The 144,179-nt window shown below is 37.6% G+C and overlaps 5 protein-coding genes across 8 annotated transcripts in view; 1 reads left to right on the top strand and 4 right to left on the bottom strand.

The window, feature by feature from the left end:
- The window catches only part of ccdc88c (coiled-coil and HOOK domain protein 88C), a 53,052-nt gene extending 30,836 nt beyond the window's left edge, over positions 1-22,216 (bottom strand). Inside the window, exons 1-4 of the mRNA XM_039667226.2 lie at positions 21,782-22,216; positions 20,105-20,205; positions 16,312-16,420; positions 1,180-1,249 (exon numbers count right to left, since the gene is read on the bottom strand). Coding sequence (XP_039523160.2) covers positions 1,180-1,249; positions 16,312-16,420; positions 20,105-20,205; positions 21,782-21,862 — 361 coding nt within the window. The 5' untranslated portion in view covers positions 21,863-22,216. The remainder of the gene's footprint in view (positions 1-1,179; positions 1,250-16,311; positions 16,421-20,104; positions 20,206-21,781) is intronic.
- A 1,118-nt stretch (positions 22,217-23,334) lies between these two features.
- Positions 23,335-50,398, bottom strand: sptb (spectrin, beta, erythrocytic). 4 transcript variants are annotated; one of them, XM_039667266.2, is made up of 37 exons: positions 50,137-50,398; positions 45,795-46,033; positions 38,477-38,628; positions 38,213-38,386; positions 37,518-37,624; positions 37,333-37,413; positions 36,926-37,041; positions 36,719-36,831; positions 36,452-36,639; positions 36,250-36,367; positions 35,362-35,520; positions 34,931-35,233; positions 34,643-34,793; positions 33,651-34,521; positions 33,400-33,537; positions 32,553-33,312; positions 32,144-32,346; positions 31,349-31,439; positions 31,082-31,228; positions 30,482-30,751; positions 30,108-30,332; positions 29,925-30,014; positions 29,477-29,764; positions 29,163-29,293; positions 28,823-29,027; positions 28,473-28,696; positions 28,111-28,261; positions 27,702-27,946; positions 27,476-27,614; positions 27,299-27,383; positions 27,016-27,212; positions 26,774-26,847; positions 26,634-26,697; positions 26,144-26,400; positions 25,525-25,698; positions 25,355-25,397; positions 23,335-25,240 (listed from the first exon to the last, which is right to left on the bottom strand). In XM_039667266.2, the coding sequence occupies exons 2-37, from the start codon at positions 45,949-45,951 to the stop codon at positions 25,055-25,057; spliced, it is 7,077 nt and encodes a 2,358-aa protein (XP_039523200.2). In that variant the 5' UTR covers positions 45,952-46,033; positions 50,137-50,398; the 3' UTR covers positions 23,335-25,054. The 4 variants fall into 4 exon arrangements, with proteins under 4 accessions (XP_039523200.2, XP_039523193.2, XP_039523206.2 ...); XM_039667259.2 differs by having other exon boundaries at positions 26,625-26,697; positions 50,137-50,397; XM_039667272.2 differs by lacking the exons at positions 45,795-46,033; positions 50,137-50,398 and adding an exon at positions 42,964-43,550.
- A 2,051-nt stretch (positions 50,399-52,449) lies between these two features.
- stard9 (StAR-related lipid transfer (START) domain containing 9) lies at positions 52,450-95,877 on the bottom strand. The gene is made up of 32 exons (XM_039667288.2): positions 95,619-95,877; positions 91,796-91,865; positions 86,570-86,698; positions 77,056-77,172; positions 76,940-76,972; positions 76,178-76,236; positions 75,938-76,050; positions 74,318-74,460; positions 73,451-73,518; positions 72,976-73,073; positions 72,699-72,899; positions 72,521-72,618; positions 72,350-72,427; positions 71,740-71,817; positions 70,670-70,849; positions 69,987-70,041; positions 69,135-69,260; positions 68,954-69,036; positions 67,990-68,051; positions 67,509-67,681; positions 66,797-67,268; positions 58,527-65,459; positions 57,503-57,703; positions 57,246-57,429; positions 56,999-57,139; positions 56,833-56,926; positions 56,582-56,748; positions 56,407-56,471; positions 56,125-56,327; positions 54,788-54,867; positions 54,538-54,696; positions 52,450-53,714 (listed from the first exon to the last, which is right to left on the bottom strand). Exons 1-32 carry the CDS (start codon positions 95,663-95,665, stop codon positions 53,613-53,615), a joined length of 10,812 nt encoding a protein of 3,603 aa, XP_039523222.2. The 5' UTR covers positions 95,666-95,877; the 3' UTR covers positions 52,450-53,612.
- A 1,096-nt stretch (positions 95,878-96,973) lies between these two features.
- cdan1 (codanin 1) lies at positions 96,974-109,437 on the bottom strand. Its single transcript, XM_039667298.2, has 28 exons — positions 109,284-109,437; positions 107,715-108,376; positions 106,228-106,419; positions 105,953-106,143; positions 105,209-105,328; positions 104,199-104,277; positions 104,002-104,122; positions 103,818-103,927; positions 103,633-103,722; positions 103,394-103,469; positions 103,101-103,306; positions 102,410-102,542; positions 102,181-102,324; positions 101,933-102,099; positions 101,773-101,854; positions 100,694-100,783; positions 100,538-100,592; positions 100,290-100,423; positions 100,094-100,197; positions 99,867-100,016; positions 99,725-99,788; positions 99,454-99,532; positions 99,120-99,328; positions 98,692-98,799; positions 98,505-98,568; positions 98,243-98,403; positions 97,699-97,806; positions 96,974-97,580 (listed from the first exon to the last, which is right to left on the bottom strand). The coding sequence occupies exons 1-28, from the start codon at positions 109,359-109,361 to the stop codon at positions 97,482-97,484; spliced, it is 3,876 nt and encodes a 1,291-aa protein (XP_039523232.2). The 5' UTR covers positions 109,362-109,437; the 3' UTR covers positions 96,974-97,481.
- A 2,118-nt stretch (positions 109,438-111,555) lies between these two features.
- Positions 111,556-140,911, top strand: rps6ka5 (ribosomal protein S6 kinase A5). Its single transcript, XM_039667309.2, has 17 exons — positions 111,556-111,842; positions 115,357-115,428; positions 115,518-115,736; positions 116,978-117,093; positions 117,676-117,777; positions 122,472-122,555; positions 122,767-122,870; positions 123,692-123,842; positions 123,977-124,138; positions 126,566-126,691; positions 128,347-128,480; positions 128,590-128,683; positions 130,666-130,836; positions 131,159-131,350; positions 134,193-134,352; positions 134,445-134,608; positions 134,970-140,911. Exons 1-17 carry the CDS (start codon positions 111,773-111,775, stop codon positions 135,243-135,245), a joined length of 2,397 nt encoding a protein of 798 aa, XP_039523243.2. The 5' UTR covers positions 111,556-111,772; the 3' UTR covers positions 135,246-140,911.
- The last annotated feature ends 3,268 nt before the right edge of the window (positions 140,912-144,179 follow it).

The following is a 144,179-nucleotide window of genomic DNA, read 5'->3' as shown; positions in this document are numbered from 1 at the left end:
CCATATCAGAAGGTGAAAGGAAGGTGAATGTTTATGAAGGCTCGAGTGTGAATGTGAGGTGATAAATGGGGAGGTTTGTTCAGCAGGGTGTACGTTTTACTTTAGGGCATGATGGAAAGTGGTAGTAAATGATTTAGTGACCATAGTGAAGATACAGAAACTGATCCAGATAATATAAGATAATAAAAGTATGCTATTAGGATGAAGATTCTACAAAACATAAACGTGCATAAAAAATACATTTTCTGGGTTAATATAGGCATTCTTTTTTTTTTTTTTTTAAAAAGAATGCCTAACATTGCGGTTTAAATCTTGCAAATGTTGCAGAAAACAATATATATGACAATAGAATTGTTGCACTATTTTCTCTTGAAATTCTGTCCACAGATTATGCGTCAGCCCTGTTACCATCCTATTTTTTCCTCTTTTAGGCCTGGTTTCACAGACAGGGCAGGATTAGGCCTTAGTTCAATTAGGGCATTTAAGTAACTTTTATAAACATGCATTTGAAAAAAACATTACTGGTGTGCATCTTGAGACAAAACAAATTTTAAGATTAAAGTAACATATTAAGCAGAGAGTTTAAGTTGTCCTTGTGTTTTGTCAACCCATCATGATTTTGTATAGTAAACAATTAAAAGTAGATATTGGTAAAAAGGTCAGCATTAAATTCTTTTTCTAATAGACACCTTAGGGAACACTTTAATTTAAGGTGACGTAGTGACACGTTATGTACTTACAATAAAAATAACAGTAAATTATGCATAATGACAAGTAACTAACCCTAAATAAAACAATAACCATAACTCTAGAGCAAATGCATGTACTTAATTAATATTACTCAGTACTTATCTAAGTACAATATAACTACGTCAACGTCACCTTAAAATAAAGTGTAACCACACCTTATTGTTTTATGACCTTGATCTAATCATTTCAAATTAAATAGTAAAACCATAATCTTGGCACCATCAAACCTGTCTTCTGAAGATATAAATACATGTATTACACACATATTAAAATGTGTGTGTAAAAAAAGCTTAATTTATCTTAATGCAGTTTATTAACACATTATAGAACATTTTAAAATGGTAATTTAAACATTTACTTAAACCAGAAAGGCACCCATTTTGTACCACGATCTAGTGGCTTATTTAAAATGATATGATTGAGCAATACCTGATAATGGGTCCTTGGCGATGGTCAGAACATTGGGCAGGTTCATGACGATGAGCTGCTGAAGACTCTCCTGAGAGAAAAAAAGAAAACATGCCTATTGTAAACGGGTAGACATGGAAACGTTCAGTGCACTGTAATCGCACCTTAAACATTTAATCAATGTGAAAGGACAACAGTGAAGGGTCAAAATAGGCATGAGTCAAGATTGAAAGCCAGATTGAGAGACGGACATCAATATTTGGGGCGAGTACCTAAAACAGGGTCAGTGGTTACGTGGGAACAGGAAACTCATACTTGCAAACAGACAGCCAGGAAATCAAAATGGAAATGGGAAGCATTAGCAGCCCCAGGCCAGACGAGGCATGTCTTGGGTGGAGAACATAAAATTCCAGCATACAGCCAAAATATGAGCCAAGCAATATTTATAAATAATAAAAAAGACGAAGGGAACAAGATATAAAAGGCATAAATATGCAGGAGTGCATGTGTGCCCATGTAATAATAAGACTCCCCTTCAGGCACAATGGCCTCCAGGGCAACAAAGCTCAACAAAGTAGACAAAGAACAAGACCATACAGGTCCAATTGACCAAACCCTTCATTCCAAAACACACAAAATTACATACCAGATTTATTGTTTCTGTGCAACTGTCAAGAAATAATATTCCACAATCATTTTGGAAAGCTGAACCATTCTTTTTCACAGATCTTGTTGGATTTTTTATATTATGTTATATTATATTTCGTTTTAAGTTTTAAAACTTATTTTCTAAAAGTTTTTCAGTTCCATTCTGTTGTGCTATTTTTGAATGGAAGACCACATGTGAACCAGTCTGATTACACAGGACATCCTTACGACCAACTAGACATACAGGCAACCCACTGACTAGTCAGTTTTCCTACTTTCAACAAACTGAAGTCATGCTCAGGCAGATGGACATGCACTCTCACCCGAGTGCATGGCTACACAGCTAATGAGAAAGAGTGCAATCCCATTTGACATCATCAAGCCCATACCCCCTACTGACAATTCCATCTTCAGCTCAGAGTAGTGACTCCCATGGGAGGTCTTTGTGTATAGAGACCAACAGAGACACAACCCTCATCCAGTACAATAGAGCTGCCCCAGCTGAGGCCGAGGCAGAGGCCAGACCATACGGCTTTTTTCAAAACATTGGCCTGCGAGCATTCCTTTCTTTACTACTTTCCCTACAAACACTGAGAATACTTAAGTAATGAACCAAAGACTTGTTATCATCTACTTTTCCCATAAGTATGTGCAGCCGAAGGAGTTTCAATACATCGACACGTCAATACAGCGATGTATGAAGCACAGGGCACACAGATATCACTTTTAAACCAAGCAGATTTCTGTTGGTCAGTGCAGCGAATCCATATCCAACAAAACTTGAACACATTGTAAAATTTGCGTGAGGAAATCTTTCGCCCTGATGTGAAATTCCCTATCGTCTGGATTCCAACTGAAATGACATGAAACGATTATTATAATTTGGCATTTGTTTTGATTTTTGAAAAGTTTGAGAGCCACGGTCTTTAGAGGTCTGCTACCTGACCCAATTTTTCATGAACCGCTTCGGGTTCGGATCAAGTTCATTTCATTCTTGCATGTGCTCTCGCTCGCTCTCTCACAGTACGGCAGACGGAACAACGCACAATGAGGAAGAACTTATTACGGTAGCAAATGATAGCAATGAAAGCTGTACTGTGGAAGAATTATGAACTTGTCAGTACAACCAACAAAGAGCTCAGCAGTTACGTGCAGGACTTGCAAAGATGTTTTGGCATTCGAAAGCAAGACACAGGTTGGCTACTCTACAGCAGAGGCCGTTGATGAAACTGTGTTTATTTACATGTTACTATAGTGACTGCTGCACGCAATCCAGAAATACAGCATATTAAAAAAGTTACTTTTTGTAAGGAAGCAATTTAGGTTTCAGGTTTCAAAAAACATAACAGTATTCGTCAGATCGGCTCAGGTCACATGATCTCACAGAAGAAACATTCATACAGGTTTGGAACGACATGAGGGTGAGAATTTTCATGCTTTTTGATGAACTAGGCCTAGTTCTTTCATTTCAGAAATTCAGTTTAGTCCAAGTCTAATTTGCATCATTACATCAGACACTTTCTAAATATCATCAAAACTAATGTTTCTCACATTAAACACAAGACAAACCTTACAATCCACTTGAGTAATCTTGTCATTCCTGTATTTTCTGGACCACTGATGTAAGACCACTTTTGAGATAACTATGCACAATGGAACAAGCAAGGCACTCTGGGAAGAAACTTAAGTGGTTTTGACTGACAGCCAGTCTGGTGGGTATAATTACATAAAGGTACACGTTTCAACTTGAGAGGGGGGTGGGGGGAGCTCTTCTTTATGGTCTTTTAATCAACAGCTGCACCATGATGGGGTGTGTACAGTTTTGTCAAGTTAAGCATTCTCTCCACAAACACCTCATTCTTTAATTGCCAAAAAACCTGATAATTTCTAGCGCTGCTTAGATCAAGCAGGCTAATTACTATTGATTCATATGCAAGACGAGGAGGCTTTCACGCCAGCATCAGTATCTCGTTTCAACCAACAGCTGAGGACGGAAAAAAATGATATAAAGGATCAGTTAACGTTCCTTACCTGACAAAGACAGGCTTAGGTAATTTAAGGTGCCTACACCATTTCAGATACATTACAATTGTAGAAACTACTGCAAATACACGCAAAACAGAGAAAAACTCACCACAAATATAACCTTCAATCATAACAGATAATAACAAGACGATACTGGACCTGCAATTTGCATCATTACTGAAAATTACCTGCAGTAAAATTACCTGAAGTAAATTATTCATGGACATGTATATCCATATCACAACGCCGGCAAGGTGTTGGTTGAAAGACTAGCCGCCCATTGAAAACAAAACAACCATTAAAGATGACAAATATTCTGTAAAATGGTGGAAAAACAAGGCGAAAAGCCAATGTTTTGATTTCACACAGGAAATATGGGAGTGTTACTTTCGCTGGCCTCCTAAATTTCACTCAACATTCAAACGGCATTTTCCACTGTAAAATCAGGACAACAAAGATAACCTCAACACCTTCATACTTTGTTACCCCACTGAACATCCACTAAAAATGGCCGTTTGGCATATGACTTCATGAGGTCATGGTGCAACTGGTCGGGATAGTTGGAAAGTTTCATAGAAACTTCCCTGAGCTAATTTCCTCTGTTCCCGTGTGGAACAATGTGTGAACGGTAAAGTAGGACCGGAGCACTTGTGCCTTTTAGACCTTTGGCTCTGGGGCTGTCCACTCCCTGCTGGCTTCAGCATTACGAGCCAGTGCGACACATGATCATTATCTATATTGAGAGTGTACGTTGGCATTCAGATTGGATTTGACAAATCATTTGATCTGAAAAACAACATGAAATCAAAATTTACTTACATTCTAGAATAATTGGGGTTATTTTTATGCAGATTTACAGGAGTGAATCTGCATAGAAAATAAATTACAGGCAAAAATAAATATGATTATTTGCCTATGTTTTTCAGGTAAGTCTAACCGTATTTCGGTACAGAAATTCAGAAAAATATAGAATAATCAAATGTAAAATAACACTGCATAGTCTTCACGGTATAAATTAAATATAATTTAACTTTGTAAAAGCTACGAAAGTGATAATGCACGTATCCAATATGATGATACGCATCAGTTTTCTTTCTCAATTGTTTACGTTCACGTAAGCCATTAGCGACTGCGTTTACGAGGATTCCCGCCGAGAAGGGCATTTTGATATAAACTGTTTTTTATATTGATAACAAGAAATGTTTCCCGAGCAGCAAATCAGCGCATACGAAGGGTATTGTGTCACTGAAGACAGGGGTAATGATGCTGAAGATTCAGCTTTGACATCACAGGAATAAATTACATTGGTCACACTTTAGATTAGGGTCCAATTCTCACTATTAACTATGACTTTTGCCTCAAACTCCTGGTGGTTGTTTAGGTATTGTGTAGGATTAAGGGATGTAGAATATGGTTATGCAAAATAAAGCATTAATGTGTGCTTTATAAGTACTAACAAACAGCCAAAAATATCCTAGTAAAATGCGTGGTGTGCTGGTGACAACTCATTCATTCATTCATTTAAGTCAAGTCAAGTCACATTTATTTATATAGCGCTTTTCACAATACAGATTGTATCAAAGCAGCTTCACAGTGATAACATGTAAGTAGCACAACACAGATCAACAACATTGCTAAACACTAAATAAATAACCCCAACTGAGCAAGCTCAAAGCAAGCCAAAAGCAAGGCGACAGTGGCAAGGAACCAAACTCCATCAGATTGGATGGAGAAAAAACCTTGGGAGAACCCAGGCTTTAAAATAAAGATGTCATTCATTCATTCACAACTAGTAAATAGTGAGAATTGGACCCTGCACTAAAGTTTTTCAATCACATTTTAAAATATATTATAATAGAAAATTTCTTAATATTACTGTTTTTACTGTATTTTTGATCAAATAAATGGAGCCTTAGTCAGAATAATACATTATATAATCTTTACAACCCTAAACTTTTAAAATGGTAGTGAATATTTTATGGTAATTTAAAAATATTTTAAGTTTAGAGTGCTTATTAAATTGACTCAGAAGGAATCCAGGAGAAAGAATAGGAGAAATCTGGGACTGTATTGACAAAAAAGAGAGAAAAATGTATAGCGCTCATCTGAGATGAAAGGATGAATGGAGAAATGGGCTGTGGGGGCAATGGGAGCCGTCTCCAGTAGTCATAAATCAATAACACAGCAGTGATGGAGCTCTGGGATCAACACACTATTCACATTTCTCCCACTGACTTCTATGGGAACATCAGCAGCTTCTCTTCTGCCCAGTGAGACAATACCAGAAAACAAAAATAATCACTGCATTAAACTGTTCAGGGTCACTTGCTCCCTGTGAGGATGTTTTTTGGATTCCAAATTCAAGTAAATATTTGGATTTGATGGGTAGAAAGTCAAGGCAAAATTACCATTTGTGCTTATCACAATACAGTACAAACACGGCTAGAATTGGCCGGGCTCAGATGAATACAAGTGAGTAACATGAGTGTTCAGTGCCATTGTGTTCCATTCTGAGACTGCAGCCGTCACAGATACAGGAATGAGGAAGAAAACAGAGAATCTTAGAGACGGTACAGCTACTGGATAATAAAACCAAACATAAGCCCCATTGCACGAAACTATGGTTGCCAATCTGTTTATTATATTAATTTTTTTTTGTAAATCTGAACAGAACCCCAGATGGGTTCTTTGGAAGGGGTGTAGTAGCCTATGTTTTTAAATTGTTTGTTTGTTTATTATATTTGAATTATGTGCAAACTAGGGGTATCGCAATATATCAGTATTGACAATAATGATGATATTTAAAACTTAAAACAATGATCATGGAATACACAATAATGTTGTAAATAATCTGTAGGATTTTTCTTATCATTTTTTTTATTACACAGATAGAAATAATATCATTACTGTAAATCCTTTTGGCCACGACAACGTATATAGTGAAAATCTGACAGTGACAGACCTACTGCAAACACACATGTAAGTTTCCTTAGTTTTCCCTAAAAAAAAGCTGCTAATTTCTCAAAAAGCAGACACATAGGCCCACACACAGAGAGAAAATTATTGCACTTGAAAATGTACAAAATGCAAAGTTATATACTCTGAAAATTTTTTATTAAACTCATTAAAACTCACAAATTATTTTTTATTAAATTAATCATCAGTGTTTTAAATAAAGTGTATTATGAGTTTTTAATGTCAGCTATCTGAATGTGCTTAAAATTACTTAATAGTCTTTAAAGTCTGCATAGACATGTGGTGGTTTTGTATTAATAGTTGTGAGAAATGCGTTTTCAGTAAATGCATCTTTGCAACTAGGAGAATGTGCAAGTTTCATTTTCTAATTTTACACTGGAGAAGAGTTAAGCAAATGTGTCCATTGTCATGATTGACACATATGCTGGTGGCAAAAAGGGGTTGATCAATGGTCATGGTGGTCCTCTCCTCCGTTACAGTGACCCATATTGCAGGTTTGCCTGAGGGTTCTTCACTGAATATACAATGGAGAAACCCACAAATGATCAATATCTAATTCACCAGACCAGACCATGCCACATGTTCACCCTGAGCTGTGGTTATGATTTAGACTTTGGCTTGATTTAGATAGCTCATATAAAGTGTCTACGTACGCCTGTTTGTGTTATTGAAAGTGAAGGTCAATTTTACCAAATTTGTGGCCCCATTGCTGTCTGTACTCAGTGACTCAGTGTTCTATATTCACTCTCCAGTGGAGTAAACCACAAGCTGACTACAGCTCTGTACATGAACACACACCCACATCATGGTAGATAGATTTAAAATAAGCCCAGAGCTCCTGTCCAAACACTGCAGGCAACATTAGAACCTATTTATATTGTAAGAATGGAGTGTTTTCAAAAACTTCAAATATACTGCATATACACTCAGGTTAAAACAACCCAGCATTTTTTAAAGTGTGATATTTGCATGCCTCAAAATTCTGATAAATATATTCATGCATGAATGATAATTGAGTTAATTTACTATTCAAAATAAATAAATAAAAATCAGCATTTAAAAAAAAAAAAAAAAAAAAAAGCATCTCCAGCTTTTGCAAAAAGAAAACTCTAAAAATAAAGCTGCAGTTGTTTCCACCCGACTTTGTGGAAAATATGGACAAACCCAGCCGCTGGATTACATTTTTAATTAACCCAATGTTTGGGTTCGTCCATATTTGACCCAAAATTGGGTTAAAACAACCCAGCATTTTTTAGAGTGTAGTCATACTTTTGCTGTTTAAGTGTATTGATGCAAGAGATAAGTATAAGAATACACAATATGGTACAGGTTATCAGCTGATATTAAGAGTGCAACGGGTTATCTCAAAAGAAAAGGTATTGGTTTTATTCATCAGTTGTTTATTGGATTTTGAGATGTGGGCATTGCACTCAAAAGTGAATGCAGTCAATTGTGGGGTTTAAGTGGACTAAATGTTTAGAGAAATCTGGCATACGTCACCAGAGAGAAGGCTCTCATTTTCACTGGAAGAACGAGCTATGACATTATCATTACATAATAACAATGTCAAAAAATACAACTAAATAAAACATGGATGAATCATTCACAATAAGATACAGTATATAACATGCATCTACAAAATAGATAGGGTACGTTTTCATTTCATGCCAAATTTAGTCTTTATTGCAGTTTAATTTTTACTTCATTTAACATTGGCCAATAACCAATATGTTGTGTATCTCTGTGAAGAATTCTGCGATCCTTCACGTTCAGAACTGAACCTTTTTCAACACACACTATAGCAGTTGTCAGTCACATTTATTCTGTTTTAGGATGTGTAATTTGAGACCCTATTCAAGGATATATTGGCAGAATGTGGGGAGACAAAAAAATGGAAACCACATAAAGACCAAGACGTCACAGTTTCCAAACAGAGGAGCATAAATTTCAGCTGCTAAAAAGTGAAGAAAAAAAAACAACTGTACACAAAGGGCCCAGGTGAGCAGAGCACTGCTGCTATGTGACACAGTCACATGTTATGTCACCACTTCCTGTCACCAGAAATCTTATTGTGCTTTGTGGAGATATCACAAAGGCAATAAGACCACAGGAACATAAAAACATAGTTGCAGTAGTTGTTGAGGTATTTTTTAAAATCAAGAAAACTCAGAATTAAAGGCTCCAACCCCAAATCCCTGAACAAAACAAAAACAAATGGCTTAGAAAGGGAAACCTAATTCCTGAAGGCTCTGTATGTGCGTGGACACACCAGCTTTCACTTCTTATTGACTCAGAGGGCAACAGCAGGGACAGAAAGAGAGGCATTCCAGACTCCCTGGCAACTTCAATTGACCTCGAGAGCCATACCACCTCCCGCTTCACCCCAATTTTTTTTAAAATAAAATCAGCCTAGTGGAACCCTCCCCCGACTTCTATCCCCTTCCAGAGGTAAAGTGACCCCCACAGCAGCTGGACCAAATCGGTGTAGATGTTCAGGTCCCGGGCACCTCGGGACCAAAAATACACCGCAGTGGAGGAGAATAGGAGTTCTCGTCTTCAATCATTACCTTTTAAAGACGGCTTGATCTTTGACCAGTGGCCCAGAGGACATGTTTGCTTCATGTGTCACATTCAGAAGCAACAGATGTCCATCAAAGACAAGAGGAAAGCTAGAGTTACTCCATATGGCAGCTACCCCGTAATAAAAAGAGAAACCTTCAGTCTGGAGTTATCTGGAGCAAAAACAAGGGGCGACATTTACTGACAATAGACTGCACAGAAAAACAAAAACAGGCTCATCCATGACCTGATTTATGCAAACAAGCATAATATAAAATGAGCATTAAGTTATTAAACAACAATAGGATGAAGATACATACTGTAATGTGTAATTGCAACAGAAAAAATACTACTCATTTAGCCTACTCTTGAGGCAACAAGTTTGTCACAACTACAGTTCCCATCATGTCCTAATCTCCTTACATATTAGTCAGGAGTTTGTCCTGCTGTCGAATGCCACACAACACTCTAGCTGCACAAGGAAAACCATAAAAAGCATTCTATGTAACGCATTCTGGAGGTAATGAAATCTAAGATGCATGTTTTATGCTATGCAAAGTGTTGTGAGTATAAACGAGTGTAAAAACAGATTCTTAACACAGACAGTGAATTGTGATCGTCACACCCTATTTCTGCATTCAGTGTAGACATACAAATTGTTTATTCGCACCTGGTCAGGGCTCCGTGTCATGCCTCATTTGGTCTTAATTTTATTGCACTAGCAAGTGACAAAGTGAGAAAGAATTTCTCCAATTGCATCATAATTACAACAAGTCATAAGTAGAAACCTCCATAATCATTACTATTTGCCTATGATATCGGTTCCCTCGTTAGGTCTCCATTCTTTTGCACAGTGAGTTAACTTATGATCTCACCAAACACGTGAATACATGCTGTGTAGTCTGCAGTAGCAAGCGTTATGGTCTATCCGCTTTGAAATCCAAGGACAAGTAAAGTGAAAAAGTAGTATTTTGAGAAAATATTTGTATCTTATAATTGTTAACTGATGGCAGAGATGAGAAAGAGAGAGGCAGAGAAAATGCAAGAGATGGGGAGGGTATAGAATAGTAGGAAAAGGGCCAACTTTAAAGCAGTCCATAGCCACGTTTCCACTTTCGGGCCAAAAGCGGGAGTGCTAGGGCCTGCCAGGGCCAGTCACGTTTTCACGATCACTTCCGCGACTTGATCGGGGCTTGTCAGGGCTTCCTCGGGGCCAATGGCCAGGGTTTTCTGGCCCGCCGAATACCTCGCTCCAAATAAGCCAGCTCGGGCTAGAAGAGTGGTTACAATCATTAGCGGAGTTTACCCTGAGTCTGGAGACGGCAGCGCTGGATGATTCTAGCTAACATACGCATTAAAGACTTTTAAAATAAGAAGCAGATGATGCAGAAATGACATGGCGGACCAAGAGGAGTGTTCAATTAGAGCCCCTAGAGCTCCTCGAAGGCTGTTCAGGTACATGGCAAAGGGGAAACTGTACACCTCTGGGAACAGCCATGTCATCTCCTCTGTATATGAGCAAACAGTAGAACAAAGAGCTAGCAAGCTACCCCAAAGAGACACCTCCCTTCATTTAGAGCTACAGTGAAGCAGAACCTGTAAAAACCCGCCAAGGAACGGCAATTCAACACATGACTGTCCTCATTTACAGGGCTTGCGTGGAGGTTATTCACAGATTCTACGAATGAGTCTTAACCACATCCTTTAAGACAGCCATTGAACTCAAATCGAATTCTGTGGTGACAGCTAGAGGGATTTTTGCTTTTACAATAGTGGATGTAGAACTAAGGAACGCAGCCAATCACGGACTGCTCAGACTGTCGGGCTAGCTGGGCGGGTGGCAGAAGGGCAACCCTCGAACCCAAAACATAAAGAGTTGGCACGTCATTGTTGGAGACAAACTTTTAGCCAGAGCTGTGCGACATATTTTAGAATTAACTCTTTTGAGTGCAATCTAAAACAAAACAACTTTGGCTGGATGTCCTAACATAATGTTAAGTGTGTTGCGGTCAACTGTAGTTCATTATGCACGGGCCTTGAGCAGATCAGGGGCCCGGCAAGGCCACATATCTCATGTTCAAGCTCTGAAAGGAGTCAGCTTACAGGACCTCATGTTCACAACGACTTGCTCATCAGACAATAGGCAGGGAGGAACCAACATACAACCCCTCCCCTCCCCCAGAGGTCCATTGTTCCCACTGTCTAGCACTGATCCCTGCGGTGGGATGCTTTCTGGTGAGCCAGCACAGAGTCATTTTAGAGCTAATGAGCGGAGAGCAAAAAGTGTGGCCAGACATCGAGAGATGACACTGTGACAGTGAAATGGGCTGTGGCGAGACCCCAACCCACAGCCCGACTGGATTACTATACATTCCCAATTCCTTGATGAAACTGGGGCAAATCTGGTCGGTGTAAATTTAATCACCCAATGTGAGGGTTTAGGCTTAAACCTAAATCTAGGCTAAGCTGGGAGAATGCATCATTTTGGCATTAGATACTGAAGGCGTGTAATCTTTCATAACATGCCGTGAGACAGACATTTGCTTTATGAGCAAATATAGAGTTCAGGTCACAAGTCCTTAGAAACCATGCAGTGCCTATCAATGATCTGTGGGATCTAAACTTAAGAGGATGTTGTTTTTGATCTACCCAGGCTGCAGAACATACGGCAGAAATAGCGATCACAAATCCATATGTTTGTCCAAAAGAGAACCAATTAACACCATCTTAATCCCACAAACATGACAAACCTGGTCAAAATACAGTTTCTCAAGAATGTGGGTGACAACAACTTGTGCAAAACTTGGCATCACAATGCCCAGATGTTGTGGGTAGTAGTTGCCAGAATGATATTGGTACCAGAGGCAGTTCCTGGTTAGGATCGTGGAAGTGAACCGGTGTTCAAGAACCAAACGGTAATGTAACAGATTAACTACTTTGTACTTCATGTGGCTGGATAAATAGTTTAGAAGATTTTTTTTAATCTGAACAAGACATTTTAATAAAACATTTTTCCACTCTCCACCTTCTAATACATTTGGTTCATCACAGCTGCCTTTTTTTATTTTTCGCCAGGCCAAAAAACAAAACAAAACAAAAAAAAACATTATACGGCTAAAAAGTAAGCATGCCTCTCCTTATTAAGCCATCATTATTTCTGTAACATTATGTCGCAAACAGGATGCAACAAAAAAATGCACCAATGTTTAATGCATAGGCTTTGTGGTTTTGAAATAAAATGAGCAAAAGTAATAGTGAGACTTGCCGTAGCAAACACCACTAATTAATCACTAAAATCATCTTCCTTTATCACACTCACTTCCTGTGTTGCTACTGCATGAACATGCTCAAATAATGTGTGCTATTTTACCCTTCATGTCAACAACCATTTTCCAGTTTACAGATCTTTTTAGAACTGAATGACATTGTTCGACTTACTCGCATGAGCATAAAAGACCAGTCTACAGCCATCTGCTTATCTCACTGGCCTTCTGGGTCATTTCTGTACACAGTGGCTGAGACTCCTGTTGACACTCAGATACAATGTAGTTTATGGATGAGAGAGAAAGCACTTTGCAAATAGAAATAACGACAGTTCTTCTCAGATTTCCGTCTTGTGGGGATCTCAAATATAGAACGCTCCAGTTATTTCTGCAAATCAATCCAAATTAATAGAATGAGGAAGACAACATAGATTAGTTCCATTTGTGAATGGTATTGTCATATTCTAATATTGATTGCTATCATTTAACAGTATAGATATTTGGCATTGGCTATTGATATTCAATAGTGTGGTTGGGCATGGTTATGGTTATGGTATGGCTCTTCAAAATCAAAATGATTTTAACAATGGAGTCACAGGTCACATTTAAAAAAAATATACGAAAAAGGCACAGAATAAGCACAAAACCTGTGGCTAAGTAAGCCAGTTAAAATTGGAGTGAGATACCGTGTTAATTTGGGTAAACAATAGAAAAAATTCCATTATTTTTCCATTTAACTCCATTTGGTGCCAGAAAAAGTATACACTTTGTATGTAAGTGTTACTAAATGTCGTTTTCGATCGTCAGCCAAAAATTGCATTTCAATCCTCTGGTGTATCAAATAAGGCAACACATTTGCATAGCAGATGCGTAAGCAATGCACTGCATTTGAATGCAAATTTGTTGATAAAAAGATGCATTGCATATTTCGTATGGACATAGTACTGCTAGCAAACAAACTAAATTCATTGCACTGCACAGTTAAATTATATATTTATTGTCATTTAAACAAATATAAAATTCTATAGTACGTAACCCTATAATATATCCAGGTGATAATAAATTAATAAATTCCAGATAAATATATTGTAAACTGCAGCTAGCCATAAAATTGAGTCACGCGATCCAGTGTCCACCTCATTTCTTATCAAGATGCAGCAACAGCACAGAAGTGTGAAGTGTGTTATGTACTACGTAATTAGGTCCCTGGGTGTCTGTGAGGGACCACCATACTGCATCACATCTTAGTAAGACATAAGAGAGAAGATACAGGGAAAAAAAAGAGTGAATGACCCAACTCCTGAATCACTAGAAGAAAATAAGAAGCCTAATTTGCAATGAGAGGACTAATATTCTACAAAGAATATCCTTTGGCCATTAGCCGAATGTCTTAAAGACAGAATTTCAGAGGGTCTTGAGGCTTTCAGTTCTCACATTACAGTGACCCTTCCCCGTCATCAAAGCCCCATGGTTGGGTCTCCGGGGGAGCGATTAACACGGGATAAAACAACACATCTGGTTCTGTTGTTCAGCAGAGCATTGATCCAGATCAGATGCTCAAATGTTGCTTTCTGAATTCCATTTCCGGGATCATATAGGACAGTTTGTCTTGGGTTGAGAATGAGCAGTTTGTGTGCGTTTCAGACAAGCCACAAGGAAATTGAGACAGTTGACCAGTTTCAAACAACACACACAACCCAGAGTATGTATTTACCCCTCAGTGTTAAGAATTTTACCATGGTTTTACCATGGTGGACTCAATATCTCACAGATAGCACCTCTTTTACAGTGAATAGTTAAAACGGTACGTACGCCAAGGTAAGAGCACTTCTGTATGAACACAAACCTCTCAGTTACTTATTACTCAGCCCATTGGGTGACTTATAAAAAACACTAAGATGAGGTCCACCCAAGCCAAATATGTGTTTAAGGGGGCCTTCCATCACTGGAGGAGTGTGATTACTACATTCTGAAGCTCTGCCAAAAATCTTGCATAATACATAATAAGAGGTTATTTTAATATCACCGCTGCTTACTGCAGTGTTCTGCAGAGTGATCTTTTAAACAGAACAAAGAAGGGAACTGTTGGAGGGCAAAAGTATACGATGGAGGCAAACGTGTAGGACCATCATAGATGCCCCCACCAATATTTCGAAAAGTGGCGTACAAATAGAGGTTTTTCATTGAACACGTATAACAATGTCCTCCTAACCAAATTCAACACGATAAAGTGATAAGAGAGAAAAGAAAAGTCACAAACCATTTTGTGAATTACTTGGTTTTTGATTTAGGCAGCCCAACCCAATGTGAAATCTCTCTTTATCTTTATTATCTATATTATACATCTATCTATCTTTTATATTCTAAATAAGTGCAGGGGTAGGGTGCAGACATTTCCCAGCGACTGACACACAATCAGTCTTCTTTCACTAAGTTGGGATGGAAAGCAGTGAGATCTGAGCAGGAATGCGTCTGAGACGCTCTGCCAAGGGAAAAGGGGGTCAGATGTGGCAAACGCTTACTCAGATGGTGGGACGCTGCCCAGAACAGACCAAACCGAATCAAAAGATTTCAACTCCCAAAACCAACAACAATACCCCTTCCAGGAGTAATTGTGAGTGAGAACTGTTTTCTATGAGACCAGAAACTAAGTCAATGATATATTTTGTCTAATATAGTGTTGCGAAAGGCTGTCCTTTCATGTATCCCTGTTTCTTTACAATAATTACTATCATTAGGCCTATTTATGGCTACAGTCTCTCATAAAAACTTTTAGTTTCTTATAGACCACCTTCAACTCTGTGAGGTCTTAAAAATAACTCTCACTCTGATATTACCCCAATGAAAAACATCCATATAAAAAACTTTCTAAAAGCGGGTTCACAAAACATAGAAGCATGGCACATAATAGGATATTAAAGTCTGGGCAGTACCAATAATTATTTTCATGTAATGGTCCAAACAAAAAAAATGGCCAATATTAAAATTCTTTAGTCTTTGTCTGAATAAATCATACATAAACACTCTAAAATAAAACGCTTTAATTCTACAACTGAATTTAGACAATATTATAATGTACAGTATTAAAAGTGGATATGCATTAAGAGATTTGCTAAATATAACATACATTTTTTTATTATATTACTTTTGCCATAACTCAAAGGTAAAATTTTATCTTTAAAAATTCTAAATAATACTTTACAAAAAGGATTTTTATTTATTTATTTCAAATATCAATAAGAAACATGTCTGATTGGTGGCTGGCAGACATGACTCTTAACCATCAAATCATGCATGCCGTTCATAAGTGACTATTCATTCAGACAACCCACCATTCCCAACTATCAGATTTTTTTTAAATATATATTTCAGCACAACATCGTTACTGTTTGCCTTCCCATAATAACTAAGATCTGAGGTTTCAGGGTTGACGTAACAGAAAATCTTCTATGTGATCAAAAATAAGGCGCCCAGCTACCCACAAATCACAGTCACATCTGCAGACATGTTTAATCCTCGTGACACCCTGTGTCTGCAGAGACCAGCCGCTGTCTGCCATCTAATACTAATACAACCACACACATACACAATGCCATCTTTAAAAAAGCTTAAGCTCTTGCTTTCTGGTGAACACCAGGAAGTACTTTCCAGTTGCAACAGGAGATGGAGGAATAGATCTTACCTGGTAGTAGCTTTTGATATGTCGGATGACAGTGTTGAGGTTCTGTATTCTCAGGTTGACATCGTTGTTGACTTGTTTGTTCACTCGCTGATTCATGGGGCTTGGGTCTCTGTGGACCAAAAGCAACAAGAGTACATTTGAAAATCTTTGCATAAGCACAACTAGGGCTGAGCTGAATGTTCAACTAGCCATCCAACCTAATTAACTAATGACAACGATTAGTTATATCTACCTATACATGCATACATCCTTATTTTTTTACGGTTTGGTGGACCTAATTATACACGACTTCCTGGGGTGTAGACAACGCTCAAACACATAAACACAAAATGATGTCAAAATACCCATCTCTGCAAGTATTCTCTCGTTTATGTCATAAGTGAAACAGATTTGAAAAAGAAACAGATGTTTGTCAGTTTGTCTTAAGGTGACACCACGGCACGCAACTAATATTTTTACTGCTGTCTGTCATTAATATGAATAAATTAACAAAATACAGCGTTAACAAATATGAAACTATATTTCATTTCAACAGTGAACAAATAATGTTATTTTACATCTAGGCTTAATAATACATTTTTGTACCTGAATGCTAAAGACTTTGTAACTTTGTCATTTAGTATTGATCTCCGCTTGTAATTTGTGTATTTGTTCTTATTTTATTACCGACTATTCACTTGTTTTAAATAATGCGTGACGTGAACTTTATCAGTTAGGCTGAAATGCAAAGTTCTTGCGTCATATAATAAATATTTGTTGATGTAATCTTTCACGTCAACAAATATGTTCCAAATTATTCTGAGATAAGTAATAAGGCTTTCATATCAGTGGATCAGTGGATGCAGAGGCTGATGTCAGTGAGTTGAGTGGTGCTCAGAGGAGGGTCCTCTGCATAGACTCTGTTTGTGCGATGCTCATTTACATTTGTTTTGTGAGAATGGCATGCAAATTCTGCCAGTTGGCCCACAAATTCCCGCTTGCTAGTGAAAGAACCTTAAAAGATCAGGGTCAGTTTTTTCCTCGGCTGTCTGGCTCAACTGTTTTCTATTGCCTCAGGCCAAGAGCACTGCATTGAGTTTCACTTTTTGTGCCGTTTTTACGACCATAGATATAGCAACTGACAGCATGGTTGGAAAAACAATGATTGTTTGGTAAAAGTCGAGGGAAGACTGATAGGGTGCACACAGAGGACATCTGCCAGATGGGAAGCATTAGCATACGAGCTCATTTGCTAACAGCGATGGTGTTTACCACATACCTGCCTGGTGAATGAAAACACTAGCAAAGGTATCGGTTTGCTGCAGGCCTACAAGTGTGGGCACATTATAAATGGATGTGGGTGACGAGAAAGAAGCAGTGCGTACATTGCCCTCAGCATTCCACATATCCATTCATTTGTAATGGTTCAGTGGAAACACAATGAACACCTGAGTAAGTGAATCTTCATACTAACTATAAAAAAGAACTCATTCTGTTCCAAAGCTCATATATATAACTGACCCGCATGTGCAAATGAAGAATAAAAAGACATCACACAGCACGCTGTCATACCGAAGCAAACAAAGAGGACATTAAAGTCCCCGTGAAATCAAAATTGAACCTATTTACTTTGTTAGCGCATATTACTAGTCTTGTGGTGAACAATTAATCCGTGCAAATAAAAATATATTAAAAAAATGTTTTACCTTGGTAATCTTTAATCAAAATCTGAAAAGTTACTTCCGGTCTGGAACGGTTTCTTTTTCTGATGACGTAGGGTTTCACAGCTTGGGTGGGGAAACGCTTAACCACTCCCCTCAAACCGAGAGGAGGAGCGCTAGAGTAAAACCCTGCCCTCTATTCAATATTCCGTTTCACTTGGAAATACGTCACAGCACTGGAGAAAAATCGTTTGCAACTTCCGGTTCACGGGGACTTTAAAGGAAGTGATTACACGTTTTTTTTTTTTATAGTGTTATCTGCCACTGAAGACAGCAAAATTAAGCACAGGCAATATATAAAAGTTCAGGATGCAAAAAAGAGTTTTTAGACAATTAGAATATGAGTCCTCATGTTTTTCTTGTATGTAGAGCTATCACTTTATGAGTTCTGACACATCACTGTCATTTCACTGACTACCTTTTACAACTATCTTGGTAACATCGGGTTGCTCGAGTGACGTAAATGTCGCACGCCAACATGACATCATGACTTTTGCGTAAACAAACATACACGCCACTTTCAAGTCAAGTGGCGTGTTTTCTATACGCATTTTGAGCTATCTGCGTGTATGTCTACGCCGTTAAATCTCTACGTTTAGGGATGGGGTTGGGGTAGGTCATATTTATATTATACACTAATGTAACGTTAAGTCAACGGCGTTCATAAACACGCTGAAAAGCAATTATGTGCGTTGCTAGTCTGCGCACGCATTGCAAAAAAAATCGGACCTGTATCGGATTTAGTACCACATATGGAAGTGGTACAAATCGGAATTAAAAAGATCAGATTCTATGTGGTTCACACTGTGATGACAAAAACAGATCCGAGTCACATGTGAGCGGATTTGGGCTACATTTAGCTGCAGTCTGAATGTAGCCCTAGTTCATTTTTGGGGCACAACTGTTATTGACTATGTATGGATTCAGGTTTACTTAACGCTGATCAGATGCTTCTTTCTATTATTTCCATTCTTCTCATCTAATTATTGTTTTTGATAGGGAGAGCTTGTATAAAATGAGTTATTGCGAAAAAAAAAAGATTGCTGGAGGGAAGCGATTATTGCCCAGTCCTTGCGCCAATGTGCAGTACATATCATAGAAAAAGATGTTTTTACAAGGGGAAGGGGATGTTAATGTTTACATTAAGGATTATGAGCTCATATGGATACAAAAAATGTGCATGGATAAATAATTCATAACAATCACTGCAATATTCCATTAAAAAATAGAATTTATTTCATGGTGGCTTTTAATTCTGCAGGAAATGTCACATAAGGGAAGCAAAATGGGTTGCAAAAGCTGTTTAAAACAACTATGAAACCAAATGCAGTAACATGACACGCAGAGAACATGACACCAGGCTACAATAATTTATTGGGAACAGTGACAAGAGTGCCTAAGGACGGCTCATCCAGTAGATGTGTCGTCTTCCTATTAGACATGAAAGATCCCCCCCCATTCATAGAGAAAATATTTCCTTTGTCTGAGAAGGTCTAGTGTTTAAGCCCCTGATTAAGACAGAGAGGCCGGCAAGTCTGCCAGAGTAAAAGTAGGTTAAAGGACAAAGCTGATGCAGCGGATTTGAGAACTCGATAACAGTGGTTTTATAAAGCTCAATCTAGATGCACAAACTTCAGCCATCAGAAGTGTAATGAGCTGACTTGCATGATGCAAATCCTCTCGACGAAGGGATTTCCTTGTTCATCAGCAACACACACAAGAGTGCTGCCTAGTCACCTGTTTAGCTGAGGTTACAGCTTGAGCTAACCGAAACTTCCGTGACCTAACGTTCAGTCAAACGCGGCTACGAATATATACTGCATGCTTGCTAACTGATGTTACACATGACCTCAAAACTCTGGGCCAAGCACAACCCCAAATCAGCCCCTTTATTAACACACTAATTATACAAGAGGAACAAAACTGATGGAGCGTGAAGATTCGGATTGAGTGTCTGCACAGTTGGATGGCAGGCAGGAAAGGATAGGATGTGGTTGCTAATGAAAAAAGATAGGTCCACAAGTAACAGCTGCTAGACTGCAGCATGAACGTACAGCCGCACACACATACACCGTTCAGACTCTGTCACTCACATGTGTGTCATTATCTTATGGAGGAAAACACCATCCACTAAATCCATGAACATAGAGAGTTTGTCTTCTGAATTGGACCCAAGGGGTCCAAAAGTCTTGACCTGGAAAAAAAAAGAAAGAAAGTAGTAAGTAGTAATATCACGACAGGATACATGCACAGCTGCACAATAAATCAACCATGCTTTCTGTTTCAGAACAGAACTGACGAGTTATTTTAGACATTTGCAAAGAGAAACTTTGTCTGTGCACAGAGTAAATATTGCTTTTCAAACAGTTAACTCCAAAGCCTAAATACAACCATCTTCCCTTACTATATGTGTTTGTTTTTCTTTTAGGGTTATCGATTATCAGCATGGGATAGGGTTAGTTCACCCAAAAATGAAAATTTGTCATTAATGACTCCTTTATGTCGTTCCAAACTCATAAGAGATTCATCTTTGGAACACAAATGAAGACTTTTTTAATTAAATCAGAGAGATTTCTGTCCCTCCATTGACAGTCTACGCAACTTCAGTACCATTTTTTTCAAGCCCCAGAAAGATATCATTAGTAACCCATGTGACTCCAATGGTTTAACCTCAATTTTATGAAGCAACGCGAGTATTTTGTTTACAAAAAAATTAAAAAATTAAAATTATTTACCACTTTATTTACAAAATATTCATATCTGACGAGCGTTGCAACAACATCTGTTCTCGGGTCAACAACAAGCATGCGTCTTTTAGTGCTCTTGTTATGTGCTTTGGAGAGTAATATTTTGTAAATAAAGAGGTAAATTATACTTTTTTGTGCAAACAAAGCCCTTGTGTCATTTCATAAAATTGAGGTGGGCCACAACTTTTATGATGTCTTTACTTTTACCTAAAATGGTAGTTGCATAAGCTGTCAATGGAGGGACATAAAACTTAGATTTCATTAAAAATATATTAATTTCAGTTCTGAAGATTAATAAAAGCCTTATGGGCTTGAAACTACATGAAGGTGAGTAATTCAAGTCAAAATTTCCATTGTTGGGTGAACTACCCTTTAAGAAGACATATGAGTTGGACACACACAGGCCAGAGAAAGCACAGCCAAACAGGACACAGGGGTCAAGGTAAGGGGGTAATAGGAAGTTACGCAGGTTTCACCAAACCCTGTCAACTGTCATTAAACTCTTCATGTAGGTACTGTGCACATAAAAAAATGTGTTATGCTGTTGTGTGTACAGGTTAAACACATCTAACTTATGGGACATATTTAGAAAAAAATAATAACAATATTTGTTACATTACATTATATTGAAAAATATTTTAACGCAATATATATTTACAGGCTATATTAAAAATAACTATTAGTAGTAAAACGTAAGTTTCATAAGTTTGTAAATTAAGTAAAATATAAATAAAAACAAAATGAATAAATACAACTTTTATCACATTTTTTGTTTTTTTAAATAAATAGGCCAACAGATAAAGAAACACTAATTAAATGTTGCAATAATGTTAAGGCACAATTTTAGGATGCTCATAGACATATCTACATGGAAAGCATGTTAGTCTCTTTCCAGTAAAGATGATAAAAACATGAAACATCCAGCCCACATTACTATTGATCAGTTTTGCACTGTCACTGACCACTGCTGTACAAACTATACAACGCAAACACAGCAGGTGCCATCGTGTCTTTGTGACTTACCCAAACCACAAGCGGCGAATCCATGAAGTTAGACATCATTTCAGACACTGTAATATCCATTTTGAGGAGAGGAAACAGCATACAAAATACCCACGCAAGAGTTAAAACTGTTTGCAACTTAAAGTGCGTCTAAAGAAATAAATAAAAAACAAAGTGCGTCGGATTCCTCTAAGGTTTTATGTACTCCACATTACTGTCCGTCGCAGAACAATGCCGGGGAAGCGAATCAACTCCATTCTGGGAATAAAAAGACATTCCTTGGTTTTTAAAAAAAAGCTTTTAAATGATCCGCAGTCCCAAAAGTGAAAGGTTACAAACACATAAGTTAAGCGCTAAAGTTTACGCGGACTTGCACCATTAAACTATAACTTCTCGCCATTTACTCTCAGCTATTGCTAGATTTACTTTGTCGCCGTGTATTCAACCTGTACCCGCAGTCCCGCACACGAAGAGCACGGGAGAGTGACATGTTCATAAGCCAATCAGCTGTGCGTTTCCAGCGAAGGGGGGAGGTAAATCAACCAATAGCGGACTCGTAGGTATTAGATTTCATTCAAAATGACGTAACCGACGGGCCAAACTGTTGTCGCGACAACCAAAGGTTAATAACTGTACAGCTCTTTGGCACCCTCAGCAGGTAACACGTATATTTTGGTACATTTCGAAAACTTTGTTTACCACGTTTCCGTGCTTTATAGGTAAACATTTACCTATAAAATTACCCAGGTTGTCCTATGTCCTTAGACATTGGATACAAAAGCCTTAAGTTAACGTTACCTATTAAAGGACACGAATCGGTAGCGTACGTTAATGTGCCCCCTCAGGTTTTTAGGAGTCAAGAACACGGGCTTTTATAAAAAAGGAAAGACAAATTGACTTTATCTTTGTTTTCAGGATTATTGTATGCACATTTTGAATACAAAATAAATAATTTGGGTTAATTAAGTATGATTTGTGCACAAAACCGAACCTTGATTCGGTTTTTTGTTGCGCCTGACCAAGATTTGACAAAGGAATAATTTGTTAACACAAGATCACCGAGAAGTTTATAGGCATTTAAAAAGATATTATTACATATCTATAAAAGGTATAAGCCTAATGTGAAAATGTCATTCGGCAGATTGAATGCTTGAATACAACGTAAGAATGTAATTTGTGTAATTTTCCATATTTCAGCGTCGTCAGCATCATTGGGCCTTGAGGTGAGTCTGGAGTAATGTTAAGTGGGCACATACTGTGAATTAATTCTGTCATCATTGATATAATACTTTTCATGCTTCTAAACTTTTCACACTTTTAAACATTCAAAGATGGTCCTTAACAAAAAAAAAAATAGAAACTCTTTAAGATTTATTCATCTTATTGCTGGTGATCTAGTGTAGTACAAATATTGTATATTATATTACATTTATTTTACTTCTCACACTCACACTCAGCAGTACTTCTACAGGAAAAGAGCAATATATTTTAACAATGATTCTTGATTCTGATTTACTTCTGTAAACTACAAGGCTTTAAAAAGACAACAAGGTCAAAGGTTACTGCAAACAGAGTTTATTGATTTTCATACTACCAAAATGAGTCATACCTTGTTTTCAACTTCTTATATGTGATTTTGCATTGAACATACAGATATAAAAGGAGAAACGAGAATGGAGGTATATTAGCGGAAAGGGAGTTCATTCTAAAGTAGACTGCAGTGTGTTTAAAGCAATAAAAAAAATAATGAAATATCTGGAGGTCCGGGATGTAGTGGCCAACAACAACAAAAACACCACCGTAATAAAGCACCACGCTGACCCTCATAACACATGACTCTGTAAACGTATTCATATCCAAAACCCAACAGTGTGATGAAATGTATCTACTGATAAAAATAATGTTATTTTCAAACATTACTCGTTTTAGCTTGCATTGCCTGGCAGAAACAGTACATATACTTCAAGGTTAATATATAATACTGAAAGAAACTAAGACTTTGGAAACTGGGTACTTTAATTCTAATCAGAAGATTAGACTGTGTACTAAAGACAACTTACTGTTTTGAGACAACCTTTCAGAAACTTGTGTGACAAATTTGAATGAATTTTTAATTAGTTTGATCTAGATATAGGTATTACGTTTGTATGTGTATGATGTTTTATGATTATTATAATTATTATTATTATTTAAAGGTAAAATCTCCCTCTACCATTAATTTTACATTCATTTTTGTATTACAAATATTTTCCATGTTTTAAACATTCATTGGCTACCAAGTTTAATTTATATGGCATTATTTAAGCTGTACACGTTTTTTGATTTTTTTTATTATTGTTGTGATTATGCGAGAGATATGTTTTAGTGCTTATAATGTCTTTGCTGCCCTAGTGTAAGGGTATTTTTAAGGTGATTATTACCTGTGACAGCCATACTGGGAAACCTGAGTTATGAGAGGGTAAAACTCTTATGTTAAACATTTAGCACCATATTAAATAAATATATCATTTCACGCTTTGCAAAAGTCATATTTAACATAGCTGATGTTTTGAAAAACAAACAAAAAAAAGAACTACCCTTCTCATCTTTGTCTTTTCTTTAGTGCCATGGCTGTACTTCTAATATATAATAGCATTAATATGTTCACATTTGAATGTAATATTATTATAATATTAATATTCATATGTTTGTTTGAATAGTGAAAAGTAACTTTTACAACAGGTAGGACAGTCTAAAAGAACACTGTGCTTATTGCATATAGAGCATGTTAATGCCATGCACCTTCATTACCACACCTCCAGCTAGCTGAGCGCCATTTACAAAAGGAAACGCTTCTCCCGTGTCTCTGTGAAAATTCTATAAGTTCCAATGCAAAGAACACAGTATTACATTTGCAACCATTTTAAAGAAATAAGGCAGATTAACAAAACTATGCATGTTATTTATAGTCAAAATACATACTAAGCATGCCTAGAAGAAACTCAATACATTAAAAAAAGAAGACAAAAAGAAAACATTTTTTCCTACAAATAATTTTGGTTAAATTTGATCAGGTTCCTGTGCTTTTATTTGTATACAGAGTGAATGTGGTATGTGACTCTAGTATAGGAAAACACAATAAAACATAAAGAGCAAGACATGTGGACATTAGCAATGTCTCATTAGCTTAGATACAGGCAGCAGTGTAATCTACATTTCACATAGCTAAATTCTTAGAAATTAATATAAAGTAAAAAAAAAAAATTGTGTTATAAATCTGTTCCATTTCACCTGCGTCACATTCAGTCCTGGAGTTTATTTCTTCTTAGCGAACAGACTAAACCTCTTCTCCTTGTCCTTCTTGGTTGAGGGGACCTCTAGAGTAGTGGAAGAGGGTGGAGGTAGGCTTTGTGCCTTCACGCCTGATGGTCCTGCAACTGGTTCTTCTGTCAGAGCCTGTGCTGCCTGCTCTATAGCCTGAGTCCAGTTCTGGAGCTCCTCCTGTAGGCAGAGAGACAAAACGTGCATATACCATCGTTAAAATTGTTCACTTGCGTATTTCAATGATTACTCTACAAATAAGGGACTAATTGGAAGAAGCATTCAATAGCTCACCTCATCTTTACACTGGAACAGAAATTCACTTCCATCTTCATGTCTAAGACGCCAGGAAATGGAACAAGGATAAAACAGGTAAGCAATGCCTATATGTAATATACCTCACAATCTCACAACATTGAAGTACATTACATTTTGTTATAAACATTGATAACCAAGACCCTTACCGGAGTTTGAACACGTGTTTCCGTTTTTTATAGTTGGTCAAGATCTCGCATGAAGCATTGGCGAGGTTCAGGGGTTCCTCACCATGGTAGGTGACACTGTGACTAAAGCTCTTGGCATCCTTGTAGGCAGAGAGCTGTCCAGGCTTCAGAACACAGTAAAGGTTGTTCCAGGACCTGAGAAAAGAAAGTTTTGAATTAAGTTAATTGGTAATATGATGGCTACTTACCGTGTTTGAAAATGTATCTTGACCATTATACTTAATGAGTACAAATAGATTTCTTCTGAAAATGTAAATGCAACAATGCTAGGGTGAATAGTTCTCAGTGGTCATAAGAGCCCAGTCGCTGTGGTTTTCTGGTCTCTAGATATTGCTTGGGTCCTTCAATATACTGTATAATGTAGTATTTTTAACTGTTTTAATGTCTGCCAGGAGAAAATTACAAGATTGTTTACTTATAGAAGTAACAATTATCATATCTTCAACTTGCAGACAGCATAATTTGAGGTATTATTCATCTGCTGGCTGAGTTATGTGCTTAAGTTTAATACTTATGGCTAGGGATTTTTTTCAAAGTTTCACCAATAGTAAGTGATACCCCAGAAAACACAACAGCTAACCTGTTGGATGCCTTTTTATTATGTCCTTCCATCTCATGTTTGCGGGCTAGAGTTCCCTCCATCAAGACTGGCTGAACTTGTGAAGATTCAGTGGGAAGTGTGGCGGCTTTTTCTGTCTCTTTGGAAACCTGAATGGATGTGGACGGGTCCAGCTCTAGTGAGCCACTCTCCTGCATCTCTGAGATCAATGGCACGGTGGAGTCCCCTGCTGTGCCATCAACTCCGCCAGAACTAGGCTCTATTACTCCTAAACCAGACTGAAGACCACATGAGTACAAAGTTCAGGTACAAATGAAGGAGTATTACATTTAATATTTTAAAAAAATATTTTGCAGTACAAAAAGGAGTAACAATAATATTATAGGCTGTATTTACATTAAGACATGACAATATGAAATGTGAAAGTATATCTGACACGAAGAATGTTGTAAGTATAATGAAGAGAAAGATGGCAAGATTCTAATACAAAATTTAAACTTGCCACTGTCACCAGAGATTGTTCTTCTGTGGGGTAGAGTTGTGAGGACTCCTCTGCAAAACCTGTGTCTTCTCTCCTGGAGGTCAAATGTCAACTTTTAAAATGGAATACGAAGGAAGGGAAGTACAGTGTTCCCCAGATCGTATGTTTACCTGCTGTCTTTCTCTTCCTCTTGTCTGTACTGTTGTATGTCCTGTTGTTGTTCCCGAATTTTCAACAGCTCCAACTACAACGAATTATAAATAGTCAATAACTCTTTTGCATTTTCTGAAGTAAATGTGAGTGGTGCCTGCCATTGCAAACAATTCACATGATTTGAGGTATTAATAATGTCTGGAGCACACAAGTGTGTAGTTTAAAACATGTCAAAGTTAAAAACACACACAACACATACTGTTGTAAGACGTTCCAGTGCCGAGAAACGTTCTTCCCATGTAGCAGTGGATTTCTCAAAGGCTTCATGCCTCTTTAGCAGTTTTTCGACCTCATCCACTGTTTGGCCTAGATCCCTGCTCACCACGTATGGCTCCTGGGCAATCAGCCAAGCCTCTGCCACAGATGCATCCCGCGCAAACTGACATACCTCCAACACTAGAAAGGATTTATAATTATAAGCAGCTGTGAGCACTATTCATGTGTGTCTTTTCATGTGTGTATGCTGACATTTGTGGACTTACAAAGTCTAAGCCAATCCCATCTATCGTCCCATTTGAGCATCATCTCTTTCCTCTTCTCAACCAGATGCATCAGCTTCTCCTTAATCTGTAAGTACACATATAAATGAAAATGAATGTCTCCTGCAAGACACTTTGTAATGGCAGACTGGTACACTGCAAACTCCTGTGTCTGGTTACCTCTGCAGAGTCCTTGTGCTTGCGTTCCAGGAGGGCCCGGCCTAGGTCTAAACACTGATTAAACTTTGCTTCACGGGTCTCAATCTCAGCACGGATTCCTTGGTGATACTTCATTAGGAGCTCCACTGAGGACACATCTCTTCAATGGACAACAAGAAACAAGCCTCATTAAAAAGGGGAACATGGACACCTCTACTGTGATGACCACAATGATGCATTTTCTTACCTTGGCTTTTCCTGTGTCTCTATCTGCTGAATGATGCTTTCTATCCAGGCCAGCAGGTCTCTCACCAAAGTGAAGAAGCGGAATTTGTCTGCTGTATCCTCCAGTCGCTTCCTCCTACCCTCGCAAGCATCCAATAGGCCCTTCCATGCCTCCACAACCTCTTTTTCAGTTGCTTGAATAGCAGTGGCCTGATCTCCAGCATACTGGGCACGCAGTCTATTTGCAGTCTCCTGGAACTGTTTCACCTGCAAGGAGAGAATTATGGACTTTTCCATATATACAATTTGACATTTTCTATCCAAGCCAGTGACTTATAAATATCTACAAGGCACAGACATTTTTTTAGATGAATACATGCAACTATTTATGACCACAAGTTGTTTATGTACTGTAATGTTTTTTTACTTGCCTGTTTGCCCAGGGAGCTTATATCTCTCTCAAATGCAGCATGCATTCGGTGGAAGGACTCTGCTTTGCTAAAGTCTTCACCCAGATCATCAGGAAGTTCATTCTTCTTTTCCTCAATGTGAGCGACCAACTCCTTCCCATCATAAAAATACCTGACCAAATTCACAGTACATTATGCTTTCCAGTCAATTTCTGTACCCCATACAACATCTTACACAAGTGAAGATATTGTAGAATAATTATAATCTTATTTTATAGGCTTGTTTTTGAGTGAAATACATTGTGTCAGTTGTAATATTATAATCTGATAAAACCACTGCACTCTTTAGTGAGATTTAATCCATTTACTTCTTCTATACTTACTTAAGCAGGTCATAGGAGGCTGTGAGGAGCTGGGCTCGAGTGTCGATGAGTTCCAGCAGATCTGCCCAACTCTCATTGACTCCATCCTTCCACTCCGCCATGGTTGCTGCCTCACTGTGGCCTGCTTCAATCATTTCATCTATGATCTGGTTTACAGTGTCTATACGTTCTTGACCCACTGTCCCTGTCTCCCGTGCAAACTCCCTGAACTTGTCTCGCAGGATCTAAAATATTGATAATATGACTTTAACAACACAATATAATGCCAAATCTTGCATTGTACATGACAAGGCATTCTTTGTGTGAGAGGTAGTAAATGTGCTTATGTTTGTGGGTAAGTTCTGCTTTACCGTCACATGGTCAAGGTCTTGGCCCATCTCTTGTGAAGAGGCCACCACGTCACGCTCTGCAATCCACTGCTCAAGATCCTCCACTTCACGGCTCAGCAAGAAATGATGATATGTATGGTCCAGCTTCTTTTTTCGGTCCTCTGCTTGCTCCTTCAGCCCAGCATACTGCTTATCAACTTGTCCTTGTCTCCGGATGATGGCCTCACTTTACATACAGACAAATAGAGATTAATCTTTTTTTATGGAGTGTTTTAATTTGCATTGGAATGCCTCAGGGTTTAGTTAAGCTTGGCCCTCATCTCAATATGCAATATTCTGACATGCAATCAGTCAAAAATACCCATCTGGGTGCTCTTCAGCCAGCATCTTCTGAGCACGATCCGCCAACTGCTGGATGGAGTATGTATAGTCATCCACTGCCTGCTTCAGAAGCAGGTGTCGCTTCAGCATGATCAAAGCACACTGTTCGTCCTTCAATCCAGAGAGAATAATTGTCAAAGACAGCTTATTTTAGTATGGCTTATATGGCAGCACTGCACAAAGAATTTGGAACCAGCACTGAGTTGACATAACTTGGGATTTTGACATGTTTTTTATAGACATAAAGCAACAATACTGTTATTCATTGGCTCCTGCAGTCGGTCATAGTCTTACCTTGGCCTTTTCATCAGCAATCATGTAGAGTTCTTGTTCCCCTATCCAGGCCTCAGCCTCATCTGCATCATTGTAATACTGCTGGGCCTCATTAGAGCCATAGAGCCGTGCTCTTCGTTTGTCCATCTCATCCTGCAGCTTTGCCCACACCTCCTGAAGCTTCTTCATCTCCTCAGACATGTGTTCTTCCTCTGGACTGCCCTCTGCTGCTGCTGCCACCATTCGCCGGCCACGATCTAACACTTCATCAATGCGTGGCTGGTGACAGTCAATCTCCTTTTGTAGAGACTGTACAGGATATGAATGGTGTATATGAAAGGGGTGGTGGGGTATGTGAAGGGGGCATAATACATATACTATATCCAATATTAAGTTATAGAAATAGACAATGTTGTCAAGATGATCAGGAATGATTTGTGGGGATAACTGGAAAAAAATTGAAACTCACTTGGTTCTTCTTGAGCAGAAGTTGGACAGTCTGAAGATTGTTGCCTTGATCCTCTGACATTGCCATTGGTAACCTCTCGTTCACCCAGAGCTGAGGAGCACAAATGAAAACTTCTATGTAATGGTTCTTTAGAAAAAAAACTAATGAAAAGCTGTAGTTTGGGTATGCTATGTATGTACATACTATCTCATCTGCAAGATCTCTGAAAAACTGGTGCACTGCCTTAGCAGCCTCCAGCTTGCCTCTGCGTTGGGCCAGAGGTGTGAGGAGCTTCTGGAAGTCCCTCTGAAGAGCTTGCTGCTCAACCTCAAACTCAGGTTGGTCCTCTCTAAGTGAAGCATGCTGTTGTACAGCTTCCTGAAGTTCTTCAAGCTCCCGTGCACGATCCCGAACTTGATTCTCTGTCATCTAGAAGAGAAAAAAAATGATTTATGCAGTATCTTATAAGCTAACATCAGATATGGAAGAACAAAGCACAGACCATAATATACCATAATTGTACCTAAAGTGAGTTAATCTACTATAGAATTGTAGCACACACAAATTTAATTTCACACCTGATGTTTCTTCAGTTGGATGTTGGCACTGGTAAGATCCTTGACCTCTTCGTCCACATCACCCTGAAGCTCCAGCTGCAATTTAGCCAACCATTTCTTTACGTCAGCCAGGCTTTGATCAAACAACTCAGAGCGGTTTGCGTCGAACAGCAGCCGAGCCTTCTCTTGTGTGGTGCTCTCCAGCTTATCCCATAGTTCATGAAGCTTAGCAAGACGATCCATAACAATGGGCTCATACTCAGGCTTGGATTCCATCAGTTCCTGTCCCTCCTAAATATACAGTATGAGCATGGTTTAATGTACACATCATGGTTTCCATTTATTTGAACACATTGATACTAAGGAATTATTGGGATTATGGTACACAGGAGAAGGGGCCAGTCCACTTTATATATGCTATTCAACACGATTTCAAAATAATGTGAACCAAAGCCATATTATCATTTAATAACATTTATCAGAGCATAAGGTAGGTCTGTCTATGAAAGATATAGTGTTAAAATCGTTATTGCTAGTTTATTGAGACATTTTTTCCTTCCGACACCAAACTGCTGTGCTCTACTAAAGATATGGTACACAAACAATTGCTACAGTATATACCTTATCAATGTTATGGAGCCAGTCCTTGTTCGATGCTAGCTCTGCCATGAAGGCTTGGTGTTTTTGCCACTTGCTATGGAGATTTCGAGCCTCATCATATGATGTATCCTGTGCAGTCAGCATTTTCTCATTTATCCACAGTGTAAGCTAAAAGAAAGAAGTAAATGTTTATTGAATGAGAGAAAATATCACAAAGAACATTTTATAAGAAGCAAAGCTGTGAGAATGAAATTGCCAATGAAAATTTAGTAATTGTCTATTGCTCACATCCTGGGTGTTTTGAAGGAAGTGCTGAAGTTCCCTGTTGTCTTTGAGTTTCCATGAGACTTCATTGGCTTTGTCTTTGTTCTTGTTGTACCTGAAGTCATATACACAAAAATACTTGGGTTATTTACTGGAATGTCTACATTGCAAAGTGGTGTAAAAAGTGTACATGGTTAAATGAACACTAGCAGACATTGACATGGCTTTTCTTTACTCCTGCATTTCCACTTTAGAGAGAACACTTTAAAAGAGCAACACAGCCCCATGTATTAGGTGTACTTTCACAAAGAAATCAATACACATCAGGGCAGGCGCCCATCTTAAAGAGTTACAGACTGCCTGGGAAAATAGGGGAAATGCAGGCTACTCCTTTACAGAATAATGCTTATCTCACTCACTGCTGAGTCTGCACAAGAAAACAAAAAAGCACAAATGTATGGGTGCATTTACATGAACTTCAAAAAGCAACCTATGATTGTTTTATGAATTACACTGACATTGAGGGATTACAATAGTTAAGTATTTGATGTTCTTTAAATATTAAATATAATTCTTGTCATGGTAATTTATATATATATTTCTAAGGCCTTTATGTAATTGTTTTGTTGTCATGTTAATCCATAGTGAACTGAAAATCCACCTATTGATACATTTTTTTGAAGCCACTTGTCCTATGATGTCCTATGAATAATTTAGAATAAAATAGCAAGTTCATTTTTGTTGATAGCTCATATGCTATATCACAGAAAAATGTTCAATATCTGACGTTGGATGTAAAATATACTAAAAAAAACAGACCTATCCTTAATGGAGTCCATCTTGTCTTTCACTCGTCCTGAGTAAAGATTTTCACTGTTCACCAGCCTCTGACCATTTTCCAGTGTGCTGAGTATTTTCTCTTCATTAGCATCCATGGTGGTAACAAAGTCCTCATGTTTTTTCAGGGCCTTTTCTGCTCCATCCAGGGTGTCAGGCTTGTCTACGTGGGCTAGAGTGTATTCCTTTTAAAAAGTACAGAAAAAAGTTTAGGGAGCAAATTAAAAGGGAGGAACAATTGAACAAATGGACTGGCAATTGAAGGTCATTTTCAAAGAATATTTAGCAGTTCGCAAGGTTTGGTTTCCCAAAAGATTACTCTTCTCTATGATAAGACAACATAACAAAATTACATCTTATTTGATTATAGATGAAAACTGTATATGTATACCTGGTTATTTAATATGGCCTCAGCCTGCTTGGCATCCCTCATGAATTGCTGGAAGCCAAGAACCTGATCAAGGAAGTTCTTGTGGCTGTCCCACATTTTGTGCAGTTCATCCCAGCCCTTATCAAGACCCTCCAGCCTTTGCTCCAGCTGCTGGTACTGAGGATCATCTTCTTGGCCCTGAATGACTGCTGCTCCCATGTCCCTCACACGATGGTAGTCTTCCTCATGGCCATCCATATCATCCCTCACAGCATCATGAAGACTCAGAAACTGCTCAGTCTCTGGTAAACCATCAGGCATATCTTCAGATGCAACAGCTTTCTGTGTCTTGAACAGCCATGCTTGAAAATCATCCATGTCCTGTAGGAAGGTCTGCAGCTTGCTGACCTCCCCAAGAGAGTCTTCGCGGTCTTTCAGAGTACGTTTCAATGAGTTCCATGCTGCGTCCAACACTTCCTGTCTGACAAGTATATCAGAAGCATTTTCTGGGTGTTCCTTCACAAGCTTCTCGGCCTCATCATGCAGGAAATCCAACTTATCTTGGATGGCTGCTAGGTCTCTTTCCATGCCATAGAGCTTCCTCTGAATGGTAATGACTGCAGCCAGGTCATTTCCAAGGTCCTGTGTAGACTCAATCACTCGTGTCTTCTCTTTTATCCATGACTCTGTTTCATCACATTCAAGATCATAGTTATGTAGGCTGAGGGCTGAATCCACTTTACGTTTCTTATCCTCCACCATTGCTTTAAAAGCTTCCCACCTATGAAATGAAAAAAGTAACATTACAAACCAATTCTAACGTATTTTGAATGAAATTGGCATTCATACCCAGGATTATAACTCTTACCTCTTATTGAGACGAATTTGACAGTCTTTCACTTGTTTTGTTTGTGGATGTCTGCTGTCTTCCAGTTGCTTGGCTGCTTTATTGACGTTATCAACCCGAGCCTGCATATTACCCATTTCTTGAGCAAGAATGCTTAGCCTACCAACAAACAGAGCAGAATATTATGAAAGTGGCATAAATTGGAATAGTTTCCCAGTTTATGAAATACACTTATAGTAATGTCCCTGGGTTCATAAAACCAATGGCCATACCTGTTTTGTACAACTTCTAGATCTTCCAAATTCTCAGGTGTCTCTAGCCCAACGAGCCAGGTCTCCTTCTGGCCCATCCAGAGCTCGCAAGCATCCGTCTCACTGAAGATAGTGTAAAGAGCCATGGTGTCATCCAGTTTCTTCTGCCTCAGGTCTGAGAGGGTCAGAAGCTCAATATACATATCCCGGATATCATTTAAACGCCCCTGGATGTCTGGTGTGTTCCTTAATTCCTCAGGAAGTGCATTGGCCTGTTTGGATAGAGCATCAATTGTGGCACCATTCTTAGCGGCTTCCTCTCTTAAGTCACGATGTTTCTTAAGAAGTCGCTTGGTAGTGTATTCATCATGCCCAATGTCGTCACTGTTCATCTGCCGCATAGCATCAACCAGCCAGGCCTTGAGGTCATCAGCATCACCCTGAAACTGGAAGAAGCATTGGGTATCTTGCAGATTCTGTTTACGGAAAGCGGCCAGTTCCTCCAGCTGCTGCCACTGTGTTCGCACATCATCCATGCGCTTCTGCACTTTGGGGGAACCTAAGTGCTTGGCCTGGATCATGCTCTCACCCTCGTCCATCACCTGCTTCAAGCCGTCCCGCCTGGCAGCAAGCTCATCCTCAAAGACGCTGTGTTTGCTCTGCAGTACCAGCACACTAGTAAGGTCCTTACCATAGTCAAGAGAGGAGAAAATGTGCTCCTTTTCCCGAATCCAGCTCTCCAGCTCTGCAATTTCCCATAAAAAGTTCCAAAGCCGTCGCGACTGCTCAAGACGGGCTTTCCTCTCAGCTGCCAGAGCACACAACTCCTGGTAGCACAGGTCCAAGTGCTGTACCCGATCACGGATCACTTGAGGGTCACATGGTTTATAACCTTGACAATTAAGAGCAGAAAAGTAAAATAACAATGAATCGTGTGTAAAGATGACAGAGACTACTTCACACCTACATCACTAAGTAAACAGCTAAGTACATAAGGGTTTAACTGTACTTACTTTCACCATTGGCAAATTTAAGAGCAGCTGCATTGGCTGATCGTACTCTTCCTGCCTGCACCGCTATATCAGCCTCTATCAACGAATGTTTCTGCAACAAGTCTTCCACTTCCAATAACTGTTTTCCAAAGTCTGGGGACAAGAGTCGGTTCTGAAGAACAAATGCCCAATGAGAAATAGTTTAAATTATTATTTTTTGCTTCAACTACACAAGTTGCAATGCAACCATAATATTAGCATAATATAAATCAAATCGTATAAATCAAGCACGCTATTCACTATTCCCACCTTCATTTCATCCATCCAGCTGATGATGTAGAGCATCTCCTGGAATATACTCTGAAGGGTGAGATTCTTCTCTAGACGACTTCTACGAGCTTTCAAGAGCTCCTGCAGGTAGTCCCACAGCCTCAGGATATTGTCTTTTCTAGCATCAATGCGTTTAGCATCATGGTATCGTTCTGCTTCCAGTTCTTTAGACAGGGCCACCAGTGCCTGAACACGTTCTTCATATGCAGCAATGTCTGTCTCTATGGCATCATGTTTCTTCTTAGCTGCCTCCACTGCTGTTAAGTCATAGCCAAAGTTGTCCTTCACAGTAGAAAGCAAGCAAAATAATTGCCATTAATTTTACTTGCAACCATGAAAAGATGGGTATCTGTTTAAAGGCTCTCTTCACATTTCATCTTACAGATGACAGAAGCTGTGGAAACAGTTACCTGTGCAACTAGCCTCTGATTTTCTAGAAGCCAGGTCTCTCTCATGGCTGCTTTTCTGTCAAAGCGACGAGCCATCTGCTCCAGCTTCTCCTGCCTAACGAGTTCATCCCTCAGGACCCTCTCACGGTCGTGTTCTGCCTTCTCCAATCGCTCCCATGCCTGAGAACAAAGGCACACATACACGCTCAAACAGCTTAGAGCCTCTCAGACCACTTGAATGACTATCACGTTCAACCTCTGTCACTGTGACTGCAGAAATTAAGTGATTGGGACTTGCGGGTGTCCTTTTGATTCATAAAAGTGTTTCTTATGAATTGATTGATGTCATTCCTGGAGCTTATGGTGCCTTCCATACAAAGTCAGGAATGAGATATTCCTACAGGTCATGATCTCACCAGATAACCACCATATTCTATAGTTTGATGTATAGAAGATATTGAGATGTATAAAAAAGTGGCAAGTATCCAAGTTGGTTTTGCAGATGTACATTTATCACCAGAAAAGCAAATAGGTTCTATTGTAAAGTAATATAGGAACTGTGGCGAGCAGGACGAGGCCAAGGGCCGTGAGAGAGCGGCGCAAGGCCAGTGAAGTGATTGATAATAAGCGACACCTGCGCCTCGCACCACTCTCGTATCTCTCACGGCCCTCAGCCTCGTCGTGATCGCCACAGGAATGTTGACGCATTGATGTATTTTAGTTATTCCCTTGGTCCAACCATATTTGCATGATGTCGCCTTTATGACAATAAAATCACAGTTGTAGATTTCTGTTTCCAAGTTCAAAGTCTGACTTTAAGTGGCATTAGATTGCACTTTCCCTAGTTGGAGGTTGAAAGTTCATACTTTCTGAGTTGAAATGAATGCAACATTAATCTTAGTGTCTCACCTTGTTGATATCTGACACCAGTGCACCCTCTTTGGGTGTGTAGACTCTCTGATTGTTGGCCCTCATTCTGCTTTGGATGGTAAACAGCAGTACTTCCAAGTTACCTTTCTCCTGAAACCTGAAGAGTAAGAGTTAAAAATAAATTGGATGCTAAACAATCCAACAAAAAAAGAGACATTTGTTTTAAAATAGCTTGAATTACTTAGGTGGTTTCTCCACGGTACGGTAAGAGTTGAAAGCCTGCAGTTGCTGTTGGACACCTGTAAGGGAGTTAGCAAGCTTGCGGTTGTTCAGCACAATGATGGTTTGCTCAATCCATGTTAGCAGGTCTGATGACAATGTCTCATACTTCTCAATCATCTTCTCTGTTTCAATGGCCTGGTCTAGCACCTGGAGAATATAATTATAGATCAATACAAATGTGCTCTTGAATTAAACACATGGGAATGGATTGGCTCATATTTTGCACCTTCCCGACTCGCTTTCCCTCGACTGCCAGAGCTTTCATCTTAGAGAAGTAGTGGTAAAATGCAACAACGTATGTGATTATGGACTTCTCATCTGGGTTCTCAGTGAACACATCTGCAAACAATACAATATAAAAATGTTATCTATCTCCATAACGGAAGGATAAATATTATAAGTTTGGACTTAATAGTCAAAAGGTGTTACTTGCCTTCTGGATCCAGAAGCTTGGTGACACCAAGTTTTTGTTCAGCTACGTTAAACGCCTTCTGAAGGTTGTGAGTGGGGTTGGACCTCTGTAGATTGCCGTAGTCCACCAGATCTGGCCTGATGGAGGGAAATGAGAATACAAAATAATGGAGAGGAGAGATTATTTGGTTTATATTTATTTATTTTATAGAAGGCAGGGCAAGAGGGGAGAACAGGATAAGTTTAATTTCTCAGTGGTTGTCCGTTTTTTGCTCAGTTGGTTTAATTGAGTTTTTAGTTACGTTTCATTTAAGTGTCAAGTTTTTATAACCTGTAAAACTGGAACTTGATCAATGAATGAAAGAAACATTGGACATCCATATGATGTGTCATAGCATCTCTCCTAACCATTAAGCAATGTCTCCTCACCTGTGTTTGTGAATGAGAGCATTGAAAGCCATGCCGTCTTTCCAGCTTGTGGTGAAGTTAGTGATGTTTACATTGGGATAACTACGGATACAAAATAATATCAGACAAATCCGCAAACATAAACTAAAAATTGAAAATTTGCTGTCAAATTCATTACTACTAAAATACAACAATTGTTGTCCTACCCTGCAGTCTTCATCTGGCACCAAAGAAGCAGTGCATCTTTGGCAGAGCGGGTCTCTAGCCGGCCTGTCTGGTCAGCTTGTCCTGTCTCTACTATAATGTCTTGAATCTGTATGCACACGAGGAAAGAAAGAACAAAAACTTAAACAAATCCCACTTAGACTATATTCATACCTTATTCCTATCAACTAGACATGCATTCTGTTTTAAAGCTTTTAAAAGCATTAATAATAAAACCGTAAACTCTCATATTATTTAATGTACTCTAAATGAACTAAAAGGGCTACTGTAATACGGATCTTGGGTACATTCTTGGATATCCAGAGGCATTGTTACTATATTTAGATTGTGACTTTTTATGTCTCAATAGTTTGTACATTTCTGTGGGAACCAGGCAGAATAAAGAGCAGTCAACAATTCCCATTCCGGTCTGTTTCCTTTCAATTTTGAGGATCTGAATTATGTAGCAGACAACATTGTTTGAAGTGGCTGGGCTAAAAATATCCTGCTATCAAACCGAGAGATTAAAAATAAATATAAGCTTTTCCAATCAGCCAAATAATGTAAGCTTTTTCCATCAGCATAAGACACACTACAAAAACTCTGCAGTAGGTCTACTGTAAATATCAGAATGTTTGGATTGTTCTGTATGTTTTATAGCCAGTGCAATGTTGATCAATCAGAATGATGGGCTGACCTGGAAGCGAAGAATGATGGTCCAGATGAGGCCCAGGATGAGCCGGTGATTCCCATCTACAATATCATGTGATCCCATGTTCTCTAAGTGCACTCTCTGCTCCTTTAGAAACTGTAGAGCTTTATCCACATTCTCCAGACAGTGGATGCGCATTCGGCCCTTGGTTGGCTTGGGCTGAATGGTGGAAAGATAGGGAATCGAAGACATTACTGGAATTACATCAGTGGTGTTGTCAATACAAGGTTACACACTAAACACACTCACCAGTCTCTCCCCTGACAGAACTTCCAGTAGTCTGATGAGCATTCTACCATCCCGCAGGTCTAGATAGAGATCTGAGATTCGGCAGCTAACTCTGGCTAATATGGAATTCACCCATTTTGTAAAAGTCTTCTTCTGGACAGCCTCTCTCTCATCTGGTTTTGACAGAAAAAGAAGAACATTCAGCTATTCTGATGTGGTCTGGCACTTTCACTTCTGTTCTGATGTTTTATTTGCATAGAAAATAAACCTAATGGAATCTTAATGATAATATTTATAAGAATCTCGTAAAAAAATCAAATAATTTTTTTTATAAGTAAAGAGGTCTACTTTTAGGACCAATACGAATTTTCACTGTGATGGCAATTAAGCATATCTCCACCAAATGACCACAATAAAAGTCATCCTATTCAGACACAGAATTTGATTTCTTAATGTCAGCTTAAATTCAGCACAATAAATATGATGTATGCTTACAAATGTTATTTACAAATGCTAAAAAAAAATCCTGTCACTGTAAATGCTCTTAATTGTTAGTGTGCTAATTAGTACTGAAAATAAAGTCACAATGTAAACATTCTTAATGGTCCTAAAAAAATAGGCTTAACTTTCATGCTTTTGGAGTGAATTATAGCAGTTTTCATGAGATTCACCCATTTTGTTTGGGAATTGATGAACAATATAAGGAATACGTAAAGTAAAATAGTTATAAAGTAAAAAGACAGCTCATATTGTCACAATCATACAGTTACTCAAATACAGTACAATCTATGCATATATGTATTGAGTGTATGTACTGTAGGTCTATATGCATGTGTTTTCCCTGAGCAAGTCTTCTGCAGGTCCACGTTTATTTAAGATTCTACCACAAAAAGAACAAAAATGTGCATTCTTAATGATGTGTTTTATAAATGATTTAGATATGGCTGCAGAAAACTGGAAGGATGGAGGGATGTAAATGACAAAAAGAGAGAGGTAGAAAAAATAGAGTGAGTGGAAGGGAGAAAAAGACTTCTTTTTTTCTAAGGAAATAAAAAGATCCTAAGGAAAGACATTAGAATCTGAAGTGGGTGTAGAGTGGAAAGGATACATTCTATTAAGCCTAAAAACATTACCTTGCCATTTACGCTTGAACTACAGATAAACAGTTCAGTATCATAGTCAGGGACTATTTGTCACATATAACCTTGTTCTGCCAACATATATCTCGGTTTTGCACTATCTATCATAAAAACATACAATTGAAAGGCACAAAACAGTCATTTAAAACTGCAGTCCGCAGTTTTTCTTCTTTGTCGCCATCTCTGTTCGAAATCTCCAATTGCAGTAATTCACGGAATTATCCACTTTACGTGAGTTGTACTTCGGCATGGCACAGCGTGGATGAACACAATGTTTGAGGAGAGAGTGCAGCTGTCAGTCGCCACGCCGATGTGGATACTGGCATTTAGAATCACAGATTCTTACTTTTGGAAGTATGAACAACATAATAATTTTCGCCGGGAAAAAAAAAAGTAACATCCACTTTTGTTCTGGTTCTGACAATGCAGTAAATCACACTGATTAAATCTAGAAGTCACTTATCATATCCAGTTTAGCATTTTACAGCGGATGAATCTCTAGTTGTCACTGGTGATTGTCGTTTGAACCTTTCTGGATCCGCCATCAAATTGATACGTTTAATTATATCAAGTGCTGTGAGAAAAGGCTATAAATCTCCACCTCCAACATCCTCACACGCAATTTAGCTCATACTAGCCGAGACTCCTTCTTTATGTGAACAGATGTGACGTAACGACGTAAAGTCATGCTCGAATCTCCCGCAGAAAACCACCAGTACCACTGGAACTAAAAACATTATTACAAGCTTACCGTTTTGAATCGAGGTAAGGCAAGCAGATAGTTTTGAACACTGGCTGGTTATGTATTTTCTCAAGTAAGTATTTAGGATAATTTTTTAACCCAAAAAAAGCTACGGACTGCAGCTTTAATTACAATGTTAGTTTAATACAGTGTAGTACTTGAGACCAGACTCGAGTCTAAGACCATATTTTCAATTCCTCAGTCTTGTCATGGACTTGTCTTGATTTGAACTTGAGACGATTCAAGTACTACAACACTAGATACATTTTGTGGTCTGTGCCGACTCGTCTATATGGTCCGCTCGTGTCTCTGGATCAGAGCACACTGTGTATGTGCTGCAGAGATTCATGTGGCACTGACACAAAACTAGGCTTCATTCAACCCAAAGGAAATAATATTTACACTGTCTGAATCATTCAGACCTTCCAATGGTTCCTGTGATGACTCAGACTCTGCCCTCTTCTGGTCTCGGCCTTGAGTCAGATTCAGCCTACTCGGGTCTCGGCCTGGACTTAGACTAAATGAACTGGTCTCAACTACACCTCGACTACATTATTCTCTGAATGGAAAAACTACAGTGTGGAAATATGTCTCCTCCATCTGGATCACAAAGCAATGAAAAAATAAAAATCATTCAAATGTGTAATGCAAGTTGAGCATGTGCAGGAATAATCTGTGTTAATATTAGTCAATTTTTTTGTTACAAAATGTTTGTTCTGTATAACAGACTTGAAAGACACATCTGTAGAGAGACAAAATAGATTTGATTTTCAGATATATAATAAAATCCTTGCACAATTATGGACACAAATGTTTTTCCACCAATCTCCTGAGCCATCCATGCCATGTGGTTAATTACCCTGGAGCCAAAGCAAAATGCTGCCATAGCATGGAAATCAGTCAGAAGCTCTTCACTTGTGCCTATACTAAGTTGTGTCATGAAAAGTAAAAAATCTATAATATAACGAAAAATATGAATACAAGTCGATTGCAAAAAAAGAGAAAATAATAATATACTGTATGTAGAATAAATGGCTATCAATGGAAATATGTTTGTGTGTGTGTCCAGATGGTGTAAATACAGCATCTAATAGCCAGGCCATGCTAACCATGACTTACAGGGTGACACAAAGAAAAGTCATTATTAAGGGTCAGGTCGGGTAGGAAAAGCTCTCTAAGGCACCAGCTGTACAGTTTCACTTTTTAAAGTGCAATTTACCATGTTCCAGCCAGAGTTAGGAAAGCTCCAGATGTGCTAAAGTATAATAAGAGAGCTAAGCCTGGCAACACTACATATTTCATGACCAAACTGCTGCCAAATGATTCCTCTTCCTGTTCACACTTTGTACAGCTGGACTGCAATCTAACCTCCGCTAAATGATTCTCTCTTCCTCTCCATTAGAACAGCAGTGAGTCTAAATAGAGTTCGCTTGGGTCCTGCTGATCTCTGATATTCTCTCTAGCTTGCATGAAAAGCCTGTGAAATATTTATATTGATGGATTTTCCATGTACACAACAAGGTAGAGCTAAGGATGGACACATAGAAGCAATAGATTTAAATGCAATGTAAGCGGTGCTTGTCCGTGTAAAACCCGCAGCCATGATGTAAGCATTTTTAGTGGTCTTTATGATGTTATTGTCTTTATATATGGCTCAAATCCCTCCTTTAATCTGAATAAGATTTTTCCACCCATTTTATCGTCCATCAGGCAAAAAGATGCTCGTACTTTTTGTCTAGGTGCAACTTTATATCCACCAGTTGTGACCATATTTCACAATTACAACTTTATATCTACATTGTAAGTTTTTTTTTTTTTTTTTTTACTGTATTTCTTATTTTAAACTTCATCTCAAAATTACTTTATTTGATACTCTAGAATGGGTTTCCATAAAACCTTGTAACCCATAAGTAAGAGCAAAAATATGAAAATAGTATTCAAATTATAGTGCATGTTTTGTTTTTTAAATCCATCCCCATATGCATTCATATAATGCAATATTAGGGATAGTTACGGAAAAAATACAATCTCTCTGAACTATGCTCTTTCTGTTTCACAGCATTAAAGAACTCTCTCATCAGAGAAACAGGAAGCTCAGTTTTACGCAAATTAACAGTGACAGTCAACTTCTTCTAAAAATAAACAGCGCTGAATAAGTGAGGTAAGAGACCTCGATGATGAATACCTCAAATCACAGAAAGGGAAAGACAAAGAAAACATTCCCGAAAGAGGCAAGAATAGAAGAAGGCAAGAAGTAGATGGCGGTTAGTCTGCCAATGTATCAATCACTTTGTCATTCAGTGAGAATTCAAAAGATTGATGGGGGGACAAGTAGTATTTTTTGCACTGAATGGTCTTTTTATGAGTTTGTCAAATAAATATCTAGAGGTAACACTGCATATATATTGCATAAATAATAATATTAATAAATACTGCACATAACCAGGGTTTCAGTTCCCACAGCGGCCAACAGAAAACAATCTAGCATACCACCTTAACCCCCTTCCCACACCCTTCTCCGGATCTCTACCTAATCCAACAATCCCCCTGTGGCGTAGTAAAGGGGTATGTCGGGAATGACTGCCCCCTCTTTGAGGGTGGAGGAAAAAACTCCACCAGGACACTACCTTGCAATTGTCTGAAGCGCCCATCCAGGATAGAGTTGTTGAAGCAAATGTTGGAAGCACTGTAGCTCAGCCACCGTGCTCGTCTCATACTCCGGGACGGGGACAGTGGGCAAGATGGTGAGGATCGAGGAGGTGAGGGACGATGGCCCTTCGGGGTGCAGGAGGAAGAGGACGAGGTTGAGGTGACTGGAGTGAAAGTCATGGGCGCTAGTTTAGGTTTGATGCCCAGTAAAGTTCCATTCCTCTCTGGTAATTGCTCAGGTTCACGATTGTGGGGACTGTTGGTTTTGGCCCCTCTCCTGCTCTGGGCCCTATAAACTGGTGGGGTGCTCCTGCTCCGGCTGCCTGGTGCATTGGTCCGGGTTGGCACTTCTTTCACCGAGGTATAATGCCGGCTGCTGACCTCCCGGACGACTGGGGTAGGGCGGATCTGTGTGGTCTCTCTGCTGGTCTTCAAGCTGAGTTTGACCTCCCTCAGCCGGGTCTGGCTCACGGGCACCGCGCGACACAAACAGGGGCTGCTCATCCTCACCACCTTAAATTAACACGCACTGCCGGGAAAGAACGAGACAAACAGGACACTCTTCTTCCCTCCTTCTGTCTCGAGTTCTGTTATCTTCTCCTCTCCTATCGCCCTCCCTCCCTCTCTCTCTTTCTCCTTCCCTCCCTTACTCACTCTTCACTTAGCAATGATGCTGTTGTGCCTCTCCCCAGTAGCACATGGAGTGGTTCTCCAGCACCCCAGCCATGCATATAATATGCCCCCGTTCCTGACTGCACCATAACGCACACTCAAACACACTCATCTAAAATGTCTTCTAACGGGTGTATACGTGTGTGTTGATTTGTGTTACAAATACAATGTGATGTCAGACAGCAAGTGCATGCATAAGCAGTTTTGGCCCTGATGTAAATACCAACTACAAATGTATTAATGACTGTGTACTCAAAGTGTACTTAGTATACTCAGAGGGATGCCTGTCTGTTCAAAGGCTGTAAATCAAAAGGTGAAGAATGGGAACCACTCCCCTCTCTCTCTCTCTCTCTCTCTCTCTCTCTCTCGCTCGCCCGCCCCCACTTTTTAACTCTCTCTAATTGCATTACAGAAAGAGCAGAGCAGAGACGCACCAACATAACACATCACACCAGCCCTGGCTCAGCAACATACACTTGACTTAAAGAAGCAGGCCTGAATTCAAGTTCACCATCACTAATGCATTTCAAACAAAAAGACACGTAGCCTTTAACAACTGTGCATAATTCGTTCTCACAAAACTCTCTCACTAATTTAAAAGTTTAACTGACAGATTAAATAAAAAGGCCATTCATGGCTGTTTCTTTATACACTCAAGTACATTGTGTAATAATGTTAAATTTAAAGTTTTCCTTTAAAGTACATTTTAACTCATTATATTTTTATAATACTTTGCCATGTTTTGCAATATATTGCCATATTCTTCTAAGTATCAGAAAATCGGCTGAATGGATTCTAAAACGGTAAAACTCAACTGTTTAACTCTGGGGGAGTTGTAAAATGAGCCTATTTGCAAAAAAAAAAAGTGGAGTATCCCTTATTTTGATGTTTTGGTTAACAGTGAAGCACATGTAAGATACTGGATTATAATTTTAACTGCAGTGTGTTTTTAATATATTTTAAATGTACTAAATAGCAAATTCCTCGTTATAAACTACATGACTTACAAGTTTCTATAAAAAATGGATTTTATTGTATTAAAATAGATTTTAGCTTACCAAAAATGTTTGCACATTCACCTTTATATATTTCAAATAGAAAAGAAGTAATTATGAAAATATAAAGATGTACTTCATTCCTGCTTAAGTGGGTAAAAATAAACACTCTAACATTGCATTTAAAGCAGATCTTTTTTGATGGCGGATCCAATCAACAGTCATCAGTGACATCAGATTCACCCGTTGTAAAATGCAAAAGACGTTGTTCGGACTTCGAGTGGCTACAGAAGAAAAGAAACTGCAACCAAACCCATGCGAAAACAAGGATACATATTGGAAGGACATTACATGTAGTCATGCAATGCTTGCTTACGTTGTTAACATTAACAATTTAAGAACAAGGTATAATTTGCACTGTACATGCTCCTTAATGTAAAATGCAACTCTTTGACATCTCATACCTCAAGAAAAGTATTCCGTTACAGTGGATAGTGGATATTAAGTGTCCCAAATTGGATGCAAAACACTACATTGGACATGTGTTCTTGCTATTTAGATGCATGTAACAAAATCTGATCTGCACTAAATGAACTGCTTTAAGTGTTAATGCAGAGAGGTCTTTGTGCAAGGCTTTTTTGACTTGAGCCAGTTAGCAACCTAACTGGTTCCCAACAAATTCCCAGAAACAAGACCCAAGCCACCACATAGCAACATCTTGGCATTATAAAGCATTTTCTTCAGGAAAAAATCAATATAATAGTGTACTGTCACTCAAACAGTTTTCATATGTCATGTGTGGATTACCTAGTCCATGGAAAAGAGCTTGTAAGTGTGGTCATGAAATAACTATTTAGAAACTGCTGTTTCTGAGAGCAACAGATCCCACAGGTGTGCCAAAAAATGACAAGCTTCTGCAGTTATTACAGAGATCTAAGCTATGGGCACAGACGGGCAGGGCAGCTGTCCAGCTCAGTCATACAGAGGCATGCTGGGTATGTGCAAATGATCCTGGCTGGTCAGAGGGGCAGGAGACGATAGGGTTCAGCTGCCTGTACGTCTGTATATTTATTAGCACATTTGTGGGCCTCTGTATATCTAAACCACAGATGCCCATTTTTAAGTCACCTGAGACGACTCACCTGCAAGAGCTTTAATGCGCGAGCGCTCAAAGAGTCTGGCAGAGCTGTTGTCGTTGTCAAGCTCTTCATCAGACAGTTCAAAGCGGGTGTTGATGCGGCTGTACTGCTGGGTGATTTCAGCATTGTCAAAGTCTGTTGTGGAGGTCATAGTTGCCATCGAGATGCAGGGGAATGAGGGGGACCAAACACCTCAGCGTGCCACACAAACACAAAACAGTGGAATGCCAGAGATAGATGATCTGGAGAAAGAGATGAACGAGGAGTTTAACTGGACATTTAACTTCAAAAAAGACTATAGATATTGCACTGACTGTTATTTGCATTTCAGTATATTATTTAGACATGTAATACACGTTCCTAAGTGGCCATTCAACACAGAAAACGCATTCTAAAACATTAATGGAATGCAAAAGCACATCCTGTGTGCACAGCCCCTTGATGCGTCCCGCAAATACACTCTCAGCACACATCGTAATTATAAAAGCCTATTTATATACAGTGGGGTCCAAAAGTCAGAGAGCCCACAGTAATTGTAATTGGAAGTAGAGTGCAACAGTGCCCGTCCACTTTTTCAGCAATGTTGTTTTTTCCATTTATTTCTCCCATAGGGATTTCTTTTTTCTTGCAGCATTTTAAGCCATGAACCACACCAACCAGCTACGAGGTGAATCATAACATTGCAAACTTTTGATTTGAAGCAAAAGTATTTGAAAATCGGGCAAAAATTAAAAGGTACAAGACACTGTGTACTTAACAGCTTTAGTGAGGGAAAGAACTGAAAATAGCATTAACGAATTAAAAATGTCGAAATATCAAACTGCTTCTTTATTTTTTTATTATATCTATATAAACATTATATTTTAAGATATACATGCAAATATTTAAGTATTTCGGGAAGCATAGAGAGATTGACTCGATTACGTAATTCGCGGTGCTTGGGAGTGGGCAGGGCTAAAGAGCACATTTGGCGGTTTGCTTGTTTCGACTCTGATTGGAGGAATTTTCTGTACACTGTAAAAAAACAATTTTCAAGATTTGTTATCATAACATTTTTTTCTTTTGTCAAATCAACGTAAATAATTTATTTAGTTCAGATAACTTATTATTTTGAGTTTCTGATGAATAAATCAATCTCCTTCATTGTATTACCTGACTTTTTCCAGTTCAATCAACTTAAAATTTTAAGGCAACCAAGTTACTTACTTTAAGTTAAACCAACAATATTTTTTACAGTGTACAGCATCATGGGTAATGTAGTTTTTCACCACAAATTCCCCAGATAAACACGGTAATTAAAAAAACAGTTGGAATTGATTTTTTTTAAATTACTTTGTCAGTCAATTGTCCTTACTCAAATAAGTAATATTAATTAACTACATGTAGAAGTACTTCCTATAGAGTTTCATTTAGGGTTTGTTTTACTGTAGGGTTAGATGTAATTATGCAAAAAAAAAAAAAAAAAAATCAAACATCATGTTTTCTGTTTTTAACAATACTTTTGCAAAAATCAGATTTATGAAGTTACACATGGTACTTAAATGTAAGATATACCCATGATGCACGTATGAGCACATTTGTGGTGGTACTTTTTCGAGCAAAACAGTTTGAAACTGTCTCATTGTCAGTCCTCTTATATCATTTCCTGAATCTCTGCTTGTCCCCATCAATAAAGTCACAAAATAATAAAACTAATAAATGTATTCCTGTTTCCCTTATTGTTTCTCTATACCCTCAGGATTCCAAAGGGCGCCATTTTCAGCACATGTCCTCTAACCGTCAATCGTGACGAGGGTGTGTATTTGCGCATGCTACTGTGGAATGGCGGGTGAAGGTTAGCTGCTAAGATAGTTCTATCTTTGTGAGGCATGTTGCTCATGTGTAGTCTTATCGCCCTGAACGCGGGGCTGGGCAACCCCTCTGAGCAAGAGAATGTGAAGAGCACCCTTCACAAATTTTCCTACTTCGTCATACACTACGTGATCAGATATTTGCTTACGTTTTTTTCCTTGAAATAACATCCTCTCTTTTCTTTTCTTTTCTTTTAGTTTTTAAGGCCTAATGACATCTGGAAAAGGGACTACCAATGAATGTTGATTAATGTCCACTGTCCTTTTTTGAAATAATAATAAAACAAAATGTCAAAACATTAGCATTGAACTGCTTCAAAGCTTCTGCTCTAGTTGGCTCCAAATATCTAGGCCATTAAAAAACACTGTACCAAATGAAATGCACCTACTTGTAATGTTACTGTTTCTAGTCGGGTTAGTGTACTGTCTGTCACAGTGCTAGGGGTGGAGATGTCAATCATAAATATCTAATCAAATGACAATCAACAGACAGATAAAGAAACTGAGGAAAGAGGAGAATATAACAGGTCTCAGAAAGAGGGATGATGGTGTTCATCTCTCTGTATCAGGCCAGCGCAGGGGGATGTTATCAAAGAACTATTCTCCACCCACCAGCGGGAAACCCGTTATCACAAGAGACACAACTTTGCTGCTCTCTCTGCGTGCGGTGTCTCTGTAATGTGCTCACATGCACACATACAGTTGATGACAAAGTTTCCACTATCTTAACTGAAAGAGAGAGACAGAAGTGACAGCTTTATAGGACTGCTCTCTCTAAACAATGTTGGGTTGTTTGAAGCCAAATTTGGGTCAAACATGGACAAACCCAAATGTTGGGTTAAAAATGTAATTTAAAAATTTACCCCAACTTCAACTTTCACTTTCAACTGTACTTTTTTTTTTTGTTGCATTTTTAACCCAACATTTGGGTTGTCCATATTTTACCCAAAATTTGGGTTGAAACAACCCAGCATCAACTAAAAAAGAAAATCATATCAATGGCATTCCAAACCTGTATGAAATTCTTCCTTCAATAGAATACAAAAGCAGAAACCCTAAACAACATAAATGCTGCTCTTTTTCTGTCAAGCTCCAAATATGTCAGAAAGCACCATAAAAGTATGATTTGCTTTCTGAAGCCATACTTTGTGTGAGTAACAGACTAAAGTTTAAGTTGTTGTCCACTTAAAAACGTACCCTCTGCAGAAGCTCCTAATGGCATAGTTCACTTTTTGATTACCAACATTCTTTAAAATATCCCTCACTGACATGATAATGTCACAGTGTGTTTTCGCTCTGATTCTGCATCCAAAGCTGAAAGGGTGTCAGGAAGCCAACACAGCAGGGTATTTCATGCATGTGTGAGGGAGAGGCCGCAAGGTGTGGTACGAATCATGTGTACCATGTTACTTTAGGAACAGCTGAACCCATGGTGCTATGGCACCAGAGTATTTTTGTTTTAATTAGATTAAGGAAAGTTAACTTAGAGAACTAAGTTTCCAACAACTAATAGGCTATTCTGTCATGTATTCACACTCATGTCATTCCAAACCCACAATACCTTCTTTCTACTGTAAAAAAAAACCACAAAGATGTTTTAAGGAATGTTCAATCTGCTCTTTTCCATACCGCAATGAAACGAAAACAAAGTGTGACGATTTTAATTTGTGAATGAACTATTCTGGTGAACAACACTGATCTTCACGCAAGCAGAACATACAGTATAATACAAAACTATTCCTGAAATGAACTTTATGGTCATATTGTGAAGTTATGGCCAGTAAGTAATGGTGTTTACATCACGGCAGTGTTCTCCCTATAAGGTAAGTTGAAACAAAGACGTTTATTTCAAAGCTCTGTTTTCTTTTTCGCTAATATTGTGAAACTGCTTTCTTTTATTTATTCAATGAAAAATAAAGAGGAGGCAAATGTTAGAAAAGCCAGCTTGAGAGATGGTATCTGGTTTTAGTTGCCCAAACTGGTCATTCACTGGTTGACCTTGTCATTGTTTAAAAATCTAGCTTGACAGCTTTAAACTTCAAGTGGTTTGTTGATTGTCCAGTGTGGTCTACCAAGCTAATTACCAGCTTAGACATTTAACAAAAGAGTTGGACATTTAACAAAAGAAAGCAAAGTATAAGAGATAAATGTTGTAATAGAATTAAACTTTCATTAGACAAAGTTCTCAAAGCAGTTCTGACATTTTTGCCTTGTTTTCTATTCAGTGCAGGCTCACGCACTGTTCAGTGCTCAACAGGTTGCTACTTATCCCATAAGACTGCGATACTTTCACAAACAATATAATCAGACCTATCAGTGGTATATTAAAAATGATTTTGCTATTAATAGATAAACATATAAAATGGGATTAAAAAAAACAAAAAATAAAAAACAAAAAACAACGAAGGCTATCGAATGACATTGGGAATCCTGACTAGAAGACAGACCCTCTAGTAGATAAATACACAGTTTGACATATAGGTTAGCAAACTTACCAATAAAAATGAAAAAAGTCGGGACAATGACACGCTTCTTTATCGATGTCTTTGTAACTAAAGTCCGTTATTTGAAGGCCAGTAATAATCCCATGAGTGGCTGTGAGGTGTAGGTCATGGCGGAAAGCTGCTGAAGGGGCAGGGAGCGCGCGCGGGGTCGCTCATTCTCCTCAGCGCTGTTTGACCCTCCCAAAGAGTTAAAAATAAAGTAGAGAAGAGGAGCACTCGCTGCCTGAGCGCAGGGGACGCGCATTCCTGTCAAGAGTCGCTGCTTTAAATGGCGTTCCCCACCCTTACACTGCCCGCCTCTAGGTCTACATCACAAGCCCTACATAAATTTAAACCGCAAAACTTTACTACTAGCGACTAGTGCCAGCAAGGAACTGCGGCTACTTCAAATCACTTTCTATTTTACATGGACACTTTGTTGCTCGTTTGTGTTCTATAAAAAAAATAAATAAATAAAAACTACCTTTGAACAATAAAAATATTTGCCTACTTTTCATTTAGCCTATACTGTTTAATGGCAGAGTAGAGTTAAGAGCACTTAATAGAATTGTGAGTAAACATCTAGGCCTATCAAGTGTTATCATGTCCACTCTATAAAATATTTTAATTATTTTTGTAAAGCTATAGCCTATATTTGTTGAAAATACGTTATTTTGCTTTAAGTTAACCTGGCTTTAATTTATATTTGGGTTTCATATTTTATACACAAACGTTTTAATGCAAAACACTCAGTGAGTGAGTGAATGTTTAATGATTCTTTTTATTTCAATTAATAATGTATTAAATAAATAAATGATTTAAAGGGATTTATAATAAGTGAATGTATAAAATAATAATACCTTTATTTAAAATAATATATTTTTTATTTATGTTAAAATAACCAGAAATAGCCTAAGTAAATAGCTAAGTAATGAATTTTCAAATACTATTTGCAAATTATATTTGTATTCGAATAAATGAATCAAACATTTTAATAAATCATAACCTGAAACTTTACCTAGGTTGGGGATTTTAGTTTTATACCCTGAGAAATATGGTAGCATATGGACTGAAATGACCTAGACTGAACTGGTTTGATAAAGTCAAATGGGAAGTGGTCTGAAAATAAGACCTTCAGTCCTCAAACTCAGGACCTTTTAAACTATTATTTCATACATGATCAAAACCAACATCAAAGTTTGTCATTTTATCTATCTTGAGATCTAAAGGCCAATTGGCTTTATGCACAGCTGCACTACTTCCTGAACTTCAGCCAGTTCCTTGTTTCCTGTCTGCCATTATTGGACAAACTGATTAATCCAGGTGTGTCTGATTATTGTTGCCGTGACTACTGAGGTCAGGCACACCTGAATTAATCAGTTTGCCCAATAACGGCAGACAGGAAACAAGGAGCTGGCTGAAGTTCAGGAAGTAGTGCAGCTAAAGCCAGTGCGCCGACAGATGCAGACCAAGTCCAACACGACAGAGTCACCGGATTACAGCACTAATTCTGATTCAGCAGTCGGTGACTCCAACAGGGGTAACACACGGATCAAACCAAAACCAATGAAGTGCCTGTTACCGTCTATTGGCCTTAACAATACCCACATACATGAACAGATTACATAAAATCTTAAAGTAGCCAACAATTAAAACATTAATTCAAAAATTAAAATGGATATCACATATATTGTGTTAAAATCAGTATGCAACTATTTAGTCTTTCTGAGTGTAATCAGTTAATCTCTTCACTTGTCTAAATTGTTGGCCTTATTTTTGGGAAAGGACAGCAGAAACAGATAGGAAAGTGGGGGAAAAGAGGGATGGGATGGGTGAATGGCCAGATCCGCACCACAGTCCCCATGTTGTGCTGAATTCTGGGATCCATTAAATTACGTCACCATATTAAGCGCTGTATCGAGCTAATCCGACCTAATCCCAACCCATTACTACAGCACCTACTAGGGACACAGAATTCGGCACTACTGATATGATTAGGCCTATGCTAACAGACATTTTTTGAAAAAATATTAAATTCTACATACCTGATCACTTACCTTATACCATTTGTTTTTGATTAGGATTTATGTTATGTCAGATCACCACCAGAGGTCATCTTCACCCCACTAATAGCCTAAGATATCATCTTCTGTTCTGTGTGTACTGCTTCATTCCAGTAACAAGAAGCATGCACAGTAATCCCAGTAGTCACTTAAAAAACAACTTAACTTACAGTTAGAAATGTAGTGTTGTGATTTCGTACCAGCAAATATCCTAAGGTCAGCCTCTTAAATACTAAAATAAAGACTTAAAACGAGAAACATGTATAAAAAATGCCAAATGTATTTAATAAAAATATGTTCTGGTTCATAAATTAAGATTTTGGAAGCTCTTGCAAAGACAAAAGTTATAATGAAGCCATTTTAAAACATAAAAAAATATAATAATAACATATCAAATGATAAACTATTTACATTTAGATATAGTAGATTACATATTATAGAAGGCCTTTACAGTATATTAAAACAACGTGATTATAATAAAAAAAATCCTTCATTTATAGGGTATACTTTTTGAATGCGTCAGTGGCAACAAAAGTCTATGTTACAAATAAAACCACTGGTCTTGTTACATTCTACAGTGCTTGAGCAAAAGCTCTCTTGATTACCATGTCAAATTGTAATGTCTTGCAAATTTAGATGCGTGTATAATTTATATAGCTGAAGCCACTGTAGAGCATAACAACTCGTATTACAAATTAATAACATTTGATTGCATTTCATTAAACAGAGAGACGTAAAAGAATATTTTGCATACACAATAAAAAATGACAATACTGAAAGTATCAATATCAACAATTGCTTCGCAGTCAATCATTTTTATGACAGTCAATCTATTCTATCTCAGCTGATAGAACTTGTCATAAATTCTGTGTTAACAATTACACAGAAATTTTGCACAAACAGAAAAACAAAATGATGCTACCCACAAAAATAACGTGTATGGAAGGCACTGGATATTGCAGAAATAATTTCAAAAACACGTCTCTACAGCTGATGAAGTAGCTTAAGACAATGCAATGCATTAAAGGAATACTGTAATACAGTGGATTGTTTAGATATGAATATCCCTTCAATAAGCCGAGCTATGTATAGTGTAATCAATGATAATCGTGATAAATATGTACATAAATGAAAACAAAAATAGCTTTGGGTCTTCACATTGATCAAAGTATTACAACCTTCCTTTTTTTTAAGAATAAACAATACTTTGGCACATGGGGGCACCCCAAACTGATTCATAATAACAGAAAAAATAAAGACATTTTTTTTTAAGTGGCAAAATAAATTTGTTACACAAAATATTCATACCATCAGTGCTATGTGAAAAAGAATCAAGTATAGAGCATGAACATGAGGTGCAAATCTTTGCAAAAACCTTCAGGCTTTTAGTGTAAGTGCTTGTTGCTACATGTGTAACCCGATTTGTCACAAAGAAAAGAAAGAATCGAGCTCTGCTATGACAGCTGCTTGCTTCCTAGATACTGAATTCAGCAGTCTAGGAGCCAAGGACGGGGTTCCCAAATCCACCTATAGGGAACGATTGACAATTGATTATCTCAGGTAATGTCGTAGTTAATGGGATAGTTCACCCAAAAATGTCATAATTACTCACTCTTTAACCCCCTGGGGTCCAAGGTGTTTTTGGGATCCTTGAGATATTCTGACATGCCCTGACATTTGTGCTTTTTTCAGTTGCTTAGCCTTTTTTCAGTTCCCTAGCTTTTTTCATTGTTTCAAGATGAACAAGTTGATGATGATATCTAATGCACGTAGGCTACTTCATAAAATATAACGAACATAATAACATATAATAAAGAAGGCTTAACTACTTATTACAATAGTTCATGTTTTTCACAGTCAGTAATTCATACTTTAACATTAGTTCATTTGTTGTGTCAGGTTGCTGTTTGTTTGAAATAACAAACCTGTTCACCCGAAGAAACACTTGACGAAGTGCTAATCCGGTCATAGCTTTTTGGTACATAACAGTTACCGAACTGTAGATGCAACGCGCATTTCAAAAAGCAAGGCGCTGGAGACCACAATTCGTCTGAATGCATAATAGATTTTCAACGCTAAATGGCAGCAATTCCTACACATAGTCACCCATACTAAGGGTGTCACGATTTCGATTTTAGATGGAAGTCAGTGGGGTCCATCAACTGTTTGGTTACTGACATTCTTCAAAATACCTTCTTTTGTGTTCAGCAGAAGAAACAAACTCACACAACAACAACTTGGAACAACTTGAGGGTGAATAAATAATGACAGAATTTTCCATTTTGGGTGAACTATTCCTTTAAGCAAGCATAATGCTAATGTAAATGCTTGCAAGGGTAAAAACACTTACTTGTAACAAGTAGATGACTGTGACAACCTCTCGACCATTACGCTGGCTGGGTTGAAGGATCCACGCGCTGGGTAGCATCTCACCACGGATAGTATCCACACTGGGACGTGGCAGTGTCTCCTCAAATACAGACTGCATGGCCAGCACCCACATATCATCCTAAAGAAAAGAAAATGGATCAAAATGAATGAGTGATTAAGGTAAGGCACTTTTGGATAAAGCCATTCACAGAAAAGAGTATACAGGACACCTGTTTAGATTCTGTACTGAGGCAGCAGAAGTCCCGCGGCTGTTTAAGCTGGCAGTTGGATATGTCCATCAACAAATACACTGATTGGAGAGAAAGACAGAGACAAAGCAATACAATCACTAAAAGTACATTACGTTATAATTGTAACCGCTCTTACCTATTAAAGGATTAGTTCACTTTTAAAAAAAACTTTTGCTGATAATTTACTCACCCCCATGTCATCCAAGATGTCCATGTCATCCTTTCTTCAGTCGAAAAGAAATTAAGGTTTTTGATGAAAACATTCCAGCATTTTTCTCTATATATTGGACTTCAATGGGAACCAAACGGTTCAAGGTTTCAGTACAAACTGCAAATTATTCAAAGGGCTTTAAACGATTCCAGACGATGAATAAGGGTCTTATGAAGCGAAACGATCGTTCATTAAACAAAATAAATAAATAAATAAAGTTTAAGTTTTATAAGCTCAAATGCTCGCCTACTGCGATGCACGTTCGTGACTCTCCTGTTCGAACTCATTCATCAAAATGAACAAATCTTTTCCTGAGTCAATTTGTTTGTTTCGTTCATTGAATGAACCAAATGACTAACCAAAAAGATCTGTTCATTTTGATGAACGAGTTCGAACAGGAGAGTCATAAACGTGCGTCACAGAACAGAGCAAGGCGAGCATTTGAACTTATAAAACTTAAATTTTGTTATTTATTTATTAAATGAGCGATCGTTTTGCTTGATAAGACCCTTATCTATCGTCTGGAATCGTTTAAAGCCCTTTGAACAGTTTGCACTGAAACTGTCCGTTTGGTTCCCACTGAAGTCCATTATATGGAGAAAAATACTGGACTGTTTTCATCAATAACCTGAATTTATTTTCGACTGAAGAAAGAATGGATGGATGTGGACATGGGGGTGAGTAAATTATCAGCAAAAGTTTTTTTTACTCCTTTAAGCCTGCTGTTCCCTCTACGATTTTTCAATGAGATAATGTAATGACAGATTGTGTACAATGTGATCTCAAAAACATAGACATATCGCTTTAGATAAAAATATAAGAGGTTGTAGCATCAAAAGATCATCACATTAAACAACCCTGAGCACTTGTGGTGTGTAGCACTCCAATGTTATGACACACTGTTAAAGTTAACCTGCAGAACTTGTAAAATGCGGTCTGAATGGAAACTCCGTCCAAACCAGAGTCCAGAACCGGTTCCCTATTTGAATACCATTGCACTAGGTGATCAAAGACTCACAAGTTTAACCTAAGACAATAAAAATCCTTTAAGATCCCAGAAATTTGTCTCAGATAGCAAAATCGTACAGTGTACACTGGGATTTACCTAGTTGTGTGCATTCGTCCAGTGGTCGTGTCCAGGCAGATTTAATAGACTCGTGGTAGAGGTGAGTCTTTGAATGATCTCGAATTATACACCACAGACTGGCCAGCGGTCTCTCCAGCTCTACTGCTCCAAGAAACCCATGAGCTGAGGGTCTGGAAGTAGCCTTGTGAAAGACTTGAACACCTCTCTCCACGCCTTGATGCCTGGTGAGAAATGGAACTTGAGGACGGACTACATGTACTGTAAAAGACTTATACATGCACAATATGCATATTAGTGTACCTCCAGCCAGAAGCTGCTTTCCCAGCCAGCAAATTCCTCACATTACCTCCAGAGGCCAGATATACCTAAAAAAGTCAAGCAAGTCCATGAAGTATTTCACATCGACGCGCTCTCGCATATTTTGAAACTTATGTTAATGCATATTTTGAAACTTCAGTAATTTGGAGTTGCATACTTCAGAGATAGCACTGGCAAGAGTGCAGTCTGCGATATCCTGATATGAAGCTGATATAGATGAGGGAGAGCCAAAGGAGAGAGTGCGTTGTCGAGCACGGGGAGGAGGTGATGGAATAGAGGAAGACTCAGGTTCATATCCAGTGACCGATGTCTGCAGGCTGACATCTAGAGATAATAGTGGATCTGATTAATTAAGTGAATTCGAAGCATAGCCCTTGGGTTTCCAATTGTTTATGGGTTATTGCTCACCCTGGACTGACAGCCATCTACGCTGAGCTTTTGAAGTCTGCAACGGGATCACAGGAGGTCGAGTCCTTGCTTTGAATTCTGAGGCTCCATTTACCTGAGGAATGAGGTGAAGAGCTTGAAAAATAGCTTTCTAAATTAAAATACACTTTTTAGTGTGGTGCCTTACCTGTATTAATGGTGAGGTAATGTCTTTGAGTATGGCAGCATTGCTGCTGTTATACCCTGAAGTGGGCCCTGAGGAAAGACTCAGGTTTGAACCACTACATAACGTACTGTTACTAATGCGTGTACGAAACAGCAGGTCATCCTACGCAAGACACAGGGAGAGAAGAAAAGGAAATATGAAACGATTTCTAAATGAAAAAAGGGCAACAATACTTTATAAGAATTAAGAATGATCAAGTGCCACTGACCTTGACTGCCTGCGAGAGAGCTTGTTGCTGTATTCGTCTCTTCTCCTGTTCGGCCCTCTCACGGAGTCGATCTCGTGCACGGGCAATCTCCACTCTTGCCTCCTCGCGGGCTCGGCTGTAGTCACGCAATAGCAGCTCAATATCAGATGGACACTGACCCTCCCGCCTTGGTGGATCAGGAACTCTGGGGAAGAACATCTGGTTTAGTATATATATTTATAGAATATTATCTTTTGTTTAATGCATTTCCAAATCACCTGCTGGTTTCGACAATCTCTTGTCTGAGCTGCTGCAGATATTCCTGACGTCTGCTAGGCAGGTCTGAAATTCTTTGAGTTTGCTCCTTCTCATTATTTATAGGGATCCGATGCTTACTGGGACTGAGACTCCGAGCACGACGAGACATCTGGAGACGGGCTTCTCTCTCTTTTCTCAAACTGTCAATGCTCTTCCTATGCCTTAGACAGAATAGAATTCAATTCATAACAAGCTCTGTAAACTAAAGGTGCTTTCACATTAGGTTCAGTTTCTTAGTTGGTCCAAACCAGAGTTTGATTGTTCCACTCTCCCCCTTAAAAGACGGTAAAATGCATAGTGTTTGCTTATCTCAGTTTTGTACTTTAATTTTAGGGAAAAATCAGGTCTATTGGAGACGTTAAATTGATTTCTTAGGCGTGCCAAAAGAACATAACAAACACAGAACAGTGATTTGCCAGATGAGAAGTTTATCTATGTATAATCTTTTTACTCTTTTAATTCTTTTTATAACTGTATCCACTGTGCGTCTGACTGATTGTACTACAGTATATTCCTCCTTTTGATTCTAAACTGAACTCCATTGGAACTGAGAATTGGGTAAGAGACAAACATAAATGACTTAATTGGGGAAATTGAGAGATGAAACCATGCTGATGATGACCTGGGTCTGTGGTGGAGTAGTGAGTTTGACGTGTAATTAAACTAGGGGTTCTGTGGGGTGCGGACTGGATCGTTTCAGTTCATAGAGGGAAAAATCTGGGTCTATTGGAGATGTCCAATAGATTTCTTAGGTGCGCCGAAAAGTTGTAAAAAAGAATAAAAAAAATCAAATTGGGGTCATTCACATCATCCAAACAAACCAAATTCTGACATCCACAACCCGGGTACATGCCAAAAGTGCTAGTGTGAAAGCACCCTATAAAAGTCAACAGTCAAAGATTATAATAAAACTAAAGAAAGCTAAACTTTAAAAACGCAGAACATTGTAATACTTAAAATACCTAAATCACAGATTATACAGACCTGCTAAGGAGCTCCTGTTTGTTACAGGCTGAAGATACTTCTTTAGAACCAGACTTGAGCATTTTAAGCAGAGTGTCGGTTTCCCCTTGGCCATAGTGCAGCCTGGCCTCTGTGAGTTCAACAGTCAGCTGAGGAGGGCTCAGATCCAGATGTACAGATGCTAAAACCTGTTCACGTTCTTTCCTCAGCTTCTCAATTTCTTGTGTTCTCCTATCCGCTTTCTCGGATGACTCTGGTTTATAGACAGAAATAGGGCTTTGTGACTCCATTGGCTGGCGGTGACTGGGACTGAGCCTTGTGGAGTGATGTCCAGTTGGTGCCTGCTGACTGATGCCAGACCAGTTAGTAAATTTGTTGTGCATGGGCAGATCATCAGGAATCCACTGATATTCTCTGAGCATGCTGGTCTCTGCCAGAGGATTGATGCTGACCAGAACATCTGTGTTGCAATTGCTTGGCACCAGAGACATCACATCATCTTCCTGCTGTTGCATTTTACTTTGATTCGAATGATCCCAGCACTTTATTATATACTCAGATGATCTGTGACTCAACTGGCTTTTCACAGCTGACAAATGAGGCCTTTCTGAAGTTTCCAATTTAGATGGTCTAACTTGAACTGAGGATGATGCAAGTTGGACACCAATGGTACTGCTTGAAGGAGAGAGGGAGACTCTTTGTGGGTGAGATGGAGAACAGTTAACCCTGTCCTCAGCTTCACGGGAGTATTCATTTCTCTCATTTTGCATACATTTGCTTCGGGGAAAGACGCTATTTGAGTAGTCAGATCCATACAGATTTGGACAACTAAGGTCACTCTGGTTTTCAAATGTCACAGATGATACTGATGGAGATATTGTTTTTGCATTTTTACTGTGAAGGTTCTTCTGAGCTAGTACTATATTCTCATGTTTAGACATTTTATGACCTTTAAATTGCATGTTGTATACTTTTGAACATTGTTTCTCAGCGATATGTTGTCCCTCAGTTGTCTTATAGTTTACTAAACCATGGGTTGTTTGTCTTTGCTGGGTGTTTCTTGCAGCATTCACTGTAAGGATAGGGGAGCATGCACGATCCATGAGCATAATGTGTTTATTAAAGCATGTCCTCTGGTCTACATTTCTGTGATAAGTCTGATTGTCCTTTTGCTTTATATGTGAGTGTTTCTTATAAGAACGATCTCTGGCGTCACCTTCAAAAGCTTCCAAAGTGGCGGAATCCAGATTCGGTACAATTGTCTCTAATGAAAGAACCTTTTGGGGAGGAATCTGAAAATTTGGACTGTCTTTTCCCTTTGAGCCTTTGGGACGTAAATCAGGCAGGCTTTTAATTCTTTCAAAAGCTTGTTCATTTTCTGCATCACCATCTAGCTGGGACACATTGCAAATATCTGAGCCAATCACTTTGACAATAACATTTACTTCATGGGATGTAGCATTCTTAGACACAGAAGCATTCTCTGTCTGGACCCCAATATCCAATGAAGTTTGTGTACTACTGTCCATCTTGTGGTTACTGCCAGAATGCACAGTAGAAACCTGGAAACAGTGTTTAGGACAGTCATATTTTGGTGGCCTTCCCCCTGTTCGCATACACTGTATGTTCCCCAGAAGATCAGAGGTGTTATGTATCAGGTCAGAGAGATGTTCAGACATGTTCTGTAGACTTGCCCATGTGGTTGGGGCACTATTCCCCGGTTTGGACACTGGTGTCAAGGTGCTGCTTCTTCTGTGACGGCTCTTTCTTTTAAGGTCCTTATTAACCTCAATGGTCTGTGTTCCATGATCACGCATGCTTGGACTCGGATGTTCCTGTGATTCATACTCAGAGGAGTAGACCAGGACTATTTCATCAACTTGACCTGAACTGTGGCGTAACTCCTCTGAGGCACCGCTGTAAGAGTCACATTTCAAAGCAGTTAGGGTCTGCTTATTTGAACAACTAGAGGAATAATAAGCATCTTTCAGCAGAGGCTCAGAAGAAATTTGATCTCTAGAATATCCATTGCCACTCATTGTGCTAGAGAGCCCTTTATGATTTACATAAGTGCTCAAATGGGAACTGAAAGGTGGGTCCTGAATATGTAGGCCATTGTCTACACTACAGCACCTGGTCATATTCTTGTTGGAACTATTAAGTGGAGAGTGTTGGCAAGAAATACTAGCAGCACTTCCAAAGACCTGCTTTTTGGGGACTGCTGTTTTCACCCCTATAGTAGTTCTTGTATGAATAAATGGGTTAATATCACTTGACGCAAAATGCATTGCAGAATCCCTTGTCTGGGTTTGTGTCTTCTCAAAAGCATTCACCCTGAAAGTAATGTCTTCATCGACCTTTGATTTATTCATCTCTGTCTTTTGCATTTCTTCAGTGGAACCAAGCTCTTGTTGACATGCAATTGTCTCAATCTCTGCTTCCCCACGTAAGGAAACTCCAAACACAGAGGGTGTAATTCCTGTGTTAGGCTGCTGGGTATCTCTCTCTCTTGGTTGAGCTTCTAATAATCTTGGACTAATTCTTGAAGGTAAATGAATGCTTTCGTTATGTGGAGGCGTTACATTGCGTCTGCCAGCAAGCAGGTTTGCACGTGAAGAAGGTTTGGTATGAGAAACACAATACTCATCTGAGGATAAATCAGGTGTAGAATCAGTGGATGAACTTGGAGGTGCCATGAAGTGGGCCCTTCTGCTTCGCTTTTGTTTTCCTTTCCGTCTATCATCATTGCCATTGCCAACAAAATTTTTTGTAGCATCTGCTGTTGTGCAATTTTCTCCTCTACCTCTGTCTGTAGATTTACATCTGTTATAACAATCCTTTGTATTTTGATTGCAAGGAGTCAATTTTGTGCAGTGACATACCTCAACAGTTGATGAGGGGTTGGCCACAGATTTATCAGGTTTACAAGATGACTGGTGATTTTTAGGCATATATGCATCTTGATATTTCATTGGTTGGTTACCAAAACTTTGAATCCCTTTGATGTAACTATTGTTATGCTGAGATGTAATCACACATTTCACATCATTACTTGTGCAGATGGACTGATTGTCTGCTTGTAGATCCTTGTCAACTTTTTCAATATTACCATTGTGGATTTGAGGTCTTTGTGATGCCTGATGGCGTAAATCTGAAATAGAAGCATCTTTTCTGAAATCTTCAGAGTAACTGTTAGGTATGTGCTCCACGGATCTTACTCTGTCTTTATCACTACTACAACTGATAGCAGTGGTAATGTTTTCCAAGGAATATTTAGAACAATTTTTATCTTGGCTTACAAAACCGGTATATTTTCCAAGGTTTCCTGGACCAAATTCATAAAACGCTAGCTTGCTTAAAGGCCGGGCTTCAGGAGCAGGGTAATTCTCGTCCACTGCTGAATGGTCATGTTCCAAACTCAATGTTGTACAATTATATGAACGTGTTTTGTTAGTTTTTACCTCTGAATTGGGTAACGTTATAGCACTGTCTTCCATGGTTTGTTGACATGTGTTAGCCATATCACTATCTGTCTCTTCAGAGAGTAAACCTAAGACTGTATGTTTTACTGTTGCTTCGGTGGGTAATGACACCTGAGGAATGTTGCATTGACTGGACATTACAGGAGTTGAGTCCTTCACAAAACAGTTTTCACTCAGTGAACATTTGGTTTCATTCAAAAGTCTTGAATGTCCATGTGTCAGTGGTTTGTCATCAAGTTTGTGCATTTCCATTGAGATCGTCACATTTTCATCTTGTTTTGTTTCATTGCTGACAATCTGTGCATTCAGGTATGTGGACTGATGATCTTTCTGGACTTTTTCTAACCCAGTTGTCAGCTTAAGACATGGAGTAGCTTGTGAATACATGCAGGGTGGCTTTTGAACAGGGGTTGAAGCATCAATGTACTTTCTTAGTTGGGTGCATACAATAATGTTTTCTCTTGATGTATTCAACCCAATAATAGTTTCCTTAGCACAAGACAACACTGATTCACTTGAATTTACTCTATCTGTGCTCTGTGCCTCTATAGCACAATATGGCACTGTCTCCACGTTTTCGTTAATATATCCACATTTTGGACTGTCTTGTTCTACTTTTCTCTCTGTCTTCCTCGCAATAAACTCTTCCGCGGCATTAGACGTCCTACTCATAGTCAAAGAATGTCTTGATTCTGTCCCATTCTCCAAGTTCACAGTGTTGTCCATATAATTGTCTGATTTTGCCATACGTGAGAAATGCTGGGAATTACTATTTTCACCATGTCCATCCTGAGTACTTTTGTAATCAAATTCATAGTTGTTTGTCTTGGACTTGAAATCATCCAGTTTAACATAAGAAGCGTCTTCTTTCTTTGAGTCCAACTCGTGATCTTCACCACAGCCTTCTCTCAGAGACAAATTAAAGTGTTCTTTCACCACCTCTGATATTTTATCATTAATTGCAGAGTTGCTCATTTGAAAATATCTGTTATTGAATGTCTTTCTCTCCAAAATCTGAATTGCATCCTCTTTACAGTTCTCATTAATGTTTTTAATCTCAGGACTCCTAGAGGATTTCAGGCCATCACAATTTGTCGGTGTCAATCCACGATCCAATGTACTGCTGTCATTTCTAAAAATATTGATGTGATCTTTGCTGATTAAATCCTTGTGAGCATCACTAGTTGGTAAGGCACTTTCCATTTCCTTCTCTTTAAGCTCTTGATCAGAGTTTTCCATCTTAGTGAGCAAGTTTTCCAAAACCAATACATTTACTGATTCACTGTTGATAGTTGAACAAATAGACTGTTCCTGATTCATATTTAAGAGAGTTGTCTCAGTGTCTGAAACATCATCACTTTTCTTTGATAGCTTCATATTTCCCACAAAGCTTGTTCCAGTGACTGACTCATTCCCCAACTGGACACGAAAGCGTTCACCATCTCTGCCAAAACTATTAACTTCTTCATCATGCTTTTCTGATTGTTCGATTGTCAAGGCATAATTTTTGGTATCTTTTATGCAAGCCATTTCAGTGCACTGTTTTGAGTAGAAACAATTATTTTCATCATCATCATCATCATCCATGGTTTGGCTTGCATTGATGAGTGGTTCATTTAGAATCGGTGTTGCTTTTGAGTTCTTTACTTCTGGATCTCCTGCAATGTTGTATGTTGAAACCTGACCAATTGTTAGGTTTAAGTTTGACTTCAGAGACGAATCCTCAGGGTACATTGGATACGATGATGGGTTCTCCTCACTAATATGTGAATCTTTCCAACTTAAGTTAACTGGTAAGCACTTTAAAATTGTAGTATCTGTTGAGATGTCACCATCTTTGGAACAAGAGCTAGTCACCAATGCTTCAGTCACAATGGGATTCAGTGGTTCATATTCAGTGGTTAGTATATGCGTGTATGCTACCCCATCTGGATTGGTATCTGTAGAATCACACACTGCGTGAGTTATACATGGTTCAGCATTGGTAATCAGCTTCTTAAAATCCATCTCCTGCCCTAAAACCATAAAACTAGAATTACTCTCATTGCTATCAAACAACAAAGTATTCTCAAAGGACGTGTTATTTTGTTCTTCAAGTGTTGCATTTTCATCCTGAGTGGAGTCAGAGCGAGGTGAGCTCTGGCTTTCTGAGACATTCATGTTGTCTGACAGATCCAGACTAGTAGAGCCTTGGGTTCTACTGCTCTGTGTGTGTGGATCCTGTTTTAGCAAATGTCCTGAAGCCCTGATGGTTCTGGGACTGTCTGCTGCATCAGTGGATGACCAAGCATCAGTAAGAGCAAGAGGATTCTCTGTTTCTCTGATACTGGCACCACTACAGGGTCTAGATTCAGACGCTTGACAAGAGCCAAGGCCATTCGTCGGTTTCAACTTCTGACTACCATTTAGGCTCCAGAAAACCTCTGCAGGTACATCTTTGGATATTTTTATCTCCTCTTTATTTCCGATTGACTGAGAGCTTAATGACAACGATGATGGATGTGAGGCTAAGTGGCTTGAAACTTTTTTAAACCTGAGCACTGGTCTGACATATACATGCTTTCCACTTGTCTCCACAACAAGAGAATCTTGAGACATCCGACTGTCTTCACTCTCAGCTTCACTGGAATTATATTCCTCTTGCTGAAGCTGCTCAGACAGAGCTGTGGCATAAGCTGATGACAGCGAATCCAATGAGAAAATACTATCACAATCCGAAGAACCATTGGGATCCTCCTCACCACTTAGTTTCATCCACCCAGCTGCTTCTTTTTGCACTGCACCATATTGCTTGGTACTCGTCAGAGCTTCTGCACTATGCCAGTGCCTTGGTTGCTTATTTTTTAATGAGCTAAGCTGCTCCAAACTTTCATAAGACATTGTTGATTTGATCGGGCACTGCTCCTGCTTTTTCTCGAGGTCTTTCACAGACTTATTTTTGTTTGACTTCTCATTAAATTGACATATCACTTGGTTAACAGATTTCACACTTCTATGTCCCCTCGAGCCTGATGGTGGCTTGCGGAAAACTTTTGCCAAGGCAGTCCTGAACCCAGAGCCAACGGAGTGTGAAAAAACCTTGCGGATGGTCTCTAAACTTTTATTTCCACCTTGAGATAGACTCTTTGTTCCCTTAACAGTAGTTTTCTGCTTTATTATAGGTAATACTTTTCTAGTGCTTTTGGTGTTTGAATCCAGACAATGCTTGTATTGGTCACTTGTGCTTTTCTTGACTAACAACCTTGAGGAAGCAGTTTTTGCTTTTTTCGCTTTAAGTGAATTTGCATCTTTTATAGGGTCTGAGAAACTGGCCCAACTTGAGGAAACTTGGTCATATCTTGAGGGCATTGTGTTTGAACGGCGCCTGATCTTTTGATCTTGGAGACATTCATCAGATTCCCATTTTGTGGGACAAGCTAAGCCAGCTTGAGATGCTGTACACTCAGAAGATGTATTCCTTTTAAGGAATTGGCTGTTTGGAGAAAAAGGAAAATACATTTTTTAAATAAAAACAAAATATACTGTTCTTGGTGTAATGATAGTGATTATCATTTTAAAATAAATGTTATCTTCACATGGATAAAATGGAATAACTACTTCCTTGTTTAGACCAGGTAAACTTAAAAAACAGACACATGGGTCTTACTCACAAAAAAATCTTTTTTTTTTTTGCCTGCATACACACATGAATTTGTTCTTCAGCTTGTTCTAATGTTAATGTATTTATTATATAAATGAAGTGAGGTATTATAAGCAATTGTGTGCATAAGTTAAGTAATTTGCATAAAACATGCTCAAACCATCTCCAAAGTACTTTCCACACAAGCTTTAGTTTAGAGCCTTTCTTCATTCTCAGCAAACATAATATGCTTTCTAAAGATGTACTCTGGCCTGAGAGCAGTGGCAGCAAGATCCAAAAGAAATGCCGATCCTCAAAACCAGTTCAAACACAATAAAACCTTTTATACAGACTCAGGTTACGGACCTCTTAGCCATCTCTAGATGTACTTATCTGAAATTGTATTCAGAGGAACCTCAAGGCTTGAGCTTTAAAGGAGTAGTTCACTTTTGCTGATAATTTACTCACCCCCATGTCATCCAAGATGTCCATGTCTTTCTTTCGTCAGTCGAAAAGAAATTAACGTTTTTGATGAAAACATTCCAGGGTTTTCTCCATATAATGGAATTCAATGGGAACCAAACGGTTGAAGGTCCAAATGAGAGTTTCAGTGCAGCTTCAAAGAGCATTAAACGACACCAGACGATGAATAAGGGTCTAATCAATCGAAACGATCGGTCATTTAAAAAATAAATAATGAAGTTTACGTTTTATAAGCACAAATGCTCGTCTTGCTCTGCTTTGTGATGAGCGTTCATGACAGGACTCAAAGGGTCCTAGTTAAGACCCTTATTCATCGTCTGGTGTCGTTTAAAGCCCTTTGAAGCTGCACTGAAACTGTCTTTTGGACCTTGAACCGTTTGGTTCCCAATGAAGTCCATTATATGGAGAAAACCCTGGAATGTTTTCATCAAAAACCTTAATTTCTTTTTGACTGAAGAAAGAAAGATGTAGATATCTCGGATGACATGACATTTTTTTTTTTAAAGTGAACTACTGAGGGTATATGGTTTTTGTGTACACGTGGTTTCTGTTGTTCCAAAAAAAAAAATACATGATTTGTATGAAAGTTATAGATGAATCATGTTTGTTTTGTGAATATGTTCATATGCTAATTTCAAACTAATTTGTGTGTATGCATGGTTAGTGAATGAGACCCAATGTTAGCTAATCACCTGGGTTACACCTACCTAAAAATGGGAGTGTGCTGAGGATACAATCGGGACAGCAGATCAGCAGAAAAGGAATGCCTTCGTAAAGTCATTGGACGTCCCCTGAACTTTGAATAGCACCCCATTTCTGGACACAAGGCTTCATCGCCTCCTCGTAGAAGTTCATTTTCCATCCTCTGCAGCTCTCGCTTAGCCTCCAACAGATGGCGCTTTCGTGCAATCTTCTCCAGTTGGTAATGTAACCTTTTGCGGCGCACACGATTCTCAGCTCTTCGTAATGCATGATGTTTCAGCAGTTCCTCCTGCACCACCCTTTTCCTGTCACCCATTAAGAGTGACGGTGGGACTGTTTCAGCACTGCCTTCTTTCTCAGTCCCCTGACTTGATAAACCGATAGGAAGTATGAGATCTGTCTGAACCCCTGACTCAAGCATTCCCTGTTCCTGGTGGGCTGCAAGTCGTAGCTTTTCTTGCAAGATCCACCGCTTGACTTGAGATACAAAAGAAACCAGAGTTTAGAGAAGCAACAATTGAAACAACAATTTGAAAGGACAATTTCTTACTTACTGTCAGGTTCATTTGCTTTAGTATTTGACTAGGGTGAATGTTTTAATCCATTACTTAAAAGCCTATTTTTTAAGTTCTTTGCTGAAGAGCATAATATAGTATTTCAGGTCAACCTTTCTGAATCCAACATTTAAGCACAACTCAGTGTGTTTTCTGTACTCACTCTCAGTATACTGTTGTCGGAGACATGCCTGCTCTCTTTCCAGATCTCGTTCCGCTCTTTTCTGTTCCATCTGAATCTCCTCTCCTAGACACTCTATGTACCACTGCTGCTCCTCTAGTCGATGTTTGGGTGCTGTCCCATTGCCGCTCTCATGAACACTTGCTCCAGCAACCCTGGGAACACAACAAACACAAAATCTACGGATGATGCACTAGTCAACCAGAAAATGACAGATAGTGCTGAAAACTTAGAGACCTTTTAATACACGTCTATTGTACTTCCATTGTTTATTTCTTTTGTTTTCTACATACTCCCTGTAGTAACCAAGCAACACCATGACAACTCTACAGTATAAACAATATTTTCTCCAGAGGGCTCATTACCAGAGGAACATTTAGAAACGTCATCATGAACTTATGTACAATATACTGTATATATAGTTAAAAAAATTACTGCTTTTGAATGAACAAATCATATTTACCTGGTGTCAGAACTGGGTAGGCTGAGCTCTGAAGAGCTGTAGACCAAACCTCCTTCACTAGTCTGCAAAGACCAACATTTTACATTATATCCATTAATTGCATTATATAAAAAATAATGCCATTAGACATTTAATTAATCTAGAGTTAATTAATTAATTCATTTGTTAACTTTGAAAGCCCTAAAAAAATAAAATAAATGCCTCAATAAATCAGATTTTTCTCAACAGATTTGGATCAGAGACATTATTTTTTAGAAGGTTTCTACCTTGACTAGGCATTTAGATTTTAATTAAAAAACAGCGCACTAGCACAAATCAAACTAATATCTCTAGAAATGTAACTTAAAGTTCTTTAAGTCTCCCCTGAAAATTGCCCACTATTTAACTAAATAAGGCTGACTGGGTAATCAATTAAAAGATGAACTACAAAATATGCTAATAAACTGAAAGAAAAAAAAAGCCTATAAACAAGTAATATTAATTTTTTTGGACAACTGACTAAAAACCTAAAGGTATAGTTCACCCAAAAATGAAATTTCTGTCATCCTTTACTCACCTGTCATTCCAAACCCAAAAGTAGATTTTTTTTTAGACTACTAAGAAGATATGTTTCATTTTTGTACATAATATTTCACATCAAAATGTACAAAAGACATTGTTAAAATATTCCAGTTGAATAGAGTGGTTTAATCCAAACCTTCTGAAAAGACACTTTATATGATAAAAAATATTATTTTAACCTTTTATTCACGCCAGTGAGTAATAAAAGAAATAATCAAACATGTTTGCTTGACATGCAAGAACAAATCTCATTGGTTCTTGTGGAAGCTCAAATGCGATTGCGTCGCATGCAAGAACAAACCTCATTTGTTCCTGTATGTCAAGCAAGTGGTGCATGTACTTTAGCCCTCGTATCTCAAGGTAATTTTTAGTGGATATATGCATTACAAAGCATGGACTGTACCCGTCTCCTCTCTCTCAGAACCGCCGCCTCTGCAGGATGGTTGAACCTAAACTTATGGAGTCCTCCTAAGGTAATCACTGCACCTTAAGGGAAATAGAGATACACAGTAATACATCAGGATAATCAAAATACATCATGTAAACACATTGTTGAAGGGTTGTTTTCTGCACATTGCATTTACCTTGTGCAAGTCTGCAGGGCTCCGTGATTTCTCTGTCATTGACCATGCAGATGTTCCCGGAGACAGGCTTCAAAGTCACCACCCCGCTCTTATTTCCGATCTCGCAGGAGGAACCTTCTGGCAAGACTGAGGGTTTGAGGTGCAAGTTAATCACTGCTGTCCACTTCAAATAATTATATTGCGATACAGATCTTCAGACTGGTATCAAAATTTTGTGATGTGGCAAAATATGCGTCTCTGACCACCTTCAAAAGTGGTTTGAGTGACTGGATCACAAAACTCAAGCCTAAATACAGTAGCCACAGGAAAAAAGCTAAACGTAGACTAACAAACTACACCAGTTTCATGACTTCTACATGACCATTACTAACATTCTGACCACTTTTTGTTCCCTGAAAGTCTAAGATAGAATAATTGCAAGAGCATGATTATAAACACGAGGCTGGGAAAGTGAACTCGTCATTAGATGAGTTTTCATAATGTTTGTTCATAAAGACGTTTAATGCCCCAGACAAAATTGTAATCCGATTTAGCCACTTGTTAGCAACCACCTTTTAAAGATGGGTAAAAGCTTTTGGGTAGTACTGATGTATTTTATGTCTTAGAATAAAACATACAAATATTTTGAGTTTGTGTTAAGGCATTTATTTCAGGCATTTAACCAAAAACCCCATTAAAAAACCGGTTGATTTCATGACAAAGAAACCGGAAGATCTAAAATATGATCTTTTTAGAAGTCACAGGTTTTGTCCAACAAAATTGCATCATCCCTGCAAAACTCCATTTAGCATTGTAAGTACCAGACGTAAACGGATCAAAGCACTTAAAGATGTTGAGATGAATATGAGATACCTATGTGAGGCTCTTCCAGATTGTCGCCCTGAGGTCCAATTCGTGTCACCCCTTCCTATAGCACCAAAATGAAACAAACATTACAAGAAGTCAGAGTGAGCATTTAGTGCATGGCCAGAATGAAACCTTTTCTTCTTCCATTTCATAGTTTTTGTTTCTTTCGTACCTCCAAGCCTAGCCTAGGATTTGTCTACTGTTTATAAAGGATAAAAAGCCTGCTTATATAAGCCTGTTTCCAAGGGCGCACAATCATTCCCAGGTGGTTTTAACTTTTAAAGCAAGGAAACTGCTGAAATTGCTGTCTTGAGATTTTTTACAGGCTACAGGACTAATCTCTTCGCACAGATTTACATACACCACTGAGTAATGTTCCAGCACAAATCACACTAAAAAGTACGAAAGAAGGAAAGTGAAAAGGAGAGGGCGAATATCTGGACCACATGACCATAACTCTGGGCTGCTTTACCTTCCTGTGAGAAGAATCTCTAGAGTTTTGCACACAGAACAAGAAAAGAAAAGACAGAAGAGAAATAAAGGTGAAGGGAGAATCTATTGGAGGGAAAAGAGAAAGAATCATTGGTTAATGACCCGAACGAGCAAAGGATTTTGTAGAGCAAAGACTAGCTGTAGGCAATATGGATGTGCCAGGAAAAAGCAATGTATAACTAGCTGAATAATTCTACCCGAAGGTGGTAGATAGTGACGCCTGTGCTGAGGACGTCTGGCTCTAGAGCGATGAGATGGGGCAGAAGCGAGCGGATAAGAACCCCTGCTCTGTCCTGGTTAATGTCCACACTGTAGCGCTCCAACAGAGCTCGCTTATCACGCCAACTGTCGGACCAGTCTTTAGTCAGCTGCTCCACCTGCAGAGGAAACATGAGCGACTGTGAAAAAAAGCCAGTGAAAAGACAACTGGAAAACACACACACAAAAACGACTAAAGTGAATCATCCTAGGAACACAGTAACATGAGAAGTGTTACAGTACAATACTGTTCAAAAGTCTGGGGTCAGATTTTAGTTTTTAGTTAAGAAATACCTTTATATAAAAAGACTTTTATAACGTTACTAAATATGTCTCTTTCAAATAAATGCTGTTCTTTTGAAATTTCTTTTCATCATAGAATCCTGAAAAACATATTCCACACAAATATTAACGGTTTTCAACATTGATAATTATAAGACATGTTTCTTGAGCAGCAAATCATCATATTAGAATGATTTATGAAGGTCGGATCATGTGACACTGAAGACTGGAGTAATGATGCTGAAAACTTAGCTTTGTCATCACATGAATAAACAATGGTACATTTTAAAATTTGTTAATAAAATTTACATTTTTCAGTGTAAGTGTATATTGTGGTGATAATAGTGTTTTCTTTTTATAGGCTATTCTAGAAAATAACATTCCTTCAGAAATAGTGAGCAAGATCAACTTGGTGGACCTGGCTGGCAGGTTAGTGTCTTTTTTAACTTTACAGGATCTATACAGAGTTTAGCTCTAAAAATTAAAATTTTAATTTTAATAATATTTCACAATACTACTCTTTGTAATGTATTTTCTCTTATAGTAATTATAAGGAAACGGTCACATTGCAAGATATAAAGTTGCAATTACATGAAGTAAAGTCCGGATAAAATTTCAAAAACATTTAAAAATCTCAAACTTTTGAACAGTAGTGCACATAAAAAAAGAGTTCAAGAGCGAGCTCAAAATTAACACAGACTCCAGCGTTTCAAGGACGTGATCTAACCTTCAGTTCATTCTGTAGGACTATATCAGACAAGCTACCTTCTCTCTCATCACTGAGAGACGGACTGGGGTTCCTCTGCTGTAGAAGGAAAAAACAATTAGCAGTCAGAAACTTTTGTCTTATACGAGTATGGAAATGTGGCTAACATCATTGGCATTGTGACACCATATCCTAACCAGGCACCTGACACGTGCCCATTCCTAAGCAGCAGCAAAGAGCACAGGACAAGAAGACTGGTTTCTGTTATTGTTGATGTGAAATTTGGACAGTGAAATCTCACATGTCCAAATTCTCACTCCATATAGTTAATTAGTAAACCTCAAATATGTTCTAAATGACTTGACAGGTCGGCCTTTTTTTAAAGAAGACACTACATATTAATTTTGTAAAAAATCAAAGCTGTACTGTATGTCTGTTTGTAACCAAATTGTATTCCAAAACTGAAGTTGATGTCACACAAATTGAGCCCCCTCAACAAGTTTCATGAAAATGTAATGTCCAATTTTAAAACAGGATGAATTTTCAGCGTTTATGCATTCAAAAGATATCAATGATGATTACTAAAATATGTAGACAATGAAAAGGTCAGGACACTGACACGTTCTAATACCATTGCAAAGTTGAGCAGCATGCTCTTCAGACGATCAATTTCCTCTCGCAGTTCCCTGATCAACCTCACATTGGCGTCCTAAAGTAAAACAAGTTTTTTTTTTTAGTTTCCTTAACTTCAAATCACAAGGAAAACATGTTCTGCAGACATTTTGAATGCATTTGGACAAACCTCATTGACTCTTGGCTTGTTGACGATGTTCCTGGCATGAGCTGCATAGCGGAGGGTGCTCAGAGTCTCGTTGTAGCTGCTGCTGGATGGCGAGACAGCTGGCGGAAAACCAATCTCAGAATCAGTTCCTCTAGCGCTGCAACAAATACCAAACAATTCACCACTCTGAAAGACTCACTTGCAACCATGATGGTTTTGGAGTTGCCACCCAGACTGTCTTTGAGAAGCCAGGTGAGGACAGAGTCCCTGTAGGGAATGAAGCAGTGCCTGCGCCCACTGCCCGACAGAGAGCTGGACTGGCTGCCCACGGTGCTCCCTTCACCCTCACTGAGCACACTGTTAATGCTCTGACTGCTGCTGAACATCTGAGAGTTTTGGGCTAGAAAAACAATGTGAAATGTGATGACAAAGAAGATAAGAAAAGGATGATAAGAGTAGAGAAGGCCATGGCCTACCAAGAGCGGAGATGACAATGCCAAGGGTGACAAGAGATTTGTTGATGTTGGCTCCTTCTGTTATTCTGTCTCTGCAATATTGAGGGTCTGCTCGTTCACTGACGGCACAAAGAGGGTTAGAGTCAGTGCTTGCACTTGCATTCCAGATATCACCCACTAGGGGGCAACTTGGTCATATATCACGGTTCTCTATCATGTTCAGTAAAAGGCACATTTTAGATTAAGGGTGTCCAATCCTGCTCCTGGTTATTCCACTGTCCCACCCCACTTAAACACACCTGAACCAGATATTTAAGGTCTTACGGGGCATACTAGAAACTTCCAAGCAGTTGTGTTGAGGCAAGTTTGAGCTAAACTCTGTAGGATAGTGGCCCTCCAGGACTGTGTTTGGACATCCTTGATCAAGATGTTGACTTTACAGGATCTATACTGCCTGAAAGAAATGATTGTTTAAAGTTAAAAAAAAGACACTAACCTGCCAGCCAAGTCCACCAAGTTGATCTTGCTCACTATTTCTGAAGGAAGGTTATTTTCTAGAATAGCCTATAAAGAGAAAACACTATTCTCACTACAATATACTGGGAAAGAAAATGGGTACAGAAACAATTTTTACTCAGAAATTGAATTAAACATGAAATTAAGTAAAACTAAAAGACAGTATTTTTTAATTTTTTTTATTTTTGTAAAACATACTGCAGTAATTTATTGTTTTCTAAAAATATTTTTTACTGCATTCAAAAGTTAGGTAAGATATTTTATGTTTTTGAAAGGAGTCTCTTGTCCTCAGCAAGGCTGCATTTATTTGACGTCTGTGGAATATTATTAAAATATAAAATAACTATTTTCTTTTTAAATGTATTGTAAAATGTAAATATATTTCTGTGATGCAAAGCTGAATTTTCAGCATCATTACTCCGGTGCCTTCACAAATCATTCTAATATGCTGATTTGGTGCAAAAAACATGTCTTATTATTATTAATGTTGTACTACTTAATATTCTTGTGGAAACTGTGATACATTTTTTCAGGATTCTTTGCAGATGAATAGAAAGTTTAACTCTTTTCAATTCTATGTTCAATTTCTATCAGGACCAGAAATGTTTTGATCAATGTAATGCGTCCTTGCTGTATAAAAGTATTGTATTGTAGAATGATAATGTAGAGGTAATTTAATTATATGTTTTGACACATAGGTGATGAAGCAAGAAAATATCCAGTGTGACTTGCAGCGATTTAGAGCTTTAAGGTGCTTTAACCAGTCATACAACAACACTAGTGTAATGCAGTTTGCTTTTTAAAAAAAAGATCTTCAGATGCTATGGACATGATCAAAGATTCAAACCTGTGTGTATTGAATAGTAAAGATGGCATGAGATCGACTGCTAGCGTCATGAACGTGTGTAGCGGCTGTGATGCGGTTAGCGATGCCCTCCTCAAGCAGATCCACTGCTTGCTTGTAGTCGGTCACTACATGCTGAGAAAGACCTATGATAAACACATAATAGCATCATCATCATCCTTTCCACAATTTGAGTCACAGACACTCTCTTCCTGCCTGAGAATGACACTCAGATTACTGTAAAAGGAACAAAATCTGGAAGAGAATGCTGCTGAATCCACTTTTAATATAAAGTGGACCGTGGTGCTAAAACATTTACTAATTGGTCTTTTTACGGTGTAAATGGGTATGAGTTTAGCCTCAGTTCATATGTACATGTGCGTACAGTGACCACAACTTTTCAAGCAAAACATTTACATTGTACTTTAATTTTTTAGGTTTTAAATTGTAATATATGTATAATATATTCATATTATAATATAGTTCTGGTCGGGAATTAGCAAAACAGTTCAAAATAATTGAGAAAAAAAAAACAGAACAGTATGAGAAAAGGTATATATTTTTATATTTAATGCTAGGATTTTATTCAACCTTTTCAAGTATCCATTATGTCCAAATACTTTTTGGAGTTACTTGTGTTTACATGTTTGAAAAAGACATCTGGTCAATACACAATGCCTTTCTACTCCGCTCCTAGCGGCCACATGGACGTGAGGTCACTTCCTTTGCTGCACTGGGCTTTCTCCTAATACACACAATGACTGGATGTTGGACAAGAAGGAAGAGAGAGAGAGAGAGAGAGAGAGCAAAAAAAGAGGAGAAGCAGAGACAGTCCTACAAGTTGGCTACTCTCAACACAAGTTGCGGTGGGAACTGAGGACCTGGTTCACTTAGTATTCACACTGTCATTTTAAGACTGAACCTAAAGAAACAAACAAAATATAATATATTTATATTTTGTGACGGATCATTTTGACCAGCTGAGAACTCAAGAAAAGTTTATAAAATGTGTAAAGGAGTCAAAACAGCTGCAGGAATTCCTCCGTAGCACACAAATAAAAGTGTTTCTGAACTGTGATGGACAACATCATGAGATTTGTGACCATGATGAGAAAAAACAGGTATGCTTAAGCATTCTGTCCTTTTAAGGACCCCATTACATCCTGTTTTGGTTAGTTTAGATATCAATGGTCTATGTTGCATTCATATTTCGGTTGAACCGAACCAGGGATTGTTTGGACCCATCTTTTCAGCATCTCAGCCCGCTTGTTTGGTACGCACCAGTTTTTGGATGCCAGCATTCACACTTATGTACATAAAACGCCATGACAGAGCAATCAAGTTCACTTTAATCAAACCAAACATGCCAAGTGTGAACACACCTTGAGTTACAAATGCAAACAGTCAGGTTCGAATAACTTATGTACAGAATTGCTTCTTTAATAAAAATACACAACCATTCATTAAACGTTATAACATAGTGAGCGCTTTCCTTGTGTTTTCATAAGCGTAGGTTACAAGAGAGATTTTGACCTTGTTTGAGGGAATTCACCAGTCTTTACCAGTTTTGTTTTTTCTACAACAAATCAGCCGAAATATAAAGTTAGCCGTCTGAACACTCACCCTGCACGTAGGGCCCCTTCTCTGGGTGTTCTCGAACCCTCAGGGGTGCCGGCTTCTTCTGCTCCGCACCTCTCAGCAGATCGCGGACACGCTCATTATAAATTTCTAAAAAACTGAGAGGGAAAACATAAGGTTGTGATTTGCTTTCTCTTACAGGCATTTTCCCTCATTCTCAGCATATGTTTGTTGGTACTGTTGCGAAAGTGTCAAAGGAAAAGAAACCGAGGGTTTTCCTCTCACCTTATTTCAACTCTACAACTCTGTCCATCAGATGATTCAACTTCAGACCTAAAAAGACCCTTAATAAACGATAAAAAAGGATTGTTCTGTAAGAAAACATTCAAAGATAACTCCATGGATAATATAAAGTGGCAGTACTAGTAAATATATTGTATGTCATTATTAAATTGATATTCCACCCATTATACTGTAAATGAAAATGCTGTCCTCATTTACTCACCCTTATGTCATTCAAACTTCATTCATCTTCAGAATACAAATGCAGATATATTTATTTAAAACTGAGAATTTTTCATCCCTCCACTGAAAGTTCATAAAGACATCATAAAAGTAATCCATATGGATTAAAGTGGTTTAATCCAATTCTTCTGTATACATTACAATTGTTTTTATGATCATTGTTCAACACACATAGAGCACATCAAATATGGTTAACCGAAGCAAGCTCATTTGAGCTTCCATTTTCCATTTCCATTTTTTAGATATAATAATCTAAAAGTTGATTACTTCAAAAGACATGCTTAAAACAAGTTGATTTATATGTATTACTTTTCCAATGTCTTCTTATCAACTTTTTGAAGTATCAACTTTGGTTGCATTGACTTTCAGTGGAGGGACAGAAATATATTCAACTGTATTTTGAAGATGAAAGAAATTAGGGCTTAGATTAAGCCAGGATTAGGCCTTAATTAATTAAATTAGGACATTTAATTAACTTTTTTAAAAGTCCCTAAGAAAAAACATTAATGGTGTGCATCTTACTTGACAGATCCTTGGTGTCAGCCCAATGGAGTCCTGCAAAGATGAAGACGACATAATATTTAGGTTGAAATAAAGCTTCATCAATGAATTTATCTCATGCTAGTGCAGTTCCTCACCGGAGTACCCATCATGGTGTACGTTTTCCCTGAGCCCGTCTGTCCGTACGCAAACAGACACACGTTATACCCCTCTGAAGCCCCAGACAGGACACACACACCCAGGTCCTGAAACACCTAGAGGAGACGGCACACTTTTTTAGACCAATTTCGTTAGGTTAGTGCAAAACCTGCCTGGATCTCAAGGTGTTGAAATTCTTGCTCTGTATACTTTGAATGAGTTTGTTGAGAGAGCGTTATTGTTGATCCATGTTTGTTTGAGAGAGAGCCAACCTGGTCTTTGAAAGTTACCTGCGTATGTTTGTGTATGTTTAGAGCGAAGAGAATGTGCTGTATCTGTGTTTGCTTGAGACCCTCAGAGTGTGTGGAGAGCTGTAAGGAGAGGAGAAATGAAAACACAGAGACCTACTCCTCTCTCACCAGCTCCACTTGGACTGCTTTGTCTATTTTCCTCTTTCTCTTCCTTCAGTTTGTTTTTCTTCAGAATTCATTGAACTCCTGTGTCTAAACTAAATCTCCTTGACAGCATGTTGTCCATCTCAGCACTACGCTGGCATTACCGTTTATGTTACACTTCATAAGACACTTACACATGCCTGTCTGACATGTTCAAAAAGCACACCATATTAACAACCCCCATTATGTATAATAGTAGTAATTTAAGAGGCATTGTAGACTGTTAAACTGCCATTTTAACAGAAAAACTTAATTAATACTAATTAATTTAAAATGAATTCAGCCCTTTTTCTGCTACTAAAATCTGTTTTGTACATCCACCATCCACACAGTAGTTATATTTCCATCCAAAGTTCTGAATTTAACTTGTGTGCAAAATTGTAATATCGCACAAAACATTTGAGCACCATCCAGTGAGCAGAAAAGAACAAAATCACCACTTCCTGAATAACTGGCGCTAAATATCACTAAGAAAAGTAGGAGATGCCACTGTATATAATCATTTTTGTATTTAATAAATTACTTGCGTCTCGGAGCGCGCAGACGAAAACGATTATCGATCTCGCTTTCGGAAGCAGATGCTGCTGTTTGGGAATGTATTCTGTAAGAGAGTTATGGGGGGGAATTATACCGAACCACTTTTTGATGACAGACTTCACTCAGTTATTTCGAAACAACCAAAACAGCATTTCAGATGCTGTGCAACGAGATCGGTCCACTGGTTAGTCCAGATTTTTTTATCCGCATCGAGGAATTTATTTGGTAAATGTGTTTCATAGCTCATGCACGTTTTCTTATTGGATAAAACATTTATCCGCATACATTTTTTATGTAATTTTTTTATTTATTTATGCGCATCTTGGTGTTTCCATCCAGTTTTTGATGCAATATCCCAAAGTGTGCATAAAAATAGTGGATGGAAACATAATTAGTGTCATATGCAAAACACCATCATGGTCACAGTAATGACAGTAAAATAACACGATAAATATTAATTTAACAACATAAAATGTAACATAAAACCCTAAATTATATAGCCTAACTGATAACAATAAAAGAGAAAAAAAAAATCATAAAAAATTGGAAATTCAGGGAATATCAGTTTACGGGTTTCACTGTAAATTATAAGTTGATTTACTCTTTTTTTCCTTCAAAAAAATAAATAAAAATGGAAAATATAAGTTTTTTTACAGTAAAAATATTTGAAATGTAAGGTTAGATTTATTACAATTTTGCCCCTTTACAATAAAGGAACTTACTGTTAACCAAGTAAGAGATTTCATTTGTTGCATTTTTAGTCATTTACAGTTAAAATTACACAGTAGGCCTCAAAGTGAAAGCATGCACACACTGTAAAAATATTTATCAGCTAACACATGAGAAACAAAGCTAAATCTGAAGCTATTTAACTGTCCAGTATTTACTCAGTAATAGCACTGTAATGTGCTCTTTAAACAGCCAACTAACAAAGGAGGTGTACTAATTGCAAACAAAGATAATGCCTAACTACAAAACGTTTGTTTTTCATACACCATGAACTTTCAAAAGAATTACAAAACTAAACACATAAAATACATAATTCTTTGTGTACAACCGGTGTGGGAGAGAGAAAGTCATTTGACCTTCATGTCCACTGAAAACCCAGTGAGTCAACAAAACAAGAGACTCTCTCAGGGTATTGTAACCCAGGTATGTGTTTGGCAGAGATGAGAAGAGTCCTGGGGCCAGGCCGGGCTCTGTGTAGGGTGTGAATGAAGGCTAATTGGGATGCTGTCTGCAGGGAGAGTGGATCAGCATCCAGCAGCCGCTTCTGTCCGACTTACTCTAATTATCCTGAGGACCATTCTTCAGCTTGAAAGAATCAGTGAGGGAGCTTGTTAGACAAGTCCATCTTAACTCACTCTCCACTGAACTCAGCTCATGTTAGATGCTTTTCAATGTCACAGCACTCTCTTTTTAATTTGCTCTCCCTGTCACTACTGGACTTCAGCCAAAAGCACTCTCAAGTCTCAAGCCAATTTTTAAACAGCATTATATTAGCGTTTATGGTGACATATGGCATGGGCTGTGTTCGAAATCGCCCCTACATTATATATACGATATAATATAGTCGGACTGCCGCTCTTTCATCGTTTGGTTGTTTTTTAATAATCATTTGAAACCTCCAGTAGTAATGAAAAGATAGTGACATAGTTACACGTTACTATGTAGTATTAACAGTATGTTATGTATAATTACAAGTAACTAACCCTAAACCAAAACATAACTCTAACCATAAATCTATAGAAATTACATGTAGTTAATAATTAATATTACTCAGTATTTATTTGAGAAAGTACAGTGTAACTACATCACCATAAAAGTGTAACCCATTTTTTTTTGTACACCGTCACGGAAAATAGCATGTATAAATCTTACAATGCGGGAATTCGTTCGCTGTGACCCTCACAGAGAATTATGGGTATTCTCTAGACGTTGAGTGCACATCGGTTGTACACATTATTGGGGTGTATTATGGGATTTTAAGTGCAGCCGATAACATCCACTATGCATTCGGATATTACTACAGTACAAATGCCTGTACCCTAATATAGTGCCCTATTTAAGGGTATATGGGCCATTGAAAACACAGATGTAATTTGTCTGACTACACTAAAAGTAAAAATTGCTCACTTGTGCTCCTAATTTAAAAACAATTCAAATGTCAAAAATGTAAGTGTATATTCTTTAGAGATGGTCCCACAATATAACATGCACAAATAGGCATGAGAAAATGGAGATGATCAATTATGACAAAATTCAGAAACATAATGTGTCTTGACAAAGAAGTTTACTTTGACAAACCAAAACGTAATATTTTCAGTTTATTTGATAGACTGCAAAAAAGGCAGCTCATTTAACTGGTTTCACTGTGTAAACATTAATCCACAAAAAACACAATGACAATTGATATTATTAATACTATGTATGAATAATAATAAAAACTGTTAAAATGAGTAAAGAAATGTACTACTTCAGTAGTAGTACTATGTCAAAGAAAAACAGTATTAATGATGATCATAATAATAATAATACTTAAAGACTTTCACCAAAATAGAATTAAATCCCCCTCTAAGATTATGTGTGCAATTATGAATGTGCGCATGTGTACAGACACAGGAAACCTTGGACAAAAGCATCTGATGTTTGCTTTCCTCCTTTTTCCTTCTCATACCACAAACAAAAATAAATGTACTTCTGGTCACAATGCTAGAGGAAAGCTGAATTTAGAGTTGATCCTGGACAGGAAGTTGTCCAGAAGGTCAGTGCTTTAGGCAACATGTGATCCCAAAGACCCCTTTGAGGAGATGCTCAGTCTGGGAGGGGCAAATCCAAAAGTGGGGCAGTGGAAAGGAAGTGTCAGGCGGTCTTAATTGTGGGAGATGATGTCTTTCAATAACAAACAACACAATCATGGGTTCAGTCTTGGCTTCTCAGTGAAAGAATTTAAAGGCCTTGGTCAAAGACTGTAAAAAGGAGGCTAAAGCAGGATGCTTTAGGATGAATAATACAAGCAGAAAAGAAGGATGGATATGAAAGGTTGAAGGGAAACTCCACTCCATTAAAAAGCTGTTCGTAATACACCCACTTTTAAAATCCTACGGCCTGTAATCAGAGTGTGGAGCGCTACAGTAAGGAGAGGCTCTTTAATGTGGCTTTCTTAAAAGCCACCTCTCAAAAACTGCTTGTTTCTTGTGATATCTCATGGGAGTGCCATCTGAAACCCATCCAAGGAAAGGGCCGTCCCAGACCACAGACCAATACGTCAGTCCCGCTTTTATACAGAGCACTGAAACACATGGTTTACATTGAAGGGATTTCCTTCACATGAGCTTTGCCATCACATGAATAAATTCGATTTATTCGGATAGAAAACAATTTAAAATATTATAAGAAATATTTCACAATATTTCTGTTTTACTGTATTTTTGATCAAATAAATGCAGCCTTGGTATGCATAAGAGTTTTATTTTTTTAAACATTTAAAACTGTACTTAACTTTTGAACAGTACATATTGAATGCAATGTATAAGTCATAAATATTACAAATGTAAAACACAAAATCATCAGTCCAAAAAAACAAATGCGAGATGAAAGAGAGCGCTGACCACAACTGTAAATGTAGACTGTTATTTTATGGGAAAAGAACAACTGTGCTAAACATCTTTTTTTGTGTTCCATGCAAAAGAGAAAGTCATTTCTGTCACTTATGTTATTGTTGCTGACATAGAAAATCAAAATGTTGTATTCACAAACCTATAGGAATAACAACAACTAGACTTGTTCTGAGATATTTCATGTAATGACTGTGAGATCCTGTTTATAGCTGCATGCGACTGTAGGGAAAGCTGGGTTAAATGGGTGGTGGAGGGGACTGTGGGAGAGAGAGAGAGAGAGAGAGTCACAGAGCTGATTGGCAGGGGTTCAACTCACTACACGATTGTCATACTTTCACAGACATTATGTGGGTCAAATTTGCAAGGGGAGGGAAGGAGGTCAAGGGATTCTGAGGGCTACACAGAGACGGCCTACAGAAAGAGCTAAAGAATGACAGAAAGAGAGAGAGAGACTGGACTTGAGTTTCCAAGACACTAACTGTTGATGCAATTAGCCGATGGAGCAAAAACTAAACTAAAGAATTGAAGAAAAATAAAAATAAAGTTTTTCTACTCCTATTCAAATAAAGGTTCTTCCCATCGCAGCTGTTCTTATGAGGGTAAATGACTTCCACAGCCAGCAGCGTGATTTAAAGTCCATGCTACAGTTATGGAGAGGTACATACAAAAAGCTTTCCGTCTGTAAAATGTTTTAGGTTTTTAAAAAGAATTCTCTTGTGCTCACCAAGGCTGCATTTATTTAATCAAAAACACAGTAAAAAAAAAAAACAGTAATATTGTGAAATATTATAATAATAATTTAAATTGTTTTCTATCCGAATAATATTTTAAAATGTGATTGCAAAGCTGAATTTTCATCATCATCACTCCAATCAGGGTCACATGATCCTTCAGAAATCATTCTGATATGCTGATTTGGTGCTTAAGAAACATTTCTACTTATTAATGTTGAACAAACAGTTACTATTTTTTCAGGATTCTTTAATCAATAAAAAAGTTCAAAAGAACACCATTTATTTGAAAGAACTCTTTTGTAGCATTGTAAATGCGTTAAATGTCCCTTTTAACTCAATTTAATGCATCCTTGCTGAATAAAAGGATAATCAAAGAATTTCTTTGTAAAGAAACATGTTCATTTGTGCGTCACTGAAAAAATTAGATATGTGGTAAGTCTACGTGTGTAAAGATGTTTTGTGCAAATTTTGTTCATGCCACTCACACAGAAACGCAGAAATACCAAGAGCATAATAAAGTCATGCACTGTATCGAAAAGGAAAAGATGGAGGGGAGAGAGAGAGTGATAAAAAGGGAGGGTAAAAAAAAAAAAAACCATACAAAGCTGACTTCACTTGGAAAAGAAAACCAGCATTGTGCTCCAGGCTCCAGCTCTGGACCAATGACGTCTTCTAGTGCAATCTGTGTGTAAAATCATTTACTAAAGCAGCTGGCGAGAGAGGCGCTTTAGTTAAAGTGCGCTTCACCTTTGTCTACTTAACACTTTTATAATTTGTTTATGTCTATGTCATCTCAATCCTCTCTAATAAAATCATTAATTGAAGCTTTGAATTATTTGAAAATCATTATTTGAAGAAAATTAACCTGAGAAAATAGAATAGATTTAAAGGGCACATTATGGAAAACATTTTACTTCTAGTCTGAACACTTTTTGCCTGTCTGCATGAAACTGAAATATACCCTGTGTATTTATAAATGCATATTATTGATCTTATTGTGAACGATTCATTCATGCATTTTTTTAGACGTATTTTTTCATGTCGGACTTCTCCGAACCTTTTGTCCGCATAAACCCTGACCCTTTCCTACAATTGACTTCAAGCTTGGATTCAGATCTGTCTCCATCCAGTCAACAACTGATGAACTGAACTAAGTCCCCTACATTTTTTCCTGATAATCACAATTTGATAATTCCATTTCATAATGGATGAATTTCCATGATCTTGCAGTCATTTGTGATTACTGGATTTTTAAAAGCGTTTCAAGAGTGATTCATTAATGAATCATTCAGACTGATTTGTGAATCTGTTCAACTGACTTGAGAACCAACTCAAAAGAATGATTCACTCACAAATGATTATGTTTGTGATGTTACAAAAGTGTGGGTTATACTCCAAAGCTTTAAAGAGGGTTAAGATGCTGTTTAATCCAGCACCCAGTAATGAATTCAGGATGTGATGAAACCTTTTCCTCACAACAGCTGGCTTCCATTTCTCATTTTTATCTACTGTACGTATTCTGCTCCAAGGCCCGATCCTCTTCTCTGTCCTCCTCTCAGCCCATTTTCTCTTCACACATGGAAATATACAAAAAATAATGCTCCACTAAAGACAACCACCAATCTTTTAGCCACTAAAACAAACACATAGGCAGATAGGCTAGTATATTCCCACATACAAGGGAGCAGGGAGGGGCAACTGGATCCTAAAGGGAAGAAATAGGGGAGAAGTTGGAGAGAAGGAGCGGGGCTGGTTTCCCCTGGAGACCCCACAGGAAGGACAGACTCCAGTATCATTGTGTTGCTTGCAGCCTTAGAGAACAGCACTTCACGGAAAGTTCCAATTAAAGAGTAACGTAAGACTTCACGAGACCCTTTTAAACTAAATTAGATGGAATAATTCAGATGTCAGCAATGTGTGCAATTTGAAATGAAGACGGCATTTACAGACTAAGTGAATATTTAAATAATAATAAAAAAGTAGTGAACAGAGGAATGCATTTATACTGGCTGTGATGTGGTCAGACTTACCCTTGGAAAGATTTACATGCTAACCAAAATCCTTCATTTATTGTCAGTTTATTGTTACTATAGTAAAACTGTGGTAACTTGGCATAAGCTCTTAACTTGATTAAGAAATTAAAGTCTGCATGAAATGAAAGTTGGCTTTAGAGACGCTCTGAAGGGAGGGTGGGATCTTATGCTTTCAAAGCTAGCTCGGTATTGTTAGCCTCTCCAAAAAAGTGTTCACAGCATGATGGAAGCTCACAGACTGTGAGATGATCACTGAGCACACATGATGATGAGATTGTCTGGAATTTCTTGTTTTATTACTTTGCTTCAGATGGACACCCTCCCACAGGACTCCAAAAAGAGGTCAGCTTCTCTCTTCCTGACCAGACCCTGCAGGCCGCCTAAGGAATGCAAGCTCCAGGCCTCAGCAGTAAAACTCTGACTGGGCAAAATTGAAAGAGAGGAAGCGAGTGAAGAGAAAGAAAAGAGTTGAGCAGACAAGGGCACGTGGGCCATTACAGCTCATTCTTTCATACAGAGCAGACAAAGACACTCTGAAGGGAACACCAGGGCGGGACTGAGGAGACGATTCACTCTCTCAGTCTCTCAAAAGGACAAAGGAAAGATACAGTTCACTTGTTTAACAGTAAACTTGGTTAACTGCTAGTACTGTGTATATGAGATCCATGCTTGTTGTTGGTTTGTGAGAACTTTTGCAGTAGTCCATTCATTTTTTGTTAAATCAATGGTATTTCATTGTTTCAATATCCCACTCCACACAGCTGTATATCAAACATCAAATATGTTTTAATACCGATAGTCGTTCCATATAAATGAAAATAGGGAAGTCCACACCACAACTATAATAAGGACAGAGTGAAATGAAACGAATGAACAAATCTTTTTTCGTGTCATTTGGTTCATTCAACGAATGAAATGAACAAATTGAGTCGGAAAAGGATTTGTTCATTTTGATAAACGAGTTCGAACAGGAGAGTCACGAACGCGCATCACAGTACAGATCAAGGCGACCATTTGAGCTTATAAAACTTAAACATTGTTATTTATTTTTTTAATGAGCGATCGTTTCGCTTGATAAAACCCTTATTCATCATCTGGAATCGTTTAAAGCCCTTTGAAAAGTTTGCACTGAAACTGTCTTTTGTACCTTGAACCGTTTGGTTACCAGTAAAGTGCATTATATGGAGAAAAATCCTGGAATGTTATCAAAAACCTTAATTTCTTTTCGACTGAAGAAAGAAAGACATGGACATCTTGGTTTGCCATGGGGGTGAGTAAATTATCAGCAAAAGTTTTTTTTAAAAGTGAATTACTCCTTTAAAGTTCTTGAGTAGATTTCATCTATTGGGTTGGACACTAATAGTTATCGTTATAATTAACTTTATAGGTATTGTTATTGGTATGAATGACCCTTTAAAAGTAAATAAAGTAAGCACATGAACACAAAGACCAGCTGCACAAGGTCTATTTCACGTGAACAAATGTTTTAAAATACTTAACGCAATGTACAAAGTACAAATATTTAATGTATTAAAATCACCTCAATTCATATGAGGTGTTGATTAGGCCTACAAAACATTTGTGTACTTGTATAGAGTATGTTTCTGTAATTGTCCAGCCAGTAGCACACCCACAAGTTAAAATCAACTAAATCTCAGATTAAGTAGGCAGGTAAAGACTCCATGATGTAACATCTTCTAAGCAGTGTTTTGATTCTATTTCCTCATCTTTTCCTGGTGGGTCAAGGGTTTTGATTACACTTGCGCTCTTTTTTATTAGTCCTCTGGTTTTCATGCACTAGACCCCAACCAAGACATAGGACAGTGGCGCAAAAAGTGGGTATGCGCTATATGCGGCGCATAGGGGCGCAGAACCATGGGGGGCGGCTAAGCGATGGTAATTTTTTTAAAATTAAAATTGAATTAAAAATATATTTCGTTTTTTCTGTATGTAGTTGATGTTGTGCGTTTCTAAATCATTTCTGCATTTCCTCAATGTTATATAAAATTTTAGAGGACTAACAGACTAGAGTAGCCTAGGCGCCCTCATGGAGAAGGACACATATAATCTCATCAGCGTGTCATCAACATCAGCAGCACAGATGCAGTAAACAGTCGTGAGAGTGGAAGCCCACCTCCTCTTGTGATGCATAGTTGGGAGCCGCTGGATCCACAGACCAGTAGCAGTAATCAAACCCAAACTCCATCAACTTCTCCCTGGAGTCAGCCAGTCCCTCCGATCGCCCGTCCAAACGTCCCTCCAACTATATAAAGGGAAAAAAGAGTGATGAACGGGAGGTGGTTAGCAGGATAAACCAGATTTGTACATTTTCTGAAGCGCTGACGCTACTGTTATGGGGTGCGTTTCCAGTACTCTGATGTAACTCGCTGCTAAACCACCATACGATGCATCATTGGAGAAACAAACTAGCTAGTAACGGCTGTTTCCCAAAACTGTAGTAATTTTGTGACACATCCAACGTTCAAACCATGTTGGTTCAACATATGAAGTTGATGCCATGCATTTGGTGAAGTAAACACTTATTATTTGGTTAGAGATTGAATTCATGTCAGAATATTGCTGTAAATAATGACTAATTCGCTATTTCTGTTTGGCTTTTTTTTTTACCGATTGATTCAATGTCAACACTATTAACACAGAAATGAATCTGCAGCAGTCTGGTGGCACAGTGCTTTAATGATGGGATTGTACTGCATGATAGCTTTCTTATTTTGCTCAATTATATATTTACCTCCACATTATACTGACAAGAAACGATGCTTCTAACCACAGGTCGAGAGCTGTAGTTCAGAACAACTACGATGCTGTTTGCGAATGTTTGTTGGAACTAGTTTTGGGAAACAATGTTTCTATCAATAGAAATTGTGAACATAGCTGGCTAACGATGGTTCTGAGAAAACGCACCCCTGGGGTGCCAGTGAGGTGTTATGCAGTTTCTAGGGTTTTAAGAGTGTTTCTTATGGCATTGCTATGCAGTTGCTAACTCTCCTCAATATGCAATGCAATTTAAGATACATGGTAAAGTGTAATACTCCGGGTTAGTGGTTTATTGAAATCCCCAAGTATGAGCAGTAGTGATATTTAACAACTTCACTAAAACACAAATCATATTACATCATATATAGTCACTGGCGCCAGTGATATCATGTTTTCTGTTAAAATGATTAAAGAAGTTTCACATACTCTTCGTTATCCAGCCAGCCAAGTTTTCTTTTATAGCGTTTTTGAATACATCAACACAGCTGATAACCATTATTTATGATTGCTTCTGATAAGTGATGCCACAAACTACATTACAGTCCATTGAGAAAAGTGATTTTTCCATTGAAAGTCTGTTTAGTCCATTTAATCGGTTACTAGGAGACAAGCTCTTTATGTGTTGAATTTTTCTACTAATAATATTACAGCACACTGATGCCAAGGATCAAGGCTGTGTGCCTGTAGCCTACGCCTGCGATACTCTTCAGTGCACTCAAACACAACAATTAGGAAGTCGTTAGGCTGGGGGACAAATGACTTAAGCATTTGAGCATGACCTGACTGTCAGCATCAAGTTATTACCCAGATATCACATAAACCTCAGCAGTTTATTCGCCCAGTCAAACAAATCTTCACTGCACAGCGTGTGCGTTTGGAGGAGCGTGCAGAAACATGCCCGGGCATCGCTACGACAACGTTACTTTTGCGGCTCTGGTGTGTAATTATTCACAAAATGGCAATCCCGCAGCTGACTTAATGACATCACAATATGGCCCACAGCTACACTAATGAGCCCTAACATTGCACTCAGCACTGTTATATTTAGGTTCAATAATAATACACAAAATCAGATCTGATTATATGGCCATGGTCCAATAGGCCTGGTATTCTGAAACAATATGAAACATAAGTTTAATCCATGCTAACTGGCATTTTCTTCCCACAGCGGCACCGGCAGTCCGGCTGAACCATCGAAAGAGTCCTTGCGATAAATTAGACATTTTCCTTTAAAGCATGTGGTTTTAAATGTTTTAAGATTATATTTGCATGTACTTTAACTTATTAAACTTATAATTTCCACCGGCACAATTTGTTAGTTACTGTGATTTTACTGGTATGGCTGTAATTGTATTTTGTTCATTGATGAAATGATGGTAATTCTGTATATTTCATTTAAGTTCAGCAATGAAATGTAAAAGATGAAACCTGAATAAAGTTGTTGATGTGAACCAATAACTTGTGTTGTTCATAATATATAAGTGTAAAATTAAAAAATAATAATAAAAATAACAGAATAATGCTGCACTTCATTTGACAGTATGCTAATATAACTAATATAGTCTGTTTTACAGTAATTTTACTGGCTTCTTTATAATGGAAGTTAGTGGTCACCAAATCTGTTTGGTTGCGACAATGTTTATTTTGAGGTCTTCAGAATGAAGAAAGTCATATTGGTTTAAAATGACATGAGGGAGTAAATTATGACATCTATGTGCTGGTTTGGGCAACATGCACCACTTTAGTATTTAACTTTAAATATCATACTACTGTACATGAAACTGTAGTATGTTCAATGTCTCAGAGCACGTGTTAAAAGCTACGCCATGGCTCTAACAACAGGTTTTTTTTTTCAAGATGGTGATATAAAACCAGATCCTAACTTTCTACAGAACAATAGATGAAGATAATAATGCATCTGATGTTTCATATTTCCTTAGACCCCTGTATTCTCATTCAAATGAGGTTCTGTCGACTGATACACTTTGGGCATTCATCAATGTGACTGCCTTATGCCCCGGGAGCCAGGAAAGTGTGCCGCATGAACAAATAATACAATGTAAATTTGTGTGCCTCTCTAATGCGGTTTTAATTTCTGTATGAAGTCTTCCTGTCAGCTTTCCACGCCTGTCTTTTGTTTGTTTATGTCAGCCCATCTTTTCACTTGAAGACTGTCCTACTTTCTTTAAATAACTAGTGGAAAGCAAGTCTTTGTCTTGCTCGCGTGCTCACAGCAGGTGACCAGATGTGGCTCCTGCTATGTCATTAATCCATTAATCAAGAACTGAATGCAAGGGAGTATTTCCTCCTTCAGAAGTAAGAATGTAGGCTATGCATTAGTCTTTACATTCAGGCACACATACTTATATTAATTTAAAATGTCTATTTTTTCTTACTAAATACACTACCATTTAAAAGTTTGTGGTCGGAAAAGAATGTCATTGAAAGAAGTCAGCTAAGCAAGATCGTTTATTTGATCAGAAATACAATAAAACAGTATTATTGTGAAATTTTCTATTTTAAAATATATACAAAAAAATCTTTTATGACGCAAGGCTGAAATTTCAGCATTATTACTCCAGTCTTCAGGGTCACATGATCCTTCACACATCTTTATAATATACTGATTTGTTGCTCAAGAAACATTTCTTATTATCAATGTTGAAAACAGTTGTCCCAGCAAACAAATTTAGGTTCTGGAAACGTTCCGGGAACATTAGTTTTTGGTTCCCATAATGTTCCTAGAACTTTCCCTTATGGTTAGGGGAATGTTCCCGGAACATTCTCCTTACGTTATATAAATGGAACCTAAAAATAACCTACATGGAACGTTCCTATAACGTTCTTGTTTGGTTCCCAAAAAAATAACGGTAACGCTTCCTTTTACAGCCCAGTTACCCATGTAAATACTATGTACTTATTTTAGTAACCACAATTACTGGGTAATAACTAGTACTAACTAACCCTGAACCTACCCCTAAACCTATCCCTGTTCCACGTACTTACCTTATATTAGCCAATACTTTCTAGGTAAGTACACTGTAAGTACACGGTAAGTACTGTACTGTAAAAGGAAGCGTTACCAAAATAACCTCATGGGACCATTCGGGAACATTAGGGGAACGTTCTGTGTTTGCTGGGGTGCTGCTTAATATTTTTGTGGGAACCATCTGAAACCATCAGCAAACCTTGCTGAATAAAAGTGTTTATTTCTTCAGAAAAAAGAATTATGTATACATCTTACTGACCGCAAACTTTTGAACAATAGTGTACATTTAATTTTTTTATATTTTGGCCTGTAGTGCCTGTAGTTATCACCCATAAGGCAGTCCATCTTGAAAGTCATCCCACTGATCAGGTTTGGAAGCTCTTTAGTGAAGAATGAGGTGTGGAATGGAATGACTTTAGAAAGTGTAAGGCAAGAGTCCTGCTTGTTTAGGCATTTGGGGTTTCCAAGATGAAAGTGATAATTGCATGGTGCTGCTATTTGAATATGTTTACTCAGTTCATACATAAATAAACAACGGAGTAATCCAGCAGGAAGAGAATAATTTTCACTATAAACTTCCTGTCACTGAGATACTGCAAATAGCTGTCCAATCCTGACACTGACTCCTACAACAAATTCTTCTCCTATGCTTTCACTATTCATTAATCCCCCAATGTTCTAGCGTGTACTGTTCTACACTTCTCATCATAGATATGTATACGTAGAAACCACATTCGACCGCTCCAGACACGGGGGGCGTCCGCCATCTTGGATCGGTCAAAGTGTCGTCACTCACGGTAAGAATCAATGATGCCGCAACATTGCATAGCTTCTGGTTGTAAAAATGGCCTGAAGAAATCGGATAACCTTTCACAGGTGAGAATGTATAACTTTTTAATGCTGTTGTCTTCTTGTAATGTGTTATGGCCCCGATATACTCACGGCGAAGTTCTTTTACGGTCTTCACTTGGGGTAAAAATAAGCTTTAAAAATCGTAAAGAGCAAGATACTGTAACAGATATATAGATAATCATAAATGCGTCTAACTACGGTTGCAAACTCACAGTCAACTCACTCTCGGCTTTGACCATTCCAAGATGGCAGATGTCTTGCGTATCACGGCCCAAATACAACGCCGCAAATGAGGCATCTATGTATACATATCTATTATTCTCATGTGTATTGCGTCTTTAAGATCGCTTCATGTGTTCTTCATTTGGATTAAAGGATCTGCTAAATTAATAAATGTTAATGTAAATAAATGTCAACAACTGTGGTATTTCTGTGTTTTATAAAAGCAGGTACTTTCTGACAACATAAACTTTTAAACTAAAGGATTTCTCTCAATCTTTCATAAATAAGGCTCTGAAGAAGGCCAATGAGGCCGAAACATGTTGGCATATGTTTTTAATGGATATCCAAGTTTAAATAAAGGCTTTTTATATTTATTTTCCTTTTGAGTGCCTCAGAATTACTGTTTATCTGGGAAACACTTTGGATCTCCAAACTGAAGAGCACCAAAGGAACACACCTTGTAACACCCAAGTAGCACTCCTAGTAATTCATTTGTGGAAATAATAAACATGAATTTACCTTCACATTTCGGACCTTCACCACTTTGTCCTTCACTTGTACAGCTAACCGTCCTCCATCCAGACTCTCCCTGCAGGACAAAAACAAACAGACTAATATTTAAGACACTCTACAGAGCACTGCAAAGTAAACATTTACAATACAAGCATGTTCATCGAGGTGACCCCATATCCAAACATAACGTAATGCGATGAGATTACAGTCACAAGCAATTTGTCTGTCCAAACCAGACATGACAAAACCAATCAAAATCACAGCCAATCAGAAGAGCGTGTGGGCGGAGTCTCTCTGCAAACACTACAGTTGCAATGAAATAATCAAATTCATAACTATTGCACCATTTTAACATTATTAAATAAAATACACACTGAGTGAGTGAAACAATCGTTGTCATAGAATACACTTGTTTGTTTACATTGATTGTTTACATTTACATTGTTTACAAAAAATTTGAAAAATGACTTTGGTCAAACTCAGGATAATTTGATTATTCAAAAGTTTGCTGTATGTACGATTTTTTTTAAAGAAATAACACTTTTATTTAGCATGGACTGATTAAATTGATCAAGTGACAGTAAAGCCATTAAACAATGCTACAAAAAATTTTCTATTTCAAATAAATGCTGTCCTTTCTACTCAAAGAATCCTGACAGAAAAATTAATAATTTCCCCCCAAGATAAAAGACTTAATTTCTATGTAACTTTTCTGTTTTATATTGAATGGTTTCAATGACTCCAGGTTAACATTGAGCTTTCTAAATCCCGCAGAGGCATGTTTATTTGGCTGTGATCATATCCAGGCCCATATTCAGACAGGGCAGCAGAGAGAGAGGATTCATCTGTACAGAGAAAGTCAGTTTTAAATGAAAACAGAGCGCTGAAAACTCCTCCGTGAGACGCACAGCTGAGCTGAAGCAGGTGTGTGCGTGAGCGTGCAGGATATGTGTGTCAGTGTGTGAGAGAGCAGCGAGGACAGCTGTTCAATCTCTCCAGTATCGGGTTCCAGATAAACTGATGCAAGAGAATGAAATCCAGTGTAGGAGCATGGCTGTGTACAAACCTGAAGTCTGACAATGTGAGCAGGCTGCATCCTAAAGCTGAAGTTTGTCATTTTTCAATGTTAAAATGTGTTTTCTTCCTATCCAGCTCAATGTGCAAATAAACTAAAAGCAAGTCACTAGTGTGGACTTTCATACCGTGACTCTGTGGCACTTTCAAAACACTGCCAACGTCAATTTCTGGCTCAGTTTGGGGTGGAACAACCTGTTTGTAGTTGATGTTTTATGGAACCACAAAAACATGAAAAGGGCTGTATGTATATAAATTGAAATCAAACATTAAATGAGAAACGAGATATTCTAAACACAACATAATGAATAATGGCTCAACCAGTAGAGCGTGGCGCCAGAAACACCATTTTCATCATGGGTTTGCTTCCCAGGGAACTGAAATAAAATGTCGTACACCCGTGCATGTAACGTAAGCTGCATTGGATGAAAACGCTTTCTAAATGCATAAAAAAATTTCAAAAATATTACATAAATTGTTATTAAAATTATTATTAGTGATGCACCGATATGAACTTTTGGCCGATACCGATAACCACTAATTCTTTATATTTGAATGCTGATGAATCTAAATCCAAATTTTCAAATACTTTGAGAGCCTGATTACAAATGCAAAAGGCTCACCGTTAAAAATCATGTCCAGACACTTCAACATAAATCATACAGGGGGAAAAATACTATGAAAGTCAATGGCTCAGTCAACCGTCTGGTTACCAACTGTGAAAAAGTCCTAAGTTGATGGCAGTGTATGCCTTGTGTTTGTTTGGTTTATATTATTTCTATAAATGTTTGTCTCTCATTATTTGGTAACTTTTTTCTAGTCTGAGGTGCACATTAGACTGACAAAAAAAACACCAAGAGATTTATTTCTTTTATTTTGGAATTTACATAAATCATTAGTTTTAACCTCATTTGCAAAACTAACCTTCTGGGTTCATGTGTGCAGCATGGTTTCCGGGGGTGGTATAAGACGACGAGACGAGCGGCCTTCCTGTTCCTCCTTTTATGCCATCCCAGAGAATTCTGGGTAGTGTAGGCACAGTCCATTTCTCAATGGGAGCAGGGGGATATTGTTTCATGTTTTATTGTGTTTATGTTCATTGTATGTAGAAATGTATCTGTTTATTATTCATATTATTTCCCTTGTATAATTAAGGTTTATCTATTCTATTTTGAATATTATTTTCATTTTCAGTGTAGTTATGTATTATGTGTATGAACATTATTTCATTACTTTCATTATAAAGGAGTGTATGATTATCTGTGAAAGCAGTTCTGGTGAGGGACCTCTGTGAGGAGGGTCACCTTGATGTTGGTTTTTTAGTTGATAGTCTTTATTTGGACTCAATAAAGAGTTCACTGACTGCAAGCAGTGTCTCCTGCCTTTGCTCTGGTCATGTCTTCACACCAACATTCTTTAAAATATCTTCTTTTGTGTTCAACAAAAGAAAGAAACTCATACAGTTTTGGAACTATATGAGGGCAAGTCAATGATGACAGTTTTCAGTTTTTTGGTGAACTATCCCTTTAAGAAATGGACTTATCCACCGAAGGCAGGGAGCTTGTTATGAAGCGCTTACAGTAGCTTGTGTAGTATATGGGTCTGTTTTACTCAGTCATTGATGAATGAAGGCCCTGTCCACAATCACAACAACCTACCTCGCCTGTCAGCAGTGTGTGTGTGCGCTTACTTCTGCCTAGAAATGCTGCGTTTTATGACATAGCCTAATCAGTGGGAAGAAAAAATAACTCACGTCATAAGGAAAGCATGTTTACAAACTTGGATTTCTGAGCCATTCTCACACAATTCCTGTCATCTCCAGCAATGAGTATTAGTTTGTTTTTAGCTAAATAGCTGAATTCAAAAAGAAGTTGTATTTCAAGCATTTGACAAAAGCAAAAAAGTGCACAGTCAAATATTTATTATTCACATGCTCATAAAAACCAACGGCTGCCTATTATAAGGCCATCTTCATTAGCACAATAGTGTTGGATAGCCATGAAGTTGTCCTTTGTGAAGCACGCTTCAGGGAGACTCTTTAAATGTCAAGGCTAGCAGAAACGGCCAAACACACGCACACATCTTTGTGTCTAAATCTGGGAGGAGTTTCTTTACCCCCATGTCCAGCACCCACATACTGTAGTAATTTGGCTAATGCTGGAGGGTGGGGCAGTGGGCTCTCATGGGGCAAACTCTGAGTTTGAATACCCCCCTTTTAGAAAAAGTTAAAGAAAAACACATGCTTTGGATCTTTTACTAACACAGCATGCATAAAATTTGTTTTGCAATGGTGTGAAAATGATAAAAACAAGATATTGAAGTCATACAGTACCAGATAAACTTTAGGGCGAGGGGTTTTAAGGGGATTGAATGAGATTTTGGAGATTATAGTTATTTATTATACACAAAACACATTGTTCTCAATTCAAAGCAACTTAACATGCACTGCTGATAGATTATCTCCATTTATGCTCTGCTGCTTATGCAGGTTTTTAATTTTTTAATCTCTGAATTGATGCATATTAAAACGTAGTAGATGTATATATACAAAGACCAAGCAATAGTTTTTGCTTTGTTTTGTTTTTTGAATGGCAGCTTATTTGTTTCAGTTGGCTGTCAGCGCAGGCTGTCTATTCCCAGACATAGCAACAGTACAACAACTCAAGGATGTTTATGTAATTCATAGGACATCATTCAGCAGTTATTGTCATGCACTTTTACAATTAATTTAATATAAGATCCATTAAGACTGTACCTGGAGTTCAGCGGACGGACTCGGATCGCGACTTTCACGTTTGCCATTCGCTTGACACCGGGCAGAGGAGGGAAACGATGAATTGAAGTTCAGCTGTCCGTTAGAGTCCATTTATTAAATGTCTCCACGGCATAGAATTATCCCGAGCAGAGTAGTGGAACCGAATACACGTTTTTCGGGTCATGTTATTGATATCGTCTAGACAATCACAGAGCACATTATGAAGCCGTGGCCGCAGTTGAACTGCGCGAAAACTTCCTGCCGTCTCTTCAGGAGGAGAGATTACGAATCCTACTAATGCGAAGGCTCTGCTCATAAATATTAAAAGAGCGACGTGACGTTAGTTCAATGGTACTTCCTGATTTGCTGAACGAGTTAGCTTACTTTGCATAAGGCGTGGCTTCTACGCATTCATTATCACTCTGGGAAGGAATGTTCAGTAGGTCTTTAACATTAATGAGCTCATCCATCGCCATAGTAGGAAACTAGGGCAAGAGAAACAAAGGCGAAGTTCTCGCCTGAACGCACACGTTAACAGCCCGTCTGTCTCTTGTTTTGAATAAAATCAATATTTTTATTCAGCAAGGAAGAATTAAATTGAACAAAAGACATTTATAAAATATTTCCATTTCAAATAAATGCTGTTATTCTGAATGCTGTTCAAAATTAAGCGGGACAACTGTTCAATATGGTATAATATAATAATGTTTCTTGAGCACCAAATAGAATAGAATGAATTCTGAAGCAATCACTGCATTTGACCATTAACTTCCCATGACTTTCAGTTGGAATACTGGATAAGGGAAAATTCATAATTTAAAAAACATTGCACTCACATAGCCAGCCAAGTAAATAAGCATTACAATCCACTATAGAAATGTCCTAGATTTCTCCTTGACCTAAAGGGATAGATCACCTCCCAAAAATGAAAATAATAACGTGTCATGTATTCACCCTCAAGTTGTTCCAAACCTGAATTAATTTTCTTCTGCTGAACCCAACAAAAAGATATTTTGAAGAATAGTTTCTGATCCCCATTGCCATTTTTGTGAGACACCCCCATAATATTGTTTTATACTATGTAAGTCAATGGGTACCAACAACTGTTTGGCGACCCATATTCTTCAAAATATTTCTTTATTTCAAACAGAAGAACTTCATGCAGGTTTGGGTCAACTCGAGGGTGAGTAAATGACAAAATTGTCATTTTGGGATGAACTGTCCCTTTAATGTATTCATTTCCATGAAAGTGAACAATTGTTATGAATGTGTAAGAGGTGCAGCCCTGCATATGTACTCTAACTTTGCTATAATAAACCGTATGATAAGTTTGAACAAAAAAAGGTCCTTACATGTTCACAAAATCATATTTTATTACATTATATAGGTTTAGAATTATACAGATAATAAAATTGTACAACATGAACAAAGTGCATATTTTTTCACAAATATAGACTAAGAAATGCATACAAACCAACAAGCAGAAAAAAACATTAACAAACACTTAATAATAAATAAATAGAATTTAATGACAAAGAAGCACAGTGAATGGTCGCTATATTTTACTGAGAGGCAGTATGAGTGAAAATTGGCAAAGCCCTGTTAAAATTTCCCACAAAATGTTTTGAAGATTTATAATCAATGACTGGTCTATCAACTCAGCATTTTTTGAGCAGCAAACATTTCCTTGCAACTAACAGTAAATCAGATTTTAAATTTTTTTTTAAAAAATCATATATATTGTAGGGTTTAAACATTCTTTCTTTTGTTCAAATATGCATCACTCATTGCCTTTTCATACAATAGTGTTTGACTGTGATTCATGTGTAGATTTGGTAATGACGACACGTGTCCTCCTAGTGGTCATTGAGAGACCTGCAGTATGTCCCTGTGGTTTGGCAGAGAAGGCACTGGGAACTGCTTGGTGGTCAGAGAGAGCTGCTGAAACTTCTCTACAGACTCCTACAACAGAAAATGAGAAAAGCCATCAGAGAGCAATTAGTGAGAACTCCAGCCTTAAAACTTCACGTTTTACTGTCTCTAAAATAATGAATGACCAGCATATGTAAGAAGCTATTACCTCTGGCCAAGATAATGCTGACAGCTTTGGCCAGTTGGTGCCCACTTCCTCCTCTCCTAAAAGACCTCTCTCTATTAGCTGTCTTATCAGGAACAGGTAGTCAGTCCTCTGTAATAAAGGATAAACCACTGTTTAACCAACACTGTTTCTGGTGTCAACTTTAACTAAACCCATTAAAAATAGTTTTTAGTAATAATTAAAGCTAAAATAAAATGGCATATAAATATTAAATGTAAACAAATTTGAAATTTAGTCTGGCAACTAACTGTAAAAATAAATACATTTAAGTACTAAAATTACTAAAACTAAAATGTTAAACATAAATAAATATATATAGAAAGTTACTAAATTAAACAAGAATTAAAATGAAAACTAAAAATATATTGTAAAAAATTAAAAATATGATTAAATATTATATAAATAATATTAAAATAACACTTAAATCACAAAAAATGTACAGCAATTTCCACAAACTGCACACAGGATAAGAATGTAACAGCTTGACAAAACTGCATCAACACAAAGGTTTGATCAGTGGTTTTACCTCACTATCTGTGGCACTAAAAATGGCAGTCAGGGTGAGTTCACTGTAGAGAAGGTGCAGAGGTGGAGAGGGACCCCGAGTCCACAGAATTAAAAACTTTTCCAGAAGAGCAGGTCTCTTGTTCCCCTCGACTGAAAACACCAGAGGAAGCTCCCCAGATACTGCACATGGAAACAAACCCAAACAGACACAATAGGGTATTAATCACTTTCAGTATTGACTTCATGTACCATTCTCAGTTTTCCATTAATTGTTCTCTCACCAAGTTTGCAGGCCAGCTGAACAGTGCAACGCAACAGCATCTGCTCGACCACAGGAGACAGGAGCTAAAAAAAAAGACCCGGACACAGGACAGAATTTGTAAGAAAGGTAAACTGTTCTAAATGATGGATTAAAAGAAAAAGTTGAGTCAAGTTAGTACACTTGGGTAGTATGGGGGGTCTGATTACTTTTCGGCATCCAAGTGTTTGTCCCACTCTGTCCAGCAGAGACTCAATCTGATGAACAGTGAAAACCTCCTCATCAGACCTGGGTCCTACAGCCACACTCAGAACCTCCTGAAACATGGGACAAAATTATTTGAGATATTAGGCTAATTAATTGGACAAGTTTCATGATACTGCCGATCAATAATTCCATTATATTTTAATTAACAATTACAACACTTCTGATGGCCTTGTCCAAGAATAAAGAAACATTTTATTGTTTAGCAAGCTGCAACTTGCAAGTTGACTATTGGCGTGAATAATATGTTTGATTTCAGCAATTTTGTGGATGTCTAATTTCTCACTCAAATTCTCTCTCAAATTGTTTTCAATCACCCTTCTCAATGAATCCATTGAAAAAAAATATTGTATTACCAATTTCCAATAATCACCTTAACTTCAATGATGACTTCTGACCCAAGTGGAACCTTATGGTTGCAGTCTGAAACACATAAGGACCCAGCACTGAGCCCTGAGGCACTCCTCTGGACCTGCTGACTCTTGCTTGATCCCTCACCCTCCTCAGCATCCAAACTGAAGGTCGAGGGCACACTCTTAATCACTCTCTCAAACGCACTCTTCCACTCTCGCTTTAGAAGTGCTAAGGGAGACATTCATTCAGGAATATTTAAGATCCCTAATATTCAAAAAAGGCTACAAAATATGTAATAAGTCTAAATGGAGAATTTGTCATTTTAAAATGAGAATAAAATTAGGCTTCAGTACTTGTGATGTTGGAGGACAGCCAGCTGCAAGCCTTTTCTGTAGCCAAACGAGTGGTGATGCTCTCAGCTGTGGTCAGGACCTAAACCACACCACACACACACAAAAAAAAAGCGAGGGAAGAATCATGTCTCTAAATCTCTAACTTTTTTTTTCTAAAATTAACCACAAAATGAGATGACAAACGAGAATCACTGCACATTTCCACCCAAAAACTCTTTTTCTACAGAGTATTAAGTGGATTGAATTAATGAAGAGTGGCTGTTTAACTCACAGAAGGAGAGGTCTCCAGAGGAAGAAGAACTCGGACAGCTCCAGGGGCATTCTCACTGCAGAACCTATCATGGGAGATGTGACTAGTCCAAAACATGCCGTACAACATGATGTATTTGTAATGAGAGAAGAGAGCTGCTAACCTGGTGGCTCTCTCCAGAGTCTGCATGCTTGCGTCACACAGCTGTGCACAGATAGAATCGTTTAGTTTGGCCGTGTTGACACCCTCCAAACCCAAACTATCTCTGAGAGTTTTCTCTCCACCCTTCACAAGCTCCAACACAAGCGTAGCCCTGCCACACACAGAGTTAGGAAAATAAATGCAAACTCAAATTGATTTACATGGACTAACAGGCAGAAAGAGACTGACTTGATGTGTTTGACGCAGTTGGAACCGACTCTTTCTGCAACAAACTCTACAGTGCGTCTGAGAGATGGGGGTTGGTTGTGAAAAAAAGCCTGTTCCAAATCGACCTGTTAAAACACATGGAAAAACGTGGACTTCTACACATGCATGACATGATCTCAATTCTTCAACAGATGGAAGGCATTTGCTTGCAGTGTACCTGAAGTTTCTGTTGTGAACGGGTGGTGGAGGATCCCCTCAGTTCAGCAGATGTGGGGGTGATCTTGCGAATCAAGCCTCCGCTCTTGGACGTGCTACCAGCCACAAAAGCAGCAAGAAGTTTACGAAACTCCCCTGCAAAATGAATGGTGTAAAGGTACCAAAATCACCCTCAACGGGAATTTATTCGAAACCAAACCTTTGTAAAAGACAAGGTTAAGATTTTTTTTCCAAACAATCCACTCTCACCTAAATATGGACAGCAAGTTAAGAGAAGCTGTTGGTCCACTAATGGGAGGGTGTCCTTAAAAGAAAATATACACATTGTGAAGGAAAAGGAAAAGACATATAAACATTTCTAAACAGCTAAATGTATCCAGAGCAGAAGATCAGTGGTCCACTAACCAGCCCCTGACAGCTTGTATTATTCTCCAGTTCCATGATTTCTTCCGTTAGATCTGTGCTGAAGAAGAGATCTTCAGGGAAGATTGGGATCTAAAATAAGGACAGCAACAGAAAGATTTGACAGGCTCATAACCCAGCTTTTTGTCCAGGCTGTATGATTTGATCAATTTGATAATTGTTCATCATCTCTTTCAACATAAAAAAAAAAATCACTTATTTTCAGTGTATGCAGAAACAAACTTTCAAAATGATACAAGTATTTTGCCCATTTTCTGCTGTTCTTTACCAAAGCGTAAATTGTGATTACATTTGACTTGCATTTGTCACATAATTATAATATATAGGGCTGGGTAATAAATATCGATCTCTCGATTCTCGTCAGTTAAACAGCTTGTAATCAATGTCATGTATCGTCATATTTACCTTAGAAAACCCACATAAACTCGTTAGTCAGCTAGAAAAAAATAACTCTAGAGAGGATCATTTTGCTAAACCTATACCATATACCATATGCATTATAATCTTAATGTTCTTCAATATTTAATGCATATTTAAATAAATATGGCAAGTTTTTATGACAGCCACCATTTAAATGTTTATATTTCATATAATCTTCTTATTATAAAAATAAATAAGAGTAATTTTAGTGTTTGTATAGCTACAAAACAGTTCATTATTACCTTCATATTAGGCTAATGAAGTCTATAGGCTACAACTAGACTCCCATAGTTTACAGCATTAGTTAAGAGATTTGATTCCCTTGAGAAAAATTGCCATTTATTGTAACTGATATCCAAAATAATCGATATTGAATCGAATTGTAATCGAAATCGAATCGAATTGCAAGCTTGTGAATCGGAATCGAATTGCGAAATTTGTCTCAATACCCAGCCCTAATAATATAGCAATGTGGAATTATTATTAGTTTTAAATAATGCAACGGCATGGTATGATGTCAGAAGTACATTTGTCTAATTGCAAACAAAACAGGTCACATTGGAGGTGCTCATCTGGAACAGATTTGACAGTTTTCTACCTGGTGTCTGATTTTAAGCCCCACTGAAAATAAGACATCTCACCTGGAAGAGCCAGCCCAGAACTGCCACCATGAGCAGCTGATTCATGTAACACAGCTCCCCTCCTCGACCTAATACCATCCTCCTGAAACACACACATAAGCATAATTAATAGCACAACCACACAGAAAGATCATCTTTGACGTGTATGTGATAAACTCACTTGTAGATCTGGAGCAAAAGGCACAGAGCAGTCCTGTAACAAGGCAGAAATGGGCCAATATAGTCCAGCATGGACAGGAACTCCACCATCCAGGGCACTGTCAGAATGGTGCGTCTCCGATATACTGAACTTCTCAACACCGCACACACATCCAGCACTGGAGAACTCTGACAATACACACAAGAAAACAAATTAGGTCTTAAAGAATACATAGCATGCTGGCAAAATAAAAAATCTGGCCTGTGTACCTTGCTCCGCAGAGTGACTGCAGCGTCCTGTATGTCTCTTGATGGCAGCTCAGAGGTCTGGTAAGGCAGAAAAGAGATGAAGCCCAAAAACTTGGCCAGAAGTCGTGCCGTGATGAGCACAGAGGAGAAACGTTGCTTCTCATCCTGAAACAAAGAGCCCCAAAATGTGTTTTAAACCCATTCAAAGCCTTACTTTGGAGTGGTTGAATATTTTTCTGTCTGGTCTAACCTGTTGCTCCATGTCTCCATCACCGGTTTTCTCTTCCCGGGCAGGGCTGGCGTCTGGACCGAGGATGGACACCTCGTCTAACTTCAGCAGCTGCTGACACAGACCATCTTTCAGGTGCTGGTTCAGCTGACAACTAGAAGAAAGATGACCGTAATTAGAGCCAAGCATCAAAACCACATTAAGAACCTTAAAGAGTTTTGTAACTTTTAGTCTATTAAAATCACCTTAGATACAGTCCATACTACTGTACACATAACAGATGACAAAATGTACTTCAAGCAGCACTAGCCTAGCATTTAAAAGTTTAGGGTCAATAAAAAAATTCAAAGAAATAAATTACATTTTAAAATATATTCAAATAGAAAACAGTTCAAATATATTCGTATTTCACAATAGTCATGTTACTGTGTATTTTGATTAAATAAATGCAGCTTGGTGAGTATTTTGAAAGTGTCCTTCATTGCTTTTGCCCAGCAAGCTGTGATTTTGCTGTGCTAAAATTTAAACAAATATCCATTTCGATAAGCACTGTCCTTTTCAACAGAAAATGTCAACACAGGAAAGTAAACTGCACTCAAAATAATTCATACAGCTGGAGCAAGACTTGCAAAGCTTAAATTATGACATCATGAAAGCATCAATTGCACATCTAAAAGCCCCAACGAGTCCGCCCGGTGGATATAACATTTACCAGCTGGCTGTCTGAAGGAAGCCCTTGAAGAACTCCTGATGGCCAGGAAAGGAAGGTGGAGGACAGGGACCAATGAGTCCCTGAGGCTGGACCAGACGCTGCTGCAGGCGCTTCAGGCGACCCAGGCTGTCTGCCCCCAGCATGCCCAGCAGATCAGCGTCAGGAGCGTCACTGGAGGAGCCCAGCACACAAGGGCTCTTGCACATCTAAAAAGAGAAAGAGAGAGAGAGAATATAAAAGAGACAGAGAGAGAATAAGAGGAAATGTAAAAATAATCAGCCATTTTGGCACACCTGGATCAGCTGCTTCTGGAAGAGTCTGGCAAAGTGAGAATGACTTCCTGCTGCTGTCAGCTGACTCACCATTATCCTGTGAGTAGAAATTATAACCATAATTTTAATGTGGAATCACAATCCAAATGATTGAGGGAGGAAATGTATATCATTCATATAAAAAGAGCAAAGATACTATTAGTTTTAAATATAAAATGTCCCATTTATCTCTACCCCCCTAAAAATAAAAAATAAATCACCTGACTCTATTGCCTAATGCTGCCTCAAAATCCCAGCCAGGCTCCTGATGAAAGTCCTCCCATTCTCTGATCAACCCGTAAAACACATCCCTACAACAAAATCAGAAAACAAACAAACTACAACAAAACTGATCAATGACCTGAAACATCACATATTTGAAACACATTTATGGTGTTCAGTGTACCTCTGCTTTTTAAATGTGTGGAAGCCCCTATCGCTGCTAAAATTGGAACGGTTATCTGTGGCGGCCTGGAATGGCACTGAATGAACGAACAAGGGTGGACTGGGGAGCACCTGAGGAAGTGAGGACATTATTCAGCATGAGCTTTCAAAGGTTACTTATTGGTTGCTTTTAAACTAATGCTTACTTTAGCTGTGCAGTTTTCCTGAGCTTGTGCCAGGCGATCTCTGAGGGATGAGGAGAAAGTCACCACTCTCTCATTCTCAGACAGAAGCCGCAGAGTGCATTTGTCCAGGTGTGACACCAACCTGATGAAGAGATAAGACAGAAAGTCAGGCACATGAATCTGATCTGAAGCAGTAATGAAACTGTAGTCAGACTTACTCAAACTGATTCTCCAACACTCTCAAGGAAAAATACACACAGTTGTGGACATTTCCCAGGTAAGCTTTCTCCAGCACCTCTTCAAGACCATAAAAGAACAAAACACAAATCAGGACATGACCAAATTAATCATTTTTTGTTTGACTCATCCTCAAAATCAGAATAAATATCTAACTGGCGTGTTCAACAGAATCTCCCTGCATGAAAATCATACTGTTTTGTTACATTCCACTATGGAGCCCGGTCAATAAAGTCATATGACAACAACAAAAACAATCATATAAAATAATTATATAGCAATTATTATTATTACTTATACAAATATATTTATTTAATTAATTTATTAAGAATGCAAACAATAATACAATTACTTAAATATTACAAAAATACTAGTTTACTGAGAATTTTATTTTACAGTATTATTTTACATTTTGAATTAGTTCAGTTAAAAAATCCTGATATATTTTGGAAATATGAAGGGGAGAGTCTGTCCTGGCTGTTTGATAATCATGTTTTTGCTTTGGCAAAATTTATATAAAAAGCCTGGTGTTTACGGCAAAGTATTTTGTTTCCCGTATGATATCCCGTATGTCATCTCTACTTATATGTATACTTATTTTTGTGGTTTAGTTATACTATGTTGGAGATTCTGTCTTATATCACAGGGCTATTTTGGTGATATGTGTGAAGCTGTTGTGTCTAATAAGCCCATGAGGGCAGGGCACCATAAAAGGTGTTTGACACTTAAATAAACAACTCAATCAATCATACAGTAAATTTAAAACGGCAAAAAACTAAAAAAAAATTAAATATAAATGTTTTAGCTAATTTAGCTTCAAGTGTAGAATAATGCATGAGTAATACATTTTTAAAGCTGAACACTACTAGCTTTGGCTTGACAGCAGGATTATGAAACGAGGTATCGTTATGACATCTCTTCAGCATGATTTCACGCGTAAGTGTAGTCAAAAGCCTTAAAGAATTGAATAAGCTTTTAAATATTGACATACCTGGACCATCTTCGCACACACTGATTCCTGCCTCTGTAGATTTAGAGACAGACACACCACGAGATGTCAGGAGCTGCAGCATGAAGAACAGCTCCAGGAAAACACAAGGAACCAGATTCTCTACAAGTAAAAATGCATTAAAACTTAAAACAGATGTAGCAGGCTTATATATATGGACGCTTCTATCTTTCAAAAGTTAAGGGTTGGCAAGAGTTAAAGCCCATTCACACTATAAACATAACCATAGCTATATTAGCATCCACAACAACGAACGATAAGGCTCCGTTAACTAGAAACATGCACTGCAGTTTTGTTGTCTGCTGTTTTGCTCGAGCTCTTTAAAGCAGGATGGATTCTGATTGGCTTTCAATGTTTTTAATGTCCATCGACTGGAAAAATTTGTTCTGAAAGTGATTTCAACGATATCGTTTCTCTGTGCTGTTATCGTTAAAGTTGTGGTGCTATAGTTTATATTTAGAATAACTTTTAAAACTATTTCTTTATCATCCTTTAAGAAAGGGCTCTTTTTTAAATACATTTTAAACACATTTATTGTGATGGAATACAAAGTTCAAAAGAAAATAGATTTGTACTTGTACTTTTGTAAACGTACTAGTCTTTACTGTCACTCCTTTACTGGCTGAGCTGTGAATCATCACATTGTCAAATATAATTTTCCCATCTGATTTTTTTGATCAACTAAATTAATAGAGCAATATACAGCACCCTCTGCAGGCCACTTACCAGAAATGCAGGTACAATACAGCTCTGCTAAGAGATCCAACTCTGATTTCTGTGTAACTTTGTCAGGGTCAGGGCAAGGTGACTGGGGGTCAGGGGTCACTTTTGATCCCTGTCTGTGCACTGTTTTGGTTGGGGTACAAATGGTGGGGGTGGTCGTCAGTGGCGAGCTGGTCTGCTGGGCGAGTTTAGACCTAGAGAAGATGAGGCGGCAAAATGATGACTGAGAACCACAGAGATATCATTCAAACTGAATCTCACAACATAACCCGGCATACCTTTCTCTCCTGAGCAACTCTCTCTCTTCCTGCAGACTGAGAGGACTGGAAGCGGTCGGTTTGGCCCCAGTGCTCTCTGGTGTGCTCTCAGGAAGGCTGAGCGGGGTGGACGTGAAGCAGCTCTTAGGTTTACAGTTAGGTCGCTCTGCACTAACAGGAGTTGGGTTAATTCTCCTTGAAGGTTTGGTTGCTCTGGAAAAACAGCAGAAAGGTTTCATTTGATTTCTCATATTACAATTATCATACAATGGTAATGATTACACATTTGCATCACTAACTAAAACATTTGAAATATGCAAAATTAAAATATAGAGGATCTGAATTGTTTTATCAGCAGGGTCAATGTCATGACGTAAAAAAAAATTCTGCATGAAATGTAAATTGTCTTTATCTTAATTCTCTATTGCAAAATTCTGGGAGGCACAATGTAAAAATGTCAGGGTGAAACAACTGTCCTCCGGATATTATAATGAAGAATTCTTTAATTAAAAGAATTCAATTTGGCATATTTCTAGAATATTTGTGTGTGTTTTGTTCAAAAAAATTAACAAAACTGCTTCAAAATAACAAAACTGAAAAGTATACAATAGCAGACTGTGTGTATGGAGTGGGAAAACAATCAGATAATTTGACCTATTTTATAACCAAACTAGTAGTTTAACAAAGTTACTTCATTAATCAAATATGAATTTATATATCATTTTATTATATATATATAAAATAAAAAAATATTATATACCTGACATATATATATATATATACACAGTATATACATACACACACATATATATATATATATATACATATATATATATATATATATATATATATATAATAAAAAAATATATATTTATATAATTAAAATGTTTATATCAAATATGAATTCAAAATCAAATATGAATTTATATATTAAATCAAATATGAATTCATATGTTATTTTATTATATATATATATATATATATATATATATATATATATATATATATATATATATATATATTATTTACATACACATTTTAAGTGTATTATATATTCTATTTTAATTAATAAATATACTTGTATACATAAACATAAATACACTATTTTCATTATTTTATTGTCAAATGAGCTTGAAATGGTAAAAACCTATTTGAACCAAACATGAATTAAATTCTAAAATTCTAAGAATTCTGCACTTTTTTATTTATCAAATTTTTTGGACGCTATAGTTTTTTTCCTTTATTAGTAAATTTAAACTGAAACCAGTTGATTCACTTGCTCTCTAACACGCGTGCATAGTATATATAATTCACTCGCTCGCTTCCACGTGTGCATAGTTTTATATATTTAGATATAAAGAGTAAAATAATGTTTTTTTTTAGACTGCTCAACGAGACAACGGCAGTGTAACCTCTCAGTCCCCCGCCGTCCAGCTCTGTTCGAGACCAGTACGTTTTTAGGGACGGAGTTGAACCGATCTTTCTGGAAGGTATGATTCATGACTTACACTGGTGAAGACTGGGCAGCACCTACTGGAGGAAAGTCTTCCAAATTATTGAAGTTGAGCTGCACCTGTGTTGGAGGTGACACTGGTTCCAACCTCACTACACCTCTACTTCTCCTGCCACCTCCTTCCTCAGACAGAACAACGCGAGTTCCTGTCTGTCGGCCAGACGCGCACCCCCCACTCCTCCTGCGGCCTTTGTGCTGCTGTGTGGAGGAGCTGGGCTGGACCTCTGGGGGTGACGTCATGAAGTCGCCAAGACTGGCACGCTGGGCGGAGCGGCGCTCGGAGGGGGTGTTGCGGGGAGCAGGGCTCCAGACAGAGCTGAAGGAAGGGCTGCTGAAGGCGCTGACACCACTCAAACAATGAGAGCTGGTAAATGGGCTCTCCTGCTCACTCCTCCCATCCACTGGGGACGTAGATGGGGCAGGAGAAAAGAGCTGGACTCGGCTGGCGCTACGCAAACCCTGGACAGGCGTGGATTTGTTGCCTCTCCGCTCAGAAGAGCGCTGAGTCCTGACAGATTTGGAGGTGCTGGGGGTCTTGGCAGGTGTGGTGGGGCCATGGGTCAATGTCTGACTGCTCTGCTCTCGCAAAAAATTCAAAAGGAAAGGCACAAACTCCTCTCTGCTGACCTTGAATAGAAGGTCTTGGGATTCACAAACCTGCCAAAACAAAAAGAAACATCTAGTTAAGTCATGGAAAAGACTTGAAGAAACTTTAACATTGAGCAAAGCAAAGGAAACTTTAGTTTGACTTAGTTAAACTTTAGTTTACATTAAATTATATGGCAAAACAAGTAATTTCTCAGTAAAATAAATCCAAGACATACAAAATAATTAAATAAAAACATTTTTATGTGTGAAATAAAATCAATTTATCTCTGTTTAACATTATATTATTAGTGTTGTCATAATTAACTGAAACTAAAACTATTATTATTTGTTTCAGTAATTGAAATAAAGCTGAAATAATCAAATAAATAAATATGTTGACTTTGCAATGGCATCCTGAAACGAATCAGTTTAAGATGAAGTACTAAGATGACAAAATGCTAATTCAAAATTAAAAGCTACCTTAACTGTACTTTAATAATTCTAAAATAACACAACTGACGTTATACCCCGTAAATAAGGCTTAGTTTATTTCTTCACTTTTGTGTTCAGACAACAATGATGCAATTATGTTAGGAAATATTGAGAATGTTCTTTTTTCAAACTTTCCCAAACAAAACATCATGAAAGGTAACATTATAGCTAATGAGTTGAGTTATGTAATTTCCCAGAAATCCCACCAAAAAGAAACTTGATGATCATGACAACGTCTCTTTTATTGCTCGAAAATGTTATGTGGCGTTAACAGTTACTATCTAAATGTAAAATTTTAATTTAACTTAAAACAAGAACTGTAAATACCTAACATATAAAATAATGCTCCTCTTTAATGGTTGTTTGCTAACGTAGCTATAGATTAGCTGACTGAATTTCAGCACACCAATCACCCATACACTCCGCTACGCAGTGACAGTGAAACAACACAGCATTAGAGGCAGAACGTAGTGTAAACTCTTACCTGTTGTCCTCTGAGCCAGAGCAGAGTCTCGCTTAACTCCACTTTCCTGTGCAGTAACGATTCCAAAAGAGCCGCCATTCTTCTCGGAGTATCATGAGAGTGACGTGACTCTTGTCAGGGGCGGGATTGGCTGAGCAGTACAACGCGCGCAAACCTCAACAACACTGAAGACATTTCCAGCACTTCAAAATAAAAGTTCAGAGAACACTTGCGCTGGTTTGTAGCTTTCATTTGATTACTGAGTAAAACTTTTTCAGAGATGTCTTACATTTTTTTTTATCTTAAAGTTAAATGTTTCTGCAGGCCTTTATTGGTTTAAAAACGTTTTATGTGTTTGTGTGTATATTTATACAGTATATAAGACATACGTACACAAATCAATTGGTAAACAAATAAAGGCCTACAGAAACATTTAACTTTAAAATACACATTGTTTTCTTTTTGTTGGTAACACTTGTTTGTAACTCTTAACCCCTGTGCATCCTTCCGGTTTTTTTTTTTTTTCAATTTGCAGTGTTAATGCCAACTGCAAACATTTTGGCACAAGTGTGTATTTTTACTGAAACTGTACTATTTTACCCCAATTTCCTTTAATAAATCCTGTTGGCAAGGCTTCAAAATGTAAATTTACACTATTTCTTTCTCAGGTTTGGCCCATAAAACAAATACTTTATTCCTGTTTTTATTATTTATTTTTGCATTCTATTGAGTATTGTAGAGCCAATTGGATAAATTATGTGGGTGTGTTGGTATGGATGTCAGAGTATGGTTTGGATGTGTGTGTGCAATTAAAAAAACATAAAAATTCTGTGTATACATGCATGTAATTTTTGAGCGATTAAAAACTCTATGTACTGCAAATCACAAATCCAACCATGTGTGTATCAGGGGAGCTTTGCTGGCATCTAATGAAGAAAAAGGCTTTATGTGTTTCTGTTTGTTTTGTTTAGTTTTGTTTTTTGTTAGGCAATATGCCCCACAGACCTTCGGGGCCATATTAATCATTCCACACACCTGTTTTGTACATGTATGTTTATCATTACGACAAACAGATGTCATTTAACAACCTTGAACAACTTGTACATCTCATTTTCTTTTGAAGATTATAAAAATGATTATAGTGTTAAAATTGATTACTGTTTACCCTTAAAATGATCTTTAAGATTTAACAATTGAGATGTTAAGTTATGATTTGTAAGAATAGTCATAATAACACAAGCTCTGCTTGTTTGCACTGCATGCAGGTGTGTCTCCCTCATGTCTGTTTGGTTACAACTTCTTATCCGTACATTGTGTAAACATCTAAATTAATATGTTTAGGGAATATTTACATTGTAACTATATCTATAACTTTGTGTGGGCAGATTACAACAAATACTAGAAGTACACTGGGTGTTTCCCATTGCACTAGAATTAACTTGAAAGGTCCACATAATAGAAATGTACAGGCCTTAGCTTGTCAAAATGAGGACACAGGCTTGCCTTCCCCCTGAGAAAATATAAACCTGCACTTTTCTCTCAGTACAGCCTAAGCCTCAGGCACCCTTTACCAATCACAGTATGCACATAAAATAAATAAATAAAAATAAAATACATTAAACTCACACACACACAACAGACCAGTAGAGGGTCAATTTAAGCGCAGCATTATTTCACAGCATTCTAATACTAAACTGCCTAGGAAAAAAGCTTGATTATTATTAAAGAAAATATGCAATAGACTGTAAAAAGTAAAAAAATAATTAAGGAATGATGTTAGCACCCTTTCAAAATGAACTACAGATAATAAATTCCTGCAAGAACTCTAAAGATGATTTCTCCCAGTAACTTCTACCAGTAATGGTTTTGATAATATTCACAATATAAATACCCTATATAAGGTTTAAGCTAGTTCCAGACAAATATGTATGTTTGAGCTGTTTTAACTGAAAGCAACTTGCAGTTGCACTGACATATCTTAAAACATGTCAGTGCCATTGTTTTGTCTCAAGATTCACACCAGTAGTGTTTATTTTCTTCTAAGGCGCTTAATCTAAGCCTTGTCTGTGAAACCGGCCCTTATTTCATTTTAATCATTATATTGATTATTATTATTGTTAATTTATTTATTTTTTATTCATATTTATGCTTTAACAATAATAAAACGTTATTGTATGTAGCCTACTGTACAACTGTACAATGGGCGGTGAGTGACAGTCGGGCGGTCCAATAGAGCAGAAGTATTTCTTCTAACAGCTCCAGTGGGCGTGTCTAATGTAGTTCGGCGTGTGCGTGTGCGTGTATCTCTGTTAGTGTAGCTGTAGTATTTACAGCCCCACTGTCCTTCCCACAAGAATGCAGTTATTGTCATTTCCATTATTTTCCCAAAGGTTGCTTTACTGCAACAACCCCGTTTCTGTAATCCTGCTGTGATAGTCTCTTCTGTAGTATTCTGCATTAGTGTCACGCAGCGAGCAGAGGAAAGAGTGTGCGCTCCGTTCACGCGAGTAATGCCGTCTACGATGGAGGGCTCGTCGGAGGAAGGTGACCTGTTTACCGTCAAACACGAACTCAGAAACGGTAAATGAACGCCGGGCAGTCCGTCCTACGCTTGTTTTTTTAAGAAACAGCGCTAATATATCTTGGACTGGTATTGTTTTCGTTATATAATGGAAGAGACAGCTTTAATGTTAGCTGGTCGGCTAGTGTAAATGCATTAAGTGCTATTAGCAACCTATATTATGTATATTGATATATTTATCATCACAAATGTGGGTGCTTTGGGGTTGGAGGATGTTCTACATGAGCAATATTTCACATTCATAACCGCAGAAGTGCACTTGCATTTTCAGTGCGTGTCGTGTATGAAGCCGAGAGATATTAGTAAGAAATTAGATTGACATTGGAAGGGAAGTATTGTATTGTATGGAATGAATTGCATTTATAATGTGTCAGCGCTGTAATTAGTGTCTCAGTCATGACATGGACTTGAGTCCAAAGCAACCCAATTACTGGAGCTAATTTAATCTCTAGGGCCCCAATGATGTCTTTGTATAGTAAATGAAGTGACCTGGTGTGTGTCCTCACTTGCCTGTGTTAGTAAACTTGGTACAAATGCTTTGCAGGCACATAATATCTGTAACTTATGGTACGGTACAGTATTTTGTTGTCTCGTTACTTTTTACAGGCTCTGCAATCTCATTCCATTATACATTTTTTTACTACATTCAGTAACCTATACAATTGCACCCTGTTATTGTAAAAAAAAATGAGATACCAAATATTTGTTAAACTGTAGTTTGACATGTTCCAAATTTTTGTAACAAAAAGTTATACTTTTTAATATCTGCCTGCCAAAAGAAAAAAAAATGCTGTTTGAATTTAAATAGGCAAATCTTTAGAGACTTAGACTGAGTCATTATTACAGTGATGTTTCTAGCATGTTTGGCAACAGTTGATGTTTCAGATTATGTTTTTAGCATGTTTGGCAACCCTAATTGATTGTGTTGGAGTGTTTTGAGCTTTTCATTTCTTAAACAAGCATGTAGGAAGACACATCATGGCCATATTCCACCAGGATGACAATATCAAGATTCATCTGGCTCAAATTGGGAAATAATTTTCAAACATGAAATGACACCTCTGAGTCCAGACCTAAATTCACTGAAAGTCTTTGGGATGTATTGAAGTAGACTTTTCAGAGTGCTTGACTTTTGCAATGGTCAATACAAGATCTTGACCTAAAATAGACCCTTTTTTTTTGGTTGGGTAGTCTATAATAATTCAAAGTAATATATTTTGAGTCATCTATTGAATTCAACAATTAATTGTAGTACATTCATGTGTTTTTTTTTTATTCTTAACTAATTTAAATGGCAAAAAAACCAAAGATTTATCTTTGGTCCACATTTTCAGCACAAGTTATCGCAGTTTCAGAAAATACAACATGTCTTAAAGTTGACCCCTGTGACCTTTTTGTATTTTACTTAGGCATGACAAAAATTTAGTTTAACCTGATGAGGTTGATGATCAGTATTTTTTGAAGGTTAACAACCTCTTTTCACTGACCATTTTTTGAAGAGTTTCAGGCCCAATTTTGTACCCTATCCATAAAAATCGCCTGTAACTATCATTTGAGTATTTACTGTGCAACCCTGACACAGTAAATTTTGACTTCTGTATTATATCATTAAAATTGTTTTTTTAACTATTTTTTTTTTAACTAAAGACAAGAAGTCGCTCATAAGAAAGCACAATGGGGACCAAATTCCCTCCATTAAAGCCTTTGGATCCAGAGTGGAGAAAGTCAGGGTCTGGAAGCTTACAAACATTGTGGTTCCCATGGACCTCTGGGGTGGTTTCAAAGGGGTCTACGCACACTTTAAACATGCTGCTTGATATCCAGTCAGAGGATGTGGTAATGTTATTTGTTGTCTAAAATGTTATCTAAAATCAGATAATTGACTAAGACAGAGAAAGATCGCAGTTTTGCGTGAGATGCAGTGCTGCTGTGAGTGAGGATAACAGCAGGAATGCGTCCACCTCGCTGAGCAATCGACTGCATAAAACAAGCGACTTCACTTCAGCCCCAGCTAACGTGTAAACATATCCCACGCACATGCTCACGTTCTTCCATGCTCATTCATGAAGGCTGTTTTGTTTTCCCTGAATCATCAAGCTCTTCTTTATTTATGAGCGGGCCTACAAAGAATCAGTGCCTGCAAAACTCAGATTTCTACAGAATTCAAGTGCCTTAGTTTAATTCATAGTTCTGGCTCTTGTTTATTTACATTACCATTCAGAAGTTTGGTGTCAGCATCTTAAAGCTGCATTTATTTGATTAAAAATACAGTGAACTATTCAGTTTAAAGTAAATGTGTTCTGTTTTAATATATTTAAAAAAATGATTTACTACTATGATGCAAAGCTGAATTTTCAGCATCTTTAGTGTCACATGATCCTTCAGAAATCATTCTGATGTGCTGATTTGCTGCTTAAGAAACATTTCTTATTATTATCAATGTTGATAATTGATGTGCTGCTTAATTTTTTTTTGGAAACGGTGATGCATTTTTTTTCCAGAATTTCTTGATGAATAGAAAGTTTAAACAAATCTTTTCTGTCACTTCTGATACACTTATTGGACCCTTGCAGAATAAAAGTAAAAATCAGTAACACTTTATTTTACAGTTTCCTTGTTGCACGTGTTACATGTAGATACTATAGTAATAACTTTACATTACATGCAACTAACCCTAAACCCAACCCGTACATGAAGTTAATTCTCATCATTCACTTAAATGTTTAATAACACTGTAACATGGACACCTTAAAATAAAGTGTAACTAAAAAAAAACGTATTGAGCCCAAACAGCTGAACAGTAGTGTATTACATTATGTTTGGCTAATTTCAAAATAATTTCAGCTGACACATCATATTTACCATGTTTAAATTAGAGCTGGGCAGTTTTTTCCCTAAAAAAAATAAATCTGTGATTTTATTTTTATTTTTTCATAAAAAAAAATAGATTTACGATTCATTTCAAATCCCCCCCCCCCCCCCCCCCGCCAACTGTAAATATATTAAAAATATATATATTTATTGTATTTAATTAAAGTGCATCAACATAAACAAAAATACAAAGGCAAACCCTTTCTCTAACTGAAAAGTCACTGTGCAGTGTGCAACAAAGATTGTTAAACATCCAAATAATTTATAAGGGGAAGAAAAAAACAAACAAAAAAAACACTTTTTTTTTTAAAATATGAATCGATTTGACCTACCAACTCGATTTCCAAATCAAATCGATTTTTTTCCCCCAGCCCTAGCTTAAATATGGATAATAAACTGCATAATAAAGTCTACAGATTCCATCTGGACCTGTTTATACTGTATTTACAAACAGCTGCAGGCTTGTCCCAAGAGTTGGCCATTTTGACCATAATTTCTTTTCTCACTGTTGTGAGAAAGTGGCAAGGGTTCAAGTAACCGAAGTTGTGAAGGTTTACGGGAGGTTTTCTTGTATGATATCCAAGTGAAAAACACGATTTCTTGGCTGCGTGACCTGATGGATGTGTTTAAATCTCTCCCCAGCCAATCTGACTGGTCACGTGGAGCGTGTGGGCATTGAGAACTTTGAGCTGCTGAAAGTGCTGGGAACAGGAGGTCAGTGGTGGTTCAAGTATGCGAACCCTGTGTTCTCTGCGTATCCTTGTTCCTACTCCACTAACAAATCGTTCTCCTCCTCCGGGCAGCCTACGGCAAGGTGTTCTTGGTTCGCAAGGTGAGCGGCCATGATTCGGGTAAACTGTATGCCATGAAGGTGCTGAAAAAGGCCACTATTGTGCAGAAGGCGAAGACGGCAGAACACACACGCACGGAGAGACAGGTCCTCGAGCACATCAGACAATCTCCTTTCCTGGTTACACTCCATTATGCCTTCCAGACAGACACCAAACTGCATCTCATTCTAGGTACGTTGACGCTCTCTCTCCCGTGTGGATTTGCTTCGATTTTTCTTTTGCATTTAATAGAGTGCAATCTGTTCAGCAGAACTTTTGTCTGCATTGGTCACCAGTATTGTTACAGTGAAGTATGGGTGTCTAATAGTGCTCTACGAAGTGGACTTTATAGGGTATTTGCCATCAAGTGTGATTCAGTCATTAGAAGCATTTAGTCATTCTGACTGCAAATACGGTAGCTTAGTGAGCAAGTGTTACTGATATCTCACTTCACAGGAACTGGGCAGGGAAATTTACCCATCAGTCATTGTGCACAACCTCAGGCATTTTTATTCAGCTTAATTAACCTCGGATGTGGTTTACTGAGCAATACGAGGGACTGTATGAAGTGAACTAGAAATGTGACCTTTTGAAAACCATTATTACAATGTCCAACTGTTATAACAGTTGTATTATTATAAATATTATTAACATCGTAGCAGTATTTTATTCATTTTTATTATAAAAAAATATTATTATTTTATTAAAATGTGTTTATTTTACAAAATTCAGGGATTCAAGTTTGTAATTTTTTTAAACAAATATATAATACTATATTTATATTTGTATATAAATACACATACACTACTGTACAGAAATTTTTGAAAGAAGTGTCTGTGTTCACCAAACCTGCATTTATTTGAACAAAAATAGCCCAAAACAATAATATTGTGAAATGCTATTACAATTTAAAATAATTTTAATATGTAATTTATCATTACTCCAGTCTTTAGTGTCAGATGATCCTTAGATCAATTTATTACATCCTTATTGAACAAAATAAGTAATTTCTTTACAAAAAAAGTAATCTTTCTGATGCCCACGCCAAACTGTACCTTTTTAATTTATTTAAATTTATCTGAATTAATTATTTGAGTGAAAAAAATAGTTTAAACCTTTTTATATTATAAATAATCAAACTTGAAACCCCATATCTGTGTGACTGAAGTGTTGTTTGAAGAGCTGAAGGGCTATCTATTCTGAGTGTGTAGAATAGATAACAGGGGACACCCTGTGACCCTGTGAATTGTAACACAGTTTATTTGCTATAATAATGAAAAGCAGAAGTAAAGCCTGTATACCCCCACTGAAACTCTTGGCTTTTGTGGTATTGCATGGAACCGACGTCAGCATTTTGCAGTAACTGCACAATACCAGGTGCATTTGAAATATAAAACTGTTGCAATTTTGTTTTCTATATTTTTAAATCATAGACTATGTGAATGGAGGTGAGCTCTTCACACACTTGGTCCAAAGGGTTCGCTTTAAAGAGCAAGAGGTTACCTTGTACAGTGGGGAGATTGTACTAGCACTGGAGCACTTGCATAAGGTAAAATTGCACACTTATTTTCACTCTCCATTTCCTTTGCAATCTGACTGAACGGTGCCTCATATCGAGGGAGTAGTAAAAGAAGCTCCTTCCTTTACTCAGGAGGAAGTACTTCTCTCTCCTGCCGACTCAGATCAATTCCAAATCCTCACTCAGATAACCAGGCCAGGTCGCATGTATCTGCAGTGCTCAAAATTTCTCGAATGCTGTGTTTACAGAAAGAGGAAGAGAAGGGTTTTTAATGCATGCTTGTTCTGTGCACAACAGCCATTATTCAGTTGCCCTGAGGCGATTAGACTTTGTAGAAAGGACCATGACAGTGAGATTAACTTTGTTTTGGTTCAGTCTCATTTTTTGCCATTTCCTATTATGTTGCCATTTATTATTTATTAAAGTAGCAGTATATTTTCCAGGTAAATGGCTGCATTTTATGACCCCAAACAAGTTGAGGTTATAAACTCAGCAGTCGAACAACTAATTTTCGCAAGGACGAAAAAAGAAGTAATGAATGATGACATGAAATTGAAGTATTTTTTCTGACATCTAAATATAAGACCTTATTCGGTTCTGTTTGTTTTTCAGCTAGGAATCGTCTACAGAGATCTAAAGCTTGAGAATATACTTCTTGATTCAAACGGTCACATTGTGCTGACGGACTTTGGCCTTAGTAAGGAATTTCATGAGGTGAGTTTGTCTTTATATATTTTTCTTTTTTTAGAAACTCATTTTGCCAGTTCTCCCAATTTTATCAACAAATAAATTGTCAAAATCACTGTGTTTGTTCAAAAACATTATGTATTTTAAAATTCTGTCAGGTAAGCTGATAATGCTTGTCACGTTATGGTAAATAACCAATAAATGGCAAATATTATAAATCTATACTATTTTGTCTTAAATATAAATTGAAATCAATTGTTTCAATGCTACAGGTGAATTTAGGCAAAACAACCTAAATTTAAAAAATGTTCAAAACTACATTTAGTAGTGTCTTTAAAGATTACATTTAAATGTGCATTAGGTAATGGCAAAGGTAAAACATTTTTTACACACACACACAGAAACACAATATTGGGTATAACCTATCAATATATTGTGCATCTCCAAAGTACAATGTTCCCTCTAAACTTCACTTGAAGGGAGATTAAAACTTTTTCAACGTTTCAACTGGAGTCTGTTTGCATATGCACTTTTCTTCGGTATGGAAGTGAAACTGAGAGAAATAATGTGCAGAAATACACAGTGCTGAATAATTCATGAGATAAAGACTGCATCTTCCTAGTTCATAGTAACTGGATTAGGATTATTTCTCATACAATTCTGGATCAGATAATTTATAATTGTGGTTATTGAAAAGCATGCTCGGAGTCAGGGCAGAACATCACAGATACAGATAAGTGCCGTGCGGTGTGCAAAACTGCTTGTTAGGCGGATCTGCCACAAAACCATGTGTGCAAACAAACATATGTGGGAGCCATCAGATAAGTTGCTGTCCAGCCAAGGACAAAAATGCCAAAAAGGCTTTATAAGTAAAAGTGTATCACATACTTGAAAGGTTATCATTTGTGCACACTGCCATAGAAAAAAGACGAGCACTGATTTCACCCATTGCTTCAAGAACCATACATATATATATTGTGAATAATTGCTTCTATTTAAAATAATTTAATATATTTAAAATGTTTATTCCTGTGATGATGATGCAGAATTTTCAGCATCATTACTCCAGTCTTCAGTGTCACATGACCCATTCTAACATGCTGATTTGGTGCTCAAAGTAGTTATAAAATGTTTTGCTGCTTAATATTTATTTTGAAAACTGTGATGCATTTTTTTCAGGATTCTTTAAATAGGAAGTTGAATAGAACAGCGTTAATTTGAAACTGAATTAAAAAACAAAAAAAATAAACAGTAATGTATATTTAAATATATTTGTGAATATTAGTATATTTTTTTTTAGTTACTGTAAAAATGTAATGCACTCAAACCTCCGAAACTCAAATGCCATAATAAATAAATTGTGTTTCTTTATTGTGAAAAAGTTTCTTTGTTATGAATGACCCATTGAACTTGTTGCATGGGGTGTTTCTTCTCAGATGGTTAGCCACATGGGTTTGTCCAAAAATAGTTGTTGTTTTTTTTTTACTGGAACATTATGTTTTATGAGTAACATGCCAGTTTGAGAACTACTGGGAGGGTATAAACAAGTTATTTAACTAGACAGGCCAACAAGTGTTTAATATTTCACAGCTGCTGTTGTCATGACATTTGGAACATCTCAGTACTCAAACTTTCAAGTATGCTTGAAAAGAGAGGATTTATATAAAAACATTAAAGGTACACTATGTAACCATGCATGCATTTAGAGAAAATATATTGATTTGTTTGTGCTTTGGCTCTGCGTGACTATGCGGATGAAGATGGTTCTTTCTCATATGTAAAAAAAGAGAGAGATTATATTACTACTCAGCTCTACTGTAGCTTTACCCATTAACAGACACGTTACTTCCTTAAAAAGAAATTCAAGCACAAAAACATAATGAAATGACAATTAACTCTGTTATCTGTTCAATAAAATACCTTACTCACCTTTTGAGTAATAAAAACACCATCTCCACTTTTGACAACATTTTAAATCCCTCAGTTCTTAAAAATGTTGATTCTTGTTTTATTATAAGTTCTGTCGCATTCTCTTTTTGCCAGCAGACTCTCCTCTTTTCGGCCTTTGTTTTTTAAAATGTGAGATTCCCTGGAGGTTGGAGGTTAGCTGCTCCATGTCAGTCTTTCTCACTCATTGTGACAACTAGCCTATGCCACTCCCACACCGTGTCAGAGTAGCTGGAGCAACTTTTCTCTATTTACGGATATGACAAGACACACACGGGCGAGTGATGCATGCATGCATGCATGCAATGCAACCATCCTGTCAGGTCTAAAATACAAACACTTATAACAGGCTTAACATAGTGAATCAGAGTAACACAAAAACATGTTTTGGAAGAAGGATTGATGATATTAACTCATTATTTAAATACTTAGTGTACCTTTAAAATGTCCCTTTAAACTGTTCCTCATTAAAAATGGCCAAACTTTTACTTTTCTAAATTTGTGTTATATGTTGAAAGATCTGTATTGAGAGAGTTCTTGTTGCTTCATTGTCTGGGGTTTTTGGCATTTATGCATTAGAAGATCTGACCAATTCTTAGCTGTTTCTTAGCTAACAAATGATTGTTTATTCCTGGGGACCACCCAATATCCTGCACATGTCCTGTCCTGCTCTGTCAGAGATGTTCTGTTTGATGTTTCAGTAGCTCACGGTGAACCTTCCGCCGTCCCATGGATGCAATTATAGCACAAGGCTGTTTACTCAATGCCGTAATCGCTTATCATGCATGTTATGATCGTGCTCTTTATTATAAAAGATTATATTAACTTTTTGTTTTTCTCATTTTGACCTTTGTTGTACCAGCTAACAACCCATTTCAGCCAGAATTTATTTTACGAGGGTGGTTTGAAAACACGCCTGCGACTATTAAGACTTTATAGCGTACAGTTAAACTAGCACACATAAAACGAGTAAATTCTTCCGGCAGAAAAGTTCTGATTATGAGATACATCAAAATAAATGCAATTAATAAATGTACTCAGGAACTTTTAATTATAAAAGCCATGTGCTTGTATCGGTTTTCAAATGTGGCAAGATTGTTAAATGCTCATAGGATATTAAAGAAGATTGTTCCAGATGTTTTCATGTATTTCATTCCATAATACTGCATAATTCAGAAAGCAGTTTTGCCCAATTTAGAAAGCACAGATGGTGCGTTTAGTCTAAGACACAACGCCATCTAAGTGCAGTAATTATTTATTCTAGACTGAAGAATCTTGTTTCGATGTCTAGGTTTACATTTAATTGTATTTTTAACTTTTGAAAGACTGTGTTGCTATTGAAGTGTACTTGGAAACAGACTAATATGAAATGATACTCTCAAAAGTTTGGGGTCAGTAAGATTTTCTTTTTGAAAAAAAAAATAATACTTTTTTATTTAGCAAGGACACATTTAATTGATCGATTATAATGTTCCTGTTTTAAAAGAATGCTGTTTGTTTGATGTCTAGTCATTAAAGAAATATTAAACAGAATTGTTTTCAACATTGATAATAATAATTTTTCTTGAGCATCAAATTAGCATAATTTAGCATGATTTCTAAAGGATCATGTGACACTGAAGACTGGAGTAATGATGCTGAAAATTCAGCTTTACCATTACAGGAATAAATTACATTTTAAAATCTATTCAAATAAAAAAACAACACAACACTTATTTTTTTTACTATATTTTTGATCAAATAAATGAGCATAAGAGACATTTAAAAATCTTGCCAACTCTAAATTTTGGAAATATTTAAATAACTTCTGACCGTTACTGTCAGCAGTGTATGCACATACAGAAGTCAAAACTGATGTATAAAGTTCCACATAATACTTTAATGATCATAATCCACAGGAAAATAGTCCAAAAGAAACTCCAACGTGACTGGACATGAATGAATTACCATGACAACAAAAGAGTGGCGGGAAAATAGAACAAAGGACAACAGGAACTAATGAATACAAACTAAAAGTCTGTGAAAACAACAACTAGCTGAACACAATTGTGGCAGTTACAGCAATGCCAGCTCATGACCAAACTTGTGTGAAAAAATAGTTTGCTTTTTCTGGTAACACTTTATATTAGGTGTCCTTAACTACTTGCATAAAAAATGTGTACGATGTACTTATACGGGTAATTAGGGATAGGTGTGGTAGTATGGGTATAGGTTTAAGGGTGGGTTAAGGGAAGGGTCAACAGTGTAATTATACAGTAGATGCAATCACAAAATATGCAGGTGTTATTTAAATATAAGTAGAATGTAAAAACATGTACTCAATAAATGCATTGTCTCAAATGATTAACTGAAATATTAGTTTATAGAAGTTAAATACACCTAATATAAAGTGATGCCAGTTTTGAAAAAGTAGAAAATAGAAATTCTCTCTTTCTGTGTGAATTTTGAGTTCAAAACTGATTGGTCTTTAGTTAGTGAACATTGTGAGATGACGCTTCCACTGTAGTAGATAACAGGATTATGGTAGATTTATGAGAATTTGTGTTTTGAATTGTGTAAACGCCTTCGCATTCATTATATATTGAATCATAACTTGTTGTAATGGTGTAACATGGTGTAATTACTGATATCCAGCCCTAAACAGCACATTCATTTATATCTACACTTCTAAAAAAAAATAAAAAGGCAAATGTAAAAACTGAAAGAAACAGTACCGTCTTTTTAAAACAGGTTTTTACAAACAGTAAAATAAATACTTTTTTTTTGTCTTGTAGGTGGAGAGGACTTATTCCATCTGTGGCACTATTGAGTACATGGCGCCTGAGATTGTAGCAGGAGGAGAGTCAGGACATGACAAGGTAAAGTGAACCGCTCTCCATCCACACACATGTTCTTTTTGTAAAAATTAAATTTTTTAAATTATACACCGCAGCTTTAAGTTTATTGAAGACTTTATTGAACAGCGATTCATTCATTCATTCATTCATTTATTTATTTAAATGATCCAGCATACATTTGAATGTGCTGTTGGGAATATAACCAGTGGGATGTACCGATGTTCTCCTGTAGGCGGTGGACTGGTGGAGCATGGGAGTTCTGATGTATGAGCTGTTGACCGGAGGCTCTCCTTTCACTGTTGATGGCAATGAGAACTCTCATTCTGAAATTGCCGAGTAAGACCAGCACATATGTACACCAATACGTGATGCGATGAGAAGTTTAAGGAATTTAAAGTGATAGTTCACCCTAAAATGAAAATTCTGTCATCATTTAACATCAGTCACCCTCAAGTTGTTCCAAACCTATATGAATTTCTTTCTTCCACTGAACACAGAGGAAGACATTTTGAAGAATGTCAGTAACCAATCTATTGATGGTTTGGGTTTGGAACAACTTGAGGGTGAGTAAATGATGACAGAACTTTCATTTTTGGCTGAACTATCCCTGTAACTATTTTGATTATGATTGTTCTAAACTCTGGTTCAATTAAGTTCTTTGTTAACCTAAATAAAAAAATATACTTATTTCATTTGTTAATTTTGATACTTACTAAAATAAGTAAAAACTACACTGATTTTAGTATCATAAGCCTACATATACATCATTTTTATTTATTTATTTCTTATTAATTTTAAATTGGACATGATGAAATTCGATGACTGATAAGAGTAATTTATTCAAGAATCGGACTTAAATGGATCTGAAAGCGCATGGATTTTAAACGGATCTGAAAATGAACATTTTTAAATGGTTGCTTTTTTGTGGAACTTGCTCTGCATAAAAACTTTTTTTTTTTTGGTTCTTGTTCTCTGAACGCCTTTATGTGGTTTCATTTAGTTAGAAGTCCAAGTCGAAAACATGAATTGAGAATTTGGTTGCATCAGCATGTTTACAAAATAGCATCAAATTACCTACTTAAAGCTGCAGTTTTTAAAAAAATACAAATCTGCAGGCAGGGTACGGTTTTGATGAATTCTCTCTCTTTGCCCAATAGGAGAATTATGAAAAAGGATCCTCCATTCCCCAAAGACATGGGGCCTCTGGCCAAAGACATTATCCAGCGACTGCTAATCAAAGACCCAAAGAAGAGGCTGGGCTCTGGCCCCTCAGGGGCCCAGAATGTGAAAAGCTATCCATTTTACCAGGCAAGAGTTTTTTTCCACAAAAATTAATTTTAAAAGAGAAGTACTACTATTTCCCTTGTCATTTCCTTGGCTTGTTAAAGTTCATTCAGTCTTTCAGGGACCAACATAATTTTTTTTTACTTTTGTTGCTTCAGAAAATGAATTGGGAGGATTTAGCTGCTAAGAAGGTTCCAGCTCCTTTTAAACCTGTAATTCGCGATGAGCTGGATGTGAGCAACTTTGCAGAGGAGTTTACGGAGATGGACCCGACCTACTCTCCAGCAGCACTTCCAAATAACTGTGACCGCATCTTCCAGGTAGGGGAATTAATAACTATTCTGTAATGGCATATATTTTTGGTCTTTTCAGGTTGGGCTGCTCTATAGGCGCTTTTCCACTGCATAGTACGGTATGGTTCGGCTCAGTACGCTTCGACTCGGCGCGGAACAGTTCGGATCGCTTTGCGTTTCCACTGCAGTAGTACCCCTTCAAAGTGTGTGGGACTGATCGTTATTTGCGCGCGCCTCTACTGCCATGACATTATCAAGCGCCACATTTTCAAACCCACAACACAGGAACAATGGAGACTATCGAGGGATGGTGTTCCTGATTCTCGGTATGTGGTTGTTTTTAACTGCTAGACGGAAAAATGTGTTTAAAATGAGGCTGATGGCAGCAAAACAAAAATACTGCTAAAAAAGTGTCTCGTGTCTCGTGTCGCAAATCCAATGACGCTAGTAGTGACGCTGGCAGTGACGATTCTGTCTGACCAATCAGTGATCTGCAGTGTTTCACGTCACATTTTAGTACCGGTACGGTTTGCTTGGAACCTCAACAGACCAGGTACCATTTAAAGCGACCTGAAGCGAACCGTACTGTACCGTACCATGCAGTGGAAAAGCACCACAAGTGAGACGTACCGAACCGAACCGTACCGTACTATGCAGTGGAAAAGCGCCTTAACATGATGCTCTAACACAATATTCTAATAGTCAGCAACAATAATTATCATGAGTTTTTACATTGACTTCACCAAGTCAATGTAATTGCAGATTCACCAAGGCTGCAAATATTTGACCAAAAATACAGTAAAAAACTATTAAAAAAAAAAAGAATTATATATATATATGAATACAGTATATATACACAGTATATATATATATATATATATATAAGTTTTTATTATTTGACTTTGATTTATAATTTATTCATTGACAAAGCTGATTTTTCAGCAGTCTTTACTCTAGTCTTCAGTGTCACATGATCTTTCAGAAAACATTCTAATATCCTGATTTGCTGCTCAAGAAACATTGCTTATTATTATCATCAATGTTGAAAGCAGTTGTGCTGATTAATGTTTTTGTGTGAACCATGATACATTTTTGTTTGGATTCTTTGATGAATAGAAAATTTCAAAAGAACAGCATTTATTTTAAACGTGATTTTGTTGTAACATCATTAATGTCTTTATTGTCACATTTGTTCAATTTATTGCATGCTTTCATAAAAGTGTTGATGTCTTAAAAAATCTTACCGACAACGTCTGGAAATATAATCAATTTTCACTCATAAATATTTCAGCGTTTGAGCAGAATAATCCCAAAATGTCAGGTGATTCCTTTTGCCAAGCCAGTACATCAGAAATCACTAATGTTGGCAAATGTGTGATGATTTACCTAAACCAATGTTGATTCACATTGAGCATTTATTTATGACACTGAGAATGAATTTGTGCACACGAGTGGACGCTTGATGTCGCGTTAGGATATAATTGTTCAGTTAACCCTTTATTATTAGTAAGCAGGAAGTACTGAAGAGGAAATGGGCAAGTCAGCCTTTATAATGATCACTTATGCAACGTGAGCCCGGCTGTCTGTGTTGGTATTCAGATGAATTAGAGCTCTTTTGGAGATGTAATTATGGTGATATGGAGATGGTTTCAAGCATCAGATGTGAATGACTATTTTTGATGCGGCTTGATCCATAACGTTGCCTATAGCATGATGCCAGCTGAAATGGAAGGCTGCGAAAGAGATGGTGTCTATGATTGCCTTCTGAATCCTTCAGTCTGGCGGATTAATGCCGCCATTAAACGGCTCTGTCGTGGAATAAAAGGTCGGCGTCTGCGAGAACAACCATGTCTGGCTCAATTACTCCTTCAACCTTTGATTACCAACTTCATCTTGGCTTTTCTGAGCGTTCGCCTTTCATGTGCGCTGGAATTTTGATCCTTCATAATTCTCGGGCGGTACAATTGCAGCGACGTCTGCAATGATAACTTTCGAAACGCTCCACCACGCACACACACACACACACACACACACGCATAGCCGCTTATAAACCCAGCCACCCCCTCAAACTCCTCACAAACTGAAATTAAGCTGCATTAGAGGACTGTGATAATTTGAAAAGCAGGGCAATCAAATACCTTGGCTTAGCAATTAAAAGCATTTCAACCATTCATCTCCTCATCCTTCCGTCCAGCCATCCTCTCATCCAGCCAGCCACTCTTCCGCCCATGTAGCACACAGCTGCAGTCTGGCCGCGTAAGTGGGACATGGGCTGGCGGAGGCTTTATTTAGATGGGCGCACATGATGCAGTCGTCGTCGCAAACAATGTGACTGGAGTCCCTCAGCATGTAGGATTTGCACAAATGCAAAAGGCTGTGCTGTTAGAGTTCCTTCAGTGACCCTGATACTTCCTCTGCATTAGTGAGTGTGTTTATAGATGTTTGTATCTGCAGGGCTATTCCTTCATGGCTCCCTCCATCCTTTTTAAGAGGAATGCGGTGATGGACGACTCGGCTTTGCTGTGCGGCGGGTCAGAGAGGCCGGGCTCTGCTGCTGTTGCCCGTAGTGCTATGATGAAGGTCAGTCTGCATATTGCTGTGTTGTAAAAACATTACAACATTTAAAGCTGAAGTGTACCATTTTTTTATTTTAAATGACTTCCTCCCATCCCGATTTATTATGCAGCGACAACTGTAAGTAAGCAATTTGTTGGTTGATTTCACCAAAAAGTGTAAACATTTATATGCTAGTCCAAGTTCGACCAATGGAAAATGGGTGAAATGTTTCAAACAGGTTTCCCAAACATTCATTATTTTTACAAAAACACTAATGGCCAAACCAGCAAATTGGTTTTAGGGAGTGATAGACCAATACACTAGCGTTTTTCAATCGACGGGTGTCAATCAATTATTGTTTATCTGATGCAAGACTTTTATTTTGAAAGGCACGCATGAAAACTGTTCACTCTTCTGTCAGACACACTGCGCATTCAGTAGCTACTTTGAAATGAGATGTTGTCTGACTATATGTCAGTATCATTATTTTAACATTATTTTCATAACTTGTTACTAAATAAAAAGTCTCACACTTCAGAAAAACAAACTACACTGTCCTGTCAGACGTTATGCTATTATACTATTAAACTTTTCACTTGCGCACGCTGTATATAACTTCACTTTAAACAGCAAATCAAATTATGAGCTTGCAACGTTGTGGTTATGTTGTCAATTATTAAGCCATGAAATTATCAAAAAGAACTAATAAATTACGTATCCGGTACGTTGTGTGTTACCTGGGACATATTTGCATGCAGGCTTTACGTTCATTCTATTCATTAGGGTCAATGTTCATATGTTTTATTAACAGATCGTGTTAATAAAAGTATATTGCATGAGCTCATTTCGTCCATTAGATCGAAAGATGTGAAAAAAACACAAGCAAACATGTACCCACCCATAGACCCTCCCATTGAAGAAATTAGGACAGAAGAGGTCAAAAGTGGACAAAAGAGACTGACACGTTTACAAAACAGGTGTAAACGTGAATGCATCTTCCTCTTCTACTTGTGATTAGATCGACCAAAACGCATCTTAATACCAGATTTAAAAAGGGCCCTAGTCCCTTGATTATTTATCAAAATAAAGCTACAAAATGGGTTGTTCAGAAATCATTGTGGTTGTGACATCATCAGAACCGCAGGCACATTAACACATGACTTCCTACGCTTGCAACAGTTACGCATTAACGGTTACTTGACTTGAACGTTAGTTTGAAATTCACCCGAATATAGTAAGGAGACTAGCCAATCAAAACAGAGGTCATTATATGTTAAAGGTACCCTAACAAAAAACTGTCTAAGTCTAAGGGGCAGACAGAGAGTGATGTGAAAGTATAATACAATTGTATTGGTGCAAGAAACCCTGATTAACATTATGAGCAGATTTTTGGGCTAATAAACAAAGGGCTACACAAGTGTAGAACAGGGGTGTCAAACACAGTTCCTGGAGGGCTTCTGTCCTGCAGGGTTTAGCTGAAAAACCCTAATTAAACACCTGAACCTGCTAATCAAGATCTTCCGGATTACTAGAAACTTCCAGGCAGCTGTTTTGGAGCTAAAATCTGCAGGACAGTGACGAGGAGCATAGTTTAACACGTAGTGTAGAATATGGTCCCTTTAAGTAAATAATCCCATCGCCTTTCCTTGACCTCTAAACTTCTGACAAACTGACCACAGGACTCGCCGTTCTACATGAACTACGAGATGGACCTGAGGGAGAACGCTCTGGGAGAGGGAAGCTTCTCCATCTGCAGACAATGCACTCACAAGAAGACCGGACAAAAATATGCTGTAAAAATTGTCAGTAAAAGGTACCGACTATGCAGCCTGACAATAGAATATTTTTTATGTATTTAAAGTTCAGTTATATTATATAATAGTCATGGAAGTGATTTGTTGTGCTCATTTATTGTTCTGCAGAATGGAGGCACAAACGCAGAAAGAGATCGCCGCACTCAAACTCTGTGACGGACACCCCAACATAGTCAAACTACACGAAATCTACCATGACCAGGTATGACAGTGTTTGAGACTGAAACCTAGAGCTCCTGTGCACATCAAAGCCTCATTCATTCAAAGAACTGGGCTAGTCTGAAGAAGTTTGAACCCTCTTTGTCCTCACACCTGCCCCAGATTTAATTCCTCCCCTTGCTTTTCATTGTACTTCATCTTAATTACCATCCATTCTTTATCAGATGCAGCACAAAAGAAGGTTAAAACTAAAGGCTGATTTATACTTCTGCGTCAGACCTAAGCCAGAGCCTCTACGCTATAGACTACGCGTTGGTTTTATATATAACAAAGCAGAATTTTAATGTGCTTATTTGGTGCTCAAGAAACATTCTTATTAATGTTGTAAACAATTGTGCTGCATAATGTTTTGTGAATAGCATGATACATTTTTTCAGGATTTTTTGGAGAAGATTCAAACGAACAGCAATTATTATATAAAAATCTTTTGAATTTGAAATCTTTTGTAATGTTATTAATGTCTTTACTCTCACTTTTAATCAATTTAATGCATCCTTGCTGAATAAAAGTATTAATTTCTTTAAAAATATATATTTATTTATATTATTTATCATCACTGTTGCTGGGGGCTAATTAGGCCTTTAGGGCGTTTGGTGTGTGTGTGTGTGTGTGTGTGTGTGTTTCAGTGTGTGCCAGACATCCTGATCCCTAATTCTATTCATTAGTATGATAAGATAGAGTCAGTTGGGCTCCTCTTCAGATCTGTGAAAGTCTGTATGTGTGTGCGTGCCCATTTGCCAATTGGAGGTTATCAACCCCCACGCTCCGTACCCAGTGCCGTGCCCCAGATGAAAAGCAGAGCCGCTCTGCCCGGTCAGGGTCTTTGTTCCTCTATACCAGAGATAATGAGAGACATTAGCTTGCTCTTTTTCATTTGCCTCTCTTTTTTTTCCTCTATGCACACACACTTGCACACTCATACACTCTTTTCTATCTCATCCCACCCCCATACAGCACCCAAACACTTGTTCTGCCGTTCACTTATTCACACTCATTCAGCGTATAATGAGACTGAAGCCCATTTTAAAAATCATCCTAAGTCTGAACCTTTGCCAAACTGATTTTTTCCAGTCCTTCAAAGGCATCATTCCCTCTGACTACCTGTCATTAAATGTACAGTACATCTGTGCCAGGATAGAAGGCTTTGCACTTTATAATATCTATCTGTCAGTTTGTGTTATTTCGATCATAAACCATTACATGTGGTTATTCTTGCAAATGGTGTGTTTCCATGTGCTCGCTAATTTTATACTTGCCTCTAGCAGTCTCTTAGGCAGAATGACCGTAGAAATCAGGGTCAGAAATTAACTTTTATATTAAGGGGCATATTTGCCCCCTGCATTTGATTTTAGGTCATTTTTTTACCTTTGTAAGGGTACTTTTTATGATTACCTCATTTAATGTTGAATCTTATTCAAACTCACCTGCTTATTATAACTTTCTAGTATTTATGAAGACCTTAGGTGTGTTCGATTTGTAGCGGCGCTGCAAAGTAAATCTCATTTACATTCTGCGCTTTGTTTATCATTGTTGATTATTTCTTGTTTACTGGTGACTAATATAATATGCATCTGATTGGCCGTCTCATTCATAGACTCAACAGAAGTGTGTGTGATTGGTTATAATTCTTAACAGTGCAAAAATAATGTTTAAATGAAATGTTTTAAGCAATGCAAGCAGATCTTAATGAAATGCTGCAATCAACTCTTTTCATTCATTTTCATACTTGAATTGTGACAGTTGTAATAGATTTAGTTTAATTGTGGAGGGACAATTATATATATTTTTTTTTGGTAATTTTGGTGGCAAATTTCCTGAAAGTGTCAGGAAACTGTTGGAAGGAGAGGAGAAATGTGATCAGCATTGGATTAAACTTTCTGGATCACATGGATAAACCACTGCAGCATGGCTCTGAATTACTTGAGCTCTCTAATATGGTGAATTTATGTTTGTGTGTTTGTATAGCTACACACATATCTTGTTCTGGAGCTCTTGCGAGGTGGAGAGCTGCTGGAGAGGATCAGAAGGAAGCAGCACTTCAGCGAGACGGAGGCTAGTCGTATCATGCGCAGACTGGTGTCTGCCGTCAGCCACATGCATGATGTTGGCGTGGTGCACAGGGACCTCAAACCAGAGGTACAGCACGCCACAACACATCCACTGTCATTATCGTAGATTTACAACCCACGTGTCACAGAGGACTCTAGGCCGAGGTGCCCCAAATTGCAGTTTATTATCGTAATAATTGGCAAGTCTTGCTAAATTAAAAGGATATGTTGTCAAAAAACATCTGCATTAAGTTTATGCTCCTCAATATTGCTTGTGTTTCACTTTGGTGAACAGTGAATTAATAAATGTTATTGGTAAACTACTGTAATAATAAGATTGTACTGCTTTAGGTTTTATTTTTCTGACTGTGTAATGGAGATGTTCTTCAGTTTCTCTTTTCTCTTCGTAGAATTTGCTCTTTACTGACGACACTGAGAATTCAGAGATAAAAGTTATTGACTTTGGCTTTGCACGGCTCAAACCCCCCGACAATCAGCTCCTGAAGACTCCCTGCTTCACTCTTCAGTACGCCGCACCAGAAATCCTGAACTACGATGGTTACGATGAGTCCTGTGACCTCTGGAGTTTAGGAGTCATTTTGGTAGGGCCAGTATTCACATTGTAATTGTCATGCTGGTATAGTATTTTATGTATGGGCACTAGGAACAGATTTGTAGACAACTGCCCAGCAAACACAGAATGTTCCCGAATCCCACGAGGTTATTTTTTTTTTGGGAACCAAACAAGAACGTTATAGGAACGTTCCATGTAGGTTATTTTTAGGTTCCATTTTTATAACGTAAAGAGAATGTTCCGGGAATGTTCCCTTAACCCCAAGGGAAAGTTCTAGGAACGTTCTGGGAACCAAAAACTAACGTTCCCAGAACCTCATTTTGTTTGCTGGAGGACAGCAAGGAAGCTCACTAGGGTTTGTCTGAAGCAGTTGTGTTCACTATAGAGTGCTTCTGTGATGACGTATTTTTGTAGGCCAACCCGGAAGTTTGCATCACCCTGGTTCTTTTACCGAAAATCCAGTAGGATTTTTCCATTGGCTTTTAGAATAATTAAGAAAACGAGTTCTGTGACGAACAAACGTTTATGATTCTTACACACCTTGGTCATTATGATAATCTTCACTAATGAATAGACCTTTTAAAAAACTTTTTTTTTTCTAAATACAATCCAAATACAAAAAAAAAAAAAAAGTGGACTAGTGAGTAGATGAGTTTACTTCAAGTTCCATTTGGCCACTTGTTAGATCTGCCTTTTTCAAGACAAGTAAAAAAACATATATATTTTTTTTCTATATAATATATCTATATATCTAATATATCTATACATATATAGATATATTTTTTTGTAGAAGCTTGTGTTTAAAAATACTATAGACCTTTTCTCAGGTATTTGCTAAAATGCTTACCCATTTCTTGGTTTTGGCCTACAGAAATATGTCATCCATGCTTTAATGGCAAGTAATAAATGTGACCCACATCATATATACGTGAATATATACGGGTGCTTCTGTATCCACAACCTTTTATCCTGCTTCATGTAGATTACTTGCTCATTTTGGATATGAATCAATGTCTTGCTGTTCCTGACACTTATTCAGTTGAACACAAACAAACTATCAAGCCCTTTTCCAAACAGCTTAGCATTGCTGATCGGAGTCATCACAGCTACCCTTAAGCGGAAGATTTCAGCCAGAACGTAATAGACAGAAAGATGAGAGGAGATAGCTAGATAAGCCTGGGGGAGATGTCCAAAGCTGAGTGATTTTTCTGGGTCCATTTCTGCCTTGCTCTGTATTGAGAAGCATGATGTGACTGGGGGGGAGAACAGAGTAGTGCAGCCCAGTTTGACATGATGATCTCTGACAACCTGTGAGCTGAAAGACCCCCGAGCTCTGCGAAGCACGTAGAGAGATGAGAGCTTATTTAGCTGTGTACATGTTCTCTATTTTATTTCACATTGCTAAGGATAACATTTTATCTCCAATATGATTATATTGCACATTGATCAATTTCTGTTGTTTTTAAGAGCGCTGTGCTGTACTCAAATACAGACGAATGGAAGAATGCACATTACATCTGTCCAGCACACAATGACTTTTGCAATGTTTAGCTAAAACAAATAAGTCTTGAGACACATTTTAAACATGTTGATGAAGGGGGAGGACCCAACGGACTGTGATAGGCTATTTTATGACCGAACACAGAAGGTACATTACCTTTAGTTTAAACATTAAGAGCCATGAAGTTAGGGACAGCTAATGGATACATTTAAGAGACCTGTATGTGTGATTTCAGATTGGCAATAGCTCTAAGCTGGAAGAAGCAACTCTTCAAAACAGCTTGTGAAGTTTAAAGGCTTAATCAAACAAAACCTTTTGGTTATGTAGATGACGATGATGTGTGCTGTCCTGGAACTACAAATGAAAATGGCCTTTGGCTAATTCTGCCACATTTGCAGTAATCGTATGTGCGCAGTCCCTGCTGAATATAAATAAATAATAAGTGATGTAAGCTGATATAAAACAGAATGATTTATAATATAAACAGTGTCTTTAACCCTAAAACCGTATTCTGGACAAATAATGGGCAAAATAGTTTTGATTTATTTTTTAAAAAATACTACCCTTGATCTGAGCGGTACAAGACTTGGCTACTTTTCCTAAGTTTGCCTCCTGAACACACACAATTTTTTTTTTGACTCAGTTCTACAATGTTAAGTGGGTGAAAAAATCCTTAATCTTGTATTTGGGTCAAAAATGGGCACCCATAGAAATGAATGGGAAAAAATTGTAATTTAGAGCATTCTAAAATAAGCCAAAATAAGACACTGGGTGACCGCAAAGTCACTTCATCTTTAGGTTTTAGCTCTAAGAACTTATTGGATATTTTAATGTAGTTTAAATAATTAAAAAAATAAAACATAAAAATAAGCATAATTTACATAGAAAATACGGTACTTTTTGAAGTAAATAAATTCAAAAATACCTCCAAAATAAAAAAAACTAAACATAAATGGATAGATAAAACTTTATCGAAGACAGTGATATAACATTTATAATAAATAAAAATGAGGATCACACCTGAGTCCTCTGTGCCCACATTTGTCCACAATTACAGGATTAAGGGCTATAAAGTGAATACGTTTTGAGGGCTACACATCATCCTGCCTATCAAAGAAAAGTGTTTAGTGCCAGTTGTGGAGGACTATTCTCCTCCATATCAAAAGTTGGTATTTGGAAAATAAATTAAGTCACTTTTTTAATTTCATGTTTACTTCAAAAGTTAGATACATTTTTGCATCATCAGCCTAACTGTGAATACTAATTTTTTTTTAATGAACCCAAAGAGAAGCATATATGAAGAAAAATTAAATTGGTCCTGGGATAGAACCTTGAGGTACCTCACATTACATTTAACATTTTGTTGCAGTACACCATGCTATCTGGCCAGGTCCCATTTCAGTGTCAGGAGAAGAGTCTAACGCACACCAGTGCAGAGGAGATCATGAGGAAAATCAAACAAGGAGACTTCTCTTTTGAAGGTGAAGCCTGGAGGAATGTGTCCAACCAGGCCAAAGATCTGATACAAGGTGAGATACAGCTAGAGATGTTTAGAGGTAGTGTAGATAAGAATACATTTGTTAAAACTAAAATATTAATGTGTGGGCTACGCATGGTACAGAGCTGCTGACGGTGGACCCTAACAAGCGGATAAAGATGTGCGGCCTACGCTATAATGCCTGGCTGCAGGACGACAGCCAGCTCTCCTCCAACCCTCTTATGACCCCTGACATCCTGGGATCTTCTACCAGATCAGTGCACTCTTGTTTCAAAGCCACCTTCAATGTAAGAAAAATGGAAGGAGGCTAGAAAATAAATATTACAACATAAAAAGAGTAGATGGGTATGGATAAATGTTAATGATAAATACATAATTTGTTTAGGCATACAGCAAAAATTCAATTTTTGTAGTGTTCAGAATAAAGCTTGAATCTTTTTTTTAAGCAATTTACAGAACATGCTGACAATGCATGTAGAAAATTTGGATATGTGCTTAGCTTGTATTATTTTTTAATTACAGTTTTAATTTGAATAAGAAATAAAATAATAATAAATTATTATTATAAATTATACAGTAAGCTTTGTATATTATAACTGAAATTTTTGGCAGATGCTGATATGGTCTTCCATTTTTTTTCTTCCCCAGGCCTTTAATAAGTGTAAGCGGGAGGGTTTCCGACTTCAGACGGTTGACAAGGCTCCTTTGGCCAAACGCAGGAAGATGAAGAAGACCAGCACCAGCACAGAGACCCGCAGCAGCTCAAGCGAGAGCACACACTCCTCTTCCTCTTCCTCCCAGTCTCAGGATAAGACGCCACCGGGCGGAGAGACGGCCATCATTCCCCAGGCATCCGTGAGCACGCCTCTCACTCTGGGCCCTGACGTGGAGCCTTCTCAGGGCGAACTCCAGCTTACAGAGTGATAGGACATAACTTTCCCACTGTCTCATTCTTTCTCCTCACACTCTGGCAAGGCTGTACAAGTCCAGAATTTGCATGTGGGGACCAACTCAAATCCATCATTAGCAATAGATGCACACCATGAGCGCTGAAGACCGAGCTGGTGTGAACTTCTGGCTCAAGTTCTGCATGGCTGAATATCACTGCGTCCAGTCCAGTGTCTCAAACACAAGAGAGAAGTTCACTTTGAGGAGCATCAAGACCTTCCACTGATGGAGAAAGAAGAAAAGCCGGCTTGTGCAGCGTCCTGACAGACCAGGCGCTTTGCTTTAGGCAAAAAAGATAAGGAATATGTATTTTAAATATAAATAGAATTTATTTAAATGGAGAATTATTGTTTATACAGACTTGGTATATAATAGAGATTTGGTATATTTGACAAACTGGTAAATGGCAAATATAACAGCTCTATTTGTGCTGGGAGCTTTATGGTGTTGATTCATATATTTAACTTTAATCTTTGACTTCTTCCAGAAGATTTTACTGAAGTAGCAACAACTAGGTGTAATAGTTTCCGTGTTGTGTGTAAAACTCTTGTTCATGGGCAAGGTAAAAGAGACCGTTTGTTTCACATTTATGTGTTATTTGAATTTACTGTTGAGATACCTTCCTCAGGTTATTTATTTGTTCTTGTAAACTTGAGCTAATTTCTAAAGACAAGAGTTGAAGACAAAGCCACTGGCTGAAGGTGCGGTCACATTTACCCTTGCTCTGTGAAATTTTGAAGCTGAAATCCAATTTTGTATTTGGTTCAAGCATTGGCCAACAAGAAACTGCTTGGTTTGAAAGTGACTTCTGTATGAGCATTTCTTCGTGCATCGATACACTATTGACAGTGGACAATGGAACAGAGAATTTTTTGCTGAAATTTTGCAAATGTGACCACGCCTTAAAAGAGAAATGCTAGAGGTGTTGACTTGTACGTTGGATTTCGTTACTCTAGGTTTTGAGTATAATATTAGGCTGAGCATGAATCTGCCGATAGATGTTTAAAGTCGACATGAATTCAGAATAGACCCATTTTAAATTATTAATGCTCCTGGTTCTATTGTGGACTATTCTTTGGTGCATGTTATTACAAAGAAAAAAAAAGTTTTCATAGTTTAATAAAAATGTATTTATTTAAACTTCTGCAAAGACATTTCTATTCCAGTAGCATCACTTAGGTTACCCAGGCTATTGGATAACTCGAACCAGTAAATGGCTATTTAGCTGTAGATTTAGCAAACTATCAGGTTTCTATCATGGCCTACTTTCATGATCCAATCAATTCCTGATGGATAATCTAATTTCTTGAAAAAGCGCTACATAGAGGAAGTACAATGGGTTGCAATTCACGTAGACTTTAAACTATGCGTCTGCAAAGTTTATCTTATCTTATATATGATAACCATGACTGCAGGCCACATTTTAGCCTGAAATGAAGTGATATGCCAGAAGACATCTGTGGCTTCCTGTTTGATGGTGGCACGTTGTGTTTTTTGGCCGTGTGTTAGTTGACTGAAGCTTCAAAACAGGCTGCGGTAGAGCCTGTGGTGTTTAAAACGATGCGCTTGCGTTTTTTCATCTTTGCATCGCCTGTTTCACAAACACAAGAGTTTTTGTGACACTGAGCTGAAATCTTATAGTACTCAAGTCTGGACAAGATCAGATGTCATCAGGAGCATTTGAACAGCCTGGACTCAGACTCGAATGAGCTGGTCTTGACTAGTGATAGAAAATGTGGTCTTGGATTTGAGTGTGAGTCTATACTCGTAAAAATAAGTTCCAAAAGGGAGTTTTCGCAGCAATGCCATAGAAGAACCATTTCGGGTTCCCTAAAGAACCTTTCATAGCTCTTTTCCACCAGAATAGTTTGCGTTCTCTGAGCCAGAGCCTTTTCTCGGCCAGGCGAACTGAAAACTGGCCACGTGTTTCCACAGACCTGAGGAACAAACAGTGATGTAATGCTGCTATTTGTTGTTTACCTGACTATAAACAGTCTAAAATCAAACAGTGTGCATCCGGATGTTTGTACAGGCAGTGCGGGACTTCTGTTTTGCTGTTCACAGTACCGGTAGTGCGTTTAGTGTATCGGCAGCTTGCATAAATTCCTGGTACTATCATCTGTCCTTTTTGGAGATGTATTGAAATGATTCACTCGCTCTGCCGCACGCGGGTCTCTTTTGCGTGCAGTTTTATTTATTTAGATATAAAGACCAATGTAGTGCAACATTATTGCATTGCTCAACGAGATTGCCATAGAGTGACAGCTATTCTTTGCTACGGTTCTCCGGCTCTGTTGGAGAGCAGCAAGTTTTTAGGGCCGGAGTTGAACCGATCTTGAATGGAATGGTTCAAGAATGGACAATGGCCGGGAACCCACACCGGAACCATGCCGGTGGAAAAGTATGAAGAACCTTTTTCCTCTATTTGTACAATGTAAAGTTTCTAAAGATGTTAAAAGTTCTTCATGGAAGCATGGATACACAAAGAACCTTTACTCTTAAAGCTCTCAATTGAGAGGCTTCATCCTTTTAAGGACACCGACTTCAAAGGCCACTTCTTCGAAGGCAGCAAGAGCGTTGTTAAATGAGACGGCCTAGCCTACGGAGGATTGTTCTTGTCGCTTAACAACTGTGACAGCTCCTGTTGAAGAGTGACAGTAACTTTTGTTCTGGATTTTTTTTTTTTTAATTATATTTAATACAGTTATAGTACAAAGCAAGGTTCACAACCCGTCTAAATATGTTCACCTTGGTCCATTTCTGAACATAATAAAAAGTAAAAACTATATAAAATCGCATCTTAGATGTACCATTTGAACTTATTTGTATACATTTTTTGGTATTTTAAAATTTATATTAGAGTAAGTTGAAAACCCAATAATTGCATTTAACAGTGTAATTTGGCAATTTCTCTACAAAAAAATCCCGTTATCAGCGCGCAATGAATTCAGATGTAGGCTAGGCAGCAAAGGTCCGACTGAGACGGCCTAGCCTACGGATGATTGTTTTTGTCGCTTAACAACTGTGACGGCTCCCATTGAAGAGCGGCAGTAACGTTTTGTTCTGGACTTTTTTGAAAGTTAAATTTAATACAGTCATAGTCTGAATACAAAGCAAGGTTCAAAACCCGTCTAAATATGTTCACCTTGGTTCATTTCTCAACATAATAATTATATAACCATTTGAACTTCTTTATATACATTTTTTTGGTATTTTTTTAACATTTGTATTCGAGTAAGTTGAAACCCAATACTTGCACTTAACAGTGTAATTCGGCAATTTCTCTCCAAAAAATCCTGTTGTTACCAGCGCGCAATGAATTCAGATGTAGGCTAGGCAGCAAAGGATTCATGTGTTCAGTCCTTCATTGCTCGTGAAACGAAGGACTCATACGAAAGAGTCTTCGAACTTTGACGCAATCGAACTTCGAATGCGGCGTGTACAACACTGCTGAGCTGTGTTTATGTTGTATTTTCTATTCGGTGGCGGCGGTCTATAGTGGAAAAGGAATGATTTTATCTTTGGCCCAAAAGGACCCTCTGTATTATTCAGAGCATTAATCTATAATTCATTCATATCTTGCTAGCACTACGAAACTATTTGAAAGGCACTTGAACTATACATTGCTATGCAAAGTTATTTTCTTCCTTTCTAATTTTTGTCTCTGTTCATATCCTGAAAGACCTTTATGCATTAAATAATAATGAATATAAACGGTGCCTCATCATCAGGGCGAACACACCTGCCATTTTTAGGGACAGTCGGAAGGCTCTGGTCTCTAAGTAAATCATGCCACTTGTGCACTAACCGAGACAAGACATCATATTGAGCGTTTCAATGGCGAGGGCTGGATCAGGACCCAGCGGCGGGTGCACGCACACACTCAAACACACACAAACTGGTGCTCCTGCCCACTCGAACCAGGGCAAAGGACAAGAGCAATAAGAACAGCAGGAGCTCGGCTCACTTTCATGTGGCTGAAAGCTGCCACATTTGGCCTCTTCCCCATCACTGTTCTCCCTGAAGCTCCCTCATTACTGCCTCCTCTTTTTGTCGGGGTGTATTAATAGAACAAGAATGATGGGAGGCCGAGAGAGTCCTACATTGAACTCTCCTCTGGGAGTGAAGCTTTATTAGATGATTTGCTGTGCTGCTGTTTGTCCCACCGGCTCTCTGCGTCCAATTGCTCAAACATGGAGCTTGCTTTACGGTCTGATACGGTTTTAGGGGGTTTTTTGTTTTAGTTTGTTTTAGCTGTTATGAGATTAAAGGCCAGACATGTGGTATTTCGTTTAGCGTTTCTAAAAGCGTAGCGAGCTTCGGCCCTTAAACTGAACTCACTCCTTTGATCTGTGCACTTTGTTTTTGTTGCTCTATTTTTTAGTGCTCTTATTTTTAGTGCTCTTGGGTTCTTGTAAATTGTGTTGGTCTGGTTGTGAAATGTAACAGAGGGGCCCTGTGTGCTTGTATCTGTGATTGTGGGGCGGCTCATCTGCTCGTGGAGGTGGGGTGATTTGACTTTTTAAACTCCACCTTGGTTTGTAAGGGTTAGTGGATTTGAAGACTTGATGCTGGAATGGAAATTGATTTTTTTTTTATTTCATGGAAACTTGTTCCCACTCTGTTTCATGATATCTGTAGAATTACCTTGTTTTAGAGGTCGCTATGCTTGTGCTGTAAACATTCTTGAAATGTTATGTAACCCACCCAAATACAACTTTTTACATTCTTTCTGAAACACTATCTATCAGTATAAGTTTTTTTAATAAGAAATTAATAGTTTTATTCAGCAAGGATGCATTAAATTAGTCAAAAATGAAAGCATTTATAAGACTACATTTTGTTTATCAAAGAATCCTGAAATGATGGTTTCTACAAAAAAAGTAACCAACCAGCACAAGTCTTTTCAACATTGATTATGATAAGACATTATTATTAATGTTCCAAATCATTAGAATGATTTCTTACTTAAGACTGAAGTAATAATTCTGAAAATCCAGCTTTACAATCACAGAAATACATTTTATTTTAAAATATTTTAGAGGGTCTTGAAGTAGAAATCAGAAATTATTGTTGTTAGCGGTGGTTGTTAAGTGAATTGCAGCCAGCAACTTGCTCGCACGCACTCATCTCATGCGCACGTGCTGTTAACGTACAAGAGGCTGCACGTGATTCAAGGCTTACCTCGCCCTCGATATCTGCTCACAAACTTTATCGTTCTTCACTTAGTTAGAAGTAAAAAGAAGTTGGAAATACCTTTGCACTGCAGCGATACAGTTAACAATATCCAGACGCATTTTTTATTATTATTATTTTTAAAGTTTCGCTACAAGCTGTTCACACATTGGCAATAAAAAAAAACAATTAACACGTAAAAAACTAGTCCTGCAGTCCGTAACTTTTGACGCTCTAGCGGTTATAAACAGTTCTGCATGCGTCTTGCGGAAGAATTTTAGCCGGATCTACTTCTGTCTATTTATGTCCATACCTAGACTGTAATGGGCTACTCCGCAGTGGTACGACCCGAACCATTCTAAAATAGTCAGAATATAAACATTTATTATAGGTGTACCGTAGTGATTCAGGATAAGACAAAAACACGGTTTGGAAAATGGACTCATGATGTACTTTAAACATTCAATCATTCAATTAAAAAAATAAAATAAAAAAATACTGACCTCAGACGAACTGTAGTGTATGCAGTATTATTGTCCACTCTATAATATATTATGTAATATATTCTATATATATATATAGAATATATAATATATTCTAAAACATTGAAGTTACATTAAGTCTGAGGTATTTATTCAGTATCATTTAACAGTTTAAAATTGAAAATGGATTATGTGAAAATTAAATGAACACAGACTGTACTGTACACTGTTTCAATGTATTGTTTCCAGCTCTGGCCACTTTCCTGTAGCCTGTATTTATTCTAAAAGCATCTGTGTATGTCAGTGTCTTGTCTCTTCTCCTGAATCTATAGACAAGGGAGTTTATAACTGAATAACTGACATATCTATTTTATTTTTACCAAAGACATGATTTGTAGCATTGACATTTTTTGAGCATACCCTGAGCTTTAATGTTCTTTGTAGTAAAGTCTTTAAAAATCTGTTGGTTTGGTTAGGTTCTTGTCCACGCGCTTCCTTCCTCCAGCATTTCCTGCTGTGAAACACATTTATAAATTATCTTTGTTATAAAAGTCATATTAGGAAGCAAGCATAGATAACTAGTACAATCCCAGACTTTACTTTTTTTTCTTCCGTCTGACGTAGAAATGGACCAGGTAGGCGTACTTTCATTGCACTTTCCACAAAGACACCAAAAGCATAGTGCAACCAAAAAGCATGATACAAATTGTACATCTTACGTTTCTGCTGTTTACGGGCTTATATGTTTGAGTTTGATAGTGTTACTGCCAATATACAGTAGACTAAGCCTACATTTTGTGTCGCAGCAAATTTAGATATTGTGATCGTGATGATCTAAAATTTAATGTTTTGCAAAGATGCTCATTTGTAAAATATGTATTTTTGCCGTTTATTGTCCAGTTGTTGCCGCACAAGCTGCATTAAATCTCGAAGGGAACTTTGAGTAAATCGATGCAAAGATGATTTTCACAGGCTGTTTTCTTACTAGTGTACAGCCAAACGCTGCCAGCAGACGGCGCTGTTTACACAGATTTAGATAGCCTGTTTGCATAGATGGCCGTTTCTGAGGGTGTAGAAGAGCTTTCCTGTCTTTAAACTCTGTATTTGTCTTCACTGTGCAAGTTGTTTAATGTTAAGGCATTACATGAAGACAGATTTGAACATAAGACCTGAATAGATTATCACAAATGCATTTTTTAGCTAACTAGCTGGGCTAGAGTTTTAGCCTCATTAATTTATTTAGATTGAATTATTATTAAACTATAATGCTTAAACGCACCAAAATAGTCCTATTTATAGTGAGTTGTAATGCTATGTATGTGTTTTGTAAGTGATAAGCCATATCACCACACAGTATGACACTGAACCCTATTGATGTGTCCAGTGCTTTGTTTTTAAGATGATACACTTTTGAAATAAGAGGACACAATATACATTAAAAGGTCATATTTTCAACGATTGTGTGTAATATTAGTCCATTATGTTGATACAAATGCGAGTGTCTTGCATGAGTGTTTTAGTCTCAGATGAGTTGAATCAACTCATGTTTCTGACTGATGTCAGAAAGTGTGCTCCTTTTTACTAAATGGTCTTGTTAACTTTTTTCCCATTTGTTTTGTGATTCAAAATATGTTTGAGTTGGTTGTTAAAAAAAAAATAAGGGCTTAAAGTTTTACTGAACAAAGAGTAATATAATTTAACTTGTCACAAAATGGAATAAAACCTCTAAATTCACATAATGCTTGTGTATTTATTCTGATGTGCTTTTGTAGAAATGAATGTTTTCCTATATTTCTATATATTCCTATATTTATAGTTTGTGTTATGTTCTCAGTATTGGCTACAATATTCATCCATATTCTCAGTATTATCCAATGTGTGCGCTTTTAATTGATATTTTATTTTACATAACTTATTTAGTATTGAATTTATTATGCCTTTGATTTTAATGTTTAATTTAGTTGTAAGTAAATTGACAATTTTGTGAAAACGTAAGAAATGGCAAAAAAAAGAGCAAAATTCATGTTTCATATTTTCCAAATAATGTTATAATGTTGAATAATTATTGTAATTTTGTGATACATCATGTTAAAATATAATCTTGACATCCCCAAACTCTTTGTTTACTCAGATTATTACATATATGCAAAAAAAACAAACAAAAAAAACAAGCAAACAAACTGAAAAATACACATATAGAGGCCTATATATTAGTTTGGGGGTCAAAATTATGTATTTAATATATGGGCAAAAAATGGTAATTACATTTATCAAAAGGAAAACATGAAATTTGTCTGAAACATTTTTTTTTTTTGCTATTTATATATATTTTACTAATTACTATTATTATATTTTTTGTATGTCTGAGTAGTAGGAGTTTGGTGGTTGAGATTTTCCGTCTAAAATGCTGTCATTAGCCATACCAGAGTGACTTCATTCTCTCTCTCTCTCACACACACACACACACACACACACACACACACACACACACACAAACATTTTCCATTCTCCTTAATGATATTGTGCTTTTTCTTCAAAACCATCAAATGTTTTCTAGTACAACAAATGTCTAAACTTATGAGTAGGGGTGTAACGATACCCTCATGTCAGGATTCGATACATATCACAATTCTGAACTCATGATACAATATTATTGCGATAGTCCAAGACATGTGATAAAAGGTTGTACTGTTGTACAAAAAAATGTGCTGTTGATTAAATTGCTAACTTTGATATTATATTGTGGGTTTAAATGAATTGGCTTGGACTTGGTGCTGGTAACCCAAGGACAATATTGACACCAGAATAATAATATTAATGATTCTGAAGCTGAAAACAGAATTATTTTAGATGAATATGCTTGCACTCTTTCACTGACTAGATATAATGTATAACTAAATAAACCGATATATCTGCCGATAAACTTAAATCCAAATTTGTATCTAATTTTGAGAGCCTCATTACAAAAACAAAAGTCTCACAATTAAATCCATGCCCCAAGCACATAATTATAAAGATGTTCTCATTATAGTGTTGCATAGTCGATATGACAGATTTGTGGTGCATATGTTGTACCGAACCGTATTTTCATTTTTTGAAGAGATTTCAATCATATTCCAAGAAATTCAAAAACATAAACCGTGCTCAACAAGTGTCTGAAGGGAATAATTATTTATCGGCCTTAATATATCGGCCACATTTTCTTACCAGGCCGATAATGATAACATTAAAAACGAACATATATCGATATGCT

Source organism: Pimephales promelas, chromosome 15 (assembly GCF_988280905.1).
Source record: "Pimephales promelas chromosome 15, fPimPro1.hap1.1, whole genome shotgun sequence".
Taxonomy (NCBI): Eukaryota; Metazoa; Chordata; class Actinopteri; order Cypriniformes; family Leuciscidae; genus Pimephales; species Pimephales promelas.
This window is presented reverse-complemented; position numbering and strand designations above follow the sequence as displayed.

Coding starts and splice junctions, on each gene's coding strand:
- sptb (XM_089120513.1), bottom strand. CDS start 43,489: ATGAGCAGCCCCTGTTTGTGTCGCGCGGTGCCCGTGAGCCAGACCCGG. Junction 27,947..28,110: donor TAAGCTCCCTGGGCAAACAG/GCAAGTAAAAAA, acceptor CTCTCCTTGCAG/GTGAAACAGTTCCAGGAGAC. Junction 25,398..25,524: donor AAACACGTGTTCAAACTCCG/GTAAGGGTCTTG, acceptor CTGGCGTCTTAG/ACATGAAGATGGAAGTGAAT.
- stard9 (XM_039667288.2), bottom strand. CDS start 95,665: ATGGCAAACGTGAAAGTCGCGATCCGAGTCCGTCCGCTGAACTCCAG. Junction 77,173..86,569: donor ACTATGCATCACAAGAGGAG/GTGGGCTTCCAC, acceptor CGTCTCCTCTAG/GTGTTTCAGGACCTGGGTGT. Junction 57,704..58,526: donor AAACAGGAGCTCCTTAGCAG/GTCTGTATAATC, acceptor ATTCTGTCTAAG/GCATAGGAAGAGCATTGACA.
- cdan1 (XM_039667298.2), bottom strand. CDS start 109,361: ATGGCGGCTCTTTTGGAATCGTTACTGCACAGGAAAGTGGAGTTAAGC. Junction 103,928..104,001: donor AGGAAAACTGCACAGCTAAA/GTAAGCATTAGT, acceptor TCACTTCCTCAG/GTGCTCCCCAGTCCACCCTT. Junction 100,017..100,093: donor AACTGCGTCAAACACATCAA/GTCAGTCTCTTT, acceptor TGTGTGTGGCAG/GGCTACGCTTGTGTTGGAGC.
- rps6ka5 (XM_039667309.2), top strand. CDS start 111,773: ATGCCGTCTACGATGGAGGGCTCGTCGGAGGAAGGTGACCTGTTTACC. Junction 111,843..115,356: donor CAAACACGAACTCAGAAACG/GTAAATGAACGC, acceptor ATCTCTCCCCAG/CCAATCTGACTGGTCACGTG. Junction 128,481..128,589: donor GTAAAAATTGTCAGTAAAAG/GTACCGACTATG, acceptor ATTGTTCTGCAG/AATGGAGGCACAAACGCAGA.